Source organism: Symphodus melops (genome assembly GCF_947650265.1).
Source record: "Symphodus melops genome assembly, chromosome: 22".
Lineage (NCBI taxonomy): Eukaryota > Metazoa > Chordata > Actinopteri > Labriformes > Labridae > Symphodus > Symphodus melops.
Genome location: NC_136712.1, coordinates 13,175,514 through 13,315,441, shown reverse-complemented (window position 1 = coordinate 13,315,441; position 139,928 = coordinate 13,175,514).

Here is a 139,928-nt window from a genome sequence, read left to right as displayed (position 1 = left end):
AGACAGTCTGTAGAGACGGTAGAGGTGGCGTGCAGACAGTCTGTAGAGGTGGCGTGCAGACAGTCTGTCGAGACGGTAGAGGTTGCGTGCAGACAGTCTGTAGAGACGGTAGAGGTGGCGTGCAGACAGTCTGTTGAGACGGTAGAGGTGGCGTGCAGAAAGTCTGTAGAGACGGCATGCAGACAGTCTGTAGAGGTGGCGTGCAGACAGTCTGTAGAGACGGTAGAGGTGGCATGCAGACAGTCTGTAGAGACGGTAGAGGTTGCATGCAGACTGTCTATAGAGACGTAGAGGTGGCGTGCAGACAGTCTGTAGAGACGGTAGAGGTGGCGTGCAGAAAGTCTGTAGAGACGGCATGCAGACAGTCTGTAGAGGTGGCGTGAAGACAGTCTGTAGAGACGGTAGAGGTGGCGTGCAGACAGTCTGTAGAGACGGTAGTAGTTGCATGCAGACAGTCTGTAGAGACTTAAGAAGTGACGTGCAGACAGTCTGTAGAGACGGTGTGCAGACAGTCTGTAGAGACGTAGAGGTGGCGTGCAGACAGTCTGTAGAGGTGGCGTGTAGACAGTCTGGAGAGACGGTAGAGGTGTTATGCAGACAGTCTGTAGAGACGGTAGAGGTGTTATGCAGACAATCTGTAGAGACGGTAGAGGTCTTTGGGGTCAACCTGAGCGCGTGACAGGCAGAGGGTGACATCATCAGGACTCACCTGGTTCCTCCGTTGTTCTGTCCTTTAAGATGTACTCTGAAAGAAAAAAGAAAATATATAAAGTCAGAGAATGTGTGTGATGTTATTAGCATGACATATAGAGCAGATATGCTTCATGTTCAGACTATGAAAGGAACATTTTATCCAGTTATATTAAATCATCTGAAATCTGAATACAAAGATTACAATACAAAGGCGTGCAGACAGTCTGTAGAGGTGGCGTGCAGACAGTCTGTAGAGACGGTAGAGGTTGCGTGCAGACAGTCTGTAGAGACGGTACAGGTGGCGTGCAGACAATCTGTAGAGACGGTAGAGGTGGCGTGCAGAAAGTCTGTAGAGACGGCATGCAGACAGTCTGTAGAGGTGGCGTGCAGACAGTCTGTAGAGACGGTAGAGGTGGCGTGCAGACAGTCTGTAGAGACGTAGAGGTGGCGTGTAGACAGTCTGTAGAGACGGTAGAGGTGGCGTGCAGACAGTCTGTATAGACTGTAGAGGTCTGTGGGGTCAACCTGAGCGCGTGACAGGCAGAGGGTGACATCATCAGGACTCACCTGGTTCCTCCGTTTTTCTGTCCTTTAAGATGCACTCTGAAAGAAAAAAGAAAATATATAAAGTTAGAGAATGTGTGTGATGTTATTAGCATGACATATAGAGCAGATATGCTTCATGTTCAGACTATGAAAGGAACATGTTATGCAGTTATATTAAATCATCTAAAATCTGAATACAAAGATTACAATACAAAGGCATGCAGACAGTCTGTAGAGACGGTAGAGGTGGCGTGCAGACAGTCTGTAGAGACGGTAAAGATGGCTTTCAGACAGTCTATAGAGACGGTAGAGGTGGCGTGCAGACAGTCTTTAGAGGTGGCGTGTAGACAGTCTGTAGAGGTGGCATGCAGACAGTCTGTAGAGACGGTAGAGGTTGCGTGCAGACAGTCTGTAGAGACGGTAGAGGTGGCGTGCAGACAGTCTGTAGAGACGTAGAGGTGGTGTGCAGACAGTCTGTAGAGACAGTAGAGGTGGCATGCAGACAGTCTGTAGAGGTGGCGTGCAGACAGTCTGTAGAGACGGTAGAAGTGGCGTGCAGACATTCTGTAGAGGCGCAGAGGTGGCGTGCAGACAGTCTGTAGAGACGGTAGAGGTGGCGTGCAGACTGTCTGTAGAGGTGGCGTGCAGACAGTCTGTAGAGGCGGCGTGCAGACAGTCTCTAGAGACGGTAGAGGTGGCGTGCAGACAGTCTGTAGAGGTTGCGTGCAGACAGTCTGTAGAGACGGGAGAGGTGGCGTGCAGACAGTCTGTAGAGGTGGCGTGCAGACAGTCTGTAGAGACGGTAGAGGTTGCGTGCAGACAGTCTGTATAGACTGTAGAGGTCTGTGGGGTCAACCTGAGCGCGTGACAGGCAGAGGGTGACATCATCAGGACTCACCTGGTTCCTCCGTTGTTCTGTCCTTTAAGATGCACTCTGAAAGAAAAAAGAAAATATATAAAGTTAGAGAATGTGTGTGATGTTATAAGCATGACATATAGAGCAGATATGCTTCATGTTCAGACTATGAAAGGAACATGTTATGCAGTTATATTAAATCATCTAAAATCTGAATACAAAGATTACAATACAAAGGCGTGCAGACAGTCTGTAGAGACGGTAGAGGTGGCATGCAGACAGTTTGTAGAGACGTAGAGGTGGCGTACAGACAGTCTGTAGAGACGGTAGAGGTTGCGTGCAGAAAGTCTGTAGAGACGGTAGAGGTGGCGTGTAGACAGTCTGTAGAGACGTAGAGGTGGCGTGCAGACAGTCTGTAGAGACGGCGTGCAGACAGTCTGTAGAGACGGTAGAGGTTGCGTGCAGAAAGTCTGTAGAGACGGTAGAGGTGGCGTGCAGACAGTCTGTATAGACTGTAGAGGTCTGTGGGGTCAACCTGAGCGCGTGACAGGCAGAGGGTGACATCAACAGGACTCACCTGGTTCCTCCGTTGTTCTGTCCTTCAAGATGCACTCTGAAAGAAAAAAGAAAATATATAAAGTTAGAGAATGTGTGTGATGTTATTAGCATGACATATAGAGCAGATATGCTTCATGTTCAGACTATGAAAGGAACATTTTATCCAGTTATATTAAATCATCTGAAATCTGAATTCAAAGATTACAATACAAAGGCGTGCAGACAGTCTGTAGAGGTGGCGTGCAGACAGTCTGTAGACACGGTAGAGGTTGCGTACAGACAGTCTGTAGAGACGGTAGAGGTGGCGTGCAGACAGTCTGTAGAGACGGTAGAGGTGGCGTGCAGACAGTCTGTAGAGACAGCGTGCAGACAGTCTGTAGAGACGGCAGAGGTGGCGTGCAGACAGTCTGTAGAGACGGTAGAAGTGGCGTGCAGACAGTCTGTAGAGGTGCAGAGGTGGCGTGCAGACAGTCTGTAGAGACGGTAGAGGTGGCGTGCAGACTGTCTGTAGAGGTGGCGTGCAGACAGTCTTTAAAGGTGGCGTGCAGACAGTCTGTAGAGACGGTAGAGGCTGCGTGCAGACAGTCTGTAGAGATGGTAGAGGTGGCGTGCAGACAGTCTGTAGAGACGGTAGAGGTGGCGTGCAAAAAGTCTGTAGAGTCGGCGTGCAGACAGTCTGTAGAGACGGTAGAGGTTGCGTGCAGACAGTCTGTAGAGGTTGCGTGCAGACAGTCTGTAGAGACGGTAGAGGTGGCGTGCAGACAGTCTGTAGAGACGATAGAGGTGGCGTGCAGACAGTCTGTAGAGACGTAGAGGTGGCGTGTAGATAGTCTGTAGAGGTGGCGTGCAGACAGTCTGTGGAGACGGGAGAGGTGGCGTGCAGACAGTCTGTAGAGGTGGCGTGCAGAAAGTCTGTAGAGACGGCATGCAGACAGTCTGTGGAGACGTAGAGGTGGCGTGCAGACAGTTTGTAGAGACGTAGAGGTGGCGTACAGACAGTCTGTGGAAACGTAGAGGTGGCGTGCAGACAGTTTGTAGAGACGGTAGAGGTGGCGTGCAGACAGTCTGTAGAGACGGTAGAGGTGGCGTGCAGACAGTCTGTAGAGACGGCGTGCAGACAGTCTGTAGAGACGGTAGAGGTTGCGTGCAGAAAGTCTGTAGAGACGGTAGAGGTGGCGTGCAGATAGTCTGTATAGACTGTAGAGGTCTGTGGGGTCAACCTGAGCGCGTGACAGGCAGAGGGTCACATCATCAGGATTCACCTGGTTCCTCCGTTGTTCTGTCCTTTAAGATGTACTCTGAAAGAAAAAAGAAAATATATAAAGTCAGAGAATGTGTGTGATGTTATTAGCATGACATATAGAGCAGATATGCTTCATGTTCAGACTATGAAAGGAACATTTTATCCAGTTATATTAAATCATCTGAAATCTGAATACAAAGATTACAATACAAAGGCGTGCAGACAGTCTGTAGAGGTGGCGTGCAGACAGTCTGTAGAGACGGTAGAGGTTGCGTGCAGACAGTCTGTAGAGACGGTAGAGGTGGCGTGCAGACAATCTGTAGAGACGGCAGAGGTGGCGTGCAGAAAGTCTGTAGAGACGGCATGCAGACAGTCTGTAGAGGTGGCGTGAAGACAGTCTGTAGAGACGGTAGAGGTGGCGTGCAGACAGTCTGTAGAGACGGTAGTAGTTGCATGCAGACAGTCTGTAGAGACTTAAGAAGTGACGTGCAGACAGTCTGTAGAGACGGTGTGCAGACAGTCTGTAGAGACGTAGAGGTGGCGTACAGACAGTCTGTAGAGACGGTGTGCAGACAGTCTGTAGAGACGTAGAGGTGGCGTACAGACAGTCTGTAGAGACGGCGTACAGACAGTCTCTAGAGACGGTAGAGGTGGCGTGCAGACAGTCTGTAGAGGTTGCGTGCAGACAGTCTGTAGAGACGGTGTGCAGACAGTCTGTAGAGACGTAGAGGTGGCGTACAGACAGTCTGTAGAGACGGCGTGCAGACAGTCTCTAGAGACGGTAGAGGTGGCGTGCAGACAGTCTGTAGAGGTTGCGTGCAGACAGTCTGTAGAGACGGGAGAGGTGGCGTGCACACAGTCTGTAGAGGTGGCGTGCAGACAGTCTGTAGAGACGGTAGAGGTTGCGTGCAGACAGTCTGTAGAGACGGTAGAGATGGCGTGCAGACAGTCTGTAGAGACGTAGAGGTGGCGTGCAGACAGTCTGTAGAGACGTCGTGCAGACAGTCTGTAGAGACGGTAGAGGTGGCGTGCAGACAGTCTGTAGAGACGGCATGCAGAAAGTCTGTAGAGACGGCATGCAGACAGTCTGTAGAGACGTAGAGGTGGCGTACAGACAGTCTGTAGAGACGGTAGAGGTGGCGTGCAGACAGTCTCTAGAGACGTCGAGGTGGTGTGTAGACACTCTGTAGAGACGGTAGAGGTGGCGTGCAGACAGTCTGTAGAGACGGCGTGCAGACAGTCTGTAGAGACGGTAGAGGTTGCGTGCAGAAAGTCTGTAGAGACGGTAGAGGTGGCGAGCAGACAGTCTGTATAGACTGTAGAGGTCTGTGGGGTCAACCTGAGCGCGTGACAGGCAGAGGGTGACATCAACAGGACTCACCTGGTTCCTCCGTTGTTCTGTCCTTCAAGATGCACTCTGAAAGAAAAAAGAAAATATATAAAGTTAGAGAATGTGTGTGATGTTATAAGCATGACATATAGAGCAGATATGCTTCATGTTCAGACTATGAAAGGAACATGTTATGCAGTTATATTAAATCATCTAAAATCTGAATACAAAGATTACAATACAAAGGCGTGCAGACAGTCTGTAGAGACGGTAGAGGTGGCGTGCAGACAGTCTGTAGAGACGGTAAAGATGGCTTTCAGACAGTCTATAGAGACGGTAGAGGTGGCGTGCAGACAGTCTTTAGAGGTGGCGTGTAGACAGTCTGTAGAGGTGGCATGCAGACAGTCTGTAGAGACGGTAGAGGTTGCGTGCAGACAGTCTGTAGAGACGGTAGAGGTGGCGTGCAGACAGTCTGTAGAGACGTGGAGGTGGTGTGCAGACAGTCTGTAGAGACAGTAGAGGTGGCATGCAGACAGTCTGTAGAGGTGGCGTGCAGACAGTCTGTAGAGACGGTAGAAGTGGCGTGCAGACATTCTGTAGAGGCGCAGAGGTGGCGTGCAGACAGTCTGTAGAGACGGTAGAGGTGGCGTGCAGACTGTCTGTAGAGGTGTTGTGCAGACAGTCTGTAGAGGCGGCGTGCAGACAGTCTCTAGAGACGGTAGAGGTGGCGTGCAGACAGTCTGTAGAGACGGGAGAGGTGGCGTGCAGAAAGTCTGTAGAGACGGCATGCAGACAGTCTGTAGAGGTGGCGTGCAGACAGTCTGTAGAGACGGTAGAGGTGGCATGCAGACAGTCTGTAGAGACGGTAGAGGTTGCATGCAGACTGTCTATAGAGACGTAGAGGTGGCGTGCAGACAGTCTGTAGAGACGGTAGAGGTGGCGTGCAGACTGTCTGTAGAGGTGGCGTGCAGACAGTCTGTAGAGGCGGCGTGCAGACAGTCTCTAGAGACGGTAGAGGTGGCGTGCAGACAGTCTGTAGAGGTTGCGTGCAGACAGTCTGTAGAGACGGGAGAGGTGGCGTGCAGACAGTCTGTAGAGGTGGCGTGCAGAAAGTCTGTAGAGACGGCATGCAGACAGTCTGTGGAGACGTAGAGGTGGCGTGCAGACAGTTTGTAGAGACGTAGAGGTGGCGTACAGACAGTCTGTGGAAACGTAGAGGTGGCGTGCAGACAGTTTGTAGAGACGGTAGAGGTGGCGTGCAGACAGTCTGTATAGACTGTAGAGGTCTGTGGGGTCAACCTGAGCGCGTGACAGGCAGAGGGTCACATCATCAGGATTCACCTGGTTCCTCCGTTGTTCTGTCCTTTAAGATGTACTCTGAAAGAAAAAAGAAAATATATAAAGTCAGAGAATGTGTGTGATGTTATTAGCATGACATATAGAGCAGATATGCTTCATGTTCAGACTATGAAAGGAACATTTTATCCAGTTATATTAAATCATCTGAAATCTGAATACAAAGATTACAATACAAAGGCGTGCAGACAGTCTGTAGAGGTGGCGTGCAGACAGTCTGTAGAGACGGTAGAGGTTGCGTGCAGACAGTCTGTAGAGACGGTAGAGGTGGCGTGCAGACAATCTGTAGAGACGGCAGAGGTGGCGTGCAGAAAGTCTGTAGAGACGGCATGCAGACAGTCTGTAGAGGTGGCGTGAAGACAGTCTCTAGAGACGGTAGAGGTGGCGTGCAGACAGTCTGTAGAGACGGTAGTAGTTGCATGCAGACAGTCTGTAGAGACTTAAGAGGTGACGTGCAGACAGTCTGTAGAGACGGTGTACAGACAGTCTGTAGAGACGTAGAGGTGGCGTACAGACAGTCTGTAGAGACGGTGTGCAGACAGTCTGTAGAGACGTAGAGGTGGCGTACAGACAGTCTGTAGAGACGGCGTACAGACAGTCTCTAGAGACGGTAGAGGTTGCGTGCAGACAGTCTGTAGAGACGGTAGAGGTGGCGTGCAGACAGTCTGTAGAGACGTAGAGGTGGCGTGCAGACAGTCTGTAGAGACGTCGTGCAGACAGTCTGTAGAGACGGTAGAGGTGGCGTGCAGACAGTCTGTAGAGACGTAGAGGTGGCGTGCAGACAGTCTGTAGAGACGTCGTGCAGACAGTCTGTAGAGACGGTAGAGGTGGCGTGCAGACAGTCTGTAGAGACGGCATGCAGAAAGTCTGTAGAGACGGCATGCAGACAGTCTGTAGAGACGTAGAGGTGGCGTACAGACAGTCTGTAGAGACGGTAGAGGTGGCGTGCAGACAGTCTCTAGAGACGTCGAGGTGGTGTGTAGACACTCTGTAGAGACGGTAGAGGTGGCGTGCAGACAGTCTGTAGAGACGGCGTGCAGACAGTCTGTAGAGACGGTAGAGGTTGCGTGCAGAAAGTCTGTAGAGACGGTAGAGGTGGCGTGCAGACAGTCTGTATAGACTGTAGAGGTCTGTGGGGTCAACCTGAGCGCGTGACAGGCAGAGGGTGACATCAACAGGACTCACCTGGTTCCTCCGTTGTTCTGTCCTTTAAGATGCACTCTAAAAGAAAATATATAAAGTTAGAGAATGTGTGTGATGTTATAAGCATGACATATAGAGCAGATATGCTTCATGTTCAGACTATGAAAGGAACATGTTATGCAGTTATATTAAATCATCTAAAATCTGAATACAAAGATTACAATACAAAGGCATGCAGACAGTCTGTAGAGACGGTAGAGGTGGCGTGCAGACAGTCTGTAGAGACGGTAAAGATGGCTTTCAGACAGTCTATAGAGACGGTAGAGGTGGCGTGCAGACAGTCTTTAGAGGTGGCGTGTAGACAGTCTGTAGAGGTGGCATGCAGACAGTCTGTAGAGACGGTAGAGGTTGCGTGCAGACAGTCTGTAGAGACGGTGGAGGTGGCGTGCAGACAGTCTGTAGAGACGTAGAGGTGGTGTGCAGACAGTCTGTAGAGACAGTAGAGGTGGCATGCAGACAGTCTGTAGAGGTGGCGTGCAGACAGTCTGTAGAGACGGTAGAAGTGGCGTGCAGACATTCTGTAGAGGCGCAGAGGTGGCGTGCAGACAGTCTGTAGAGACGGTAGAGGTGGCGTGCAGACTGTCTGTAGAGGTGGCGTGCAGACAGTCTGTAGAGGCGGCGTGCAGACAGTCTCTAGAGACGGTAGAGGTGGCGTGCAGACAGTCTGTAGAGGTTGCGTGCAGACAGTCTGTAGAGACGGGAGAGGTGGCGTGCAGACAGTCTGTAGAGGTGGCGTGCAGACAGTCTGTAGAGACGGTAGAGGTTGCGTACATACAGTCTGTAGAGACGTAGAGGTGGCGTGCAGACAGTCTGTAGAGACGTCGTGCAGATAGTCTGTAGAGACGGTAGAGGTGGCGTGCAGACAGTCTGTAGAGACGTAGAGGTGGCGTGCAGACAGTCTGTAGAGACGTCGTGCAGACAGTCTGTAGAGACGGTAGAGGTGGCGTGCAGACAGTCTGTAGAGACGGCGTGCAGAAAGTCTGTAGAGACGGCATGCAGACAGTCTGTGGAGACGTAAAGGTGGCGTGCAGACAGTTTGTAGAGACGGTAGAGGTGGCGTGCAGACAGTCTGTAGAGACGGTAGAGGTGGCGTGCAGACAGTCTGTAGAGACGGTAGAGGTGGCGTGCAGACAGTCTGTAGAGACGTAGAGGTGGCGTGTAGACAGTCTGTAGAGACGGTAGAGGTGGCGTGCAGACAGTCTGTAGAGACGGCGTGCAAACAGTCTGTAGAGACGGTAGAGGTTGCGTGCCGAAAGTCTGTAGAGACGGTAGAGGTGGCGTGCAGACAGTCTGTAGAGACGGCGTGCAGACAGTCTGTAGAGACGGTAGAGGTTGCGTGCATAAAGTCTGTAGAGACGGTAGAGGTGGCGTGCAGACAGTCTGTAGAGACGGTAGAGGCTGCGTGCAGACAGTCTGTAGAGATGGTAGAGGTGGCGTGCAGACAGTCTGTAGAGACGGTAGAGGTGGCGTACAGACAGTCTGTAGAGACGGTAGAGGTGGCGTGCAGACAGTCTGTAGAGACGTAGATGTGGCGTGCAGACAGTCTGTAGAGACGGCGTGCAGACAGTCTGTAGAGACGGTAGAGGTTGCGTGCAGAAAGTCTGTAGAGACGGTAGAGGTGGCATGCAGAAAGTCTGTATAGACTGTAGAGGTCTGTGGGGTCAACCTGAGCGCGTGACAGGCAGAGGGTGACATCAACAGGACTCACCTGGTTCCTCCGTTGTTCTGTCCTTCAAGATGCACTCTGAAAGAAAAAAGAAAATATATAAAGTTAGAGAATGTGTGTGATGTTATTAGCATGACATATAGAGCAGATATGCTTCATGTTCAGACTATGAAAGGAACATTTTATCCAGTTATATTAAATCATCTGAAACCTGAATACAAAGATTGCAATACAAAGGCGTGCAGACAGTCTGTAGAGGTGGCGTGCAGACAGTCTGTAGAGACGGTAGAGGTTGCGTACAGACAGTCTGTAGAGACGGTAGAGGTTGCGTGCAGACAGTCTGTAGAGACGGTAGAGGTGGCGTGCAGACAGTCTGTAGGGACGGTAGAGGTGGCGTGCAGACAGTCTGTAGAGACGGCGTGCAGACAGTCTGTAGAGACGGTAGAGGTGGCGTGCAGACAGTCTGTAGAGACGGTAGAGGTGGCGTGCAGACTGTCTGTAGAGGTGGCGTGCAGACAGTCTTTAGAGGTGGCGTGCAGACAGTCTGTAGAGACGGTAGAGGCTGCGTGCAGACAGTCTGTAGAGATGGTAGAGGTGGCGTGCAGACAGTCTGTAGAGACGGTAGAGGTGGCGTGCAGACAGTCTGTAGAGACGGTAGAGGTGGCGTGCAGACAGTCTGTAGAGACATCGAGGTGGTGTGTAGACACTCTGTAGAGACGGTAGAGGTGGCGTGCAGACAGTCTGTAGAGACGGCGTGCAGACAGTCTGTAGAGGCGGCGTGCAGACAGTCTCTAGAGACGGTAGAGGTGGCGTGCAGACAGTCTGTAGAGGTTGCGTGCAGACAGTCTGTAGAGACGGGAGAGGTGGCGTGCAGACAGTCTGTAGAGGTGGCGTGCAGACAGTCTGTAGAGACGGTAGAGGTTGCGTACAGACAGTCTGTAGAGACGTAGAGGTGGCGTGCAGACAGTCTGTAGAGACGTAGAGGTGGCGTGCAGACAGTCTGTAGAGACGTCGTGCAGATAGTCTGTAGAGACGGTAGAGGTGGCGTGCAGACAGTCTGTAGAGACGTAGAGGTGGAGTGCAGACAGTCTGTAGAGACGTCGTGCAGACAGTCTGTAGAGACGGTAGAGGTGGCGTGCAGACAGTCTGTAGAGACGGCGTGCAGAAAGTCTGTAGAGACGGTAGAGGTGGCGTGCAGACAGTCTGTAGAGACGGCGTGCAGACAGTCTGTAGAGATGGTAGAGGTTGCGTGCAGAAAGTCTGTAGAGACGGTAGAGGTGGCGTGCAGACAGTCTGTATAGACTGTAGAGGTCTGTGGGGTCAACCTGAGCGCGTGACAGGCAGAGGGTGACATCAACAGGACTCACCTGGTTCCTCCGTTGTTCTGTCCTTCAAGATGCACTCTGAAAGAAAAAAGAAAATATATAAAGTTAGAGAATGTGTGTGATGTTATTAGCATGACATATAGAGCAGATATGCTTCATGTTCAGACTATGAAAGGAACATTTTATCCAGTTATATTAAATCATCTGAAATCTGAATACAAAGATTACAATACAAAGGCGTGCAGACAGTCTGTAGAGGTGGCGTGCAGACAGTCTGTAGAGACGGTAGAGGTTGCGTACAGACAGTCTGTAGAGACGGTAGAGGTTGCGTGCAGACAGTCTGTAGAGACGGTAGAGGTGGCGTGCAGACAGTCTGTAGAGACGGTAGAGGTGGCGTGCAGACAGTCTGTAGAGACGGCGTGCAGACAGTCTGTAGAGACGGTAGAGGTGGCGTGCAGACAGTCTGTAGAGACGGGAGAGGTGGCGTGCAGAAAGTCTGTAGAGACGGCATGCAGACAGTCTGTAGAGGTGGCGTGCAGACAGTCTGTAGAGACGGTAGAGGTGGCATGCAGACAGTCTGTAGAGACGGTAGAGGTTGCATGCAGACTGTCTATAGAGACGTAGAGGTGGCGTGCAGACAGTCTGTAGAGACGGTAGAGGTGGCGTGCAGACTGTCTGTAGAGGTGGCGTGCAGACAGTCTGTAGAGGCGGCGTGCAGACAGTCTCTAGAGACGGTAGAGGTGGCGTGCAGACAGTCTGTAGAGGTTGCGTGCAGACAGTCTGTAGAGACGGGAGAGGTGGCGTGCAGACAGTCTGTAGAGGTGGCGTGCAGAAAGTCTGTAGAGACGGCATGCAGACAGTCTGTGGAGACGTAGAGGTGGCGTGCAGACAGTTTGTAGAGACGTAGAGGTGGCGTACAGAAAGTCTGTGGAAACGTAGAGGTGGCGTGCAGACAGTTTGTAGAGACGGTAGAGGTGGCGTGCAGACAGTCTGTAGAGACGGTAGAGGTGGCGTGCAGACAGTCTGTAGAGACGGTAGAAGTGGCGTGCAGACAGTCTGTAGAGGTGCAGAGGTGGCGCGCAGACAGTCTGTAGAGACGGTAGAGGTGGCGTGCAGACTGTCTGTAGAGGTGGCGTGCAGACAGTCTTTAGAGGTGGCGTGCAGACAGTCTGTAGAGACGGTAGAGGCTGCGTGCAGACAGTCTGTAGAGATGGTAGAGGTGGCGTGCAGACAGTCTGTAGAGACGGTAGAGGTGGCGTGCAGACAGTCTGTAGAGACGGTAGAGGTGGCGTGCAGACAGTCTGTAGAGACGTAGAGGTGGCGTGCAGACAGTCTGTAGAGGTGCAGAGGTGGCGTGCAGACAGTCTGTAGAGACGGTAGAGGTGGCGTGCAGACTGTCTGTAGAGGTGGCGTGCAGACAGTCTTTAGAGGTGGCGTGCAGACAGTCTGTAGAGACGGTAGAGGCTGCGTGCAGACAGTCTGTAGAGATGGTAGAGGTGGCGTGCAGACAGTCTGTAGAGATGGTAGAGGTGGCGTGCAGACAGTCTGTAGAGACGGTAGAGGTGGCGTGCAGACAGTCTGTAGAGACGGTAGAGGTGGCGTGCAGACAGTCTGTAGAGACGTAGAGGTGGCGTGCAGACAGTCTGTATAGACTGTAGAGGTCTGTGGGGTCAACCTGAGCGCGTGACAGGCAGAGGGTCACATCATCAGGATTCACATGGTTCCTCCGTTGTTCTGTCCTTTAAGATGTACTCTGAAAGAAAAAAGAAAATATATAAAGTCAGAGAATGTGTGTGATGTTATTAGCATGACATATAGAGCAGATATGCTTCATGTTCAGACTATGAAAGGAACATTTTATCCAGTTATATTAAATAATCTGAAATCTGAATACAAAGATTACAATAGAAAGGCGTGCAGACAGTCTGTAGAGGTGGCGTGCAGACAGTCTGTAGAGACGGTAGAGGTTGCGTGCAGAAAGTCTGTAGAGACGGTAGAGGTGGCGTGCAGACAATCTGTAGAGACGGCAGAGGTGGCGTGCAGAAAGTCTGTAGAGACGGCATGCAGACAGTCTGTAGAGGTGGCGTGAAGACAGTCTGTAGAGACGGTAGAGGTGGCGTGCAGACAATCTGTAGAGACGGTAGAGGTGGCGTGCAGACAGTCTGTAGAGACGGCATGCAGAAAGTCTGTAGAGACGGCATGCAGACAGTCTGTAGAGACGTAGAGGTGGCGTACAGACAGTCTGTAGAGACGGTAGAGGTGGCGTGCAGACAGTCTCTAGAGACGTCGAGGTGGTGTGTAGACACTCTGTAGAGACGGTAGAGGTGGCGTGCAGACAGTCTGTAGAGACGGCGTGCAGACAGTCTGTAGAGACGGTAGAGGTTGCGTGCAGAAAGTCTGTAGAGACGGTAGAGGTGGCGAGCAGACAGTCTGTATAGACTGTAGAGGTCTGTGGGGTCAACCTGAGCGCGTGACAGGCAGAGGGTGACATCAACAGGACTCACCTGGTTCCTCCGTTGTTCTGTCCTTCAAGATGCACTCTGAAAGAAAAAAGAAAATATATAAAGTTAGAGAATGTGTGTGATGTTATAAGCATGACATATAGAGCAGATATGCTTCATGTTCAGACTATGAAAGGAACATGTTATGCAGTTATATTAAATCATCTAAAATCTGAATACAAAGATTACAATACAAAGGCGTGCAGACAGTCTGTAGAGACGGTAGAGGTGGCGTGCAGACAGTCTGTAGAGACGGTAAAGATGGCTTTCAGACAGTCTATAGAGACGGTAGAGGTGGCGTGCAGACAGTCTTTAGAGGTGGCGTGTAGACAGTCTGTAGAGGTGGCATGCAGACAGTCTGTAGAGACGGTAGAGGTTGCGTGCAGACAGTCTGTAGAGACGGTAGAGGTGGCGTGCAGACAGTCTGTAGAGACGTGGAGGTGGTGTGCAGACAGTCTGTAGAGACAGTAGAGGTGGCATGCAGACAGTCTGTAGAGGTGGCGTGCAGACAGTCTGTAGAGACGGTAGAAGTGGCGTGCAGACATTCTGTAGAGGCGCAGAGGTGGCGTGCAGACAGTCTGTAGAGACGGTAGAGGTGGCGTGCAGACTGTCTGTAGAGGTGTTGTGCAGACAGTCTGTAGAGGCGGCGTGCAGACAGTCTCTAGAGACGGTAGAGGTGGCGTGCAGACAGTCTGTAGAGACGGGAGAGGTGGCGTGCAGAAAGTCTGTAGAGACGGCATGCAGACAGTCTGTAGAGGTGGCGTGCAGACAGTCTGTAGAGACGGTAGAGGTGGCATGCAGACAGTCTGTAGAGACGGTAGAGGTTGCATGCAGACTGTCTATAGAGACGTAGAGGTGGCGTGCAGACAGTCTGTAGAGACGGTAGAGGTGGCGTGCAGACTGTCTGTAGAGGTGGCGTGCAGACAGTCTGTAGAGGCGGCGTGCAGACAGTCTCTAGAGACGGTAGAGGTGGCGTGCAGACAGTCTGTAGAGGTTGCGTGCAGACAGTCTGTAGAGACGGGAGAGGTGGCGTGCAGACAGTCTGTAGAGGTGGCGTGCAGAAAGTCTGTAGAGACGGCATGCAGACAGTCTGTGGAGACGTAGAGGTGGCGTGCAGACAGTTTGTAGAGACGTAGAGGTGGCGTACAGACAGTCTGTGGAAACGTAGAGGTGGCGTGCAGACAGTTTGTAGAGACGGTAGAGGTGGCGTGCAGACAGTCTGTATAGACTGTAGAGGTCTGTGGGGTCAACCTGAGCGCGTGACAGGCAGAGGGTCACATCATCAGGATTCACCTGGTTCCTCCGTTGTTCTGTCCTTTAAGATGTACTCTGAAAGAAAAAAGAAAATATATAAAGTCAGAGAATGTGTGTGATGTTATTAGCATGACATATAGAGCAGATATGCTTCATGTTCAGACTATGAAAGGAACATTTTATCCAGTTATATTAAATCATCTGAAATCTGAATACAAAGATTACAATACAAAGGCGTGCAGACAGTCTGTAGAGGTGGCGTGCAGACAGTCTGTAGAGACGGTAGAGGTTGCGTGCAGACAGTCTGTAGAGACGGTAGAGGTGGCGTGCAGACAATCTGTAGAGACGGCAGAGGTGGCGTGCAGAAAGTCTGTAGAGACGGCATGCAGACAGTCTGTAGAGGTGGCGTGAAGACAGTCTCTAGAGACGGTAGAGGTGGCGTGCAGACAGTCTGTAGAGACGGTAGTAGTTGCATGCAGACAGTCTGTAGAGACTTAAGAGGTGACGTGCAGACAGTCTGTAGAGACGGTGTACAGACAGTCTGTAGAGACGTAGAGGTGGCGTACAGACAGTCTGTAGAGACGGTGTGCAGACAGTCTGTAGAGACGTAGAGGTGGCGTACAGACAGTCTGTAGAGACGGCGTACAGACAGTCTCTAGAGACGGTAGAGGTTGCGTGCAGACAGTCTGTAGAGACGGTAGAGGTGGCGTGCAGACAGTCTGTAGAGACGTAGAGGTGGCGTGCAGACAGTCTGTAGAGACGTCGTGCAGACAGTCTGTAGAGACGGTAGAGGTGGCGTGCAGACAGTCTGTAGAGACGTAGAGGTGGCGTGCAGACAGTCTGTAGAGACGTCGTGCAGACAGTCTGTAGAGACGGTAGAGGTGGCGTGCAGACAGTCTGTAGAGACGGCATGCAGAAAGTCTGTAGAGACGGCATGCAGACAGTCTGTAGAGACGTAGAGGTGGCGTACAGACAGTCTGTAGAGACGGTAGAGGTGGCGTGCAGACAGTCTCTAGAGACGTCGAGGTGGTGTGTAGACACTCTGTAGAGACGGTAGAGGTGGCGTGCAGACAGTCTGTAGAGACGGCGTGCAGACAGTCTGTAGAGACGGTAGAGGTTGCGTGCAGAAAGTCTGTAGAGACGGTAGAGGTGGCGTGCAGACAGTCTGTATAGACTGTAGAGGTCTGTGGGGTCAACCTGAGCGCGTGACAGGCAGAGGGTGACATCAACAGGACTCACCTGGTTCCTCCGTTGTTCTGTCCTTTAAGATGCACTCTAAAAGAAAATATATAAAGTTAGAGAATGTGTGTGATGTTATAAGCATGACATATAGAGCAGATATGCTTCATGTTCAGACTATGAAAGGAACATGTTATGCAGTTATATTAAATCATCTAAAATCTGAATACAAAGATTACAATACAAAGGCATGCAGACAGTCTGTAGAGACGGTAGAGGTGGCGTGCAGACAGTCTGTAGAGACGGTAAAGATGGCTTTCAGACAGTCTATAGAGACGGTAGAGGTGGCGTGCAGACAGTCTTTAGAGGTGGCGTGTAGACAGTCTGTAGAGGTGGCATGCAGACAGTCTGTAGAGACGGTAGAGGTTGCGTGCAGACAGTCTGTAGAGACGGTGGAGGTGGCGTGCAGACAGTCTGTAGAGACGTAGAGGTGGTGTGCAGACAGTCTGTAGAGACAGTAGAGGTGGCATGCAGACAGTCTGTAGAGGTGGCGTGCAGACAGTCTGTAGAGACGGTAGAAGTGGCGTGCAGACATTCTGTAGAGGCGCAGAGGTGGCGTGCAGACAGTCTGTAGAGACGGTAGAGGTGGCGTGCAGACTGTCTGTAGAGGTGGCGTGCAGACAGTCTGTAGAGGCGGCGTGCAGACAGTCTCTAGAGACGGTAGAGGTGGCGTGCAGACAGTCTGTAGAGGTTGCGTGCAGACAGTCTGTAGAGACGGGAGAGGTGGCGTGCAGACAGTCTGTAGAGGTGGCGTGCAGACAGTCTGTAGAGACGGTAGAGGTTGCGTACATACAGTCTGTAGAGACGTAGAGGTGGCGTGCAGACAGTCTGTAGAGACGTCGTGCAGATAGTCTGTAGAGACGGTAGAGGTGGCGTGCAGACAGTCTGTAGAGACGTAGAGGTGGCGTGCAGACAGTCTGTAGAGACGTCGTGCAGACAGTCTGTAGAGACGGTAGAGGTGGCGTGCAGACAGTCTGTAGAGACGGCGTGCAGAAAGTCTGTAGAGACGGCATGCAGACAGTCTGTGGAGACGTAAAGGTGGCGTGCAGACAGTTTGTAGAGACGGTAGAGGTGGCGTGCAGACAGTCTGTAGAGACGGTAGAGGTGGCGTGCAGACAGTCTGTAGAGACGGTAGAGGTGGCGTGCAGACAGTCTGTAGAGACGTAGAGGTGGCGTGTAGACAGTCTGTAGAGACGGTAGAGGTGGCGTGCAGACAGTCTGTAGAGACGGCGTGCAAACAGTCTGTAGAGACGGTAGAGGTTGCGTGCCGAAAGTCTGTAGAGACGGTAGAGGTGGCGTGCAGACAGTCTGTAGAGACGGCGTGCAGACAGTCTGTAGAGACGGTAGAGGTTGCGTGCATAAAGTCTGTAGAGACGGTAGAGGTGGCGTGCAGACAGTCTGTAGAGACGGTAGAGGCTGCGTGCAGACAGTCTGTAGAGATGGTAGAGGTGGCGTGCAGACAGTCTGTAGAGACGGTAGAGGTGGCGTACAGACAGTCTGTAGAGACGGTAGAGGTGGCGTGCAGACAGTCTGTAGAGACGTAGATGTGGCGTGCAGACAGTCTGTAGAGACGGCGTGCAGACAGTCTGTAGAGACGGTAGAGGTTGCGTGCAGAAAGTCTGTAGAGACGGTAGAGGTGGCATGCAGAAAGTCTGTATAGACTGTAGAGGTCTGTGGGGTCAACCTGAGCGCGTGACAGGCAGAGGGTGACATCAACAGGACTCACCTGGTTCCTCCGTTGTTCTGTCCTTCAAGATGCACTCTGAAAGAAAAAAGAAAATATATAAAGTTAGAGAATGTGTGTGATGTTATTAGCATGACATATAGAGCAGATATGCTTCATGTTCAGACTATGAAAGGAACATTTTATCCAGTTATATTAAATCATCTGAAACCTGAATACAAAGATTGCAATACAAAGGCGTGCAGACAGTCTGTAGAGGTGGCGTGCAGACAGTCTGTAGAGACGGTAGAGGTTGCGTACAGACAGTCTGTAGAGACGGTAGAGGTTGCGTGCAGACAGTCTGTAGAGACGGTAGAGGTGGCGTGCAGACAGTCTGTAGGGACGGTAGAGGTGGCGTGCAGACAGTCTGTAGAGACGGCGTGCAGACAGTCTGTAGAGACGGTAGAGGTGGCGTGCAGACAGTCTGTAGAGACGGTAGAGGTGGCGTGCAGACTGTCTGTAGAGGTGGCGTGCAGACAGTCTTTAGAGGTGGCGTGCAGACAGTCTGTAGAGACGGTAGAGGCTGCGTGCAGACAGTCTGTAGAGATGGTAGAGGTGGCGTGCAGACAGTCTGTAGAGACGGTAGAGGTGGCGTGCAGACAGTCTGTAGAGACGGTAGAGGTGGCGTGCAGACAGTCTGTAGAGACATCGAGGTGGTGTGTAGACACTCTGTAGAGACGGTAGAGGTGGCGTGCAGACAGTCTGTAGAGACGGCGTGCAGACAGTCTGTAGAGGCGGCGTGCAGACAGTCTCTAGAGACGGTAGAGGTGGCGTGCAGACAGTCTGTAGAGGTTGCGTGCAGACAGTCTGTAGAGACGGGAGAGGTGGCGTGCAGACAGTCTGTAGAGGTGGCGTGCAGACAGTCTGTAGAGACGGTAGAGGTTGCGTACAGACAGTCTGTAGAGACGTAGAGGTGGCGTGCAGACAGTCTGTAGAGACGTAGAGGTGGCGTGCAGACAGTCTGTAGAGACGTCGTGCAGATAGTCTGTAGAGACGGTAGAGGTGGCGTGCAGACAGTCTGTAGAGACGTAGAGGTGGAGTGCAGACAGTCTGTAGAGACGTCGTGCAGACAGTCTGTAGAGACGGTAGAGGTGGCGTGCAGACAGTCTGTAGAGACGGCGTGCAGAAAGTCTGTAGAGACGGTAGAGGTGGCGTGCAGACAGTCTGTAGAGACGGCGTGCAGACAGTCTGTAGAGATGGTAGAGGTTGCGTGCAGAAAGTCTGTAGAGACGGTAGAGGTGGCGTGCAGACAGTCTGTATAGACTGTAGAGGTCTGTGGGGTCAACCTGAGCGCGTGACAGGCAGAGGGTGACATCAACAGGACTCACCTGGTTCCTCCGTTGTTCTGTCCTTCAAGATGCACTCTGAAAGAAAAAAGAAAATATATAAAGTTAGAGAATGTGTGTGATGTTATTAGCATGACATATAGAGCAGATATGCTTCATGTTCAGACTATGAAAGGAACATTTTATCCAGTTATATTAAATCATCTGAAATCTGAATACAAAGATTACAATACAAAGGCGTGCAGACAGTCTGTAGAGGTGGCGTGCAGACAGTCTGTAGAGACGGTAGAGGTTGCGTACAGACAGTCTGTAGAGACGGTAGAGGTTGCGTGCAGACAGTCTGTAGAGACGGTAGAGGTGGCGTGCAGACAGTCTGTAGAGACGGTAGAGGTGGCGTGCAGACAGTCTGTAGAGACGGCGTGCAGACAGTCTGTAGAGACGGTAGAGGTGGCGTGCAGACAGTCTGTAGAGACGGGAGAGGTGGCGTGCAGAAAGTCTGTAGAGACGGCATGCAGACAGTCTGTAGAGGTGGCGTGCAGACAGTCTGTAGAGACGGTAGAGGTGGCATGCAGACAGTCTGTAGAGACGGTAGAGGTTGCATGCAGACTGTCTATAGAGACGTAGAGGTGGCGTGCAGACAGTCTGTAGAGACGGTAGAGGTGGCGTGCAGACTGTCTGTAGAGGTGGCGTGCAGACAGTCTGTAGAGGCGGCGTGCAGACAGTCTCTAGAGACGGTAGAGGTGGCGTGCAGACAGTCTGTAGAGGTTGCGTGCAGACAGTCTGTAGAGACGGGAGAGGTGGCGTGCAGACAGTCTGTAGAGGTGGCGTGCAGAAAGTCTGTAGAGACGGCATGCAGACAGTCTGTGGAGACGTAGAGGTGGCGTGCAGACAGTTTGTAGAGACGTAGAGGTGGCGTACAGAAAGTCTGTGGAAACGTAGAGGTGGCGTGCAGACAGTTTGTAGAGACGGTAGAGGTGGCGTGCAGACAGTCTGTAGAGACGGTAGAGGTGGCGTGCAGACAGTCTGTAGAGACGGTAGAAGTGGCGTGCAGACAGTCTGTAGAGGTGCAGAGGTGGCGCGCAGACAGTCTGTAGAGACGGTAGAGGTGGCGTGCAGACTGTCTGTAGAGGTGGCGTGCAGACAGTCTTTAGAGGTGGCGTGCAGACAGTCTGTAGAGACGGTAGAGGCTGCGTGCAGACAGTCTGTAGAGATGGTAGAGGTGGCGTGCAGACAGTCTGTAGAGACGGTAGAGGTGGCGTGCAGACAGTCTGTAGAGACGGTAGAGGTGGCGTGCAGACAGTCTGTAGAGACGTAGAGGTGGCGTGCAGACAGTCTGTAGAGGTGCAGAGGTGGCGTGCAGACAGTCTGTAGAGACGGTAGAGGTGGCGTGCAGACTGTCTGTAGAGGTGGCGTGCAGACAGTCTTTAGAGGTGGCGTGCAGACAGTCTGTAGAGACGGTAGAGGCTGCGTGCAGACAGTCTGTAGAGATGGTAGAGGTGGCGTGCAGACAGTCTGTAGAGATGGTAGAGGTGGCGTGCAGACAGTCTGTAGAGACGGTAGAGGTGGCGTGCAGACAGTCTGTAGAGACGGTAGAGGTGGCGTGCAGACAGTCTGTAGAGACGTAGAGGTGGCGTGCAGACAGTCTGTATAGACTGTAGAGGTCTGTGGGGTCAACCTGAGCGCGTGACAGGCAGAGGGTCACATCATCAGGATTCACATGGTTCCTCCGTTGTTCTGTCCTTTAAGATGTACTCTGAAAGAAAAAAGAAAATATATAAAGTCAGAGAATGTGTGTGATGTTATTAGCATGACATATAGAGCAGATATGCTTCATGTTCAGACTATGAAAGGAACATTTTATCCAGTTATATTAAATAATCTGAAATCTGAATACAAAGATTACAATAGAAAGGCGTGCAGACAGTCTGTAGAGGTGGCGTGCAGACAGTCTGTAGAGACGGTAGAGGTTGCGTGCAGAAAGTCTGTAGAGACGGTAGAGGTGGCGTGCAGACAATCTGTAGAGACGGCAGAGGTGGCGTGCAGAAAGTCTGTAGAGACGGCATGCAGACAGTCTGTAGAGGTGGCGTGAAGACAGTCTGTAGAGACGGTAGAGGTGGCGTGCAGACAGTCTGTAGAGACGGTAGTAGTTGCATGCAGACAGTCTGTAGAGGTGGCGTGCAGACAGTCTGTAGAGACGGTAGAAGTGGCGTGCAGACATTCTGTAGAGGCGCAGAGGTGGCGTGCAGACAGTCTGTAGAGACGGTAGAGGTGGCGTGCAGACTGTCTGTAGAGGTGGCGTGCAGACAGTCTGTAGAGGCGGCGTGCAGACAGTCTCTAGAGACGGTAGAGGTGGCGTGCAGACAGTCTGTAGAGGTTGCGTGCAGACAGTCTGTAGAGACGGGAGAGGTGGCGTGCAGACAGTCTGTAGAGGTGGCGTGCAGACAGTCTGTAGAGACGGTAGAGGTTGCGTACATACAGTCTGTAGAGACGTAGAGGTGGCGTGCAGACAGTCTGTAGAGACGTCGTGCAGATAGTCTGTAGAGACGGTAGAGGTGGCGTGCAGACAGTCTGTAGAGACGTAGAGGTGGCGTGCAGACAGTCTGTAGAGACGTCGTGCAGACAGTCTGTAGAGACGGTAGAGGTGGCGTGCAGACAGTCTGTAGAGACGGCGTGCAGAAAGTCTGTAGAGACGGCATGCAGACAGTCTGTGGAGACGTAAAGGTGGCGTGCAGACAGTTTGTAGAGACGGTAGAGGTGGCGTGCAGACAGTCTGTAGAGACGGTAGAGGTGGCGTGCAGACAGTCTGTAGAGACGGTAGAGGTGGCGTGCAGACAGTCTGTAGAGACGTAGAGGTGGCGTGTAGACAGTCTGTAGAGACGGTAGAGGTGGCGTGCAGACAGTCTGTAGAGACGGCGTGCAAACAGTCTGTAGAGACGGTAGAGGTTGCGTGCCGAAAGTCTGTAGAGACGGTAGAGGTGGCGTGCAGACAGTCTGTAGAGACGGCGTGCAGACAGTCTGTAGAGACGGTAGAGGTTGCGTGCATAAAGTCTGTAGAGACGGTAGAGGTGGCGTGCAGACAGTCTGTAGAGACGGTAGAGGCTGCGTGCAGACAGTCTGTAGAGATGGTAGAGGTGGCGTGCAGACAGTCTGTAGAGACGGTAGAGGTGGCGTACAGACAGTCTGTAGAGACGGTAGAGGTGGCGTGCAGACAGTCTGTAGAGACGTAGAGGTGGCGTGCAGACAGTCTGTAGAGACGGCGTGCAGACAGTCTGTAGAGACGGTAGAGGTTGCGTGCAGAAAGTCTGTAGAGACGGTAGAGGTGGCATGCAGAAAGTCTGTATAGACTGTAGAGGTCTGTGGGGTCAACCTGAGCGCGTGACAGGCAGAGGGTGACATCAACAGGACTCACCTGGTTCCTCCGTTGTTCTGTCCTTCAAGATGCACTCTGAAAGAAAAAAGAAAATATATAAAGTTAGAGAATGTGTGTGATGTTATTAGCATGACATATAGAGCAGATATGCTTCATGTTCAGACTATGAAAGGAACATTTTATCCAGTTATATTAAATCATCTGAAACCTGAATACAAAGATTGCAATACAAAGGCGTGCAGACAGTCTGTAGAGGTGGCGTGCAGACAGTCTGTAGAGACGGTAGAGGTTGCGTACAGACAGTCTGTAGAGACGGTAGAGGTTGCGTGCAGACAGTCTGTAGAGACGGTAGAGGTGGCGTGCAGACAGTCTGTAGGGACGGTAGAGGTGGCGTGCAGACAGTCTGTAGAGACGGCGTGCAGACAGTCTGTAGAGACGGTAGAGGTGGCGTGCAGACAGTCTGTAGAGACGGTAGAGGTGGCGTGCAGACTGTCTGTAGAGGTGGCGTGCAGACAGTCTTTAGAGGTGGCGTGCAGACAGTCTGTAGAGACGGTAGAGGCTGCGTGCAGACAGTCTGTAGAGATGGTAGAGGTGGCGTGCAGACAGTCTGTAGAGACGGTAGAGGTGGCGTGCAGACAGTCTGTAGAGACGGTAGAGGTGGCGTGCAGACAGTCTGTAGAGACATCGAGGTGGTGTGTAGACACTCTGTAGAGACGGTAGAGGTGGCGTGCAGACAGTCTGTAGAGACGGCGTGCAGACAGTCTGTAGAGGCGGCGTGCAGACAGTCTCTAGAGACGGTAGAGGTGGCGTGCAGACAGTCTGTAGAGGTTGCGTGCAGACAGTCTGTAGAGACGGGAGAGGTGGCGTGCAGACAGTCTGTAGAGGTGGCGTGCAGACAGTCTGTAGAGACGGTAGAGGTTGCGTACAGACAGTCTGTAGAGACGTAGAGGTGGCGTGCAGACAGTCTGTAGAGACGTAGAGGTGGCGTGCAGACAGTCTGTAGAGACGTCGTGCAGATAGTCTGTAGAGACGGTAGAGGTGGCGTGCAGACAGTCTGTAGAGACGTAGAGGTGGAGTGCAGACAGTCTGTAGAGACGTCGTGCAGACAGTCTGTAGAGACGGTAGAGGTGGCGTGCAGACAGTCTGTAGAGACGGCGTGCAGAAAGTCTGTAGAGACGGTAGAGGTGGCGTGCAGACAGTCTGTAGAGACGGCGTGCAGACAGTCTGTAGAGATGGTAGAGGTTGCGTGCAGAAAGTCTGTAGAGACGGTAGAGGTGGCGTGCAGACAGTCTGTATAGACTGTAGAGGTCTGTGGGGTCAACCTGAGCGCGTGACAGGCAGAGGGTGACATCAACAGGACTCACCTGGTTCCTCCGTTGTTCTGTCCTTCAAGATGCACTCTGAAAGAAAAAAGAAAATATATAAAGTTAGAGAATGTGTGTGATGTTATTAGCATGACATATAGAGCAGATATGCTTCATGTTCAGACTATGAAAGGAACATTTTATCCAGTTATATTAAATCATCTGAAATCTGAATACAAAGATTACAATACAAAGGCGTGCAGACAGTCTGTAGAGGTGGCGTGCAGACAGTCTGTAGAGACGGTAGAGGTTGCGTACAGACAGTCTGTAGAGACGGTAGAGGTTGCGTGCAGACAGTCTGTAGAGACGGTAGAGGTGGCGTGCAGACAGTCTGTAGAGACGGTAGAGGTGGCGTGCAGACAGTCTGTAGAGACGGCGTGCAGACAGTCTGTAGAGACGGTAGAGGTGGCGTGCAGACAGTCTGTAGAGACGGGAGAGGTGGCGTGCAGAAAGTCTGTAGAGACGGCATGCAGACAGTCTGTAGAGGTGGCGTGCAGACAGTCTGTAGAGACGGTAGAGGTGGCATGCAGACAGTCTGTAGAGACGGTAGAGGTTGCATGCAGACTGTCTATAGAGACGTAGAGGTGGCGTGCAGACAGTCTGTAGAGACGGTAGAGGTGGCGTGCAGACTGTCTGTAGAGGTGGCGTGCAGACAGTCTGTAGAGGCGGCGTGCAGACAGTCTCTAGAGACGGTAGAGGTGGCGTGCAGACAGTCTGTAGAGGTTGCGTGCAGACAGTCTGTAGAGACGGGAGAGGTGGCGTGCAGACAGTCTGTAGAGGTGGCGTGCAGAAAGTCTGTAGAGACGGCATGCAGACAGTCTGTGGAGACGTAGAGGTGGCGTGCAGACAGTTTGTAGAGACGTAGAGGTGGCGTACAGAAAGTCTGTGGAAACGTAGAGGTGGCGTGCAGACAGTTTGTAGAGACGGTAGAGGTGGCGTGCAGACAGTCTGTAGAGACGGTAGAGGTGGCGTGCAGACAGTCTGTAGAGACGGTAGAAGTGGCGTGCAGACAGTCTGTAGAGGTGCAGAGGTGGCGCGCAGACAGTCTGTAGAGACGGTAGAGGTGGCGTGCAGACTGTCTGTAGAGGTGGCGTGCAGACAGTCTTTAGAGGTGGCGTGCAGACAGTCTGTAGAGACGGTAGAGGCTGCGTGCAGACAGTCTGTAGAGATGGTAGAGGTGGCGTGCAGACAGTCTGTAGAGACGGTAGAGGTGGCGTGCAGACAGTCTGTAGAGACGGTAGAGGTGGCGTGCAGACAGTCTGTAGAGACGTAGAGGTGGCGTGCAGACAGTCTGTAGAGGTGCAGAGGTGGCGTGCAGACAGTCTGTAGAGACGGTAGAGGTGGCGTGCAGACTGTCTGTAGAGGTGGCGTGCAGACAGTCTTTAGAGGTGGCGTGCAGACAGTCTGTAGAGACGGTAGAGGCTGCGTGCAGACAGTCTGTAGAGATGGTAGAGGTGGCGTGCAGACAGTCTGTAGAGATGGTAGAGGTGGCGTGCAGACAGTCTGTAGAGACGGTAGAGGTGGCGTGCAGACAGTCTGTAGAGACGGTAGAGGTGGCGTGCAGACAGTCTGTAGAGACGTAGAGGTGGCGTGCAGACAGTCTGTATAGACTGTAGAGGTCTGTGGGGTCAACCTGAGCGCGTGACAGGCAGAGGGTCACATCATCAGGATTCACATGGTTCCTCCGTTGTTCTGTCCTTTAAGATGTACTCTGAAAGAAAAAAGAAAATATATAAAGTCAGAGAATGTGTGTGATGTTATTAGCATGACATATAGAGCAGATATGCTTCATGTTCAGACTATGAAAGGAACATTTTATCCAGTTATATTAAATAATCTGAAATCTGAATACAAAGATTACAATAGAAAGGCGTGCAGACAGTCTGTAGAGGTGGCGTGCAGACAGTCTGTAGAGACGGTAGAGGTTGCGTGCAGAAAGTCTGTAGAGACGGTAGAGGTGGCGTGCAGACAATCTGTAGAGACGGCAGAGGTGGCGTGCAGAAAGTCTGTAGAGACGGCATGCAGACAGTCTGTAGAGGTGGCGTGAAGACAGTCTGTAGAGACGGTAGAGGTGGCGTGCAGACAGTCTGTAGAGACGGTAGTAGTTGCATGCAGACAGTCTGTAGAGACTTAAGAAGTGACGTGCAGACAGTCTGTAGAGATGGTAGAGGTGGCGTGCAGACAGTCTGTAGAGACGGTAGAGGTGGCGTGCAGACAGTCTGTAGAGACGGTAGAGGTGGCGTGCAGACAGTCTGTAGAGACGTCGAGGTGGTGTGTAGACACTCTGTAGAGACGGTAGAGGTGGCGTGCAGACAGTCTGTAGAGACGGCGTGCAGACAGTCTGTAGAGACGGTAGAGGTTGTGTGCAGAAAGTCTGTAGAGACGGTAGAGGTGGCGTGCAGACAGTCTGTATAGACTGTAGAGGTCTGTGGGGTCAACCTGAGCGCGTGACAGGCAGAGGGTGACATCATCAGGACTCACCTGGTTCCTCCGTTGTTCTGTCCTTTAAGATGCACTCTGAAAGAAAAAAGAAAATATATAAAGTTAGAGAATGTGTGTGATGTTATAAGCATGACATATAGAGCAGATATGCTTCATGTTCAGACTATGAAAGGAACATGTTATGCAGTTATATTAAATCATCTAAAATCTGAATACAAAGATTACAATACAAAGGCGTGCAGACAGTCTGTAGAGATGGTAGAGGTGGCGTGCAGACAGTCTGTAGAGACGGTAAAGATGGCTTTCAGACAGTCTATAGAGACGGTAGAGGTGGCGTGCAGACAGTCTTTAGAGGTGGCGTGTAGACAGTCTGTAGAGGTGGCATGCAGACAGTCTGTAGAGACGGTAGAGGTTGCTTGCAGACAGTCTGTAGAGACGGTAGAGGTGGCGTGCAGACAGTCTGTAGAGACGTAGAGGTGGTGTGCAGACAGTCTGTAGAGACAGTAGAGGTGGCGTGCAGACATTCTGTAGAGGCGCAGAGGTGGCGTGCAGACAGTCTGTAGAGACGGTAGAGGTGGCGTGCAGACTGTCTGTAGAGGTGGCGTGCAGACAGTCTGTAGAGGCGGCGTACAGACAGTCTCTAGAGACGGTAGAGGTGGCGTGCAGACATTCTGTAGAGGTTGCGTGTAGAGACGGGAGAGGTGGCGTGCAGACAGTCTGTAGAGGTGGCGTGCAGACAGTCTGTAGAGACGGTAGAGTTTGCGTACAGACAGTCTGTAGAGACGTAGAGGTGGCGTGCAGACAGTCTGTAGGGACGGTAGAGGTGGCGTGCAGACAGTCTGTAGAGACGGCGTGCAGACAGTCTGTAGAGACGGTAGAGGTGGCGTGCAGACAGTCTGTAGAGACGGTAGAAGTGGCGTGCAGACAGTCTGTAGAGGTGCAGAGGTGGCGTGCAGACAGTCTGTAGAGACGGTAGAGGTGGCGTGCAGACTGTCTGTAGAGGTGGCGTGCAGACAGTCTTTAGAGGTGGCGTGCAGACAGTCTGTAGAGACGGTAGAGGCTGCGTGCAGACAGTCTGTAGAGACGGTAGAGGTGGCGTGCAGACAGTCTGTAGAGACGGTAGAGGTGGCGTGCAGACAGTCTGTAGAGACATCGAGGTGGTGTGTAGACACTCTGTAGAGACGGTAGAGGTGGCGTGCAGACAGTCTGTAGAGACGGCGTGCAGACAGTCTGTAGAGGCGGCGTGCAGACAGTCTCTAGAGACGGTAGAGGTGGCGTGCAGACAGTCTGTAGAGGTTGCGTGCAGACAGTCTGTAGAGACGGGAGAGGTGGCGTGCAGACAGTCTGTAGAGGTGGCGTGCAGACAGTCTGTAGAGACGGTAGAGGTTGCGTACAGACAGTCTGTAGAGGTTGCGTGCAGACAGTCTGTAGAGACGGGAGAGGTGGCGTGCAGACAGTCTGTAGAGGTGGCGTGCAGAAAGTCTGTAGAGACGGCATGCAGACAGTCTGTGGAGACGTAGAGGTGGCGTGCAGACAGTTTGTAGAGACGTAGAGGTGGCGTACAGAAAGTCTGTGGAAACGTAGAGGTGGCGTGCAGACAGTTTGTAGAGACGGTAGAGGTGGCGTGCAGACAGTCTGTAGAGACGGTAGAGGTGGCGTGCAGACAGTCTGTAGAGACGGTAGAAGTGGCGTGCAGACAGTCTGTAGAGGTGCAGAGGTGGCGCGCAGACAGTCTGTAGAGACGGTAGAGGTGGCGTGCAGACTGTCTGTAGAGGTGGCGTGCAGACAGTCTTTAGAGGTGGCGTGCAGACAGTCTGTAGAGACGGTAGAGGCTGCGTGCAGACAGTCTGTAGAGATGGTAGAGGTGGCGTGCAGACAGTCTGTAGAGACGGTAGAGGTGGCGTGCAGACAGTCTGTAGAGACGGTAGAGGTGGCGTGCAGACAGTCTGTAGAGACGTAGAGGTGGCGTGCAGACAGTCTGTAGAGGTGCAGAGGTGGCGTGCAGACAGTCTGTAGAGACGGTAGAGGTGGCGTGCAGACTGTCTGTAGAGGTGGCGTGCAGACAGTCTTTAGAGGTGGCGTGCAGACAGTCTGTAGAGACGGTAGAGGCTGCGTGCAGACAGTCTGTAGAGATGGTAGAGGTGGCGTGCAGACAGTCTGTAGAGATGGTAGAGGTGGCGTGCAGACAGTCTGTAGAGACGGTAGAGGTGGCGTGCAGACAGTCTGTAGAGACGGTAGAGGTGGCGTGCAGACAGTCTGTAGAGACGTAGAGGTGGCGTGCAGACAGTCTGTATAGACTGTAGAGGTCTGTGGGGTCAACCTGAGCGCGTGACAGGCAGAGGGTCACATCATCAGGATTCACATGGTTCCTCCGTTGTTCTGTCCTTTAAGATGTACTCTGAAAGAAAAAAGAAAATATATAAAGTCAGAGAATGTGTGTGATGTTATTAGCATGACATATAGAGCAGATATGCTTCATGTTCAGACTATGAAAGGAACATTTTATCCAGTTATATTAAATAATCTGAAATCTGAATACAAAGATTACAATAGAAAGGCGTGCAGACAGTCTGTAGAGGTGGCGTGCAGACAGTCTGTAGAGACGGTAGAGGTTGCGTGCAGAAAGTCTGTAGAGACGGTAGAGGTGGCGTGCAGACAATCTGTAGAGACGGCAGAGGTGGCGTGCAGAAAGTCTGTAGAGACGGCATGCAGACAGTCTGTAGAGGTGGCGTGAAGACAGTCTGTAGAGACGGTAGAGGTGGCGTGCAGACAGTCTGTAGAGACGGTAGTAGTTGCATGCAGACAGTCTGTAGAGACTTAAGAAGTGACGTGCAGACAGTCTGTAGAGATGGTAGAGGTGGCGTGCAGACAGTCTGTAGAGACGGTAGAGGTGGCGTGCAGACAGTCTGTAGAGACGGTAGAGGTGGCGTGCAGACAGTCTGTAGAGACGTCGAGGTGGTGTGTAGACACTCTGTAGAGACGGTAGAGGTGGCGTGCAGACAGTCTGTAGAGACGGCGTGCAGACAGTCTGTAGAGACGGTAGAGGTTGTGTGCAGAAAGTCTGTAGAGACGGTAGAGGTGGCGTGCAGACAGTCTGTATAGACTGTAGAGGTCTGTGGGGTCAACCTGAGCGCGTGACAGGCAGAGGGTGACATCATCAGGACTCACCTGGTTCCTCCGTTGTTCTGTCCTTTAAGATGCACTCTGAAAGAAAAAAGAAAATATATAAAGTTAGAGAATGTGTGTGATGTTATAAGCATGACATATAGAGCAGATATGCTTCATGTTCAGACTATGAAAGGAACATGTTATGCAGTTATATTAAATCATCTAAAATCTGAATACAAAGATTACAATACAAAGGCGTGCAGACAGTCTGTAGAGATGGTAGAGGTGGCGTGCAGACAGTCTGTAGAGACGGTAAAGATGGCTTTCAGACAGTCTATAGAGACGGTAGAGGTGGCGTGCAGACAGTCTTTAGAGGTGGCGTGTAGACAGTCTGTAGAGGTGGCATGCAGACAGTCTGTAGAGACGGTAGAGGTTGCTTGCAGACAGTCTGTAGAGACGGTAGAGGTGGCGTGCAGACAGTCTGTAGAGACGTAGAGGTGGTGTGCAGACAGTCTGTAGAGACAGTAGAGGTGGCGTGCAGACATTCTGTAGAGGCGCAGAGGTGGCGTGCAGACAGTCTGTAGAGACGGTAGAGGTGGCGTGCAGACTGTCTGTAGAGGTGGCGTGCAGACAGTCTGTAGAGGCGGCGTACAGACAGTCTCTAGAGACGGTAGAGGTGGCGTGCAGACATTCTGTAGAGGTTGCGTGTAGAGACGGGAGAGGTGGCGTGCAGACAGTCTGTAGAGGTGGCGTGCAGACAGTCTGTAGAGACGGTAGAGTTTGCGTACAGACAGTCTGTAGAGACGTAGAGGTGGCGTGCAGACAGTCTGTAGGGACGGTAGAGGTGGCGTGCAGACAGTCTGTAGAGACGGCGTGCAGACAGTCTGTAGAGACGGTAGAGGTGGCGTGCAGACAGTCTGTAGAGACGGTAGAAGTGGCGTGCAGACAGTCTGTAGAGGTGCAGAGGTGGCGTGCAGACAGTCTGTAGAGACGGTAGAGGTGGCGTGCAGACTGTCTGTAGAGGTGGCGTGCAGACAGTCTTTAGAGACATCGAGGTGGTGTGTAGACACTCTGTAGAGACGGTAGAGGTGGCGTGCAGACAGTCTGTAGAGACGGCGTGCAGACAGTCTGTAGAGGCGGCGTGCAGACAGTCTCTAGAGACGGTAGAGGTGGCGTGCAGACAGTCTGTAGAGGTTGCGTGCAGACAGTCTGTAGAGACGGGAGAGGTGGCGTGCAGACAGTCTGTAGAGGTGGCGTGCAGACAGTCTGTAGAGACGGTAGAGGTTGCGTACAGACAGTCTGTAGAGACGTAGAGGTGGCGTGCAGACAGTCTGTAGAGACGTAGAGGTGGCGTGCAGACAGTCTGTAGAGACGTCGTGCAGATAGTCTGTAGAGACGGTAGAGGTGGCGTGCAGACAGTCTGTAGAGACGTAGAGGTGGAGTGCAGACAGTCTGTAGAGACGTCGTGCAGACAGTCTGTAGAGACGGTAGAGGTGGCGTGCAGACAGTCTGTAGAGACGGCGTGCAGAAAGTCTGTAGAGACGGTAGAGGTGGCGTGCAGACAGTCTGTAGAGACGGCGTGCAGACAGTCTGTAGAGATGGTAGAGGTTGCGTGCAGAAAGTCTGTAGAGACGGTAGAGGTGGCGTGCAGACAGTCTGTATAGACTGTAGAGGTCTGTGGGGTCAACCTGAGCGCGTGACAGGCAGAGGGTGACATCAACAGGACTCACCTGGTTCCTCCGTTGTTCTGTCCTTCAAGATGCACTCTGAAAGAAAAAAGAAAATATATAAAGTTAGAGAATGTGTGTGATGTTATTAGCATGACATATAGAGCAGATATGCTTCATGTTCAGACTATGAAAGGAACATTTTATCCAGTTATATTAAATCATCTGAAATCTGAATACAAAGATTACAATACAAAGGCGTGCAGACAGTCTGTAGAGGTGGCGTGCAGACAGTCTGTAGAGACGGTAGAGGTTGCGTACAGACAGTCTGTAGAGACGGTAGAGGTTGCGTGCAGACAGTCTGTAGAGACGGTAGAGGTGGCGTGCAGACAGTCTGTAGAGACGGTAGAGGTGGCGTGCAGACAGTCTGTAGAGACGGCGTGCAGACAGTCTGTAGAGACGGTAGAGGTGGCGTGCAGACAGTCTGTAGAGACGGGAGAGGTGGCGTGCAGAAAGTCTGTAGAGACGGCATGCAGACAGTCTGTAGAGGTGGCGTGCAGACAGTCTGTAGAGACGGTAGAGGTGGCATGCAGACAGTCTGTAGAGACGGTAGAGGTTGCATGCAGACTGTCTATAGAGACGTAGAGGTGGCGTGCAGACAGTCTGTAGAGACGGTAGAGGTGGCGTGCAGACTGTCTGTAGAGGTGGCGTGCAGACAGTCTGTAGAGGCGGCGTGCAGACAGTCTCTAGAGACGGTAGAGGTGGCGTGCAGACAGTCTGTAGAGGTTGCGTGCAGACAGTCTGTAGAGACGGGAGAGGTGGCGTGCAGACAGTCTGTAGAGGTGGCGTGCAGAAAGTCTGTAGAGACGGCATGCAGACAGTCTGTGGAGACGTAGAGGTGGCGTGCAGACAGTTTGTAGAGACGTAGAGGTGGCGTACAGAAAGTCTGTGGAAACGTAGAGGTGGCGTGCAGACAGTTTGTAGAGACGGTAGAGGTGGCGTGCAGACAGTCTGTAGAGACGGTAGAGGTGGCGTGCAGACAGTCTGTAGAGACGGTAGAAGTGGCGTGCAGACAGTCTGTAGAGGTGCAGAGGTGGCGCGCAGACAGTCTGTAGAGACGGTAGAGGTGGCGTGCAGACTGTCTGTAGAGGTGGCGTGCAGACAGTCTTTAGAGGTGGCGTGCAGACAGTCTGTAGAGACGGTAGAGGCTGCGTGCAGACAGTCTGTAGAGATGGTAGAGGTGGCGTGCAGACAGTCTGTAGAGACGGTAGAGGTGGCGTGCAGACAGTCTGTAGAGACGGTAGAGGTGGCGTGCAGACAGTCTGTAGAGACGTAGAGGTGGCGTGCAGACAGTCTGTAGAGGTGCAGAGGTGGCGTGCAGACAGTCTGTAGAGACGGTAGAGGTGGCGTGCAGACTGTCTGTAGAGGTGGCGTGCAGACAGTCTTTAGAGGTGGCGTGCAGACAGTCTGTAGAGACGGTAGAGGCTGCGTGCAGACAGTCTGTAGAGATGGTAGAGGTGGCGTGCAGACAGTCTGTAGAGATGGTAGAGGTGGCGTGCAGACAGTCTGTAGAGACGGTAGAGGTGGCGTGCAGACAGTCTGTAGAGACGGTAGAGGTGGCGTGCAGACAGTCTGTAGAGACGTAGAGGTGGCGTGCAGACAGTCTGTATAGACTGTAGAGGTCTGTGGGGTCAACCTGAGCGCGTGACAGGCAGAGGGTCACATCATCAGGATTCACATGGTTCCTCCGTTGTTCTGTCCTTTAAGATGTACTCTGAAAGAAAAAAGAAAATATATAAAGTCAGAGAATGTGTGTGATGTTATTAGCATGACATATAGAGCAGATATGCTTCATGTTCAGACTATGAAAGGAACATTTTATCCAGTTATATTAAATAATCTGAAATCTGAATACAAAGATTACAATAGAAAGGCGTGCAGACAGTCTGTAGAGGTGGCGTGCAGACAGTCTGTAGAGACGGTAGAGGTTGCGTGCAGAAAGTCTGTAGAGACGGTAGAGGTGGCGTGCAGACAATCTGTAGAGACGGCAGAGGTGGCGTGCAGAAAGTCTGTAGAGACGGCATGCAGACAGTCTGTAGAGGTGGCGTGAAGACAGTCTGTAGAGACGGTAGAGGTGGCGTGCAGACAGTCTGTAGAGACGGTAGTAGTTGCATGCAGACAGTCTGTAGAGACTTAAGAAGTGACGTGCAGACAGTCTGTAGAGATGGTAGAGGTGGCGTGCAGACAGTCTGTAGAGACGGTAGAGGTGGCGTGCAGACAGTCTGTAGAGACGGTAGAGGTGGCGTGCAGACAGTCTGTAGAGACGTCGAGGTGGTGTGTAGACACTCTGTAGAGACGGTAGAGGTGGCGTGCAGACAGTCTGTAGAGACGGCGTGCAGACAGTCTGTAGAGACGGTAGAGGTTGTGTGCAGAAAGTCTGTAGAGACGGTAGAGGTGGCGTGCAGACAGTCTGTATAGACTGTAGAGGTCTGTGGGGTCAACCTGAGCGCGTGACAGGCAGAGGGTGACATCATCAGGACTCACCTGGTTCCTCCGTTGTTCTGTCCTTTAAGATGCACTCTGAAAGAAAAAAGAAAATATATAAAGTTAGAGAATGTGTGTGATGTTATAAGCATGACATATAGAGCAGATATGCTTCATGTTCAGACTATGAAAGGAACATGTTATGCAGTTATATTAAATCATCTAAAATCTGAATACAAAGATTACAATACAAAGGCGTGCAGACAGTCTGTAGAGATGGTAGAGGTGGCGTGCAGACAGTCTGTAGAGACGGTAAAGATGGCTTTCAGACAGTCTATAGAGACGGTAGAGGTGGCGTGCAGACAGTCTTTAGAGGTGGCGTGTAGACAGTCTGTAGAGGTGGCATGCAGACAGTCTGTAGAGACGGTAGAGGTTGCTTGCAGACAGTCTGTAGAGACGGTAGAGGTGGCGTGCAGACAGTCTGTAGAGACGTAGAGGTGGTGTGCAGACAGTCTGTAGAGACAGTAGAGGTGGCGTGCAGACATTCTGTAGAGGCGCAGAGGTGGCGTGCAGACAGTCTGTAGAGACGGTAGAGGTGGCGTGCAGACTGTCTGTAGAGGTGGCGTGCAGACAGTCTGTAGAGGCGGCGTACAGACAGTCTCTAGAGACGGTAGAGGTGGCGTGCAGACATTCTGTAGAGGTTGCGTGTAGAGACGGGAGAGGTGGCGTGCAGACAGTCTGTAGAGGTGGCGTGCAGACAGTCTGTAGAGACGGTAGAGTTTGCGTACAGACAGTCTGTAGAGACGTAGAGGTGGCGTGCAGACAGTCTGTAGAGACGTAGAGGTGGCGTGCAGACAGTCTGTAGAGACGTCGTGCAGATAGTCTGTAGAGACGGTAGAGGTGGCGTGCAGACAGTCTGTAGAGACGTAGAGGTGGCGTGCAGACAGTCTGTAGAGACGTCGTGCAGACAGTCTGTAGAGACGGTAGAGGTGGCGTGCAGACAGTCTGTAGAGACGGCGTGCAGAAAGTCTGTAGAGACGGCATGCAGACAGTCTGTGGAGACGTAAAGGTGGCGTGCAGACAGTTTGTAGAGACGGTAGAGGTGGCGTGCAGACAGTCTGTAGAGACGGTAGAGGTGGCGTGCAGACAGTCTGTAGAGACGGTAGAGGTGGCGTGCAGACAGTCTGTAGAGACGTAGAGGTGGCGTGTAGACAGTCTGTAGAGACGGTAGAGGTGGCGTGCAGACAGTCTGTAGAGACGGCGTGCAAACAGTCTGTAGAGACGGTAGAGGTTGCGTGCAGAAAGTCTGTAGAGACGGTAGAGGTGGCGTGCAGACAGTCTGTAGAGACGTAGAGATGGCGTGCAGACAGTCTGTAGAGACGGCGTGCAGACAGACTGTAGAGACGGTAGAGGTTGCGTGCAGAAAGTCTGTAGAGACGGTAGAGGTGGCGTGCAGACAGTCTGTATAGACTGTAGAGGTCTGTGGGGTCAACCTGAGCGCGTGACAGGCAGAGGGTGACATCAACAGGACTCACCTGGTTCCTCCGTTGTTCTGTCCTTCAAGATGCACTCTGAAAGAAAAAAGAAAATATATAAAGTTAGAGAATGTGTGTGATGTTATTAGCATGACATATAGAGCAGATATGCTTCATGTTCAGACTATGAAAGGAACATTTTATCCAGTTATATTAAATCATCTGAAATCTGAATACAAAGATTACAATACAAAGGCGTGCAGACAGTCTGTAGAGGTGGCGTGCAGACAGTCTGTAGAGACGGTAGAGGTTGCGTACAGACAGTCTGTAGAGACGGTAGAGGTTGCGTGCAGACAGTCTGTAGAGACGGTAGAGGTGGCGTGCAGACAGTCTGTAGAGACGGCGTGCAGACAGTCTGTAGAGACGGTAGAGGTGGCGTGCAGACAGTCTGTAGAGACGGTAGAGGTGGCGTGCAGACAGTCTGTAGAGACGTCGTGCAGACAGTCTGTAGAGACGGTAGAGGTGGCATGCAGACAGTCTGTAGAGACGGCATGCAGAAAGTCTGTAGAGACGGCATGCAGACAGTCTGTAGAGACGTAGAGGTGGCGTACAGACAGTCTGTGGAGACGTAGAGGTGGCGTGCAGACAGTCTGTAGAGACGGTAGAGGTTGCGTGCAGAAAGTCTGTAGAGACGGTAGAGGTGGCGTGCAGACAGTCTGTATAGACTGTAGAGGTCTGTGGGGTCAAACTGAGCGCGTGACAGGCAGAGGGTGACATCATCAGGACTCACCTGGTTCCTCCGTTGTTCTGTCCTTTAAGATGCACTCTGAAAGAAAAAAGAAAATATATAAAGTTAGAGAATGTGTGTGATGTTATTAGCATGACATATAGAGCAGATATGCTTCATGTTCAGACTATGAAAGGAACATTTTATCCAGTTATATTAAATCATCTGAAATCTGAATACAAAGATTACAATACAAAGGCGTGCACACAGTCTGTAGAGGTGGCGTGCAGACAGTCTGTAGAGACGGTAGAGGTTGCGTACAGACAGTCTGTAGAGACGGTAGAGGTTGCGTGCAGACAGTCTGTAGAGACGGTAGAGGTGGCGTGCAGACAGTCTGTAGAGACGGTAGAGGTGGCGTGCAGACAGTCTGTAGAGACGGCGTGCAGACAGTCTGTAGAGACGGTAGAGGTGGCGTGCAGACAGTCTGTAGAGACGGTAGAGGTGGCGTGCAGACAGTCTGTAGAGACGTCGTGCAGACAGTCTGTAGAGACGGTAGAGGTGGCATGCAGACAGTTTGTAGAGACGGCATGCAGAAAGTCTGTAGAGACGGCATGCAGACAGTCTGTAGAGACGTAGAGGTGGCGTACAGACAGTCTGTGGAGACGTAGAGGTGGCGTGCAGACAGTCTGTAGAGACGGTAGAGGTTGCGTGCAGAAAGTCTGTAGAGACGGTAGAGGTGGCGTGCAGACAGTCTGTATAGACTGTAGAGGTCTGTGGGGTCAAACTGAGCGCGTGACAGGCAGAGGGTGACATCATCAGGACTCACCTGGTTCCTCCGTTGTTCTGTCCTTTAAGATGCACTCTGAAAGAAAAAAGAAAATATATAAAGTTAGAGAATGTGTGTGATGTTATAAGCATGACATATAGAGCAGATATGCTTCATGTTCAGACTATGAAAGGAACATGTTATGCAGTTATATTAAATCATCTAAAATCTGAATACAAAGATTACAATACAAAGGCGTGCAGACAGTCTGTAGAGACGGTAGAGGTGGCGTGCAGACAGTCTGTAGAGGTGGCGTGTAGACAGTCTGTAGAGGTGGCATGCAGACAGTCTGTAGAGACGGTAGAGGTGGCGTGCAGACAGTCTGTAGAGGTGGCGTGCAGACAGTCTGTAGAGACGGTAGAGGTTGCGTGCAGACAGTCTGTAGAGACGGTAGAGGTGGCGTGCAGACAGTCTGTAGAGACGTAGAGGTGGTGTGCAGACAGTCTGTAGAGACAGTAGAGGTGGCATGCAGACAGTCTGTAGAGACAGTAGAGGTGGCATGCAGACAGTCTGTAGAGGTGGCGTGCAGACAGTCTGTAGAGGTGGCGTGCAGACAGTCTGTAGAGACGGTAGAGGTTGCGTGCAGACAGTCTGTAGAGACGGTAGAGGTGGCGTGCAGACAGTCTGTAGAGACGTAGAGGTGGCGTGCAGACAGTCTGTAGAGACGTCGTGCAGATAGTCTGTAGAGACGGTAGAGGTGGCGTGCAGACAGTCTGTAGAGACGTAGAGGTGGCGTGCAGACAGTCTGTAGAGACGTCGTGCAGACAGTCTGTAGAGACGGTAGAGGTGGCGTGCAGACAGTCTGTAGAGACGGCGTGCAGAAAGTCTGTAGAGACGGCATGCAGACAGTCTGTGGAGACGTAAAGGTGGCGTGCAGACAGTCTGTAGAGACGGTAGAGGTGGCGTGCAGACAGTCTGTAGAGACGGTAGAGGTGGCGTGCAGACAGTCTGTAGAGACGTAGAGGTGGCGTGTAGACAGTCTGTAGAGACGGTAGAGGTGGCGTGCAGACAGTCTGTAGAGACGGCGTGCAAACAGTCTGTAGAGACGGTAGAGGTTGCGTGCAGAAAGTCTGTAGAGACGGTAGAGGTGGCGTGCAGACAGTCTGTAGAGACGTAGAGGTGGCGTGCAGACAGTCTGTAGAGACGTCGTGCAGACAGTCTGTAGAGACGGTAGAGGTGGCATGCAGACAGTCTGTAGAGGTGGCGTGCAGACAGTCTGTAGAGGTGGCGTGCAGACAGTCTGTAGAGACGGTAGAGGTTGCGTGCAGACAGTCTGTAGAGACGGTAGAGGTGGCGTGCAGACAGTCTGTAGAGACGTAGAGGTGGCGTGCAGACAGTCTGTAGAGACGTCGTGCAGATAGTCTGTAGAGACGGTAGAGGTGGCGTGCAGACAGTCTGTAGAGACGTAGAGGTGGCGTGCAGACAGTCTGTAGAGACGTCGTGCAGACAGTCTGTAGAGACGGTAGAGGTGGCGTGCAGACAGTCTGTAGAGACGGCGTGCAGAAAGTCTGTAGAGACGGCATGCAGACAGTCTGTGGAGACGTAAAGGTGGCGTGCAGACAGTCTGTAGAGACGGTAGAGGTGGCGTGCAGACAGTCTGTAGAGACGGTAGAGGTGGCGTGCAGACAGTCTGTAGAGACGTAGAGGTGGCGTGTAGACAGTCTGTAGAGACGGTAGAGGTGGCGTGCAGACAGTCTGTAGAGACGGCGTGCAAACAGTCTGTAGAGACGGTAGAGGTTGCGTGCAGAAAGTCTGTAGAGACGGTAGAGGTGGCGTGCAGACAGTCTGTAGAGACGTAGAGGTGGCGTGCAGACAGTCTGTAGAGACGTCGTGCAGACAGTCTGTAGAGACGGTAGAGGTGGCATGCAGACAGTCTGTAGAGACGGCATGCAGAAAGTCTGTAGAGACGGCATGCAGACAGTCTGTAGAGACGTAGAGGTGGCGTACAGACAGTCTGTATAGACTGTAGAGGTCTGTGGGGTCAAACTGAGCGCGTGACAGGCAGAGGGTGACATCATCAAGACTCACCTGGTTCCTCCGTTGTTCTGTCCTTTAAGATGCACTCTGAAAGAAAAAAGAAAATATATAAAGTTAGAGAATGTGTGTGATGTTATAAGCATGACATATAGAGCAGATATGCTTCATGTTCAGACTATGAAAGGAACATGTTATGCAGTTATATTAAATCATCTAAAATCTGAATACAAAGATTACAATACAAAGGCGTGCAGACAGTCTGTAGAGACGGTAGAGGTGGCGTGCAGACAGTCTGTAGAGACGGTAAAGATGGCTTTCAGACAGTCTATAGAGACGGTAGAGGTGGCGTGCAGACAGTCTTTAGAGGTGGCGTGTAGACAGTCTGTAGAGGTGGCATGCAGACAGTCTGTAGAGACGGTAGAGGTGGAGTGCAGACAGTCTGTAGAGGTGGCGTGCAGACAGTCTGTAGAGACGGTAGAGGTGGCGTGCAGACAGTCTGTAGAGACGTAGAGGTGGTGTGCAGACAGTCTGTAGAGACAGTAGAGGTGGCATGCAGACAGTCTGTAGAGGTGGCGTGCAGACAGTCTGTAGAGGTGGCGTGCAGACAGTCTGTAGAGACGGTAGAGGTTGCGTGCAGACAGTCTGTAGAGGTGGCGTGCAGACAGTCTGTAGAGACGGTAGAGGTTGCGTGCAGACAGTCTGTAGAGACGGTGGAGGTGGCGTGCAGACAGTCTGTAGAGACGTAGAGGTGGCGTGCAGACAGTCTGTAGAGACGTCGTGCAGATAGTCTGTAGAGACGGTAGAGGTGGCGTGCAGACAGTCTGTAGAGACGTAGAGGTGGCGTGCAGACAGTCTGTAGAGACGTCGTGCAGACAGTCTGTAGAGACGGTAGAGGTGGCGTGCAGACAGTCTGTAGAGACGGCGTGCAGAAAGTCTGTAGAGACGGCATGCAGACAGTCTGTGGAGACGTAAAGGTGGCGTGCAGACAGTTTGTAGAGACGGTAGAGGTGGCGTGCAGACAGTCTGTAGAGACGGTAGAGGTGGCGTGCAGACAGTCTGTAGAGACGTAGAGGTGGCGTGTAGACAGTCTGTAGAGACGGTAGAGGTGGCGTGCAGACAGTCTGTAGAGACGGCGTGCAAACAGTCTGTAGAGACGGTAGAGGTTGCGTGCAGAAAGTCTGTAGAGACGGTAGAGGTGGCGTGCAGACAGTCTGTAGAGACGTAGAGGTGGCGTGCAGACAGTCTGTAGAGACGGCGTGCAGACAGTCTGTAGAGACGGTAGAGGTTGCGTGCAGAAAGTCTGTAGAGACGGTAGAGGTGGCGTGCAGACAGTCTGTATAGACTGTAGAGGTCTGTGGGGTCAACCTGAGCGCGTGACAGGCAGAGGGTGACATCAACAGGACTCACCTGGTTCCTCCGTTGTTCTGTCCTTCAAGATGCACTCTGAAAGAAAAAAGAAAATATATAAAGTTAGAGAATGTGTGTGATGTTATTAGCATGACATATAGAGCAGATATGCTTCATGTTCAGACTATGAAAGGAACATTTTATCCAGTTATATTAAATCATCTGAAATCTGAATACAAAGATTACAATACAAAAGCGTGCAGACAGTCTGTAGAGGTGGCGTGCAGACAGTCTGTAGAGACGGTAGAGGTTGCGTACAGACAGTCTGTAGAGACGGTAGAGGTTGCGTGCAGACAGTCTGTAGAGACGGTAGAGGTGGCGTGCAGACAGTCTGTAGAGACGGTAGAGGTGGCGTGCAGACAGTCTGTAGAGACGGTAGAGGTGGCGTGCAGACAGCCTGTAGAGACGGTAGAGGTGGCGTGCAGACAGTCTGTAGAGACGTCGTGCAGACAGTCTGTAGAGACGGTAGAGGTGGCGTGCAGACAGTCTGTAGAGACGGCATGCAGAAAGTCTGTAGAGACGGCATGCAGACAGTCTGTAGAGACGTAGAGGTGGCGTACAGACAGTCTGTGGAGACGTAGAGGTGGCGTGCAGACAGTCTGTAGAGACGGTAGAGGTTGCGTGCAGAAAGTCTGTAGAGACGGTAGAGGTGGCGTGCAGACAGTCTGTATAGACTGTAGAGGTCTGTGGGGTCAACCTGAGCGCGTGACAGGCAGAGGGTGACATCAACAGGACTCACCTGGTTCCTCCGTTGTTCTGTCCTTCAAGATGCACTCTGAAAGAAAAAAGAAAATATATAAAGTTAGAGAATGTGTGTGATGTTATTAGCATGACATATAGAGCAGATATGCTTCATGTTCAGACTATGAAAGGAACATTTTATCCAGTTATATTAAATCATCTGAAATCTGAATACAAAGATTACAATACAAAAGCGTGCAGACAGTCTGTAGAGGTGGCGTGCAGACAGTCTGTAGAGACGGTAGAGGTTGCGTACAGACAGTCTGTAGAGACGGTAGAGGTTGCGTGCAGACAGTCTGTAGAGACGGTAGAGGTGGCGTGCAGACAGTCTGTAGAGACGGTAGAGGTGGCGTGCAGACAGTCTGTAGAGACGGTAGAGGTGGCGTGCAGACAGTCTGTAGAGACGGTAGAGGTGGCGTGCAGACAGTCTGTAGAGACGTCGTGCAGACAGTCTGTAGAGACGGTAGAGGTGGCGTGCAGACAGTCTGTAGAGACGGCATGCAGAAAGTCTGTAGAGACGGCATGCAGACAGTCTGTAGAGACGTAGAGGTGGCGTACAGACAGTCTGTGGAGACGTAGAGGTGGCGTGCAGACAGTCTGTAGAGACGGTAGAGGTTGCGTGCAGAAAGTCTGTAGAGACGGTAGAGGTGGCGTGCAGACAGTCTGTATAGACTGTAGAGGTCTGTGGGGTCAACCTGAGCGCGTGACAGGCAGAGGGTGACATCAACAGGACTCACCTGGTTCCTCCGTTGTTCTGTCCTTCAAGATGCACTCTGAAAGAAAAAAGAAAATATATAAAGTTAGAGAATGTGTGTGATGTTATTAGCATGACATATAGAGCAGATATGCTTCATGTTCAGACTATGAAAGGAACATTTTATCCAGTTATATTAAATCATCTGAAATCTGAATACAAAGATTACAATACAAAGGCGTGCAGACAGTCTGTAGAGGTGGCGTGCAGACAGTCTGTAGAGGTGGCGTGCAGACAGTCTGTAGAGACGGTAGAGGCTGCGTGCAGACAGTCTGTAGAGATGGTAGAGGTGGCGTGCAGACAGTCTGTAGAGACGGTAGAGGTGGCGTGCAGACAGTCTGTAGAGACGGTAGAGGTGGCGTGCAGACAGTCTGTAGAGACGTAGAGGTGGCGTGCAGACAGTCTGTAGAGGTGCAGAGGTGGCGTGCAGACAGTCTGTAGAGACGGTAGAGGTGGCGTGCAGACTGTCTGTAGAGGTGGCGTGCAGACAGTCTTTAGAGGTGGCGTGCAGACAGTCTGTAGAGACGGTAGAGGCTGCGTGCAGACAGTCTGTAGAGATGGTAGAGGTGGCGTGCAGACAGTCTGTAGAGATGGTAGAGGTGGCGTGCAGACAGTCTGTAGAGACGGTAGAGGTGGCGTGCAGACAGTCTGTAGAGACGGTAGAGGTGGCGTGCAGACAGTCTGTAGAGACGTAGAGGTGGCGTGCAGACAGTCTGTATAGACTGTAGAGGTCTGTGGGGTCAACCTGAGCGCGTGACAGGCAGAGGGTCACATCATCAGGATTCACATGGTTCCTCCGTTGTTCTGTCCTTTAAGATGTACTCTGAAAGAAAAAAGAAAATATATAAAGTCAGAGAATGTGTGTGATGTTATTAGCATGACATATAGAGCAGATATGCTTCATGTTCAGACTATGAAAGGAACATTTTATCCAGTTATATTAAATAATCTGAAATCTGAATACAAAGATTACAATAGAAAGGCGTGCAGACAGTCTGTAGAGGTGGCGTGCAGACAGTCTGTAGAGACGGTAGAGGTTGCGTGCAGAAAGTCTGTAGAGACGGTAGAGGTGGCGTGCAGACAATCTGTAGAGACGGCAGAGGTGGCGTGCAGAAAGTCTGTAGAGACGGCATGCAGACAGTCTGTAGAGGTGGCGTGAAGACAGTCTGTAGAGACGGTAGAGGTGGCGTGCAGACAGTCTGTAGAGACGGTAGTAGTTGCATGCAGACAGTCTGTAGAGACTTAAGAAGTGACGTGCAGACAGTCTGTAGAGATGGTAGAGGTGGCGTGCAGACAGTCTGTAGAGACGGTAGAGGTGGCGTGCAGACAGTCTGTAGAGACGGTAGAGGTGGCGTGCAGACAGTCTGTAGAGACGTCGAGGTGGTGTGTAGACACTCTGTAGAGACGGTAGAGGTGGCGTGCAGACAGTCTGTAGAGACGGCGTGCAGACAGTCTGTAGAGACGGTAGAGGTTGTGTGCAGAAAGTCTGTAGAGACGGTAGAGGTGGCGTGCAGACAGTCTGTATAGACTGTAGAGGTCTGTGGGGTCAACCTGAGCGCGTGACAGGCAGAGGGTGACATCATCAGGACTCACCTGGTTCCTCCGTTGTTCTGTCCTTTAAGATGCACTCTGAAAGAAAAAAGAAAATATATAAAGTTAGAGAATGTGTGTGATGTTATAAGCATGACATATAGAGCAGATATGCTTCATGTTCAGACTATGAAAGGAACATGTTATGCAGTTATATTAAATCATCTAAAATCTGAATACAAAGATTACAATACAAAGGCGTGCAGACAGTCTGTAGAGATGGTAGAGGTGGCGTGCAGACAGTCTGTAGAGACGGTAAAGATGGCTTTCAGACAGTCTATAGAGACGGTAGAGGTGGCGTGCAGACAGTCTTTAGAGGTGGCGTGTAGACAGTCTGTAGAGGTGGCATGCAGACAGTCTGTAGAGACGGTAGAGGTTGCTTGCAGACAGTCTGTAGAGACGGTAGAGGTGGCGTGCAGACAGTCTGTAGAGACGTAGAGGTGGTGTGCAGACAGTCTGTAGAGACAGTAGAGGTGGCGTGCAGACATTCTGTAGAGGCGCAGAGGTGGCGTGCAGACAGTCTGTAGAGACGGTAGAGGTGGCGTGCAGACTGTCTGTAGAGGTGGCGTGCAGACAGTCTGTAGAGGCGGCGTACAGACAGTCTCTAGAGACGGTAGAGGTGGCGTGCAGACATTCTGTAGAGGTTGCGTGTAGAGACGGGAGAGGTGGCGTGCAGACAGTCTGTAGAGGTGGCGTGCAGACAGTCTGTAGAGACGGTAGAGTTTGCGTACAGACAGTCTGTAGAGACGTAGAGGTGGCGTGCAGACAGTCTGTAGAGACGTAGAGGTGGCGTGCAGACAGTCTGTAGAGACGTCGTGCAGATAGTCTGTAGAGACGGTAGAGGTGGCGTGCAGACAGTCTGTAGAGACGTAGAGGTGGCGTGCAGACAGTCTGTAGAGACGTCGTGCAGACAGTCTGTAGAGACGGTAGAGGTGGCGTGCAGACAGTCTGTAGAGACGGCGTGCAGAAAGTCTGTAGAGACGGCATGCAGACAGTCTGTGGAGACGTAAAGGTGGCGTGCAGACAGTTTGTAGAGACGGTAGAGGTGGCGTGCAGACAGTCTGTAGAGACGGTAGAGGTGGCGTGCAGACAGTCTGTAGAGACGGTAGAGGTGGCGTGCAGACAGTCTGTAGAGACGTAGAGGTGGCGTGTAGACAGTCTGTAGAGACGGTAGAGGTGGCGTGCAGACAGTCTGTAGAGACGGCGTGCAAACAGTCTGTAGAGACGGTAGAGGTTGCGTGCAGAAAGTCTGTAGAGACGGTAGAGGTGGCGTGCAGACAGTCTGTAGAGACGTAGAGATGGCGTGCAGACAGTCTGTAGAGACGGCGTGCAGACAGACTGTAGAGACGGTAGAGGTTGCGTGCAGAAAGTCTGTAGAGACGGTAGAGGTGGCGTGCAGACAGTCTGTATAGACTGTAGAGGTCTGTGGGGTCAACCTGAGCGCGTGACAGGCAGAGGGTGACATCAACAGGACTCACCTGGTTCCTCCGTTGTTCTGTCCTTCAAGATGCACTCTGAAAGAAAAAAGAAAATATATAAAGTTAGAGAATGTGTGTGATGTTATTAGCATGACATATAGAGCAGATATGCTTCATGTTCAGACTATGAAAGGAACATTTTATCCAGTTATATTAAATCATCTGAAATCTGAATACAAAGATTACAATACAAAGGCGTGCAGACAGTCTGTAGAGGTGGCGTGCAGACAGTCTGTAGAGACGGTAGAGGTTGCGTACAGACAGTCTGTAGAGACGGTAGAGGTTGCGTGCAGACAGTCTGTAGAGACGGTAGAGGTGGCGTGCAGACAGTCTGTAGAGACGGTAGAGGTGGCGTGCAGACAGTCTGTAGAGACGGCGTGCAGACAGTCTGTAGAGACGGTAGAGGTGGCGTGCAGACAGTCTGTAGAGACGGTAGAGGTGGCGTGCAGACAGTCTGTAGAGACGTCGTGCAGACAGTCTGTAGAGACGGTAGAGGTGGCATGCAGACAGTCTGTAGAGACAGCATGCAGAAAGTCTGTAGAGACGGCATGCAGACAGTCTGTAGAGACGTAGAGGTGGCGTACAGACAGTCTGTGGAGACATAGAGGTGGCGTGCAGACAGTCTGTAGAGACGGTAGAGGTTGCGTGCAGAAAGTCTGTAGAGACGGTAGAGGTGGCGTGCAGACAGTCTGTATAGACTGTAGAGGTCTGTGGGGTCAAACTGAGCGCGTGACAGGCAGAGGGTGACATCATCAGGACTCACCTGGTTCCTCCGTTGTTCTGTCCTTTAAGATGCACTCTGAACGAAAAAAGAAAATATATAAAGTTAGAGAATGTGTGTGATGTTATTAGCATGACATATAGAGCAGATATGCTTCATGTTCAGACTATGAAAGGAACATTTTATCCAGTTATATTAAATCATCTGAAATCTGAATACAAAGATTACAATACAAAGGCGTGCACACAGTCTGTAGAGGTGGCGTGCAGACAGTCTGTAGAGACGGTAGAGGTTGCGTACAGACAGTCTGTAGAGACGGTAGAGGTTGCGTGCAGACAGTCTGTAGAGACGGTAGAGGTGGCGTGCAGACAGTCTGTAGAGACGGTAGAGGTGGCGTGCAGACAGTCTGTAGAGACGGCGTGCAGACAGTCTGTAGAGACGGTAGAGGTGGCGTGCAGACAGTCTGTAGAGACGGTAGAGGTGGCGTGCAGACAGTCTGTAGAGACGTCGTGCAGACAGTCTGTAGAGACGGTAGAGGTGGCATGCAGACAGTTTGTAGAGACGGCATGCAGAAAGTCTGTAGAGACGGCATGCAGACAGTCTGTAGAGACGTAGAGGTGGCGTACAGACAGTCTGTGGAGACGTAGAGGTGGCGTGCAGACAGTCTGTAGAGACGGTAGAGGTTGCGTGCAGAAAGTCTGTAGAGACGGTAGAGGTGGCGTGCAGACAGTCTGTATAGACTGTAGAGGTCTGTGGGGTCAAACTGAGCGCGTGACAGGCAGAGGGTGACATCATCAGGACTCACCTGGTTCCTCCGTTGTTCTGTCCTTTAAGATGCACTCTGAAAGAAAAAAGAAAATATATAAAGTTAGAGAATGTGTGTGATGTTATAAGCATGACATATAGAGCAGATATGCTTCATGTTCAGACTATGAAAGGAACATGTTATGCAGTTATATTAAATCATCTAAAATCTGAATACAAAGATTACAATACAAAGGCGTGCAGACAGTCTGTAGAGACGGTAGAGGTGGCGTGCAGACAGTCTGTAGAGGTGGCGTGTAGACAGTCTGTAGAGGTGGCATGCAGACAGTCTGTAGAGACGGTAGAGGTGGCGTGCAGACAGTCTGTAGAGGTGGCGTGCAGACAGTCTGTAGAGACGGTAGAGGTTGCGTGCAGACAGTCTGTAGAGACGGTAGAGGTGGCGTGCAGACAGTCTGTAGAGACGTAGAGGTGGTGTGCAGACAGTCTGTAGAGACAGTAGAGGTGGCATGCAGACAGTCTGTAGAGACAGTAGAGGTGGCATGCAGACAGTCTGTAGAGGTGGCGTGCAGACAGTCTGTAGAGGTGGCGTGCAGACAGTCTGTAGAGACGGTAGAGGTTGCGTGCAGACAGTCTGTAGAGACGGTAGAGGTGGCGTGCAGACAGTCTGTAGAGACGTAGAGGTGGCGTGCAGACAGTCTGTAGAGACGTCGTGCAGATAGTCTGTAGAGACGGTAGAGGTGGCGTGCAGACAGTCTGTAGAGACGTAGAGGTGGCGTGCAGACAGTCTGTAGAGACGTCGTGCAGACAGTCTGTAGAGACGGTAGAGGTGGCGTGCAGACAGTCTGTAGAGACGGCGTGCAGAAAGTCTGTAGAGACGGCATGCAGACAGTCTGTGGAGACGTAAAGGTGGCGTGCAGACAGTCTGTAGAGACGGTAGAGGTGGCGTGCAGACAGTCTGTAGAGACGGTAGAGGTGGCGTGCAGACAGTCTGTAGAGACGTAGAGGTGGCGTGTAGACAGTCTGTAGAGACGGTAGAGGTGGCGTGCAGACAGTCTGTAGAGACGGCGTGCAAACAGTCTGTAGAGACGGTAGAGGTTGCGTGCAGAAAGTCTGTAGAGACGGTAGAGGTGGCGTGCAGACAGTCTGTAGAGACGTAGAGGTGGCGTGCAGACAGTCTGTAGAGACGTCGTGCAGACAGTCTGTAGAGACGGTAGAGGTGGCATGCAGACAGTCTGTAGAGGTGGCGTGCAGACAGTCTGTAGAGGTGGCGTGCAGACAGTCTGTAGAGACGGTAGAGGTTGCGTGCAGACAGTCTGTAGAGACGGTAGAGGTGGCGTGCAGACAGTCTGTAGAGACGTAGAGGTGGCGTGCAGACAGTCTGTAGAGACGTCGTGCAGATAGTCTGTAGAGACGGTAGAGGTGGCGTGCAGACAGTCTGTAGAGACGTAGAGGTGGCGTGCAGACAGTCTGTAGAGACGTCGTGCAGACAGTCTGTAGAGACGGTAGAGGTGGCGTGCAGACAGTCTGTAGAGACGGCGTGCAGAAAGTCTGTAGAGACGGCATGCAGACAGTCTGTGGAGACGTAAAGGTGGCGTGCAGACAGTCTGTAGAGACGGTAGAGGTGGCGTGCAGACAGTCTGTAGAGACGGTAGAGGTGGCGTGCAGACAGTCTGTAGAGACGTAGAGGTGGCGTGTAGACAGTCTGTAGAGACGGTAGAGGTGGCGTGCAGACAGTCTGTAGAGACGGCGTGCAAACAGTCTGTAGAGACGGTAGAGGTTGCGTGCAGAAAGTCTGTAGAGACGGTAGAGGTGGCGTGCAGACAGTCTGTAGAGACGTCGTGCAGATAGTCTGTAGAGACGGTAGAGGTGGCGTGCAGACAGTCTGTAGAGACGTAGAGGTGGCGTGCAGACAGTCTGTAGAGACGTCGTGCAGACAGTCTGTAGAGACGGTAGAGGTGGCGTGCAGACAGTCTGTAGAGACGGCGTGCAGAAAGTCTGTAGAGACGGCATGCAGACAGTCTGTGGAGACGTAAAGGTGGCGTGCAGACAGTTTGTAGAGACGGTAGAGGTGGCGTGCAGACAGTCTGTAGAGACGGTAGAGGTGGCGTGCAGACAGTCTGTAGAGACGTAGAGGTGGCGTGTAGACAGTCTGTAGAGACGGTAGAGGTGGCGTGCAGACAGTCTGTAGAGACGGCGTGCAAACAGTCTGTAGAGACGGTAGAGGTTGCGTGCAGAAAGTCTGTAGAGACGGTAGAGGTGGCGTGCAGACAGTCTGTAGAGACGTAGAGGTGGCGTGCAGACAGTCTGTAGAGACGGCGTGCAGACAGTCTGTAGAGACGGTAGAGGTTGCGTGCAGAAAGTCTGTAGAGACGGTAGAGGTGGCGTGCAGACAGTCTGTATAGACTGTAGAGGTCTGTGGGGTCAACCTGAGCGCGTGACAGGCAGAGGGTGACATCAACAGGACTCACCTGGTTCCTCCGTTGTTCTGTCCTTCAAGATGCACTCTGAAAGAAAAAAGAAAATATATAAAGTTAGAGAATGTGTGTGATGTTATTAGCATGACATATAGAGCAGATATGCTTCATGTTCAGACTATGAAAGGAACATTTTATCCAGTTATATTAAATCATCTGAAATCTGAATACAAAGATTACAATACAAAAGCGTGCAGACAGTCTGTAGAGGTGGCGTGCAGACAGTCTGTAGAGACGGTAGAGGTTGCGTACAGACAGTCTGTAGAGACGGTAGAGGTTGCGTGCAGACAGTCTGTAGAGACGGTAGAGGTGGCGTGCAGACAGTCTGTAGAGACGGTAGAGGTGGCGTGCAGACAGTCTGTAGAGACGGTAGAGGTGGCGTGCAGACAGCCTGTAGAGACGGTAGAGGTGGCGTGCAGACAGTCTGTAGAGACGTCGTGCAGACAGTCTGTAGAGACGGTAGAGGTGGCGTGCAGACAGTCTGTAGAGACGGCATGCAGAAAGTCTGTAGAGACGGCATGCAGACAGTCTGTAGAGACGTAGAGGTGGCGTACAGACAGTCTGTGGAGACGTAGAGGTGGCGTGCAGACAGTCTGTAGAGACGGTAGAGGTTGCGTGCAGAAAGTCTGTAGAGACGGTAGAGGTGGCGTGCAGACAGTCTGTATAGACTGTAGAGGTCTGTGGGGTCAACCTGAGCGCGTGACAGGCAGAGGGTGACATCAACAGGACTCACCTGGTTCCTCCGTTGTTCTGTCCTTCAAGATGCACTCTGAAAGAAAAAAGAAAATATATAAAGTTAGAGAATGTGTGTGATGTTATTAGCATGACATATAGAGCAGATATGCTTCATGTTCAGACTATGAAAGGAACATTTTATCCAGTTATATTAAATCATCTGAAATCTGAATACAAAGATTACAATACAAAAGCGTGCAGACAGTCTGTAGAGGTGGCGTGCAGACAGTCTGTAGAGACGGTAGAGGTTGCGTACAGACAGTCTGTAGAGACGGTAGAGGTTGCGTGCAGACAGTCTGTAGAGACGGTAGAGGTGGCGTGCAGACAGTCTGTAGAGACGGTAGAGGTGGCGTGCAGACAGTCTGTAGAGACGGTAGAGGTGGCGTGCAGACAGTCTGTAGAGACGGTAGAGGTGGCGTGCAGACAGTCTGTAGAGACGTCGTGCAGACAGTCTGTAGAGACGGTAGAGGTGGCGTGCAGACAGTCTGTAGAGACGGCATGCAGAAAGTCTGTAGAGACGGCATGCAGACAGTCTGTAGAGACGTAGAGGTGGCGTACAGACAGTCTGTGGAGACGTAGAGGTGGCGTGCAGACAGTCTGTAGAGACGGTAGAGGTTGCGTGCAGAAAGTCTGTAGAGACGGTAGAGGTGGCGTGCAGACAGTCTGTATAGACTGTAGAGGTCTGTGGGGTCAACCTGAGCGCGTGACAGGCAGAGGGTGACATCAACAGGACTCACCTGGTTCCTCCGTTGTTCTGTCCTTCAAGATGCACTCTGAAAGAAAAAAGAAAATATATAAAGTTAGAGAATGTGTGTGATGTTATTAGCATGACATATAGAGCAGATATGCTTCATGTTCAGACTATGAAAGGAACATTTTATCCAGTTATATTAAATCATCTGAAATCTGAATACAAAGATTACAATACAAAGGCGTGCAGACAGTCTGTAGAGGTGGCGTGCAGACAGTCTGTAGAGACGGTAGAGGTTGCGTACAGACAGTCTGTAGAGACGGTAGAGGTTGCGTGCAGACAGTCTGTAGAGACGGTAGAGGTGGCGTGCAGACAGTCTGTAGAGACGGTAGAGGTGGCGTGCAGACAGTCTGTAGAGACGGCGTGCAGACAGTCTGTAGAGACGGTAGAGGTGGCGTGCAGACAGTCTGTAGAGACGGTAGAGGTGGCGTGCAGACAGTCTGTAGAGACGTCGTGCAGACAGTCTGTAGAGACGGTAGAGGTGGCGTGCAGACAGTCTGTAGAGACGGCATGCAGGAAGTCTGTACAGACGGCATGCAGACAGTCTGTAGAGACGTAGAGGTGGCGTACAGACAGTCTGTGGAGACGTAGAGGTGGCGTGCAGACAGTCTGTAGAGACGGTAGAGGTTGCGTGCAGAAAGTCTGTAGAGACGGTAGAGGTGGCGTGCAGACAGTCTGTATAGACTGTAGAGGTCTGTGGGGTCAACCTGAGCGCGTGACAGGCAGAGGGTGACATCAACAGGACTCACCTGGTTCCTCCGTTGTTCTGTCCTTCAAGATGCACTCTGAAAGAAAAAAGAAAATATATAAAGTTAGAGAATGTGTGTGATGTTATTAGCATGACATATAGAGCAGATATGCTTCATGTTCAGACTATGAAAGGAACATTTTATCCAGTTATATTAAATCATCTGAAATCTGAATACAAAGATTACAATACAAAGGCGTGCAGACAGTCTGTAGAGGTGGCGTGCAGACAGTCTGTAGAGACGGTAGAGGTTGCGTACAGACAGTCTGTAGAGACGGTAGAGGTTGCGTGCAGACAGTCTGTAGAGACGGTAGAGGTGGCGTGCAGACAGTCTGTAGAGACGGTAGAGGTGGCGTGCAGACAGTCTGTAGAGCCGGCGTGCAGACAGTCTGTAGAGACGGTAGAGGTGGCGTGCAGACAGTCTGTAGAGACGGTAGAGGTGGCGTGCAGACAGTCTGTAGAGACGTCGTGAAGACAGTCTGTAGAGACGGTAGAGGTGGCGTGCAGACAGTCTGTAGAGACGGCATGCAGAAAGTCTGTAGAGATGGCATGCAGACAGTATGTAGAGACGGTAGAGGTTGCGTGCAGACAGTCTGTAGAGACGGTAGAGGTGGCGTGCAGACAGTCTGTAGAGACGGTAGAGGTGGCGTGCAGACAGTCTGTAGAGACGGTAGAGGTGGCGTGCAGACAGTCTGTAGAGACGGTAGAGGTGGCGTGCAGACAGTCTGTAGAGACGTCGTGCAGACAGTCTGTAGAGACGGTAGAGGTGGCGTGCAGACAGTCTGTAGAGACGGCATGCAGAAAGTCTGTAGAGACGGCATGCAGACAGTCTGTAGAGACGTAGAGGTGGCGTACAGACAGTCTGTGGAGACGTAGAGGTGGCGTGCAGACAGTCTGTAGAGACGGTAGAGGTTGCGTGCAGAAAGTCTGTAGAGACGGTAGAGGTGGCGTGCAGACAGTCTGTATAGACTGTAGAGGTCTGTGGGGTCAACCTGAGCGCGTGACAGGCAGAGGGTGACATCAACAGGACTCACCTGGTTCCTCCGTTGTTCTGTCCTTCAAGATGCACTCTGAAAGAAAAAAGAAAATATATAAAGTTAGAGAATGTGTGTGATGTTATTAGCATGACATATAGAGCAGATATGCTTCATGTTCAGACTATGAAAGGAACATTTTATCCAGTTATATTAAATCATCTGAAATCTGAATACAAAGATTACAATACAAAAGCGTGCAGACAGTCTGTAGAGGTGGCGTGCAGACAGTCTGTAGAGACGGTAGAGGTTGCGTACAGACAGTCTGTAGAGACGGTAGAGGTTGCGTGCAGACAGTCTGTAGAGACGGTAGAGGTGGCGTGCAGACAGTCTGTAGAGACGGTAGAGGTGGCGTGCAGACAGTCTGTAGAGACGGTAGAGGTGGCGTGCAGACAGCCTGTAGAGACGGTAGAGGTGGCGTGCAGACAGTCTGTAGAGACGTCGTGCAGACAGTCTGTAGAGACGGTAGAGGTGGCGTGCAGACAGTCTGTAGAGACGGCATGCAGAAAGTCTGTAGAGACGGCATGCAGACAGTCTGTAGAGACGTAGAGGTGGCGTACAGACAGTCTGTGGAGACGTAGAGGTGGCGTGCAGACAGTCTGTAGAGACGGTAGAGGTTGCGTGCAGAAAGTCTGTAGAGACGGTAGAGGTGGCGTGCAGACAGTCTGTATAGACTGTAGAGGTCTGTGGGGTCAACCTGAGCGCGTGACAGGCAGAGGGTGACATCAACAGGACTCACCTGGTTCCTCCGTTGTTCTGTCCTTCAAGATGCACTCTGAAAGAAAAAAGAAAATATATAAAGTTAGAGAATGTGTGTGATGTTATTAGCATGACATATAGAGCAGATATGCTTCATGTTCAGACTATGAAAGGAACATTTTATCCAGTTATATTAAATCATCTGAAATCTGAATACAAAGATTACAATACAAAGGCGTGCAGACAGTCTGTAGAGGTGGCGTGCAGACAGTCTGTAGAGACGGTAGAGGTTGCGTACAGACAGTCTGTAGAGACGGTAGAGGTTGCGTGCAGACAGTCTGTAGAGACGGTAGAGGTGGCGTGCAGACAGTCTGTAGAGACGGTAGAGGTGGCGTGCAGACAGTCTGTAGAGACGGCGTGCAGACAGTCTGTAGAGACGGTAGAGGTGGCGTGCAGACAGTCTGTAGAGACGGTAGAGGTGGCGTGCAGACAGTCTGTAGAGACGTCGTGCAGACAGTCTGTAGAGACGGTAGAGGTGGCGTGCAGACAGTCTGTAGAGACGGCATGCAGGAAGTCTGTACAGACGGCATGCAGACAGTCTGTAGAGACGGTAGAGGTGGCGTGCAGACAGTCTGTATAGACTGTAGAGGTCTGTGGGGTCAAACTGAGCGCGTGACAGGCAGAGGGTGACATCATCAGGACTCACCTGGTTCCTCCGTTGTTCTGTCCTTTAAGATGCACTCTGAAAGAAAAAAGAAAATATATAAAGTTAGAGAATGTGTGTGATGTTATAAGCATGACATATAGAGCAGATATGCTTCATGTTCAGACTATGAAAGGAACATGTTATGCAGTTATATTAAATCATCTAAAATCTGAATACAAAGATTACAATACAAAGGCGTGCAGACAGTCTGTAGAGACGGTAGAGGTGGCGTGCAGACAGTCTGTAGAGACGGTAAAGATGGCTTTCAGACAGTCTATAGAGACGGTAGAGGTGGCGTGCAGACAGTCTTTAGAGGTGGCGTGTAGACAGTCTGTAGAGGTGGCATGCAGACAGTCTGTAGAGACGGTAGAGGTGGCGTGCAGACAGTCTGTAGAGGTGGCGTGCAGACAGTCTGTAGAGACGGTAGAGGTTGCGTGCAGACAGTCTGTAGAGACGGTAGAGGTGGCGTGCAGACAGTCTGTAGAGACGTAGAGGTGGTGTGCAGACAGTCTGTAGAGACAGTAGAGGTGGCATGCAGACAGTCTGTAGAGGTGGCGTGCAGACAGTCTGTAGAGGTGGCGTGCAGACAGTCTGTAGAGACGGTAGAGGTTGCGTGCAGACAGTCTGTAGAGACGGTAGAGGTGGCGTGCAGACAGTCTGTAGAGACGTAGAGGTGGCGTGCAGACAGTCTGTAGAGACGTCGTGCAGATAGTCTGTAGAGACGGTAGAGGTGGCGTGCAGACAGTCTGTAGAGACGTAGAGGTGGCGTGCAGACAGTCTGTAGAGACGTCGTGCAGACAGTCTGTAGAGACGGTAGAGGTGGCGTGCAGACAGTCTGTAGAGACGGCGTGCAGAAAGTCTGTAGAGACGGCATGCAGACAGTCTGTGGAGACGTAAAGGTGGCGTGCAGACAGTTTGTAGAGACGGTAGAGGTGGCGTGCAGACAGTCTGTAGAGACGGTAGAGGTGGCGTGCAGACAGTCTGTAGAGACGTAGAGGTGGCGTGTAGACAGTCTGTAGAGACGGTAGAGGTGGCGTGCAGACAGTCTGTAGAGACGGCGTGCAAACAGTCTGTAGAGACGGTAGAGGTTGCGTGCAGAAAGTCTGTAGAGACGGTAGAGGTGGCGTGCAGACAGTCTGTAGAGACGTAGAGGTGGCGTGCAGACAGTCTGTAGAGACGGCGTGCAGACAGTCTGTAGAGACGGTAGAGGTTGCGTGCAGAAAGTCTGTAGAGACGGTAGAGGTGGCGTGCAGACAGTCTGTATAGACTGTAGAGGTCTGTGGGGTCAACCTGAGCGCGTGACAGGCAGAGGGTGACATCAACAGGACTCACCTGGTTCCTCCGTTGTTCTGTCCTTCAAGATGCACTCTGAAAGAAAAAAGAAAATATATAAAGTTAGAGAATGTGTGTGATGTTATTAGCATGACATATAGAGCAGATATGCTTCATGTTCAGACTATGAAAGGAACATTTTATCCAGTTATATTAAATCATCTGAAATCTGAATACAAAGATTACAATACAAAAGCGTGCAGACAGTCTGTAGAGGTGGCGTGCAGACAGTCTGTAGAGACGGTAGAGGTTGCGTACAGACAGTCTGTAGAGACGGTAGAGGTTGCGTGCAGACAGTCTGTAGAGACGGTAGAGGTGGCGTGCAGACAGTCTGTAGAGACGGTAGAGGTGGCGTGCAGACAGTCTGTAGAGACGGTAGAGGTGGCGTGCAGACAGTCTGTAGAGACGGTAGAGGTGGCGTGCAGACAGTCTGTAGAGACGTCGTGCAGACAGTCTGTAGAGACGGTAGAGGTGGCGTGCAGACAGTCTGTAGAGACGGCATGCAGAAAGTCTGTAGAGACGGCATGCAGACAGTCTGTAGAGACGTAGAGGTGGCGTACAGACAGTCTGTGGAGACGTAGAGGTGGCGTGCAGACAGTCTGTAGAGACGGTAGAGGTTGCGTGCAGAAAGTCTGTAGAGACGGTAGAGGTGGCGTGCAGACAGTCTGTATAGACTGTAGAGGTCTGTGGGGTCAACCTGAGCGCGTGACAGGCAGAGGGTGACATCAACAGGACTCACCTGGTTCCTCCGTTGTTCTGTCCTTCAAGATGCACTCTGAAAGAAAAAAGAAAATATATAAAGTTAGAGAATGTGTGTGATGTTATTAGCATGACATATAGAGCAGATATGCTTCATGTTCAGACTATGAAAGGAACATTTTATCCAGTTATATTAAATCATCTGAAATCTGAATACAAAGATTACAATACAAAGGCGTGCAGACAGTCTGTAGAGGTGGCGTGCAGACAGTCTGTAGAGACGGTAGAGGTTGCGTACAGACAGTCTGTAGAGACGGTAGAGGTTGCGTGCAGACAGTCTGTAGAGACGGTAGAGGTGGCGTGCAGACAGTCTGTAGAGACGGTAGAGGTGGCGTGCAGACAGTCTGTAGAGACGGCGTGCAGACAGTCTGTAGAGACGGTAGAGGTGGCGTGCAGACAGTCTGTAGAGACGGTAGAGGTGGCGTGCAGACAGTCTGTAGAGACGTCGTGCAGACAGTCTGTAGAGACGGTAGAGGTGGCGTGCAGACAGTCTGTAGAGACGGCATGCAGGAAGTCTGTACAGACGGCATGCAGACAGTCTGTAGAGACGTAGAGGTGGCGTACAGACAGTCTGTGGAGACGTAGAGGTGGCGTGCAGACAGTCTGTAGAGACGGTAGAGGTTGCGTGCAGAAAGTCTGTAGAGACGGTAGAGGTGGCGTGCAGACAGTCTGTATAGACTGTAGAGGTCTGTGGGGTCAACCTGAGCGCGTGACAGGCAGAGGGTGACATCAACAGGACTCACCTGGTTCCTCCGTTGTTCTGTCCTTCAAGATGCACTCTGAAAGAAAAAAGAAAATATATAAAGTTAGAGAATGTGTGTGATGTTATTAGCATGACATATAGAGCAGATATGCTTCATGTTCAGACTATGAAAGGAACATTTTATCCAGTTATATTAAATCATCTGAAATCTGAATACAAAGATTACAATACAAAGGCGTGCAGACAGTCTGTAGAGGTGGCGTGCAGACAGTCTGTAGAGACGGTAGAGGTGGCGTGCAGACAGTCTGTAGAGACGGCGTGCAGACAGTCTGTAGAGACGGTAGAGGTGGCGTGCAGACAGTCTGTAGAGACGGTAGAAGTGGCGTGCAGACAGTCTGTAGAGGTGCAGAGGTGGCGTGCAGACAGTCTGTAGAGACGGTAGAGGTGGCGTGCAGACTGTCTGTAGAGGTGGCGTGCAGACAGTCTTTAGAGGTGGCGTGCAGACAGTCTGTAGAGACGGTAGAGGCTGCGTGCAGACAGTCTGTAGAGATGGTAGAGGTGGCGTGCAGACAGTCTGTAGAGACGGTAGAGGTGGCGTGCAGACAGTCTGTAGAGACGGCGTGCAGACAGTCTGTAGAGACGGTAGAGGTTGCGTGCAGACAGTCTGTAGAGACGGCAGAAGTGGCGTGCAGACAGTCTGTAGAGGTGCAGAGGTGGCGTGCAGACAGTCTGTAGAGACGGTAGAGGTGGCGTGTAGACTGTCTGTAGAGGTGGCGTGCAGACAGTCTTTAGAGTTGGCGTGCAGACAGTCTGTAGAGACGGTAGAGGCTGCGTGCAGACAGTCTGTAGAGATGGTAGAGGTGGCGTGCAGACAGTCTGTAGAGACGGTAGAGGTGGCGTGCAGACAGTCTGTAGAGACGGCGTGCAGACAGTCTGTAGAGACGGGAGAGGTGGCGTGCAGACAGTCTGTAGAGGTGGCGTGCAGAAAGTCTGTAGAGACGGCATGCAGACAGTCTGTGGAGACGTAAAGGTGGCGTGCAGACAGTCTGTAGAGACGGTAGAGGTGGCGTGCAGACAGTCTGTAGAGACGGTAGAGGTGGCGTGCAGACAGTCTGTAGAGACGTAGAGGTGGCGTGTAGACAGTCTGTAGAGACGGTAGAGGTGGCTTGCAGACAGTCTGTAGAGACGGCGTGCAAACAGTCTGTAGAGACGGTAGAGGTTGCGTACAGACAGTCTGTAGAGACGGCGTGCAGACAGTCTCTAGAGACGGTAGAGGTGGCGTGCAGACAGTCTGTAGAGGTTGCATGCAGACAGTCTGTAGAGACGGGAGAGGTGGCGTGCAGACAGTCTGTAGAGGTGGCGTGCAAACAGTCTGTAGAGACGGTAGAGGTTGCGTGCAGACAGTCTGTAGAGACGGTAGAGGTGGCGTGCAGACAGTCTGTAGAGACGGCGTGCAGAAAGTCTGTAGAGACGGCATGCAGACAGTCTGTGGAGACGTAAAGGTGGCGTGCAGACAGTTTGTAGAGACGGTAGAGGTGGCGTGCAGACAGTCTGTAGAGACGGTAGAGGTGGCGTGCAGACAGTCTGTAGAGACGGTAGAGGTGGCGTGCAGACAGTCTGTAGAGACGCAGAGGTGGCGTGTAGACAGTCTGTAGAGATGGTAGAGGTGGCGTGCAGACAGTCTGTAGAGATGGCGTGCAAACAGTCTGTAGAGACGGTAGAGGTTGCGTACAGACAGTCTGTAGAGACGGCGTGCAGACAGTCTCTAGAGACGGTAGAGGTGGCGTGCAGACAGTCTGTAGAGGTTGCATGCAGACAGTCTGTAGAGACGGGAGAGGTGGCGTGCAGACAGTCTGTAGAGGTGGCGTGCAGACAGTCTGTAGAGACGGTAGAAGTTGCGTGCAGACAGTCTGTAGAGACGGTAGAGGTTGCGTGCAGACAGTCTGCAGAGACGGTAGAGGTGGCGTGCAGACAGTCTGTAGAGACGTAGAGGTGGCGTGCAGACAGTCTGTAGAGACGGTAGAGGTGGCGTGCAGACAGTCTGTAGAGGTTGTGTGCAGAGAGTCTGTAGAGACGGCATGCAGACAGTCTGTGGAGACGTAGAGGTGGCGTGCAGACAGTTTGTAGAGACGTAGAGGTGGCGTACAGACAGTCTGTGGAGACGTAGAGGTGGCGTGCAGTCAGTTTGTAGAGACGGTAGAGGTGGTGTGCAGACAGTCTGTAGAGACGGTAGAGGTGGCGTGCAGACAGTCTGTAGAGACGGCGTGCAGACAGTCTGTAGAGACGGTAGAGGTTGCGTGCAGAAAGTCTGTAGAGACGGTAGAGGTGGCGTGCAGACAGTCTGTATAGACTGTAGAGGTCTGTGGGGTCAACCTGAGCGCGTGACAGGCAGAGGGTGACATCAACAGGACTCACCTGGTTCCTCCGTTGTTCTGTCCTTCAAGATGCACTCTGAAAGAAAAAAGAAAATATATAAAGTTAGAGAATGTGTGTGATGTTATTAGCATGACATATAGAGCAGATATGCTTCATGTTCAGACTATGAAAGGAACATTTTATCCAGTTATATTAAATCATCTGAAATCTGAATACAAAGATTACAATACAAAGGCGTGCAGACAGTCCGTAGAGGTGGCGTGCAGACAGTCTGTAGAGACGGTAGAGGTGGCGTGCAGACAGTCTGTAGAGACGGCGTGCAGACAGTCTGTAGAGACGGTAGAGGTGGCGTGCAGACTGTCTGTAGAGGTGGCGTGCAGACAGTCTTTAGAGGTGGCGTGCAGACAGTCTGTAGAGACGGTAGAGGCTGCGTGCAGACAGTCTGTAGAGATGGTAGAGGTGGCGTGCAGACAGTCTGCAGAGACGGTAGAGGTGGCGTGCAGACAGTCTGTAGAGACGGCGTGCAGACAGTCTGTAGAGACGGTAGAGGTTGCGTGCAGACAGTCTGTAGAGGTTGCGTGCAGACAGTCTGTAGAGACGGTAGAGGTGGCGTGCAGACAGTCTGTAGAGACGGTAGAGGTGGCGTGCAGACAGTCTGTAGAGACGTAGAGGTGGCGTGCAGACAGTCTGTAGAGGTGGCGTGCAGACAGTCTGTAGAGACGGTAGAGGTGGCGTGCAGACAGTCTGTAGAGGTGGCGTGCAGACAGTCTGTCGAGACGGTAGAGGTTGCGTGCAGACAGTCTGTAGAGACGGGAGAGGTGGCGTGCAGACAGTCTGTAGAGACGGTAGAGGTGGCGTGCAGACAGTCTGTAGAGACGGCGTGCAGACAGTCTGTAGAGACGGTAGAGGTTGCGTGCAGACAGTCTGTAGAGGTTGCGTGCAGACAGTCTGTAGAGACGGTAGAGGTGGCGTGCAGACAGTCTGTAGAGACGGTAGAGGTGGCGTGCAGACAGTCTGTAGAGACATAGAGGTGGCGTGCAGACAGTCTGTAGAGGTGGCGTGCAGACAGTCTGTAGAGACGGTAGAGGTCGCGTGCAGACAGTCTGTAGAGACGGTAGAGGTGGCGTGCAGACAGTCTGTAGAGACGTAGAGGTGGCGTGCAGACAGTCTGTAGAGGTGGCGTGCAGACAGTCTGTAGAGACGGTAGAGGTGGCGTGCAGACAGTCTGTAGAGGTGGCGTGCAGACAATCTGTCGAGACGGTAGAGGTTGCGTGCAGACAGTCTGTAGAGGTTGCATGCAGACAGTCTGTAGAGACGGGAGAGGTGGCGTGCAGACAGTCTGTAGAGGTTGCGTGCAGACAGTCTGTAGAGACGGTAGAGGTTGCGTGCAGACAGTCTGCAGAGACGGTAGAGGTGGCGTGCAGACAGTCTGTAGAGACGTAGAGGTGGCGTGCAGACAGTCTGTAGAGACGTCGTGCAGACAGTCTGTAGAGACGGTAGAGGTGGCGTGCAGACAGTCTGTAGAGACGTAGAGGTGGCGTGCAGACAGTCTGTAGAGACGGTAGAGGTGGCATGCAGACAGTCTGTAGAGACGGTAGAGGTTGCATGCAGACTGTCTATAGAGACGTAGAGGTGGCGTGCAGACAGTCTGTAGAGACGGTAGAGGTGGCGTGCAGACTGTCTGTAGAGGTGGCGTGCAGACAGTCTGTAGAGGCGGCGTGCAGACAGTCTGTAGAGACGGTAGAGGTGGCGTGCAGACAGTCTGTAGAGACGGTAGAGGTGGCGTGCAGACAGTCTGTAGAGACGTAGAGGTGGCGTGCAGACAGTCTGTAGAGGTGGCGTGCAGACAGTCTGTAGAGACGGTAGAGGTGGCGTGCAGACTGTCTGTAGAGGTGGCGTGCAGACAGTCTGTAGAGGCGGCGTGCAGACAGTCTGTAGAGGCGGCGTGCAGACAGTCTGTAGAGACGGTAGAGGTGGCGTGCAGACAGTCTGTAGAGACGGTAGAGGTGGCGTGCAGACAGTCTGTAGAGACGTAGAGGTGGCGTGCAGACAGTCTGTAGAGGTGGCGTGCAGACAGTCTGTAGAGACGGTAGAGGTGGCGTGCAGACAGTCTGTAGAGGTGGCGTGCAGACAGTCTGTCGAGACGGTAGAGGTTGCGTGCAGACAGTCTGTAGAGGTTGCATGCAGACAGTCTGTAGAGACGGGAGAGGTGGCGTGCAGACAGTCTGTAGAGACGGTAGAGGTGGCGTGCAGACAGTCTGTAGAGACGGCGTGCAGACAGTCTGTAGAGACGGTAGAGGTTGCGTGCAGACAGTCTGTAGAGGTTGCGTGCAGACAGTCTGTAGAGACGGTAGAGGTGGCGTGCAGACAGTCTGTAGAGACGGTAGAGGTGGCGTGCAGACAGTCTGTAGAGACATAGAGGTGGCGTGCAGACAGTCTGTAGAGGTGGCGTGCAGACAGTCTGTAGAGACGGTAGAGGTGGCGTGCAGACAGTCTGTAGAGACGGTAGAGGTGGCGTGCAGACAGTCTGTAGAGACGTAGAGGTGGCGTGCAGACAGTCTGTAGAGGTGGCGTGCAGACAGTCTGTAGAGACGGTAGAGGTGGCGTGCAGACAGTCTGTAGAGGTGGCGTGCAGACAGTCTGTCGAGACGGTAGAGGTTGCGTGCAGACAGTCTGTAGAGGTTGCATGCAGACAGTCTGTAGAGACGGGAGAGGTGGCGTGCAGACAGTCTGTAGAGACGGTAGAGGTTGCGTGCAGACAGTCTGCAGAGACGGTAGAGGTGGCGTGCAGACAGTCTGTAGAGACGTAGAGGTGGCGTGCAGACAGTCTGTAGAGACGTCGTGCAGACAGTCTGTAGAGACGGTAGAGGTGGCGTGCAGACAGTCTGTAGAGACGTAGAGGTGGCGTGCAGACAGTCTGTAGAGACGTCGTGCAGACAGTCTGTAGAGACGGTAGAGGTGGCGTGCAGACAGTCTGTAGAGACGGTAGAGGTGGCGTGCAGACAGTCTGTAGAGACGTAGAGGTGGCGTGCAGACAGTCTGTAGAGGTGGCGTGCAGACAGTCTGTAGAGACGGTAGAGGTGGCAAGCAGACAGTCTGTAGAGACGGTAGAGGTTGCATGCAGACTGTCTATAGAGACGTAGAGGTGGCGTGCAGACAGTCTGTAGAGACGGTAGAGGTGGCGTGCAGACTGTCTGTAGAGGTGGCGTGCAGACAGTCTGTAGAGGCGGCGTGCAGACAGTCTGTAGAGACGGTAGAGGTGGCGTGCAGACAGTCTGTAGAGACGGTAGAGGTGGCGTGCAGACAGTCTGTAGAGACGTAGAGGTGGCGTGCAGACAGTCTGTAGAGGTGGCGTGCAGACAGTCTGTAGAGACGGTAGAGGTGGCGTGCAGACAGTCTGTAGAGACGGTAGAGGTGGCGTGCAGACAGTCTGTAGAGACGTAGAGGTGGCGTGCAGACAGTCTGTAGAGGTGGCGTGCAGACAGTCTGTAGAGACGGTAGAGGTGGCGTGCAGACAGTCTGTAGAGGTGGCGTGCAGACAGTCTGTCGAGACGGTAGAGGTTGCGTGCAGACAGTCTGTAGAGGTTGCATGCAGACAGTCTGTAGAGACGGGAGAGGTGGCGTGCAGACAGTCTGTAGAGGTTGCGTGCAGACAGTCTGTAGAGACGGTAGAGGTTGCGTGCAGACAGTCTGCAGAGACGGTAGAGGTGGCGTGCAGACAGTCTGTAGAGACGTAGAGGTGGCGTGCAGACAGTCTGTAGAGACGTCGTGCAGACAGTCTGTAGAGACGGTAGAGGTGGCGTGCAGACAGTCTGTAGAGACGTAGAGGTGGCGTGCAGACAGTCTGTAGAGACGTCGTGCAGACAGTCTGTAGAGACGGTAGAGGTGGCGTGCAGACAGTCTGTAGAGACGGTAGAGGTGGCGTGCAGACAGTCTGTAGAGACGTAGAGGTGGCGTGCAGACAGTCTGTAGAGGTGGCGTGCAGACAGTCTGTAGAGACGGTAGAGGTGGCATGCAGACAGTCTGTAGAGACGGTAGAGGTTGCATGCAGACTGTCTATAGAGACGTAGAGGTGGCGTGCAGACAGTCTGTAGAGACGGTAGAGGTGGCGTGCAGACTGTCTGTAGAGGTGGCGTGCAGACAGTCTGTAGAGGCTGCGTGCAGACAGTCTGTAGAGGCGGCGTGCAGACAGTCTGTAGAGACGGTAGAGGTGGCGTGCAGACAGTCTGTAGAGACGGTAGAGGTTGCGTGCAGACAGTCTGAAGAGGTTGCGTGCAGACAGTCTGTAGAGACGGTAGAGGTGGCGTGCAGACAGTCTGTAGAGACGGTAGAGGTGGCGTGCAGACAGTCTGTAGAGACGTAGAGGTGGCGTGCAGACAGTCTGTAGAGACGGTAGAGGTGGCGTGCAGACAGTCTGTAGAGGTGGCGTGCAGACAGTCTGTAGAGACGGTAGAGGTGGCGTGCAGACAGTCTGTTGAGACGGTAGAGGCGGCGTGCAGACAGTCTGTAGAGGCGGCGTGCAGACAGTCTCTAGAGACGGTAGAGGTGGCGTGCAGACAGTCTGTAGAGGTTGTGTGCAGAGAGTCTGTAGAGACGGCATGCAGACAGTCTGTGGAGACGTAGAGGTGGCGTGCAGACAGTTTGTAGAGACGTAGAGGTGGCGTACAGACAGTCTGTGGAGACGTAGAGGTGGCATGCAGACAGTCTGTAGAGACGGTAGAGGTGGCGTGCAGACAGTCTGTAGAGACGGCGTGCAGACAGTCTGTAGAGACGGTAGAGGTTGCGTGCAGAAAGTCTGTAGAGACGGTAGAGGTGGCGTGCAGACAGTCTGTATAGACTGTAGAAGTCTGTGGGGTCAACCTGAGCGCGTGACAGGCAGAGGGTGACATCAACAGGACTCACCTGGTTCCTCCGTTGTTCTGTCCTTCAAGATGCACTCTGAAAGAAAAAAGAAAATATATAAAGTTAGAGAATGTGTGTGATGTTATTAGCATGACATATAGAGCAGATATGCTTCATGTTCAGACTATGAAAGGAACATTTTATCCAGTTATATTAAATCATCTGAAATCTGAATACAAAGATTACAATACAAAGGCGTGCAGACAGTCCGTAGAGGTGGCGTGCAGACAGTCTGTAGAGACGGGAGAGGTGGCGTGCAGACAGTCTGTAGAGGTTGCGTGCAGACAGTCTGTAGAGACGGTAGAGGTTGCGTGCAGACAGTCTGCAGAGACGGTAGAGGTGGCGTGCAGACAGTCTGTAGAGACGTAGAGGTGGCGTGCAGACAGTCTGTAGAGACGTCGTGCAGACAGTCTGTAGAGACGGTAGAGGTGGCGTGCAGACAGTCTGTAGAGACGTAGAGGTGGCGTGCAGACAGTCTGTAGAGACGTCGTGCAGACAGTCTGTAGATACGGTAGAGGTGGCGTGCAGACAGTCTGTAGAGACGGTAGAGGTGGCGTGCAGACAGTCTGTAGAGACGTAGAGGTGGCGTGCAGACAGTCTGTAGAGGTGGCGTGCAGACAGTCTGTAGAGACGGTAGAGGTGGCATGCAGACAGTCTGTAGAGACGGTAGAGGTTGCATGCAGACTGTCTATAGAGACGTAGAGGTGGCGTGCAGACAGTCTGTAGAGACGGTAGAGGTGGCGTGCAGACTGTCTGTAGAGGTGGCGTGCAGACAGTCTGTAGAGGCGGCGTCCAGTTAGTCTGTAGAGGCGGCGTGCAGACAGTCTGTAGAGACGGTAGAGGTGGCGTGCAGACAGTCTGTAGAGACGGTAGAGGTTGCGTGCAGACAGTCTGAAGAGGTTGCGTGCAGACAGTCTGTAGAGACGGTAGAGGTGGCGTGCAGACAGTCTGTAGAGACGGTAGAGGTGGCGTGCAGACAGTCTGTAGAGACGTAGAGGTGGCGTGCAGACAGTCTGTAGAGACGGTAGAGGTGGCGTGCAGACAGTCTGTAGAGGTGGCGTGCAGACAGTCTGTAGAGACGGTAGAGGTGGCGTGCAGACAGTCTGTTGAGACGGTAGAGGCGGCGTGCAGACAGTCTGTAGAGGCGGCGTGCAGACAGTCTCTAGAGACGGTAGAGGTGGCGTGCAGACAGTCTGTAGAGGTTGTGTGCAGAGAGTCTGTAGAGACGGCATGCAGACAGTCTGTGGAGACGTAGAGGTGGCGTGCAGACAGTTTGTAGAGACGTAGAGGTGGCGTACAGACAGTCTGTGGAGACGTAGAGGTGGCATGCAGACAGTCTGTAGAGACGGTAGAGGTGGCGTGCAGACAGTCTGTAGAGACGGCGTGCAGACAGTCTGTAGAGACGGTAGAGGTTGCGTGCAGAAAGTCTGTAGAGACGGTAGAGGTGGCGTGCAGACAGTCTGTATAGACTGTAGAAGTCTGTGGGGTCAACCTGAGCGCGTGACAGGAAGAGGGTGACATCAACAGGACTCACCTGGTTCCTCCGTTGTTCTGTCCTTCAAGATGCACTCTGAAAGAAAAAAGAAAATATATAAAGTTAGAGAATGTGTGTGATGTTATTAGCATGACATATAGAGCAGATATGCTTCATGTTCAGACTATGAAAGGAACATTTTATCCAGTTATATTAAATCATCTGAAATCTGAATACAAAGATTACAATACAAAGGCGTGCAGACAGTCTGTAGAGACGGTAGAGGTTGCGTGCAGACAGTTTGTAGAGACGGCGTGCAGACAGTTTGTAGAGACGGCGTGCAGACAGTCTGTAGAGACGGTAGAGGTGGCGTGCAGACAGTCTGTAGAGACGGTAGAGGTGGCGTGCAGACAGTCTGTAGAGACGGCGTGCAGACAGTCTGTAGAGACGGTAGAGGTGGCGTGCAGACAGTCTGTAGAGACGGTAGAGGTGGCGTGCAGACAGTCTGTAGAGACGTCGTGCAGACAGTCTGTAGAGACGGTAGAGGTTGCGTGCAGACAGTCTGTAGAGACGGTAGAGGTGGCGTGCAGACAGTCTGTAGAGACGGTAGAGGTGGCGTGCAGACAGTCTGTAGAGACGGCGTGCAGACAGTCTGTAGAGACGGTAGAGGTGGCGTGCAGACAGTCTGTAGAGACGGTAGAAGTGGCGTGCAGACAGTCTGTAGAGGTGCAGAGGTGGCGTGCAGACAGTCTGTAGAGACGGTAGAGGTGGCGTGCAGACTGCCTGTAGAGGTGGCGTGCAGACAGTCTTTAGAGGTGGCGTGCAGACAGTCTGTAGAGACGGTAGAGGCTGCGTGCAGACAGTCTGTAGAGATGGTAGAGGTGGCGTGCAGACAGTCTGTAGAGACGGTAGAGGTGGCGTGCAGACAGTCTGTAGAGACGGCATGCAGACAGTCTGTAGAGACGGTAGAGGTTGCGTGCAGACAGTCTGTAGAGGTTGCGTGCAGACAGTCTGTAGAGACGGTAGAGGTGGCGTGCAGACAGTCTGTAGAGACGGTAGAGGTGGCGTGCAGACAGTCTGTAGAGACGTAGAGGTGGCGTGCAGACAGTCTGTAGAGGTGGCGTGCAGACAGTCTGTAGAGACGGTAGAGGTGGCGTGCAGACAGTCTGTAGAGGTGGAGTGCAGACAGTCTGTCGAGACGGTAGAGGTTGCGTGCAGACAGTCTGTAGAGACGGTAGAGGTGGCGTGCAGACAGTCTGTTGAGACGGTAGAGGTGGCGTGCAGAAAGTCTGTAGAGACGGCATGCAGACAGTCTGTAGAGGTGGCATGCAGACAGTCTGTAGAGACGGTAGAGGTGGCATGCAGACAGTCTGTAGAGACGGTAGAGGTTGCATGCAGACTGTCTATAGAGACGTAGAGGTGGCGTGCAGACAGTCTGTAGAGACGGTAGAGGTGGCGTGCAGACTGTCTGTAGAGGTGGCGTGCAGACAGTCTCTAGAGACGGTAGAGGTGGCGTGCAGACAGTCTGTAGATGTTGTGTGCAGAGAGTCTGTAGAGACGGCATGCAGACAGTCTGTGGAGACGTAGAGGTGGCGTGCAGACAGTTTGTAGAGACGTAGAGGTGGCGTACAGACAGTCTGTGGAGACGTAGAGGTGGCGTGCAGACAGTCTGTAGAGACGGTAGAGGTGGCGTGCAGACAGTCTGTAGAGACGGCGTGCAGACAGTCTGTAGAGACGGTAGAGGTTGCGTGCAGAAAGTCTGTAGAGACGGTAGAGGTGGCGTGCAGACAGTCTGTATAGACTGTAGAGGTCTGTGGGGTCAACCTGAGCGCGTGACAGGCAGAGGGTGACATCAACAGGACTCACCTGGTTCCTCCGTTGTTCTGTCCTTCAAGATGCACTCTGAAAGAAAAAAGAAAATATATAAAGTTAGAGAATGTGTGTGATGTTATTAGCATGACATATAGAGCAGATATGCTTCATGTTCAGACTATGAAAGGAACATTTTATCCAGTTATATTAAATCATCTGAAATCTGAATACAAAGATTACAATACAAAGGCGTGCAGACAGTCCGTAGAGGTGGCGTGCAGACGGTCTGTAGAGACGGTAGAGGTTGCGTGCAGACAGTCTGTAGAGACGGTAGAGGTGGCGTGCAGACAGTCTGTAGAGACGGCGTGCAGACAGTCTGTAGAGACGGTAGAGGTGGCGTGCAGACAGTCTGTAGAGACGGTAAAAGTGGCGTGCAGACAGTCTGTAGAGGTGCAGAGGTGGCGTGCAGACAGTCTGTAGAGACGGTAGAGGTGGCGTGCAGACTGTCTGTAGAGGTGGCGTGCAGACAGTCTTTAGAGGTGGCGTGCAGACAGTCTGTAGAGACGGTAGAGGCTGCGTGCAGACAGTCTGTAGAGATGGTAGAGGTGGCGTGCAGACAGTCTGTAGAGACGGTAGAGGTTGCGTGCAGACAGTCTGTAGAGGTTGCGTGCAGACAGTCTGTAGAGACGGTAGAGGTGGCGTGCAGACAGTCTGTAGAGACGGTAGAGGTGGCGTGCAGACAGTCTGTAGAGACGTAGAGGTGGCGTGCAGACAGTCTGTAGAGGTGGCGTGCAGACAGTCTGTAGAGACGGTAGAGGTGGCGTGCAGACAGTCTGTAGAGGTGGCGTGCAGACAGTCTGTCGAGACGGTAGAGGTTGCGTGCAGACAGTCTGTAGAGACGGTAGAGGTGGCGTGCAGACAGTCTGTTGAGACGGTAGAGGTGGCGTGCAGAAAGTCTGTAGAGACGGCATGCAGACAGTCTGTAGAGACGGTAGAGGTGGCGTGCAGACAGTCTGTAGAGACGGTAGAAGTGGCGTGCAGACAGTCTGTAGAGGTGCAGAGGTGGCGTGCAGACAGTCTGTAGAGACGGTAGAGGTGGCGTGCAGACTGCCTGTAGAGGTGGCGTGCAGACAGTCTTTAGAGGTGGCGTGCAGACAGTCTGTAGAGACGTAGAGGTGGCGTGCAGACAGTCTGTAGAGGTGGCGTGCAGACAGTCTGTAGAGACGGTAGAGGTGGCGTGCAGACAGTCTGTAGAGGTGGAGTGCAGACAGTCTGTCGAGACGGTAGAGGTTGCGTGCAGACAGTCTGTAGAGACGGTAGAGGTGGCGTGCAGACAGTCTGTTGAGACGGTAGAGGTGGCGTGCAGAAAGTCTGTAGAGACGGCATGCAGACAGTCTGTAGAGGTGGCATGCAGACAGTCTGTAGAGACGGTAGAGGTGGCATGCAGACAGTCTGTAGAGACGGTAGAGGTTGCATGCAGACTGTCTATAGAGACGTAGAGGTGGCGTGCAGACAGTCTGTAGAGACGGTAGAGGTGGCGTGCAGACTGTCTGTAGAGGTGGCGTGCAGACAGTCTCTAGAGACGGTAGAGGTGGCGTGCAGACAGTCTGTAGATGTTGTGTGCAGAGAGTCTGTAGAGACGGCATGCAGACAGTCTGTGGAGACGTAGAGGTGGCGTGCAGACAGTTTGTAGAGACGTAGAGGTGGCGTACAGACAGTCTGTGGAGACGTAGAGGTGGCGTGCAGACAGTCTGTAGAGACGGTAGAGGTGGCGTGCAGACAGTCTGTAGAGACGGCGTGCAGACAGTCTGTAGAGACGGTAGAGGTTGCGTGCAGAAAGTCTGTAGAGACGGTAGAGGTGGCGTGCAGACAGTCTGTATAGACTGTAGAGGTCTGTGGGGTCAACCTGAGCGCGTGACAGGCAGAGGGTGACATCAACAGGACTCACCTGGTTCCTCCGTTGTTCTGTCCTTCAAGATGCACTCTGAAAGAAAAAAGAAAATATATAAAGTTAGAGAATGTGTGTGATGTTATTAGCATGACATATAGAGCAGATATGCTTCATGTTCAGACTATGAAAGGAACATTTTATCCAGTTATATTAAATCATCTGAAATCTGAATACAAAGATTACAATACAAAGGCGTGCAGACAGTCCGTAGAGGTGGCGTGCAGACAGTCTGTAGAGACGGTAGAGGTTGCGTGCAGACAGTCTGTAGAGACGGTAGAGGTGGCGTGCAGACAGTCTGTAGAGACGGTAGAAGTGGCGTGCAGACAGTCTGTAGAGGTGCAGAGGTGGCGTGCAGACAGTCTGTAGAGACGGTAGAGGTGGCGTGCAGACTGTCTGTAGAGGTGGCGTGCAGACAGTCTTTAGAGGTGGCGTGCAGACAGTCTGTAGAGACGGTAGAGGCTGCGTGCAGACAGTCTGTAGAGATGGTAGAGGTGGCGTGCAGACAGTCTGTAGAGACGGTAGAGGTTGCGTGCAGACAGTCTGTAGAGGTTGCGTGCAGACAGTCTGTAGAGACGGTAGAGGTGGCGTGCAGACAGTCTGTAGAGACGGTAGAGGTGGCGTGCAGACAGTCTGTAGAGACGTAGAGGTGGCGTGCAGACAGTCTGTAGAGGTGGCGTGCAGACAGTCTGTAGAGACGGTAGAGGTGGCGTGCAGACAGTCTGTAGAGGTGGCGTGCAGACAGTCTGTCGAGACGGTAGAGGTTGCGTGCAGACAGTCTGTAGAGACGGTAGAGGTGGCGTGCAGACAGTCTGTTGAGACGGTAGAGGTGGCGTGCAGAAAGTCTGTAGAGACGGCATGCAGACAGTCTGTAGAGGTGGCGTGCAGACAGTCTGTAGAGACGGTAGAGGTTGCATGCAGACTGTCTGTAGAGGTGCAGAGGTGGCGTGCAGACAGTCTGTAGAGACGGTAGAGGTGGCGTGCAGACTGTCTGTAGAGGTGGCGTGCAGACAGTCTTTAGAGGTGGCGTGCAGACAGTCTGTAGAGACGGTAGAGGCTGCGTGCAGACAGTCTGTAGAGATGGTAGAGGTGGCGTGCAGACAGTCTGTAGAGACGGTAGAGGTTGCGTGCAGACAGTCTGTAGAGGTTGCGTGCAGACAGTCTGTAGAGACGGTAGAGGTGGCGTGCAGACAGTCTGTAGAGACGGTAGAGGTGGCGTGCAGACAGTCTGTAGAGACGTAGAGGTGGCGTGCAGACAGTCTGTAGAGGTGGCGTGCAGACAGTCTGTAGAGACGGTAGAGGTGGCGTGCAGACAGTCTGTAGAGGTGGCGTGCAGACAGTCTGTCGAGACGGTAGAGGTTGCGTGCAGACAGTCTGTAGAGACGGTAGAGGTGGCGTGCAGACAGTCTGTTGAGACGGTAGAGGTGGCGTGCAGAAAGTCTGTAGAGACGGTAGAGGTGGCGTGCAGACAGTCTGTAGAGACGGTAGAGGTTGCATGCAGACTGTCTATAGAGACGTAGAGGTGGCGTGCAGATAGTCTGTAGAGACGGTAGAGGTGGCGTGCAGACTGTCTGTAGAGGTGGCGTGCAGACAGTCTGTAGAGGCGGCGTGCAGACAGTCTCTAGAGACGGTAGAGGTGGCGTGCAGACAGTCTGTAGAGGTTGCGTGCAGACAGTCTGTAGAGACGGGAGAGGTGGCGTGCAGACAGTCTGTAGAGGTGGCGTGCAGAAAGTCTGTAGAGACGGCATGCAGACAGTCTGTGGAGACGTAGAGGTGGCGTGCAGACAGTTTGTAGAGACGTAGAGGTGGCGTACAGACAGTCTGTGGAGACGTAGAGGTGGCGTGCAGACAGTCTGTAGAGACGGTAGAGGTGGCGTGCAGACAGTCTGTAGAGACGGCGTGCAGACAGTCTGTAGAGACGGTAGAGGTTGCGTGCAGAAAGTCTGTAGAGACGGTAGAGGTGGCGTGCAGACAGTCTGTATAGACTGTAGAGGTCTGTGGGGTCAACCTGAGCGCGTGACAGGCAGAGGGTGACATCATCAGGACTCACCTGGTTCCTCCGTTGTTCTGTCCTTTAATATGTACTCTGAAAGAAAAAAGAAAATATATAAAGTCAGAGAATGTGTGTGATGTTATTAGCTTGACATATAGAGCAGATATGCTTCATGTTCAGACTATGAAAGGAACATTTTATCCAGTTATATTAAATCATCTGAAATCTGAATACAAAGATTACAATACAAAGGCGTGCAGACAGTCTGTAGAGGTGGCGTGCAGACAGTCTGTAGAGACGGTAGAGGTTGCGTGCAGACAGTCTGTAGAGACGGTAGAGGTGGCGTGCAGACAATCTGTAGAGACGGTAGAGGTGGCGTGCAGAAAGTCTGTAGAGACGGCATGCAGACAGTCTGTAGAGGTGGCGTGAAGACAGTCTGTAGAGACGGTAGAGGTGGCGTGCAGACAGTCTGTAGAGACGGTAGTAGTTGCATGCAGACAGTCTGTAGAGACTTAAGAAGTGACGTGCAGACAGTCTGTAGAGACGGTGTGCAGACAGTCTGTAGAGACGTAGAGGTGGCATACAGACAGTCTGTAGAGACGGCGTACAGACAGTCTCTAGAGACGGTAGAGGTGGCGTGCAGACAGTCTGTAGAGACGTAGAGGTGGCGTGCAGACAGTCTGTAGAGGTGGCGTGCAGACAGTCTGTAGAGACGGTAGAGGTGGCGTGCAGACAGTCTGTAGAGGTGGCGTGCAGACAGTCTGTAGAGACGGTAGAGGTGGCATGCAGACAGTCTGTAGAGACGGTAGAGGTTGCGCGCAGACAGTCTGTAGAGACATAGAGGTGGCGTGCAGACAGTCTGTAGAGACGTAGAGGTGGCGTGCAGACAGTCTGTAGAGACGTCGTGCAGATAGTCTGTAGAGACGGTAGAGGTTGCGTGCAGAAAGTCTGTAGAGACGTAGAGGTGGCGTGCAGACAGTCTGTAGAGACGTCGTGCAGATAGTCTGTAGAGACGGTAGAGGTGGCGTGTAGACAGTCTGTAGAGACGTAGAGGTGGCGTGCAGACAGTCTGTAGAGACGTCGTGCAGACAGTCTGTAGAGACGGTAGAGGTGGCGTGCAGACAGTCTGTAGAGACGGTAGAGGTGGCGTGCAGACAGTCTGTAGAGACGGTAGAGGTGGCGTGCAGACAGTCTGTAGAGACGTAGAGGTGGCGTGTAGACAGTCTGTAGAGACGGTAGAGGTGGCGTGCAGACAGTCTGTAGAGACGGCTTGCAGACAGTCTGTAGAGACGGTAGAGGTTGCGTGCAGAAAGTCTGTAGAGACGGTAGAGGTGGCGTGTAGACAGTCTGTAGAGACGTAGAGGTGGCGTGCAGACAGTCTGTAGAGACGGCGTGCAGACAGTCTGTAGAGACGGTAGAGGTGGCGTGCAGAAAGTCTGTAGAGACGGTAGAGGTGGCGTGCAGACAGTCTGTATAGACTGTAGAGGTCTGTGGGGTAAACCTGAGCGCGTGACAGGCAGAGGGTGACATCAACAGGACTCACCTGGTTCCTCCGTTGTTCTGTCCTTCAAGATGCACTCTGAAAGAAAAAAGAAAATATATAAAGTTAGAGAATGTGTGTGATGTTATTAGCATGACATATAGAGCAGATATGCTTCATGTTCAGACTATGAAAGGAACATTTTATCCAGTTATATTAAATCACCTGAAATCTGAATACAAAGATTACAATACAAAGGCGTGCAGACAGTCTGTAGAGGTGGCGTGCAGACAGTCTGTAGAGACGGTAGAGGTTGCGTACAGACAGTCTGTAGAGATGGTAGAGGTTGCGTGCAGACAGTCTGTCGAGACGGTAGAGGTTGCGTGCAGACAGTCTGTTGAGACGGTAGAGGTGGCGTGCAGAAAGTCTGTAGAGACGGCATGCAGACAGTCTGTAGAGGTGGCGTGCAGACAGTCTGTAGAGACGGTAGAGGTGGCATGCAGACAGTCTGTAGAGACGGTAGAGGTTGCATGCAGACTGTCTATAGAGACGTAGAGGTGGCGTGCAGACAGTCTGTAGAGACGGTAGAGGTGGCGTGCAGACTGTCTGTAGAGGTGGCGTGCAGACAGTCTCTAGAGACGGTAGAGGTGGCGTGCAGACAGTCTGTAGAGGTTGTGTGCAGAGAGTCTGTAGAGACGGCATGCAGACAGTCTGTGGAGACGTAGAGGTGGCGTGCAGACAGTTTGTAGAGACGTAGAGGTGGCGTACAGACAGTCTGTGGAGACGTAGAGGTGGCGTGCAGACAGTCTGTAGAGACGGTAGAGGTGGCGTGCAGACAGTCTGTAGAGACGGCGTGCAGACAGTCTTTAGAGACGGTAGAGGTTGCGTGCAGAAAGTCTGTAGAGACGGTAGAGGTGGCGTGCAGACAGTCTGTATAGACTGTAGAGGTCTGTGGGGTCAACCTGAGCGCGTGACAGGCAGAGGGTGACATCAACAGGACTCACCTGGTTCCTCCGTTGTTCTGTCCTTCAAGATGCACTCTGAAAGAAAAAAGAAAATATATAAAGTTAGAGAATGTGTGTGATGTTATTAGCATGACATATATAGAGCAGATATGCTTCATGTTCAGACTATGAAAGGAACATTTTATCCAGTTATATTAAATCATCTGAAATCTGAATACAAAGATTACAATACAAAGGCGTGCAGACAGTCCGTAGAGGTGGCGTGCAGACAGTCTGTAGAGACGGTAGAGGTTGCGTGCAGACAGTCTGTAGAGACGGTAGAGGTGGCGTGCAGACAGTCTGTAGAGACAGCGTGCAGACAGTCTGTAGAGACGGTAGAGGTGGCGTGCAGACAGTCTGTAGAGACGGTAGAAGTGGCGTGCAGACAGTCTGTAGAGGTGCAGAGGTGGCGTGCAGACAGTCTGTAGAGACGGTAGAGGTGGCGTGCAGACTGTCTGTAGAGGTGGCGTGCAGACAGTCTTTAGAGGTGGCGTGCAGACAGTCTGTAGAGACGGTAGAGGCTGCGTGCAGACAGTCTGTAGAGATGGTAGAGGTGGCGTGCAGACAGTCTGTAGAGACGGTAGAGGTGGCGTGCAGACAGTCTGTAGAGACGGCGTGCAGACAGTCTGTAGAGACGGTAGAGGTTGCGTGCAGATAGTCTGTAGAGACGGTAGAAGTGGCGTGCAGACAGTCTGTAGAGGTGCAGAGGTGGCGTGCAGACAGTCTGTAGAGACGGTAGAGGCTGCGTGCAGACAGTCTGTAGAGATGGTAGAGGTGGCGTGCAGACAGTCTGTAGAGACGGTAGAGGTGGCGTGCAGACAGTCTGTAGAGACGGCGTGCAGACAGTCTGTAGAGACGGGAGAGGTGGCGTGCAGACAGTCTGTAGAGGTGGCGTGCAGAAAGTCTGTAGAGACGGCATGCAGACAGTCTGTGGAGACGTAGAGGTGGCGTGCAGACAGTCTGTAGAGACGGTAGAGGTGGCGTGCAGACAGTCTGTAGAGACGGCGTGCAGACAGTCTGTAGAGACGGTAGAGGTGGCGTGCAGACAGTCTGTAGAGACGGCGTGCAGAAAGTCTGTAGAGACGGCATGCAGACAGTCTGTGGAGACGTAAAGGTGGCGTGCAGACAGTTTGTAGAGACGGTAGAGGTGGCGTGCAGACAGTCTGTAGAGACGGTAGAGGTGGCGTGCAGACAGTCTGTAGAGACGGTAGAGGTGGCGTGCAGACAGTCTGTAGAGACGTAGAGGTGGCGTGTAGACAGTCTGTAGAGACGGTAGAGGTGGCGTGCAGACAGTCTGTAGAGACGGCGTGCAAACAGTCTGTAGAGACGGTAGAGGTTGCGTACAGACAGTCTGTAGAGACGGCGTGCAGACAGTCTCTAGAGACGGTAGAGGTGGCGTGCAGACAGTCTGTAGAGGTTGCATGCAGACAGTCTGTAGAGACGGGAGAGGTGGCGTGCAGACAGTATGTAGAGGTGGCGTGCAGACAGTCTGTAGAGACGGTAGAGGTTGCGTGCAGACAGTCTGTAGAGACGGTAGAGGTGGCGTGCAGACAGTCTGTAGAGACGGCGTGCAGAAAGTCTGTAGAGACGGCATGCAGACAGTCTGTGGAGACGTAAAGGTGGCGTGCAGACAGTTTGTAGAGACGGTAGAGGTGGCGTACAGACAGTCTGTAGAGACGGTAGAGGTGGCGTGCAGACAGTCTGTAGAGACGGTAGAGGTGGCGTGCAGACAGTCTGTAGAGACGTAGAGGTGGCGTGTAGACAGTCTGTAGAGACGGTAGAGGTGGCGTGCAGACAGTCTGTAGAGACGGCGTGCAAACAGTCTGTAGAGACGGTAGAGGTTGCGTACAGACAGTCTGTAGAGACGGCGTGCAGACAGTCTCTAGAGACGGTAGAGGTGGCGTGCAGACAGTCTGTAGAGGTTGCATGCAGACAGTCTGTAGAGACGGGAGAGGTGGCGTGCAGACAGTCTGTAGAGGTGGCGTGCAGACAGTCTGTAGAGACGGTAGAAGTTGCGTGCAGACAGTCTGTAGAGACGGTAGAGGTTGCGTGCAGACAGTCTGCAGAGACGGTAGAGGTGGCGTGCAGACAGTCTGTAGAGACGTAGAGGTGGCGTGCAGACAGTCTGTAGAGACGTCGTGCAGACAGTCTGTAGAGACGGTAGAGGTGGCGTGCAGACAGTCTGTAGAGGTTGTGTGCAGAGAGTCTGTAGAGACGGCATGCAGACAGTCTGTGGAGACGTAGAGGTGGCGTGCAGACAGTTTGTAGAGACGTAGAGGTGGCGTACAGACAGTCTGTGGAGACGTAGAGGTGGCGTGCAGTCAGTTTGTAGAGACGGTAGAGGTGGTGTGCAGACAGTCTGTAGAGACGGTAGAGGTGGCGTGCAGACAGTCTGTAGAGACGGCGTGCAGACAGTCTTTAGAGGTGGCGTGCAGACAGTCTGTAGAGACGGTAGAGGCTGCGTGCAGACAGTCTGTAGAGATGGTAGAGGTGGCGTGCAGACAGTCTGTAGAGACGGTAGAGGTGGCGTGCAGACAGTCTGTAGAGACGGCGTGCAGACAGTCTGTAGAGACGGTAGAGGTGGCGTGCAGACAGTCTGTAGAGACGGCGTGCAGACAGTCTGTAGAGACGGTAGAGGTTGCGTGCAGAAAGTCTGTAGAGACGGTAGAGGTGGCGTGCAGACAGTCTGTATAGACTGTAGAGGTCTGTGGGGTCAACCTGAGCGCGTGACAGGCAGAGGGTGACATCATCAGGACTCACCTGGTTCCTCCGTTGTTCTGTCCTTTAAGATGTACTCTGAAAGAAAAAAGAAAATATATGAAGTCAGAGAATGTGTGTGATGTTATTAGCATGACATATAGAGCAGATATGCTTCATGTTCAGACTATGAAAGGAACATTTTATCCAGTTATATTAAATCATCTGAAATCTGAATACAAAGATTACAATACAAAGGTGTGCAGACAGTCTGTAGAGGTGGCGTGCAGACAGTCTGTAGAGACGGTAGAGGTTGCGTGCAGACAGTCTGTAGAGACGGTACAGGTGGCGTGCAGACAATCTGTAGAGACGGTAGAGGTGGCGTGCAGAAAGTCTGTAGAGACGGCATGCAGACAGTCTGTAGAGGTGGCGTGAAGACAGTCTGTAGAGACGGTAGAGGTGGCGTGCAGACAGTCTGTAGAGACGGCGTGCAGACAGTCTGTAGAGACGGTAGAGGTGGCGTGCAGACAGTCTGTAGAGACGGTAGAAGTGGCGTGCAGACAGTCTGTAGAGGTGCAGAGGTGGCGTGCAGACAGTCTGTAGAGACGGTAGAGGTGGCGTGCAGACTGTCTGTAGAGGTGGCGTGCAGACAGTCTTTAGAGGTGGTGTGCAGACAGTCTGTAGAGACGGTAGAGGCTGCGTGCAGACAGTCTGTAGAGACGGTAGAGGTGGCGTGCAGACAGTCTGTAGAGACGTAGAGGTGGCGTGCAGACAGTCTGTAGAGGTGGCGTGCAGACAGTCTGTAGAGACGGTAGAGGTGGCGTGCAGACAGTCTGTAGAGGTGGCGTGCAGACAGTCTGTCGAGACGGTAGAGGTTGCGTGCAGACAGTCTGTAGAGACGGTAGAGGTGGCGTGCAGACAGTCTGTTGAGACGGTAGAGGTGGCGTGCAGAAAGTCTGTAGAGACGGCATGCAGACAGTCTGTAGAGGTGGCGTGCAGACAGTCTGTAGAGACGGTAGAGGTGGCATGCAGACAGTCTGTAGAGACGGTAGAGGTTGCATGCAGACTGTCTGTAGAGGTGCAGAGGTGGCGTGCAGACAGTCTGTAGAGACGGTAGAGGTGGCGTGCAGACTGTCTGTAGAGGTGGCGTGCAGACAGTCTTTAGAGGTGGCGTGCAGACAGTCTGTAGAGACGGTAGAGGCTGCGTGCAGACAGTCTGTAGAGATGGTAGAGGTGGCGTGCAGACAGTCTGTAGAGACGGTAGAGGTTGCGTGCAGACAGTCTGTAGAGACGGTAGAGGTGGCGTGCAGACAGTCTGTAGAGACGTAGAGGTGGCGTACAGACAGTCTGTAGAGGTGGCGTGCAGACAGTCTGTAGAGACGGTAGAGGTGGCGTGCAGACAGTCTGTGGAGGTGGCGTGCAGACAGTCTGTCGAGACGGTAGAGGTTGCGTGCAGACAGTCTGTAGAGACGGTAGAGGTGGCGTGCAGACAGTCTGTTGAGACGGTAGAGGTGGCGTGCAGAAAGTCTGTAGAGACGGCATGCAGACAGTCTGTAGAGGTGGCGTGCAGACAGTCTGTAGAGACGGTAGAGGTGGCATGCAGACAGTCTGTAGAGACGGTAGAGGTTGCATGCAGACTGTCTATAGAGACGTAGAGGTGGCGTGCAGACAGTCTGTAGAGACGGTAGAGGTGGCGTGCAGAAAGTCTGTAGAGACGGCATGCAGACAGTCTGTAGAGGTGGCGTGAAGACAGTCTGTAGAGACGGTAGAGGTGGCGTGCAGACAGTCTGTAGAGACGGTAGTAGTTGCATGCAGACAGTCTGTAGAGACTTAAGAAGTGACGTGCAGACAGTCTGTAGAGACGGTGTGCAGACAGTCTGTAGAGACGTAGAGGTGGCGTGCAGACAGTCTGTAGAGGTGGCGTGTAGACAGTCTGGAGAGACGGTAGAGGTGTTATGCAGACAGTCTGTAGAGACGGTAGAGGTGTTATGCAGACAATCTGTAGAGACGGTAGAGGTCTTTGGGGTCAACCTGAGCGCGTGACAGGCAGAGGGTGACATCATCAGGACTCACCTGGTTCCTCCGTTGTTCTGTCCTTTAAGATGTACTCTGAAAGAAAAAAGAAAATATATAAAGTCAGAGAATGTGTGTGATGTTATTAGCATGACATATAGAGCAGATATGCTTCATGTTCAGACTATGAAAGGAACATTTTATCCAGTTATATTAAATCATCTGAAATCTGAATACAAAGATTACAATACAAAGGCGTGCAGACAGTCTGTAGAGGTGGCGTGCAGACAGTCTGTAGAGACGGTAGAGGTTGCGTGCAGACAGTCTGTAGAGACGGTACAGGTGGCGTGCAGACAATCTGTAGAGACGGTAGAGGTGGCGTGCAGAAAGTCTGTAGAGACGGCATGCAGACAGTCTGTAGAGGTGGCGTGCAGACAGTCTGTAGAGACGGTAGAGGTGGCGTGCAGACAGTCTGTAGAGACGTAGAGGTGGCGTGTAGACAGTCTGTAGAGACGGTAGAGGTGGCGTGCAGACAGTCTGTATAGACTGTAGAGGTCTGTGGGGTCAACCTGAGCGCGTGACAGGCAGAGGGTGACATCATCAGGACTCACCTGGTTCCTCCGTTTTTCTGTCCTTTAAGATGCACTCTGAAAGAAAAAAGAAAATATATAAAGTTAGAGAATGTGTGTGATGTTATTAGCATGACATATAGAGCAGATATGCTTCATGTTCAGACTATGAAAGGAACATGTTATGCAGTTATATTAAATCATCTAAAATCTGAATACAAAGATTACAATACAAAGGCGTGCAGACAGTCTGTAGAGACGGTAGAGGTGGCGTGCAGACAGTCTGTAGAGGTGGCGTGCAGACAGTCTGTAGAGGCGGCGTGCAGACAGTCTCTAGAGACGGTAGAGGTGGCGTGCAGACAGTCTGTAGAGGTTGCGTGCAGACAGTCTGTAGAGACGGGAGAGGTGGCGTGCAGACAGTCTGTAGAGGTGGCGTGCAGACAGTCTGTAGAGACGGTAGAGGTTGCGTGCAGACAGTCTGTAGAGACGTAGAGGTGGCGTGCAGACAGTCTGTAGAGACGTAGAGGTGGCGTGCAGACAGTCTGTAGAGACGTCGTGCAGATAGTCTGTAGAGACGGTAGAGGTGGCGTGCAGACAGTCTGTAGAGACGTAGAGGTGGCGTGCAGACAGTCTGTAGAGACGTCGTGCAGACAGTCTGTAGAGACGGTAGAGGTGGCGTGCAGACAGTCTGTAGAGACGGTAGAGGTGGCGTGCAGACAGTCTGTAGAGACGGTAGAGGTGGCGTGCAGACAGTCTGTAGAGACGTAGAGGTGGCGTGTAGACAGTCTGTAGAGACGGTAGAGGTGGCGTGCAGACAGTCTGTAGAGACGGTGTGCAGACAGTCTGTAGAGACGGTAGAGGTTGCGTGCAGAAAGTCTGTAGAGACGGTAGAGGTGGCGTGTAGACAATCTGTAGAGACGTAGAGGTGGCGTGCAGACAGTCTGTAGAGACGGCGTGCAGACAGTCTGTAGAGACGGTAGAGGTTGCGTGCAGAAAGTCTGTAGAGACGTAGAGGTGGCGTGCAGACAGTCTGTAGAGACGTCGTGCAGATAGTCTGTAGAGACGGTAGAGGTGGCGTGTAGACAGTCTATAGAGACGTAGAGGTGGCGTGCAGACAGTCTGTAGAGACGTCGTGCAGACAGTCTGTAGAGACGGTAGAGGTGGCGTGCAGACAGTCTGTAGAGACGGTAGAGGTGGCGTGCAGACAGTCTGTAGAGACGTAGAGGTGGCGTGTAGACAGTCTGTAGAGACGGTAGAGGTGGCGTGCAGACAGTCTGTAGAGACGGCGTGCAGACAGTCTGTAGAGGTGGCGTGAAGACAGTCTGTAGAGACGGTAGAGGTGGCGTGCAGACAGTCTGTAGAGACGGTAGTAGTTGCATGCAGACAGTCTGTAGAGACTTAAGAAGTGAAGTGCAGACAGTCTGTAGAGACGGTGTGCAGACAGTCTGTAGAGACGAAGAGGTGGCATACAGACAGTCTGTAGAGACGGCGTACAGACAGTCTCTAGAGACGGTAGAGGTGGCGTGCAGACAGTCTGTAGAGACGTAGAGGTGGCGTGCAGACAGTCTGTAGAGGTGGCGTGCAGACAGTCTGTAGAGACGGTAGAGGTGGCGTGCAGACAGTCTGTAGAGACGTAGAGGTGGCGTGTAGACAGTCTGTAGAGACGGTAGAGGTGGCGTGCAGACAGTCTGTAGAGACGGCGTGCAGACAGTCTGTAGAGACGGTAGAGGTTGCGTGCAGACAGTCTGTAGAGACGGTAGTAGTTGCATGCAGACAGTCTGTAGAGACTTAAGAAGTGACGTGCAGACAGTCTGTAGAGACGGTGTGCAGACAGTCTGTAGAGACGTAGAGGTGGCGTGCAGACAGTCTGTAGAGGTGGCGTGTAGACAGTCTGGAGAGACGGTAGAGGTGTTATGCAGACAGTCTGTAGAGACGGTAGAGGTGTTATGCAGACAATCTGTAGAGACGGTAGAGGTCTTTGGGGTCAACCTGAGCGCGTGACAGGCAGAGGGTGACATCATCAGGACTCACCTGGTTCCTCCGTTGTTCTGTCCTTTAAGATGTACTTTGAAAGAAAAAAGAAAATATATAAAGTCAGAGAATGTGTGTGATGTTATTAGCATGACATATAGAGCAGATATGCTTCATGTTCAGACTATGAAAGGAACATTTTATCCAGTTATATTAAATCATCTGAAATCTGAATACAAAGATTACAATACAAAGGCGTGCAGACAGTCTGTAGAGGTGGCGTGCAGACAGTCTGTAGAGACGGTAGAGGTTGCGTGCAGACAGTCTGTAGAGACGGTACAGGTGGCGTGCAGACAATCTGTAGAGACGGTAGAGGTGGCGTGCAGAAAGTCTGTAGAGACGGCATGCAGACAGTCTGTAGAGGTGGCGTGCAGACAGTCTGTAGAGACAGTAGAGGTGGCGTGCAGACAGTCTGTAGAGACGTAGAGGTGGCGTGTAGACAGTCTGTAGAGACGGTAGAGGTGGCGTGCAGACAGTCTGTATAGACTGTAGAGGTCTGTGGGGTCAACCTGAGCGCGTGACAGGCAGAGGGTGACATCATCAGGACTCACCTGGTTCCTCCGTTTTTCTGTCCTTTAAGATGCACTCTGAAAGAAAAAAGAAAATATATAAAGTTAGAGAATGTGTGTGATGTTATTAGCATGACATATAGAGCAGATATGCTTCATGTTCAGACTATGAAAGGAACATGTTATGCAGTTATATTAAATCATCTAAAATCTGAATACAAAGATTACAATACAAAGGCGTGCAGACAGTCTGTAGAGACGGTAGAGGTGGCGTGCAGACAGTCTGTAGAGGTGGCGTGCAGACAGTCTGTAGAGGCGGCGTGCAGACAGTCTCTAGAGACGGTAGAGGTGGCGTGCAGACAGTCTGTAGAGGTTGCGTGCAGACAGTCTGTAGAGACGGGAGAGGTGGCGTGCAGACAGTCTGTAGAGGTGGCGTGCAGACAGTCTGTAGAGACGGTAGAGGTTGCGTGCAGACAGTCTGTAGAGACGTAGAGGTGGCGTGCAGACAGTCTGTAGAGACGTAGAGGTGGCGTGCAGACAGTCTGTAGAGACGTCGTGCAGATAGTCTGTAGAGACGGTAGAGGTGGCGTGCAGACAGTCTGTAGAGACGTAGAGGTGGCGTGCAGACAGTCTGTAGAGACGTCGTGCAGACAGTCTGTAGAGACGGTAGAGGTGGCGTGCAGACAGTCTGTAGAGACGGTAGAGGTGGCGTGCAGACAGTCTGTAGAGACGGTAGAGGTGGCGTGCAGACAGTCTGTAGAGACGTAGAGGTGGCGTGTAGACAGTCTGTAGAGACGGTAGAGGTGGCGTGCAGACAGTCTGTAGAGACGGTGTGCAGACAGTCTGTAGAGACGGTAGAGGTTGCGTGCAGAAAGTCTGTAGAGACGGTAGAGGTGGCGTGTAGACAGTCTGTAGAGACGTAGAGGTGGCGTGCAGACAGTCTGTAGAGACGGCGTGCAGACAGTCTGTAGAGACGGAAGAGGTTGCGTGCAGAAAGTCTGTAGAGACGTAGAGGTGGCGTGCAGACAGTCTGTAGAGACGTCGTGCAGATAGTCTGTAGAGACGGTAGAGGTGGCGTGTAGACAGTCTGTAGAGACGTAGAGGTGGCGTGCAGACAGTCTGTAGAGACGTCGTGCAGACAGTCTGTAGAGACGGTAGAGGTGGCGTGCAGACAGTCTGTAGAGACGGTAGAGGTGGCGTGCAGACAGTCTGTAGAGACGTAGAGGTGGCGTGTAGACAGTCTGTAGAGACGGTAGAGGTGGCGTGCAGACAGTCTGTAGAGACGGCGTGCAGACAGTCTGTAGAGGTGGCGTGAAGACAGTCTGTAGAGACGGTAGAGGTGGCGTGCAGACAGTCTGTAGAGACGTAGAGGTGGCGTGTAGACAGTCTGTAGAGACGGTAGTAGTTGCATGCAGACAGTCTGTAGAGACTTAAGAAGTGAAGTGCAGACAGTCTGTAGAGACGGTGTGCAGACAGTCTGTAGAGACGAAGAGGTGGCATACAGACAGTCTGTAGAGACGGCGTACAGACAGTCTCTAGAGACGGTAGAGGTGGCGTGCAGACAGTCTGTAGAGACGTAGAGGTGGCGTGCAGACAGTCTGTAGAGGTGGCGTGCAGACAGTCTGTAGAGACGGTAGAGGTGGCGTGCAGACAGTCTGTAGAGACGTAGAGGTGGCGTGTAGACAGTCTGTAGAGACGGTAGAGGTGGCGTGCAGACAGTCTGTAGAGACGGCGTGCAGACAGTCTGTAGAGACGGTAGAGGTTGCGTGCAGAAAGTCTGTAGAGACGGTAGAGGTGGCGTGCAGACAGTCTGTATAGACTGTAGAGGTCTGTGGGGTCAACCTGAGCGCGTGACAGGCAGAGGGTGACATCAACAGGACTCACCTGGTTCCTCCGTTGTTCTGTCCTTCAAGATGCACTCTGAAAGAAAAAAGAAAATATATAAAGTTAGAGAATGTGTGTGATGTTATTAGCATGACATATAGAGCAGATATGCTTCATGTTCAGACTATGAAAGGAACATTTTATCCAGTTATATTAAATCACCTGAAATCTGAATACAAAGATTACAATACAAAGGCGTGCAGACAGTCTGTAGAGGTGGCGTGCAGACAGTCTGTAGAGACGGTAGAGGTTGCGTACAGACAGTCTGTAGAGATGGTAGAGGTTGCGTGCAGACAGTCTGTCGAGACGGTAGAGGTTGCGTGCAGACAGTCTGTAGAGACGGTAGAGGTGGCGTGCAGACAGTCTTTTGAGACGGTAGAGGTGGCGTGCAGAAAGTCTGTAGAGACGGCATGCAGACAGTCTGTAGAGGTGGCGTGCAGACAGTCTGTAGAGACGGTAGAGGTGGCATGCAGACAGTCTGTAGAGACGGTAGAGGTTGCATGCAGACTGTCTATAGAGACGTAGAGGTGGCGTGCAGACTGTCTGTAGAGGTGGCGTGCAGACAGTGTGTAGAGGCGGCGTGCAGACAGTCTCTAGAGACGGTAGAGGTGGCGTGCAGACAGTCTGTAGAGGTTGTGTGCAGACAGTCTGTAGAGACGGGACAGGTGGCGTGCAGACAGTCTGTAGAGGTGGCGTGCAGAAAGTCTGTAGAGACGGCATGCAGACAGTCTGTGGAGACGTAGAGGTGGCGTGCAGACAGTTTGTAGAGACGTAGAGGTGGCGTGCAGACAGTTTTTAGAGACGGTAGAGGTGGCATGCAGACAGTCTGTAGAGACGGTAGAGGTGGCGTGCAGACAGTCTGTAGAGGTGGCGTGAAGACAGTCTGTAGAGACGGTAGAGGTGGCGTGCAGACAGTCTGTAGAGACGGCGTGCAGACAGTCTGTAGAGACGGTAGAGGTGGCGTGCAGACAGTCTGTAGAGACGGTAGAAGTGGCGTGCAGACAGTCTGTAGAGGTGCAGAGGTGGCGTGCAGACAGTCTGTAGAGACGGTAGAGGTGGCGTGCAGACTGTCTGTAGAGGTGGCGTGCAGACAGTCTTTAGAGGTGGTGTGCAGACAGTCTGTAGAGACGGTAGAGGCTGCGTGCAGACAGTCTGTAGAGACGGTAGAGGTGGCGTGCAGACAGTCTGTAGAGACGTAGAGGTGGCGTGCAGACAGTCTGTAGAGGTGGCGTGCAGACAGTCTGTAGAGACGGTAGAGGTGGCGTGCAGACAGTCTGTAGAGGTGGCGTGCAGACAGTCTGTCGAGACGGTAGAGGTTGCGTGCAGACAGTCTGTAGAGACGGTAGAGGTGGCGTGCAGACAGTCTGTTGAGACGGTAGAGGTGGCGTGCAGAAAGTCTGTAGAGACGGCATGCAGACAGTCTGTAGAGGTGGCGTGCAGACAGTCTGTAGAGACGGTAGAGGTGGCATGCAGACAGTCTGTAGAGACGGTAGAGGTTGCATGCAGACTGTCTGTAGAGGTGCAGAGGTGGCGTGCAGACAGTCTGTAGAGACGGTAGAGGTGGCGTGCAGACTGTCTGTAGAGGTGGCGTGCAGACAGTCTTTAGAGGTGGCGTGCAGACAGTCTGTAGAGACGGTAGAGGCTGCGTGCAGACAGTCTGTAGAGATGGTAGAGGTGGCGTGCAGACAGTCTGTAGAGACGGTAGAGGTTGCGTGCAGACAGTCTGTAGAGACGGTAGAGGTGGCGTGCAGACAGTCTGTAGAGACGTAGAGGTGGCGTACAGACAGTCTGTAGAGGTGGCGTGCAGACAGTCTGTAGAGACGGTAGAGGTGGCGTGCAGACAGTCTGTAGAGGTGGCGTGCAGACAGTCTGTCGAGACGGTAGAGGTTGCGTGCAGACAGTCTGTAGAGACGGTAGAGGTGGCGTGCAGACAGTCTGTTGAGACGGTAGAGGTGGCGTGCAGAAAGTCTGTAGAGACGGCATGCAGACAGTCTGTAGAGGTGGCGTGCAGACAGTCTGTAGAGACGGTAGAGGTGGCATGCAGACAGTCTGTAGAGACGGTAGAGGTTGCATGCAGACTGTCTATAGAGACGTAGAGGTGGCGTGCAGACAGTCTGTAGAGACGGTAGAGGTGGCGTGCAGAAAGTCTGTGGAGACGGCATGCAGACAGTCTGTAGAGGTGGCGTGAAGACAGTCTGTAGAGACGGTAGAGGTGGCGTGCAGACAGTCTGTAGAGACGGTAGTAGTTGCATGCAGACAGTCTGTAGAGACTTAAGAAGTGACGTGCAGACAGTCTGTAGAGACGGTGTGCAGACAGTCTGTAGAGACGTAGAGGTGGCGTGCAGACAGTCTGTAGAGGTGGCGTGTAGACAGTCTGGAGAGACGGTAGAGGTGTTATGCAGACAGTCTGTAGAGACGGTAGAGGTGTTATGCAGACAATCTGTAGAGACGGTAGAGGTCTTTGGGGTCAACCTGAGCGCGTGACAGGCAGAGGGTGACATCATCAGGACTCACCTGGTTCCTCCGTTGTTCTGTCCTTTAAGATGTACTCTGAAAGAAAAAAGAAAATATATAAAGTCAGAGAATGTGTGTGATGTTATTAGCATGACATATAGAGCAGATATGCTTCATGTTCAGACTATGAAAGGAACATTTTATCCAGTTATATTAAATCATCTGAAATCTGAATACAAAGATTACAATACAAAGGCGTGCAGACAGTCTGTAGAGGTGGCGTGCAGACAGTCTGTAGAGACGGTAGAGGTTGCGTGCAGACAGTCTGTAGAGACGGTACAGGTGGCGTGCAGACAATCTGTAGAGACGGTAGAGGTGGCGTGCAGAAAGTCTGTAGAGACGGCATGCAGACAGTCTGTAGAGGTGGCGTGCAGACAGTCTGTAGAGACGGTAGAGGTGGCGTGCAGACAGTCTGTAGAGACGTAGAGGTGGCGTGTAGACAGTCTGTAGAGACGGTAGAGGTGGCGTGCAGACAGTCTGTATAGACTGTAGAGGTCTGTGGGGTCAACCTGAGCGCGTGACAGGCAGAGGGTGACATCATCAGGACTCACCTGGTTCCTCCGTTTTTCTGTCCTTTAAGATGCACTCTGAAAGAAAAAAGAAAATATATAAAGTTAGAGAATGTGTGTGATGTTATTAGCATGACATATAGAGCAGATATGCTTCATGTTCAGACTATGAAAGGAACATGTTATGCAGTTATATTAAATCATCTAAAATCTGAATACAAAGATTACAATACAAAGGCGTGCAGACAGTCTGTAGAGACGGTAGAGGTGGCGTGCAGACAGTCTGTAGAGGTGGCGTGCAGACAGTCTGTAGAGGCGGCGTGCAGACAGTCTCTAGAGACGGTAGAGGTGGCGTGCAGACAGTCTGTAGAGGTTGCGTGCAGACAGTCTGTAGAGACGGGAGAGGTGGCGTGCAGACAGTCTGTAGAGGTGGCGTGCAGACAGTCTGTAGAGACGGTAGAGGTTGCGTGCAGACAGTCTGTAGAGACGTAGAGGTGGCGTGCAGACAGTCTGTAGAGACGTAGAGGTGGCGTGCAGACAGTCTGTAGAGACGTCGTGCAGATAGTCTGTAGAGACGGTAGAGGTGGCGTGCAGACAGTCTGTAGAGACGTAGAGGTGGCGTGCAGACAGTCTGTAGAGACGTCGTGCAGACAGTCTGTAGAGACGGTAGAGGTGGCGTGCAGACAGTCTGTAGAGACGGTAGAGGTGGCGTGCAGACAGTCTGTAGAGACGGTAGAGGTGGCGTGCAGACAGTCTGTAGAGACGTAGAGGTGGCGTGTAGACAGTCTGTAGAGACGGTAGAGGTGGCGTGCAGACAGTCTGTAGAGACGGTGTGCAGACAGTCTGTAGAGACGGTAGAGGTTGCGTGCAGAAAGTCTGTAGAGACGGTAGAGGTGGCGTGTAGACAATCTGTAGAGACGTAGAGGTGGCGTGCAGACAGTCTGTAGAGACGGCGTGCAGACAGTCTGTAGAGACGGTAGAGGTTGCGTGCAGAAAGTCTGTAGAGACGTAGAGGTGGCGTGCAGACAGTCTGTAGAGACGTCGTGCAGATAGTCTGTAGAGACGGTAGAGGTGGCGTGTAGACAGTCTATAGAGACGTAGAGGTGGCGTGCAGACAGTCTGTAGAGACGTCGTGCAGACAGTCTGTAGAGACGGTAGAGGTGGCGTGCAGACAGTCTGTAGAGACGGTAGAGGTGGCGTGCAGACAGTCTGTAGAGACGTAGAGGTGGCGTGTAGACAGTCTGTAGAGACGGTAGAGGTGGCGTGCAGACAGTCTGTAGAGACGGCGTGCAGACAGTCTGTAGAGGTGGCGTGAAGACAGTCTGTAGAGACGGTAGAGGTGGCGTGCAGACAGTCTGTAGAGACGGTAGTAGTTGCATGCAGACAGTCTGTAGAGACTTAAGAAGTGAAGTGCAGACAGTCTGTAGAGACGGTGTGCAGACAGTCTGTAGAGACGAAGAGGTGGCATACAGACAGTCTGTAGAGACGGCGTACAGACAGTCTCTAGAGACGGTAGAGGTGGCGTGCAGACAGTCTGTAGAGACGTAGAGGTGGCGTGCAGACAGTCTGTAGAGGTGGCGTGCAGACAGTCTGTAGAGACGGTAGAGGTGGCGTGCAGACAGTCTGTAGAGACGTAGAGGTGGCGTGTAGACAGTCTGTAGAGACGGTAGAGGTGGCGTGCAGACAGTCTGTAGAGACGGCGTGCAGACAGTCTGTAGAGACGGTAGAGGTTGCGTGCAGACAGTCTGTAGAGACGGTAGTAGTTGCATGCAGACAGTCTGTAGAGACTTAAGAAGTGACGTGCAGACAGTCTGTAGAGACGGTGTGCAGACAGTCTGTAGAGACGTAGAGGTGGCGTGCAGACAGTCTGTAGAGGTGGCGTGTAGACAGTCTGGAGAGACGGTAGAGGTGTTATGCAGACAGTCTGTAGAGACGGTAGAGGTGTTATGCAGACAATCTGTAGAGACGGTAGAGGTCTTTGGGGTCAACCTGAGCGCGTGACAGGCAGAGGGTGACATCATCAGGACTCACCTGGTTCCTCCGTTGTTCTGTCCTTTAAGATGTACTTTGAAAGAAAAAAGAAAATATATAAAGTCAGAGAATGTGTGTGATGTTATTAGCATGACATATAGAGCAGATATGCTTCATGTTCAGACTATGAAAGGAACATTTTATCCAGTTATATTAAATCATCTGAAATCTGAATACAAAGATTACAATACAAAGGCGTGCAGACAGTCTGTAGAGGTGGCGTGCAGACAGTCTGTAGAGACGGTAGAGGTTGCGTGCAGACAGTCTGTAGAGACGGTACAGGTGGCGTGCAGACAATCTGTAGAGACGGTAGAGGTGGCGTGCAGAAAGTCTGTAGAGACGGCATGCAGACAGTCTGTAGAGGTGGCGTGCAGACAGTCTGTAGAGACAGTAGAGGTGGCGTGCAGACAGTCTGTAGAGACGTAGAGGTGGCGTGTAGACAGTCTGTAGAGACGGTAGAGGTGGCGTGCAGACAGTCTGTATAGACTGTAGAGGTCTGTGGGGTCAACCTGAGCGCGTGACAGGCAGAGGGTGACATCATCAGGACTCACCTGGTTCCTCCGTTTTTCTGTCCTTTAAGATGCACTCTGAAAGAAAAAAGAAAATATATAAAGTTAGAGAATGTGTGTGATGTTATTAGCATGACATATAGAGCAGATATGCTTCATGTTCAGACTATGAAAGGAACATGTTATGCAGTTATATTAAATCATCTAAAATCTGAATACAAAGATTACAATACAAAGGCGTGCAGACAGTCTGTAGAGACGGTAGAGGTGGCGTGCAGACAGTCTGTAGAGGTGGCGTGCAGACAGTCTGTAGAGGCGGCGTGCAGACAGTCTCTAGAGACGGTAGAGGTGGCGTGCAGACAGTCTGTAGAGGTTGCGTGCAGACAGTCTGTAGAGACGGGAGAGGTGGCGTGCAGACAGTCTGTAGAGGTGGCGTGCAGACAGTCTGTAGAGACGGTAGAGGTTGCGTGCAGACAGTCTGTAGAGACGTAGAGGTGGCGTGCAGACAGTCTGTAGAGACGTAGAGGTGGCGTGCAGACAGTCTGTAGAGACGTCGTGCAGATAGTCTGTAGAGACGGTAGAGGTGGCGTGCAGACAGTCTGTAGAGACGTAGAGGTGGCGTGCAGACAGTCTGTAGAGACGTCGTGCAGACAGTCTGTAGAGACGGTAGAGGTGGCGTGCAGACAGTCTGTAGAGACGGTAGAGGTGGCGTGCAGACAGTCTGTAGAGACGGTAGAGGTGGCGTGCAGACAGTCTGTAGAGACGTAGAGGTGGCGTGTAGACAGTCTGTAGAGACGGTAGAGGTGGCGTGCAGACAGTCTGTAGAGACGGTGTGCAGACAGTCTGTAGAGACGGTAGAGGTTGCGTGCAGAAAGTCTGTAGAGACGGTAGAGGTGGCGTGTAGACAGTCTGTAGAGACGTAGAGGTGGCGTGCAGACAGTCTGTAGAGACGGCGTGCAGACAGTCTGTAGAGACGGAAGAGGTTGCGTGCAGAAAGTCTGTAGAGACGTAGAGGTGGCGTGCAGACAGTCTGTAGAGACGTCGTGCAGATAGTCTGTAGAGACGGTAGAGGTGGCGTGTAGACAGTCTGTAGAGACGTAGAGGTGGCGTGCAGACAGTCTGTAGAGACGTCGTGCAGACAGTCTGTAGAGACGGTAGAGGTGGCGTGCAGACAGTCTGTAGAGACGGTAGAGGTGGCGTGCAGACAGTCTGTAGAGACGTAGAGGTGGCGTGTAGACAGTCTGTAGAGACGGTAGAGGTGGCGTGCAGACAGTCTGTAGAGACGGCGTGCAGACAGTCTGTAGAGGTGGCGTGAAGACAGTCTGTAGAGACGGTAGAGGTGGCGTGCAGACAGTCTGTAGAGACGTAGAGGTGGCGTGTAGACAGTCTGTAGAGACGGTAGTAGTTGCATGCAGACAGTCTGTAGAGACTTAAGAAGTGAAGTGCAGACAGTCTGTAGAGACGGTGTGCAGACAGTCTGTAGAGACGAAGAGGTGGCATACAGACAGTCTGTAGAGACGGCGTACAGACAGTCTCTAGAGACGGTAGAGGTGGCGTGCAGACAGTCTGTAGAGACGTAGAGGTGGCGTGCAGACAGTCTGTAGAGGTGGCGTGCAGACAGTCTGTAGAGACGGTAGAGGTGGCGTGCAGACAGTCTGTAGAGACGTAGAGGTGGCGTGTAGACAGTCTGTAGAGACGGTAGAGGTGGCGTGCAGACAGTCTGTAGAGACGGCGTGCAGACAGTCTGTAGAGACGGTAGAGGTTGCGTGCAGAAAGTCTGTAGAGACGGTAGAGGTGGCGTGCAGACAGTCTGTATAGACTGTAGAGGTCTGTGGGGTCAACCTGAGCGCGTGACAGGCAGAGGGTGACATCAACAGGACTCACCTGGTTCCTCCGTTGTTCTGTCCTTCAAGATGCACTCTGAAAGAAAAAAGAAAATATATAAAGTTAGAGAATGTGTGTGATGTTATTAGCATGACATATAGAGCAGATATGCTTCATGTTCAGACTATGAAAGGAACATTTTATCCAGTTATATTAAATCACCTGAAATCTGAATACAAAGATTACAATACAAAGGCGTGCAGACAGTCTGTAGAGGTGGCGTGCAGACAGTCTGTAGAGACGGTAGAGGTTGCGTACAGACAGTCTGTAGAGATGGTAGAGGTTGCGTGCAGACAGTCTGTCGAGACGGTAGAGGTTGCGTGCAGACAGTCTGTAGAGACGGTAGAGGTGGCGTGCAGACAGTCTTTTGAGACGGTAGAGGTGGCGTGCAGAAAGTCTGTAGAGACGGCATGCAGACAGTCTGTAGAGGTGGCGTGCAGACAGTCTGTAGAGACGGTAGAGGTGGCATGCAGACAGTCTGTAGAGACGGTAGAGGTTGCATGCAGACTGTCTATAGAGACGTAGAGGTGGCGTGCAGACTGTCTGTAGAGGTGGCGTGCAGACAGTGTGTAGAGGCGGCGTGCAGACAGTCTCTAGAGACGGTAGAGGTGGCGTGCAGACAGTCTGTAGAGGTTGTGTGCAGACAGTCTGTAGAGACGGGACAGGTGGCGTGCAGACAGTCTGTAGAGGTGGCGTGCAGAAAGTCTGTAGAGACGGCATGCAGACAGTCTGTGGAGACGTAGAGGTGGCGTGCAGACAGTTTGTAGAGACGTAGAGGTGGCGTGCAGACAGTTTTTAGAGACGGTAGAGGTGGCATGCAGACAGTCTGTAGAGACGGTAGAGGTGGCGTGCAGACAGTCTGTAGAGACGGCGTGCAGACAGTCTGTAGAGACGGTAGAGGTTGCGTGCAGAAAGTCTGTAGAGACGGTAGAGGTGGCGTGCAGACAGTCTGTATAGACTGTAGAGGTCTGTGGGGTCAACCTGATCGTGTGACAGGCAGAGGGTGACATCATCAGGACTCACCTGGTTCCTCCGTTGTTCTGTCCTTTAAGATGTACTCTGAAAGAAAAAAGAAAATATAGAAAGTCAGAGAATGTGTGTGATGTTATTAGCATGACATATAGAGCAGATATGCTTCATGTTCAGACTATGAAAGGAACATTTTATCCAGTTATATTAAATCATCTGAAATCTGAATACAAAGATTACAATACAAAGGCGTGCAGACAGTCTGTAGAGGTGGCGTACAGACAGTCTGTAGAGACGGTAGAGGTTGCGTGCAGACAGTCTGTAGAGACGGTACAGGTGGCGTGCAGACAATCTGTAGAGACGGTAGAGGTGGCGTGCAGAAAGTCTGTAGAGACGGCATGCAGACAGTCTGTAGAGGTGGCGTGAAGACAGTCTGTAGAGACGGTAGAGGTGGCGTGCAGACAGTCTGTAGAGACGGTAGAGGTGGCGTGCAGACAGTCTGTAGAGACGTAGAGGTGGCGTGTAGACAGTCTGTAGAGACGGTAGAGGTGGCGTGCAGACAGTCTGTATAGACTGTAGAGGTCTGTGGGGTCAACCTGAGCGCGTGACAGGCAGAGGGTGACATCATCAGGACTCACCTGGTTCCTCCGTTTTTCTGTCCTTTAAGATGCACTCTGAAAGAAAAAAGAAAATATATAAAGTTAGAGAATGTGTGTGATGTTATTAGCATGACATATAGAGCAGATATGCTTCATGTTCAGACTATGAAAGGAACATGTTATGCAGTTATATTAAATCATCTAAAATCTGAATACAAAGATTACAATACAAAGGCGTGCAGACAGTCTGTAGAGACGGTAGAGGTGGCGTGCAGACAGTCTGTAGAGGTGGCGTGCAGACAGTCTGTAGAGGCGGCGTGCAGACAGTCTCTAGAGACGGTAGAGGTGGCGTGCAGACAGTCTGTAGAGGTTGCGTGCAGACAGTCTGTAGAGACGGGAGAGGTGGCGTGCAGACAGTCTGTAGAGGTGGCGTGCAGACAGTCTGTAGAGACGGTAGAGGTTGCGTGCAGACAGTCTGTAGAGACGTAGAGGTGGCGTGCAGACAGTCTGTAGAGACGTAGAGGTGGCGTGCAGACAGTCTGTAGAGACGTCGTGCAGACAGTCTGTAGAGACGGTAGAGGTGGCGTGCAGACAGTCTGTAGAGACGGTAGAGGTGGCGTGCAGACAGTCTGTAGAGACGGTAGAGGTGGCGTGCAGACAGTCTGTAGAGACGTAGAGGTGGCGTGTAGACAGTCTGTAGAGACGGTAGAGGTGGCGTGCAGACAGTCTGTAGAGACGGCGTGCAGACAGTCTGTAGAGACGGTAGAGGTTGCGTGCAGAAAGTCTGTAGAGACGGTAGAGGTGGCGTGTAGACAGTCTGTAGAGACGTAGAGGTGGCGTGCAGACAGTCTGTAGAGACGGCGTGCAGACAGTCTGTAGAGACGGTAGAGGTGGCGTGCAGACAGTCTGTAGAGACGGTAGAGGTGGCGTGCAGACAGTCTGTAGAGACGGTAGAGGTGGCGTGCAGACAGTCTGTAGAGACGGTAGAGGTGGCGTGCAGACAGTCTGTAGAGGCGGCGTGCAGACAGTCTCTAGAGACGGTAGAGGTGGCGTGCAGACAGTCTGTAGAGGTTGTGTGCAGAGAGTCTGTAGAGACGGCATGCAGACAGTCTGTGGAGACGTAGAGGTGGCGTGCAGACAGTTTGTAGAGACGTAGAGGTGGCGTACAGACAGTCTGTGGAGACGTAGAGGTGGCGTGCAGTCAGTTTGTAGAGACGGTAGAGGTGGTGTGCAGACAGTCTGTAGAGACGGTAGAGGTGGCGTGCAGACAGTCTGTAGAGACGGCGTGCAGACAGTCTGTAGAGACGGTAGAGGTTGCGTGCAGAAAGTCTGTAGAGACGGTAGAGGTGGTGTGCAGACAGTCTGTATAGACTGTAGAGGTCTGTGGGGTCAACCTGAGCGCGTGACAGGCAGAGGGTGACATCAACAGGACTCACCTGGTTCCTCCGTTGTTCTGTCCTTCAAGATGCACTCTGAAAGAAAAAAGAAAATATATAAAGTTAGAGAATGTGTGTGATGTTATTAGCATGACATATAGAGCAGATATGCTTCATGTTCAGACTATGAAAGGAACATTTTATCCAGTTATATTAAATCACCTGAAATCTGAATACAAAGATTACAATACAAAGGCGTGCAGACAGTCTGTAGAGGTGGCGTGCAGACAGTCTGTAGAGACGGTAGAGGTTGCGTACCGACAGTCTGTAGAGATGGTAGAGGTTGCGTGCAGACAGTCTGTCGAGACGGTAGAGGTTGCGTGCAGACAGTCTTTTGAGACGGTAGAGGTGGCGTGCAGAAAGTCTGTAGAGACGGCATGCAGACAGTCTGTAGAGGTGGCGTGCAGACAGTCTGTAGAGACGGTAGAGGTGGCATGCAGACAGTCTGTAGAGACGGTAGAGGTTGCATGCAGACTGTCTATAGAGACGTAGAGGTGGCGTGCAGACTGTCTGTAGAGGTGGCGTGCAGACAGTCTGCAGAGGCGGCGTGCAGACAGTCTCTAGAGATGGTAGAGGTGGCGTGCAGACAGTCTGTAGAGGTTGTGTGCAGACAGTCTGTAGAGACGGGACAGGTGGCGTGCAGACAGTCTGTAGAGGTGGCGTGCAGAAAGTCTGTAGAGACGGCATGCAGACAGTCTGTGGAGACGTAGAGGTGGCGTGCAGACAGTTTGTAGAGACGTAGAGGTGGCGTACAGACAGTCTGTGGAGACGTAGAGGTGGCGTGCAGACAGTTTGTAGAGACGGTAGAGGTGGCGTGCAGAAAGTCTGTAGAGACGGCATGCAGACAGTCTGTAGAGGTGGCGTGAAGACAGTCTGTAGAGACGGTAGAGGTGGCGTGCAGACAGTCTGTAGAGACGGTAGTAGTTGCATGCAGACAGTCTGTAGAGACTTAAGAAGTGACGTGCAGACAGTCTGTAGAGACGGTGTGCAGACAGTCTGTAGAGACGTAGAGGTGGCGTGCAGACAGTCTGTAGAGGTGGCGTGTAGACAGTCTGGAGAGACTGTAGAGGTGTTATGCAGACAGTCTGTAGAGACGGTAGAGGTGTTATGCAGACAATCTGTAGAGACGGTAGAGGTCTTTGGGGTCAACCTGAGCGCGTGACAGGCAGAGGGTGACATCATCAGGACTCACCTGGTTCCTCCGTTGTTCTGTCCTTTAAGATGTACTCTGAAAGAAAAAAGAAAATATATAAAGTCAGAGAATGTGTGTGATGTTATTAGCATGACATATAGAGCAGATATGCTTCATGTTCAGACTATGAAAGGAACATTTTATCCAGTTATATTAAATCATCTGAAATCTGAATACAAAGATTACAATACAAAGGCGTGCAGACAGTCTGTAGAGGTGGCGTGCAGACAGTCTGTAGAGACGGTAGAGGTTGCGTGCAGACAGTCTGTAGAGACGGTACAGGTGGCGTGCAGACAATCTGTAGAGACGGTAGAGGTGGCGTGCAGAAAGTCTGTAGAGACGGCATGCAGACAGTCTGTAGAGGTGGCGTGCAGACAGTCTGTAGAGACGGTAGAGGTGGCGTGCAGACAGTCTGTAGAGACGTAGAGGTGGCGTGTAGACAGTCTGTATAGACTGTAGAGGTCTGTGGGGTCAACCTGAGCGCGTGACAGGCAGAGGGTGACATCATCAGGACTCACCTGGTTCCTCCGTTTTTCTCTCCTTTAAGATGCACTCTGAAAGAAAAAAGAAAATATATAAAGTTAGAGAATGTGTGTGATGTTATTAGCATGACATATAGAGCAGATATGCTTCATGTTCAGACTATGAAAGGAACATGTTATGCAGTTATATTAAATCATCTAAAATCTGAATACAAAGATTACAATACAAAGGCGTGCAGACAGTCTGTAGAGACGGTAGAGGTGGCGTGCAGACAGTCTGTAGAGGTTGCGTGCAGACAGTCTGTAGAGACGGGAGAGGTGGCGTGCAGACAGTCTGTAGAGGTGGCGTGCAGACAGTCTGTAGAGACGGTAGAGGTTGCGTGCAGACAGTCTGTAGAGACGTAGAGGTGGCGTGCAGACAGTCTGTAGAGACGTAGAGGTGGCGTGCAGACAGTCTGTAGAGACGTCGTGCAGATAGTCTGTAGAGACGGTAGAGGTGGCGTGCAGACAGTCTGTAGAGACGTAGAGGTGGCGTGCAGACAGTCTGTAGAGACGTCGTGCAGACAGTCTGTAGAGACGGTAGAGGTGGCGTGCAGACAGTCTGTAGAGACGGTAGAGGTGGCGTGCAGACAGTCTGTAGAGACGGTAGAGGTGGCGTGCAGACAGTCTGTAGAGACGTAGAGGTGGCGTGTAGACAGTCTGTAGAGACGGTAGAGGTGGCGTGCAGACAGTCTGTAGAGACGGCGTGCAGACAGTCTGTAGAGACGGTAGAGGTTGCGTGCAGAAAGTCTGTAGAGACGGTAGAGGTGGTGTGCAGACAGTCTGTATAGACTGTAGAGGTCTGTGGGGTCAACCTGAGCGCGTGACAGGCAGAGGGTGACATCAACAGGACTCACCTGGTTCCTCCGTTGTTCTGTCCTTCAAGATGCACTCTGAAAGAAAAAAGAAAATATATAAAGTTAGAGAATGTGTGTGATGTTATTAGCATGACATATAGAGCAGATATGCTTCATGTTCAGACTATGAAAGGAACATTTTATCCAGTTATATTAAATCACCTGAAATCTGAATACAAAGATTACAATACAAAGGCGTGCAGACAGTCTGTAGAGGTGGCGTGCAGACAGTCTGTAGAGACGGTAGAGGTTGCGTACAGACAGTCTGTAGAGATGGTAGAGGTTGCGTGCAGACAGTCTGTCGAGACGGTAGAGGTTGCGTGCAGACAGTCTTTTGAGACGGTAGAGGTGGCGTGCAGACAGTCTTTTGAGACGGTAGAGGTGGCGTGCAGAAAGTCTGTAGAGACGGCATGCAGACAGTCTGTAGAGGTGGCGTGCAGACAGTCTGTAGAGACGGTAGAGGTGGCATGCAGACAGTCTGTAGAGACGGTAGAGGTTGCATGCAGACTGTCTATAGAGACGTAGAGGTGGCGTGCAGACTGTCTGTAGAGGTGGCGTGCAGACAGTCTGTAGAGGCGGCGTGCAGACAGTCTCTAGAGATGGTAGAGGTGGCGTGCAGACAGTCTGTAGAGGTTGTGTGCAGACAGTCTGTAGAGACGGGACAGGTGGCGTGCAGACAGTCTGTAGAGGTGGCGTGCAGAAAGTCTGTAGAGACGGCATGCAGACAGTCTGTGGAGACGTAGAGGTGGCGTGCAGACAGTTTGTAGAGACGTAGAGGTGGCGTACAGACAGTCTGTGGAGACGTAGAGGTGGCGTACAGACAGTCTGTGGAGACGTAGAGGTGGCGTGCAGACAGTTTGTAGAGACGGTAGAGGTGGCGTGCAGACAGTCTGTAGAGACGGTAGAGGTGGCGTGCAGACAGTCTGTAGAGACGGTAGAGGTGGCGTGCAGACAGTCTGTAGAGACGTAGAGGTGGCGTGTAGACAGTCTGTAGAGACGGTAGAGGTGGCGTGCAGACAGTCTGTAGAGACGGCGTGCAGACAGTCTGTAGAGACGGTAGAGGTTGCGTGCAGAAAGTCTGTAGAGACGGTAGAGGTGGTGTGCAGACAGTCTGTATAGACTGTAGAGGTCTGTGGGGTCAACCTGAGCGCGTGACAGGCAGAGGGTGACATCAACAGGACTCACCTGGTTCCTCCGTTGTTCTGTCCTTCAAGATGCACTCTGAAAGAAAAAAGAAAATATATAAAGTTAGAGAATGTGTGTGATGTTATTAGCATGACATATAGAGCAGATATGCTTCATGTTCAGACTATGAAAGGAACATTTTATCCAGTTATATTAAATCACCTGAAATCTGAATACAAAGATTACAATACAAAGGCGTGCTGACAGTCTGTAGAGGTGGCGTGCAGACAGTCTGTAGAGACGGTAGAGGTTGCGTACAGACAGTCTGTAGAGATGGTAGAGGTTGCGTGCAGACAGTCTGTCGAGACGGTAGAGGTTGCGTGCAGACAGTCTTTTGAGACGGTAGAGGTGGCGTGCAGACAGTCTTTTGAGACGGTAGAGGTGGCGTGCAGAAAGTCTGTAGAGACGGCATGCAGACAGTCTGTAGAGGTGGCGTGCAGACAGTCTGTAGAGACGGTAGAGGTGGCATGCAGACAGTCTGTAGAGACGGTAGAGGTTGCATGCAGACTGTCTATAGAGACGTAGAGGTGGCGTGCAGACTGTCTGTAGAGGTGGCGTGCAGACAGTCTGTAGAGGCGGCGTGCAGACAGTCTCTAGAGATGGTAGAGGTGGCGTGCAGACAGTCTGTAGAGGTTGTGTGCAGACAGTCTGTAGAGACGGGACAGGTGGCGTGCAGACAGTCTGTAGAGGTGGCGTGCAGAAAGTCTGTAGAGACGGCATGCAGACAGTCTGTGGAGACGTAGAGGTGGCGTGCAGACAGTTTGTAGAGACGTAGAGGTGGCGTACAGACAGTCTGTGGAGACGTAGAGGTGGCGTACAGACAGTCTGTGGAGACGTAGAGGTGGCGTGCAGACAGTTTGTAGAGACGGTAGAGGTGGCGTGCAGACAGTCTGTAGAGACGGTAGAGGTGGCGTGCAGACAGTCTGTAGAGACGGCGTGCAGACAGTCTGTAGAGACGGTAGAGGTTGCGTGCAGAAAGTCTGTAGAGACGGTAGAGGTGCCGTGCAGACAGTCTGTATAGACTGTAGAGGTCTGTGGGGTCAACCTGAGCGCGTGACAGGCAGAGGGTGACATCATCAGGACTCACCTGGTTCCTCCGTTGTTCTGTCCTTTAAGATGTACTCTGAAAGAAAAAAGAAAATATATAAAGTCAGAGAATGTGTGTGATGTTATTAGCATGACATATAGAGCAGATATGCTTCATGTTCAGACTATGAAAGGAACATTTTATCCAGTTATATTAAATCATCTGAAATCTGAATACAAAGATTACAATACAAAGGCGTGCAGACAGTCTGTAGAGGTGGCGTACAGACAGTCTGTAGAGACGGTAGAGGTTGCGTGCAGACAGTCTGTAGAGACGGTACAGGTGGCGTGCAGACAATCTGTAGAGACGGTAGAGGTGGCGTGCAGAAAGTCTGTAGAGACGGCATGCAGACAGTCTGTAGAGGTGGCGTGAAGACAGTCTGTAGAGACGGTAGAGGTGGCGTACAGACAGTCTGTAGAGACGGTAGTAGTTGCATGGAGACAGTCTGTAGAGACTTAAGAAGTGACGTGCAGACAGTCTGTAGAGACGGTGTGCAGACAGTCTGTAGAGACGTAGAGGTGACGTGCAGACAGTCTGTAGAGACGGTGTGCAGACAGTCTGTAGAGACGGTAGAGGTGGCGTGCAGACAGTCTGTAGAGACGGTAGAGGTGGCGTGCAGACAGTCTGTAGAGACGTAGAGGTGGCGTGTAGACAGTCTGTAGAGACGGTAGAGGTGGCGTGCAGACAGTCTGTATAGACTGTAGAGGTCTGTGGGGTCAACCTGAGCGCGTGACAGGCAGAGGGTGACATCATCAGGACTCACCTGGTTCCTCCGTTTTTCTGTCCTTTAAGATGCACTCTGAAAGAAAAAAGAAAATATATAAAGTTAGAGAATGTGTGTGATGTTATTAGCATGACATATAGAGCAGATATGCTTCATGTTCAGACTATGAAAGGAACATGTTATGCAGTTATATTAAATCATCTAAAATCTGAATACAAAGATTACAATACAAAGGCGTGCAGACAGTCTGTAGAGACGGTAGAGGTGGCGTGCAGACAGTCTGTAGAGGTGGCGTGCAGACAGTCTGTAGAGGCGGCGTGCAGACAGTCTCTAGAGACGGTAGAGGTGGCGTGCAGACAGTCTGTAGAGGTTGCGTGCAGACAGTCTGTAGAGACGGGAGAGGTGGCGTGCAGACAGTCTGTAGAGGTGGCGTGCAGACAGTCTGTAGAGACGGTAGAGGTTGCGTGCAGACAGTCTGTAGAGACGTAGAGGTGGCGTGCAGACAGTCTGTAGAGACGTAGAGGTGGCGTGCAGACAGTCTGTAGAGACGTCGTGCAGATAGTCTGTAGAGACGGTAGAGGTGGCGTGCAGACAGTCTGTAGAGACGTAGAGGTGGCGTGCAGACAGTCTGTAGAGACGTCGTGCAGACAGTCTGTAGAGACGGTAGAGGTGGCGTGCAGACAGTCTGTAGAGACGGTAGAGGTGGCGTGCAGACAGTCTGTAGAGACGGTAGAGGTGGCGTGCAGACAGTCTGTAGAGACGTAGAGGTGGCGTGTAGACAGTCTGTAGAGACGGTAGAGGTGGCGTGCAGACAGTCTGTAGAGACGTCGTGCAGATAGTCTGTAGAGACGGTAGAGGTGGCGTGTAGACAGTCTGTAGAGACGTAGAGGTGGCGTGCAGACAGTCTGTAGAGACGTCGTGTAGACAGTCTGTAGAGACGGTAGAGGTGGCGTGCAGACAGTCTGTAGAGACGGTAGAGGTGGCGTGCAGACAGTCTGTAGAGACGGTAGAGGTGGCGTGCAGACAGTCTGTAGAGACGTAGAGGTGGCGTGTAGACAGTCTGTAGAGACGGTAGAGATGGCGTGCAGACAGTCTGTAGAGACGGCGTGCAGACAGTCTGTAGAGACGGTAGAGGTTGCGTGCAGAAAGTCTGTAGAGACGGTAGAGGTGGCGTGTAGACAGTCTGTAGAGACGTAGAGGTGGCGTGCAGACAGTCTGTAGAGACGGCGTGCAGACAGTCTGTAGAGACGGTAGAGGTGGCGTGCAGAAAGTCTGTAGAGACGGTAGAGGTGGCGTGCAGAAAGTCTGTAGAGACGGTAGAGGTGGCGTGCAGACAGTCTGTAGAGACGGTAGAGGTGGCGTGCAGACAGTCTGTAGAGACGGTAGAGGTGGCGTGCAGACAGTCTGTAGAGACGTAGAGGTGGCGTGTAGACAGTCTGTAGAGACGGTAGAGGTGGCGTGCAGACAGTCTGTATAGACTGTAGAGGTCTGTGGGGTCAACCTGAGCGCGTGACAGGCAGAGGGTGACATCATCAGGACTCACCTGGTTCCTCCGTTTTTCTGTCCTTTAAGATGCACTCTGAAAGAAAAAAGAAAATATATAAAGTTAGAGAATGTGTGTGATGTTATTAGCATGACATATAGAGCAGATATGCTTCATGTTCAGACTATGAAAGGAACATGTTATGCAGTTATATTAAATCATCTAAAATCTGAATACAAAGATTACAATACAAAGGCGTGCAGACAGTCTGTAGAGACGGTAGAGGTGGCGTGCAGACAGTCTGTAGAGGTGGCGTGCAGACAGTCTGTAGAGGCGGCGTGCAAACAGTCTCTAGAGACGGTAGAGGTGGCGTGCAGACAGTCTGTAGAGGTTGCGTGCAGACAGTCTGTAGAGACGGGAGAGGTGGCGTGCAGACAGTCTGTAGAGGTGGCGTGCAGACAGTCTGTAGAGACGGTAGAGGTTGCGTGCAGACAGTCTGTAGAGACGTAGAGGTGGCGTGCAGACAGTCTGTAGAGACGTAGAGGTGGCGTGCAGACAGTCTGTAGAGACGTCGTGCAGATAGTCTGTAGAGACGGTAGAGGTGGCGTGCAGACAGTCTGTAGAGACGTAGAGGTGGCGTGCAGACAGTCTGTAGAGACGTCGTGCAGACAGTCTGTAGAGACGGTAGAGGTGGCGTGCAGACAGTCTGTAGAGACGGTAGAGGTGGCGTGCAGACAGTCTGTAGAGACGGTAGAGGTGGCGTGCAGACAGTCTGTAGAGACGTAGAGGTGGCGTGTAGACAGTCTGTAGAGACGGTAGAGGTGGCGTGCAGACAGTCTGTAGAGACGTCGTGCAGATAGTCTGTAGAGACGGTAGAGGTGGCGTGTAGACAGTCTGTAGAGACGTAGAGGTGGCGTGCAGACAGTCTGTAGAGACGTCGTGTAGACAGTCTGTAGAGACGGTAGAGGTGGCGTGCAGACAGTCTGTAGAGACGTCGTGTAGACAGTCTGTAGAGACGGTAGAGGTGGCGTGCAGACAGTCTGTAGAGACGGTAGAGGTGGCGTGCAGACAGTCTGTAGAGACGTAGAGGTGGCGTGTAGACAGTCTGTAGAGACGGTAGAGATGGCGTGCAGACAGTCTGTAGAGACGGCGTGCAGACAGTCTGTAGAGACGGTAGAGGTTGCGTGCAGAAAGTCTGTAGAGACGGTAGAGGTGGCGTGTAGACAGTCTGTAGAGACGTAGAGGTGGCGTGCAGACAGTCTGTAGAGACGGCGTGCAGACAGTCTGTAGAGACGGTAGAGGTGGCGTGCAGAAAGTCTGTAGAGACGGTAGAGGTGGCGTGCAGAAAGTCTGTAGAGACGGTAGAGGTGGCGTGCAGACAGTCTGTAGAGACGGTAGAGGTGGCGTGCAGACAGTCTGTAGAGACGGTAGAGGTGGCGTGCAGACAGTCTGTAGAGACGTAGAGGTGGCGTGTAGACAGTCTGTAGAGACGGTAGAGGTGGCGTGCAGACAGTCTGTATAGACTGTAGAGGTCTGTGGGGTCAACCTGAGCGCGTGACAGGCAGAGGGTGACATCATCAGGACTCACCTGGTTCCTCCGTTTTTCTGTCCTTTAAGATGCACTCTGAAAGAAAAAAGAAAATATATAAAGTTAGAGAATGTGTGTGATGTTATTAGCATGACATATAGAGCAGATATGCTTCATGTTCAGACTATGAAAGGAACATGTTATGCAGTTATATTAAATCATCTAAAATCTGAATACAAAGATTACAATACAAAGGCGTGCAGACAGTCTGTAGAGACGGTAGAGGTGGCGTGCAGACAGTCTGTAGAGGTGGCGTGCAGACAGTCTGTAGAGGCGGCGTGCAAACAGTCTCTAGAGACGGTAGAGGTGGCGTGCAGACAGTCTGTAGAGGTTGCGTGCAGACAGTCTGTAGAGACGGGAGAGGTGGCGTGCAGACAGTCTGTAGAGGTGGCGTGCAGACAGTCTGTAGAGACGGTAGAGGTTGCGTGCAGACAGTCTGTAGAGACGTAGAGGTGGCGTGCAGACAGTCTGTAGAGACGTAGAGGTGGCGTGCAGACAGTCTGTAGAGACGTCGTGCAGATAGTCTGTAGAGACGGTAGAGGTGGCGTGCAGACAGTCTGTAGAGACGTAGAGGTGGCGTGCAGACAGTCTGTAGAGACGTCGTGCAGACAGTCTGTAGAGACGGTAGAGGTGGCGTGCAGACAGTCTGTAGAGACGGTAGAGGTGGCGTGCAGACAGTCTGTAGAGACGGTAGAGGTGGCGTGCAGACAGTCTGTAGAGACGTAGAGGTGGCGTGTAGACAGTCTGTAGAGACGGTAGAGGTGGCGTGCAGACAGTCTGTAGAGACGTCGTGCAGATAGTCTGTAGAGACGGTAGAGGTGGCGTGTAGACAGTCTGTAGAGACGTAGAGGTGGCGTGCAGACAGTCTGTAGAGACGTCGTGTAGACAGTCTGTAGAGACGGTAGAGGTGGCGTGCAGACAGTCTGTAGAGACGTCGTGTAGACAGTCTGTAGAGACGGTAGAGGTGGCGTGCAGACAGTCTGTAGAGACGGTAGAGGTGGCGTGCAGACAGTCTGTAGAGACGTAGAGGTGGCGTGTAGACAGTCTGTAGAGACGGTAGAGATGGCGTGCAGACAGTCTGTAGAGACGGCGTGCAGACAGTCTGTAGAGACGGTAGAGGTTGCGTGCAGAAAGTCTGTAGAGACGGTAGAGGTGGCGTGTAGACAGTCTGTAGAGACGTAGAGGTGGCGTGCAGACAGTCTGTAGAGACGGCGTGCAGACAGTCTGTAGAGACGGTAGAGGTGGCGTGCAGAAAGTCTGTAGAGACGGTAGAGGTGGCGTGCAGAAAGTCTGTAGAGACGGTAGAGGTGGCGTGCAGACAGTCTGTAGAGACGGTAGAGGTGGCGTGCAGACAGTCTGTAGAGACGGTAGAGGTGGCGTGCAGACAGTCTGTAGAGGCGGCGTGCAGACAGTCTCTAGAGACGGTAGAGGTGGCGTGCAGACAGTCTGTAGAGGTTGTGTGCAGAGAGTCTGTAGAGACGGCATGCAGACAGTCTGTGGAGACGTAGAGGTGGCGTGCAGACAGTTTGTAGAGACGTAGAGGTGGCGTACAGACAGTCTGTGGAGACGTAGAGGTGGCGTGCAGTCAGTTTGTAGAGACGGTAGAGGTGGTGTGCAGACAGTCTGTAGAGACGGTAGAGGTGGCGTGCAGACAGTCTGTAGAGACGGCGTGCAGACAGTCTGTAGAGACGGTAGAGGTTGCGTGCAGAAAGTCTGTAGAGACGGTAGAGGTGGCGTGCAGACAGTCTGTATAGACTGTAGAGGTCTGTGGGGTCAACCTGAGCGCGTGACAGGCAGAGGGTGACATCAATAGGACTCACCTGGTTCCTCCGTTGTTCTGTCCTTCAAGATGCACTCTGAAAGAAAAAAGAAAATATATAAAGTTAGAGAATGTGTGTGATGTTATTAGCATGACATATAGAGCAGATATGCTTCATGTTCAGACTATGAAAGGAACATTTTATCCAGTTATATTAAATCACCTGAAATCTGAATACAAAGATTACAATACAAAGGCGTGCAGACAGTCTGTAGAGGTGGCGTGCAGACAGTCGGTAGAGACGGTAGAGGTTGCGTACAGACAGTCTGTAGAGATGGTAGAGGTTGCGTGCAGACAGTCTGTCGAGACGGTAGAGGTTGCGTGCAGACAGTCTGTAGAGACGGTAGAGGTGGCGTGCAGACAGTCTTTTGAGACGGTAGAGGTGGCGTGCAGAAAGTCTGTAGAGACGGCATGCAGACAGTCTGTAGAGGTGGCGTGCAGACAGTCTGTAGAGACGGTAGAGGTGGCATGCAGACAGTCTGTAGAGACGGTAGAGGTTGCATGCAGACTGTCTATAGAGACGTAGAGGTGGCGTGCAGACTGTCTGTAGAGGTGGCGTGCAGACAGTCTGTAGAGGCGGCGTGCAGACAGTCTCTAGAGACGGTAGAGGTGGCGTGCAGACAGTCTGTAGAGGTTGTGTGCAGACAGTCTGTAGAGACGGGACAGGTGGCGTGCAGACAGTCTGTAGAGGTGGCGTGCAGAAAGTCTGTAGAGACGGCATGCAGACAGTCTGTGGAGACGTAGAGGTGGCGTGCAGACAGTTTGTAGAGACGTAGAGGTGGCGTACAGACAGTCTGTGGAGACGTAGAAGTGTCGTGCAGACAGTTTGTAGAGACGGTAGAGGTGGCGTGCAGACAGTCTGTAGAGACGGTAGAGGTGGCGTGCAGACAGTCTGTAGAGACGGCGTGCAGACAGTCTGTAGAGACGGTAGAGGTTGCGTGCAGAAAGTCTGTAGAGACGGTAGAGGTGGCGTGCAGACAGTCTGTATAGACTGTAGAGGTCTGTGGGGTCAACCTGAGCGCGTGACAGGCAGAGGGTGACATCATCAGGACTCACCTGGTTCCTCCGTTGTTCTGTCCTTTAAGATGTACTCTGAAAGAAAAAAGAAAATATATAAAGTCAGAGAATGTGTGTGATGTTATTAGCATGACATATAGAGCAGATATGCTTCATGTTCAGACTATGAAAGGAACATTTTATCCAGTTATATTAAATCATCTGAAATCTGAATACAAAGATTACAATACAAAGGCGTGCAGACAGTCTGTAGAGGTGGCGTACAGACAGTCTGTAGAGACGGTAGAGGTTGCGTGCAGACAGTCTGTAGAGACGGTACAGGTGGCGTGCAGACAATCTGTAGAGACGGTAGAGGTGGCGTGCAGAAAGTCTGTAGAGACGGCATGCAGACAGTCTGTAGAGGTGGCGTGAAGACAGTCTGTAGAGACGGTAGAGGTGGCGTGCAGACAGTCTGTAGAGACGGTAGTAGTTGCATGCAGACAGTCTGTAGAGACTTAAGAAGTGACGTGCAGACAGTCTGTAGAGACGGTGTGCAGACAGTCTGTAGAGACGTAGAGGTGGCGTGCAGACAGTCTGTAGAGGTGGCGTGTAGACAGTCTGGAGAGACTGTAGAGGTGTTATGCAGACAGTCTGTAGAGACGGTAGAGGTGTTATGCAGACAATCTGTAGAGACGGTAGAGGTCTTTGGGGTCAACCTGAGCGCGTGACAGGCAGAGGGTGACATCATCAGGACTCACCTGGTTCCTCCGTTGTTCTGTCCTTTAAGATGTACTCTGAAAGAAAAAAGAAAATATATAAAGTCAGAGAATGTGTGTGATGTTATTAGCATGACATATAGAGCAGATATGCTTCATGTTCAGACTATGAAAGGAACATTTTATCCAGTTATATTAAATCATCTGAAATCTGAATACAAAGATTACAATACAAAGGCGTGCAGACAGTCTGTAGAGGTGGCGTGCAGACAGTCTGTAGAGACGGTAGAGGTTGCGTGCAGACAGTCTGTAGAGACGGTACAGGTGGCGTGCAGACAATCTGTAGAGACGGTAGAGGTGGCGTGCAGAAAGTCTGTAGAGACGGCATGCAGACAGTCTGTAGAGGTGGCGTGCAGACAGTCTGTAGAGACGTAGAGGTGGCGTGCAGACAGTCTGTAGAGACGTAGAGGTGGCGTGTAGACAGTCTGTAGAGACGGTAGAGGTGGCGTGCAGACAGTCTGTATAGACTGTAGAGGTCTGTGGGGTCAACCTGAGCGCGTGACAGGCAGAGGGTGACATCATCAGGACTCACCTGGTTCCTCCGTTCTTCTGTCCTTTAAGATGCACTCTGAAAGAAAAAAGAAAATATATAAAGTTAGAGAATGTGTGTGATGTTATTAGCATGACATATAGAGCAGATATGCTTCATGTTCAGACTATGAAAGGAACATGTTATGCAGTTATATTAAATCATCTAAAATCTGAATACAAAGATTACAATACAAAGGCGTGCAGACAGTCTGTAGAGACGGTAGAGGTGGCGTGCAGACAGTCTGTAGAGGTTGCGTGCAGACAGTCTGTAGAGACGGGAGAGGTGGCGTGCAGACAGTCTGTAGAGGTGGCGTGCAGACAGTCTGTAGAGACGGTAGAGGTTGCGTGCAGACAGTCTGTAGAGACGTAGAGGTGGCGTGCAGACAGTCTGTAGAGACGTAGAGGTGGCGTGCAGACAGTCTGTAGAGACGTCGTGCAGATAGTCTGTAGAGACGGTAGAGGTGGCGTGCAGACAGTCTGTAGAGACGTAGAGGTGGCGTGCAGACAGTCTGTAGAGACGTCGTGCAGACAGTCTGTAGAGACGGTAGAGGTGGCGTGCAGACAGTCTGTAGAGACGGTAGAGGTGGCGTGCAGACAGTCTGTAGAGACGGTAGAGGTGGCGTGCAGACAGTCTGTAGAGACGTAGAGGTGGCGTGTAGACAGTCTGTAGAGACGGTAGAGGTGGCGTGCAGACAGTCTGTAGAGACGGCGTGCAGACAGTCTGTAGAGACGGTAGAGGTTGCGTGCAGAAAGTCTGTAGAGACGGTAGAGGTGGCGTGTAGACAGTCTGTAGAGACGTAGAGGTGGCGTGCAGACAGTCTGTAGAGACGGCGTGCAGACAGTCTGTAGAGACGGTAGAGGTTGCGTGCAGAAAGTCTGTAGAGACGTAGAGGTGGCGTGCAGACAGTCTGTAGAGATGTCGTGCAGATAGTCTGTAGAGACGGTAGAGGTGGCGTGTAGACAGTCTGTAGAGACGTAGAGGTGGCGTGCAGACAGTCTGTAGAGACGTCGTGCAGACAGTCTGTAGAGACGGTAGAGGTGGCGTGCAGACAGTCTGTAGAGACGGTAGAGGTGGCGTGCAGACAGTCTGTAGAGACGTAGAGGTGGCGTGTAGACAGTCTGTAGAGACGGTAGAGGTGGCGTGCAGACAGTCTGTAGAGACGGCGTGCAGACAGTCTGTAGAGACGGTAGAGGTTGCGTGCAGAAAGTCTGTAGAGACGGTAGAGGTGGCGTGTAGACAGTCTGTAGAGACGTAGAGGTGGCGTGCAGACAGTCTGTAGAGACGGCGTGCAGACAGTCTGTAGAGACGGTAGAGGTGGCGTGCAGAAAGTCTGTAGAGACGGTAGAGGTGGCGTGCAGACAGTCTGTAGAGACGGTAGAGGTGGCGTGCAGACAGTCTGTAGAGACGGTAGAGGTGGCGTGCAGACAGTCTGTAGAGACGGTAGAGGTGGCGTGCAGACAGTCTGTAGAGGTGCAGAGGTGACGCGCAGAGAGTCTGTAGAGACGGTAGAGGTGGCGTGCAGACTGTCTGTAGAGGTGGCGTGCAGACAGTCTTTAGAGGTGGCGTGCAGACAGTCTGTAGAGACGGTAGAGGCTGCGTGCAGACAGTCTGTAGAGATGGTAGAGGTGGCGTGCAGACAGTCTGTAGAGACGGTAGAGGTGGCGTGCAGACAGTCTGTAGAGACGTAGAGGTGGCGTGCAGACAGTCTGTAGAGGTGGCGTGCAGACAGTCTGTAGAGAAAGTAGAGGTGGCGTGCAGACAGTCTGTAGAGGTGGCGTGCAGACAGTCTGTCGAGACGGTAGAGGTTGCGTGCAGACAGTCTGTAGAGACGGTAGAGGTGGCGTGCAGACAGTCTGTTGAGACGGTAGAGGTGGCGTGCAGACAGTCTGTAGAGACGTAGAGGTGGCGTGCAGACAGTCTGTAGAGACGGTAGAGGTGGCGTGCAGACAGTCTGTAGAGACGGTAGAGGTGGCGTGCAGACAGTCTGTAGAGACGGTAGTAGTTGCATGCAGACAGTCTGTAGAGGTGGCGTGCAGACAGTCTGTAGAGGCGGCGTGCAGACAGTCTGTAGAGGTGCAGAGGTGACGCGCAGAGAGTCTGTAGAGACGGTAGAGGTGGCGTGCAGACTGTCTGTAGAGGTGGCGTGCAGACAGTCTTTAGAGGTGGCGTGCAGACAGTCTGTAGAGACGGTAGAGGCTGCGTGCAGACAGTCTGTAGAGATGGTAGAGGTGGCGTGCAGACAGTCTGTAGAGACGGTAGAGGTGGCGTGCAGACAGTCTGTAGAGACGTAGAGGTGGCGTGCAGACAGTCTGTAGAGGTGGCGTGCAGACAGTCTGTAGAGAAAGTAGAGGTGGCGTGCAGACAGTCTGTAGAGGTGGCGTGCAGACAGTCTGTCGAGACGGTAGAGGTTGCGTGCAGACAGTCTGTAGAGACGGTAGAGGTGGCGTGCAGACAGTCTGTTGAGACGGTAGAGGTGGCGTGCAGACAGTCTGTAGAGACGTAGAGGTGGCGTGCAGACAGTCTGTAGAGACGGTAGAGGTGGCGTGCAGACAGTCTGTAGAGACGGTAGAGGTGGCGTGCAGACAGTCTGTAGAGACGGTAGTAGTTGCATGCAGACAGTCTGTAGAGGTGGCGTGCAGACAGTCTGTAGAGGCGGCGTGCAGACAGTCTCTAGAGACGGTAGAGGTGGCGTGCAGACAGTCTGTAGAGGTTGCGTGCAGACAGTCTGTAGAGACGGGAGAGGTGGCGTGCAGACAGTCTGTAGAGGTGGCGTGCAGACAGTTTGTAGAGACAGTAGAGGTTGCGTGCAGACAGTCTGTAGAGACGTAGAGGTGGCGTGCAGACAGTCTGTAGAGACGTAGAGGTGGCGTGCAGACAGTCTGTAGAGACGTCGTGCAGATAGTCTGTAGAGACGGTAGAGGTGGCGTGCAGACAGTCTGTAGAGACGTAGAGGTGGCGTGCAGACAGTCTGTAGAGACGTCGTGCAGACAGTCTGTAGAGACGGTAGAGGTGGCGTGCAGACAGTCTGTAGAGACGGTAGAGGTGGCGTGCAGACAGTCTGTAGAGACGGTAGAGGTGGCGTGCAGACAGTCTGTAGAGACGGCGTGTAGACAGTCTGTAGAGTTGGTAGAGGTTGCTTGCAGAAAGTCTGTAGAGACGGTAGAGGTGGCGTGTAGACAGTCTGTAGAGACGTAGAGGTGGCGTGTAGACAGTCTGTAGAGACGGTAGAGGTGGCGTGCAGACAGTCTGTAGAGACGGCGTGTAGACAGTCTGTAGAGTTGGTAGAGGTTGCTTGCAGAAAGTCTGTAGAGACGGTAGAGGTGGCGTGTAGACAGTCTGTAGAGACGTAGAGGTGGCGTGCAGACAGTCTGTAGAGACGGCGTGCAGACAGTCTGTAGAGACGGTAGAGGTTGCGTGCAGAAAGTCTGTAGAGACGTAGAGGTGGCGTGCAGACAGTCTGTAGAGACGTCGTGCAGATAGTCTGTAGAGACGGTAGAGGTGGCGTGTAGACAGTCTGTAGAGACGTAGAGGTGGCGTGCAGACAGTCTGTAGAGACGTCGTGCAGACAGTCTGTAGAGACGGTAGAGGTGGCGTGCAGACAGTCTGTAGAGACGGTAGAGGTGGCGTGCAGACAGTCTGTAGAGACGGTAGAGGTGGCGTGCAGACAGTCTGTAGAGACGTAGAGGTGGCGTGTAGACAGTCTGTAGAGACGGTAGAGGTGGCGTGCAGACAGTCTGTAGAGACGGCGTGCAGACAGTCTGTAGAGACGGTAGAGGTTGCGTGCAGAAAGTCTGTAGAGACGGTAGAGGTGGCGTGTAGACAGTCTGTAGAGACGTAGAGGTGGCGTGCAGACAGTCTGTAGAGACGGCGTGCAGAGAGTCTGTAGAGACGGTAGAGGTGGCGTGCAGAAAGTCTGTAGAGACGGTAGAGGTGGCGTGCAGACAGTCTGTAGAGACGGTAGAGGTGGCGTGCAGACAGTCTGTAGAGACGGTAGAGGTGGCGTGCAGACAGTCTGTAGAGACGGTAGAGGTGGCGTGCAGACAGTCTGTAGAGGTGGCGTGCAGACAGTCTTTAGAGGTGGCGTGCAGACAGTCTGTAGAGACGGTAGAGGCTGCGTGCAGACAGTCTGTAGAGATGGTAGAGGTGGCGTGCAGACAGTCTGTAGAGACGGTAGAGGTGGCGTGCAGACAGTCTGTAGAGACGTAGAGGTGGCGTGCAGACAGTCTGTAGAGGTGGCGTGCAGACAGTCTGTAGAGAAAGTAGAGGTGGCGTGCAGACAGTCTGTAGAGGTGGCGTGCAGACAGTCTGTCGAGACGGTAGAGGTTGCGTGCAGACAGTCTGTAGAGACGGTAGAGGTGGCGTGCAGACAGTCTGTTGAGACGGTAGAGGTGGCGTGCAGACAGTCTGTAGAGACGTAGAGGTGGCGTGCAGACAGTCTGTAGAGACGGTAGAGGTGGCGTGCAGACAGTCTGTAGAGACGGTAGAGGTGGCGTGCAGACAGTCTGTAGAGACGGTAGTAGTTGCATGCAGACAGTCTGTAGAGGTGGCGTGCAGACAGTCTGTAGAGGCGGCGTGCAGACAGTCTGTAGAGGTGCAGAGGTGACGCGCAGAGAGTCTGTAGAGACGGTAGAGGTGGCGTGCAGACTGTCTGTAGAGGTGGCGTGCAGACAGTCTTTAGAGGTGGCGTGCAGACAGTCTGTAGAGACGGTAGAGGCTGCGTGCAGACAGTCTGTAGAGATGGTAGAGGTGGCGTGCAGACAGTCTGTAGAGACGGTAGAGGTGGCGTGCAGACAGTCTGTAGAGACGTAGAGGTGGCGTGCAGACAGTCTGTAGAGGTGGCGTGCAGACAGTCTGTAGAGAAAGTAGAGGTGGCGTGCAGACAGTCTGTAGAGGTGGCGTGCAGACAGTCTGTCGAGACGGTAGAGGTTGCGTGCAGACAGTCTGTAGAGACGGTAGAGGTGGCGTGCAGACAGTCTGTTGAGACGGTAGAGGTGGCGTGCAGACAGTCTGTAGAGACGTAGAGGTGGCGTGCAGACAGTCTGTAGAGACGGTAGAGGTGGCGTGCAGACAGTCTGTAGAGACGGTAGAGGTGGCGTGCAGACAGTCTGTAGAGACGGTAGTAGTTGCATGCAGACAGTCTGTAGAGGTGGCGTGCAGACAGTCTGTAGAGGCGGCGTGCAGACAGTCTCTAGAGACGGTAGAGGTGGCGTGCAGACAGTCTGTAGAGGTTGCGTGCAGACAGTCTGTAGAGACGGGAGAGGTGGCGTGCAGACAGTCTGTAGAGGTGGCGTGCAGACAGTTTGTAGAGACAGTAGAGGTTGCGTGCAGACAGTCTGTAGAGACGTAGAGGTGGCGTGCAGACAGTCTGTAGAGACGTAGAGGTGGCGTGCAGACAGTCTGTAGAGACGTCGTGCAGATAGTCTGTAGAGACGGTAGAGGTGGCGTGCAGACAGTCTGTAGAGACGTAGAGGTGGCGTGCAGACAGTCTGTAGAGACGTCGTGCAGACAGTCTGTAGAGACGGTAGAGGTGGCGTGCAGACAGTCTGTAGAGACGGTAGAGGTGGCGTGCAGACAGTCTGTAGAGACGGTAGAGGTGGCGTGCAGACAGTCTGTAGAGACGGCGTGTAGACAGTCTGTAGAGTTGGTAGAGGTTGCTTGCAGAAAGTCTGTAGAGACGGTAGAGGTGGCGTGTAGACAGTCTGTAGAGACGTAGAGGTGGCGTGTAGACAGTCTGTAGAGACGGTAGAGGTGGCGTGCAGACAGTCTGTAGAGACGGCGTGTAGACAGTCTGTAGAGTTGGTAGAGGTTGCTTGCAGAAAGTCTGTAGAGACGGTAGAGGTGGCGTGTAGACAGTCTGTAGAGACGTAGAGGTGGCGTGCAGACAGTCTGTAGAGACGGCGTGCAGACAGTCTGTAGAGACGGTAGAGGTTGCGTGCAGAAAGTCTGTAGAGACGTAGAGGTGGCGTGCAGACAGTCTGTAGAGACGTCGTGCAGATAGTCTGTAGAGACGGTAGAGGTGGCGTGTAGACAGTCTGTAGAGACGTAGAGGTGGCGTGCAGACAGTCTGTAGAGACGTCGTGCAGACAGTCTGTAGAGACGGTAGAGGTGGCGTGCAGACAGTCTGTAGAGACGGTAGAGGTGGCGTGCAGACAGTCTGTAGAGACGGTAGAGGTGGCGTGCAGACAGTCTGTAGAGACGTAGAGGTGGCGTGTAGACAGTCTGTAGAGACGGTAGAGGTGGCGTGCAGACAGTCTGTAGAGACGGCGTGCAGACAGTCTGTAGAGACGGTAGAGGTTGCGTGCAGAAAGTCTGTAGAGACGGTAGAGGTGGCGTGTAGACAGTCTGTAGAGACGTAGAGGTGGCGTGCAGACAGTCTGTAGAGACGGCGTGCAGAGAGTCTGTAGAGACGGTAGAGGTGGCGTGCAGAAAGTCTGTAGAGACGGTAGAGGTGGCGTGCAGACAGTCTGTAGAGACGGTAGAGGTGGCGTGCAGACAGTCTGTAGAGACGGTAGAGGTGGCGTGCAGACAGTCTGTAGAGACGGTAGAGGTGGCGTGCAGACAGTCTGTAGAGGTGCAGAGGTGGCATGCAGACAGTCTGTAGAGACGGTAGAGGTGGCGTGCAGACAATCTGTAGAGACGGCAGAGGTGGCGTGCAGAAAGTCTGTAGAGGTGGCGTGCAGACAGTCTTTAGAGGTGGCGTGCAGACAGTCTGTAGAGACGGTAGAGGCTGCGTGCAGACAGTCTGTAGAGATGGTAGAGGTGGCGTGCAGACAGTCTGTAGAGACGGTAGAGGTGGCGTGCAGACAGTCTGTAGAGACGTAGAGGTGGCGTGCAGACAGTCTGTAGAGGTGGCGTGCAGACAGTCTGTAGAGAAAGTAGAGGTGGCGTGCAGACAGTCTGTAGAGGTGGCGTGCAGACAGTCTGACGGGACGGTAGAGGTTGCGTGCAGACAGTCTGTCAAGACGGTAGAGGTTGCGTGCAGACAGTCTGTAGAGAAAGTAGAGGTGGCGTGCAGACAGTCTGTAGAGGTGGCGTGCAGACAGTCTGTCGAGACGGTAGAGGTGGCGTGCAGACAGTCTGTCGAGACGGTAGAGGTTGCGTGCAGACAGTCTGTAGAGACGGTAGAGGTGGCGTGCAGACAGTCTGTTGAGACGGTAGAGGTGGCGTGCAGACAGTCTGTAGAGACGTAGAGGTGGCGTGCAGACAGTCTGTAGAGGTGGCGTGCAGACAGTCTGTAGAGAAAGTAGAGGTGGCGTGCAGACAGTCTGTAGAGACGGCGTGCAGACAGTCTGTAGAGACGGTAGAGGTTGCGTGCAGACAGTCTGTAGAGGTTGCGTGCAGACAGTCTGTAGAGACGGTAGAGGTTGCGTGCAGAAAGTCTGTAGAGACGTAGAGGTGGCGTGCAGACAGTCTGTAGAGACGTCGTGCAGATAGTCTGTAGAGACGGTAGAGGTGGCGTGTAGACAGTCTGTAGAGACGTAGAGGTGGCGTGCAGACAGTCTGTAGAGACGTAGAGGTGGCGTGCAGACAGTCTGTAGAGACGTCGTGCAGATAGTCTGTAGAGACGGTAGAGGTGGCGTGCAGACAGTCTGTAGAGACGTAGAGGTGGCGTGCAGACAGTCTGTAGAGACGTCGTGCAGACAGTCTGTAGAGACGGTAGAGGTGGCGTGCAGACAGTCTGTAGAGACGGTAGAGGTGGCGTGCAGACAGTCTGTAGAGACGGTAGAGGTGGCGTGCAGACAGTCTGTAGAGACGTAGAGGTGGCGTGTAGACAGTCTGTAGAGACGGTAGAGGTGGCGTGCAGACAGTCTGTAGAGACGGCGTGTAGACAGTCTGTAGAGTTGGTAGAGGTTGCTTGCAGAAAGTCTGTTGAGACGGTAGAGGTGGCGTGTAGACAGTCTGTAGAGACGTAGAGGTGGCGTGCAGACAGTCTGTAGAGACGGCGTGCAGACAGTCTGTAGAGACGGTAGAGGTTGCGTGCAGAAAGTCTGTAGAGACGGTAGAGGTGGCGTGTAGACAGTCTGTAGAGACGTAGAGGTGGCGTGCAGACAGTCTGTAGAGACGTCGTGCAGACAGTCTGTAGAGACGGTAGAGGTGGCGTGCAGACAGTCTGTAGAGACGGTAGAGGTGGCGTGCAGACAGTCTGTAGAGACGGTAGAGGTGGCGTGCAGACAGTCTGTAGAGACGTAGAGGTGGCGTGTAGACAGTCTGTAGAGACGGTAGAGGTGGCGTGCAGACAGTCTGTAGAGACGGCGTGCAGACAGTCTGTAGAGACGGTAGAGGTTGCGTGCAGAAAGTCTGTAGAGACGGTAGAGGTGGCGTGTAGACAGTCTGTAGAGACGTAGAGGTGGCGTGCAGACAGTCTGTAGAGACGGCGTGCAGAGAGTCTGTAGAGACGGTAGAGGTGGCGTGCAGAAAGTCTGTAGAGACGGTAGAGGTGGCGTGCAGACAGTCTGTAGAGACGGTAGAGGTGGCGTGCAGACAGTCTGTAGAGACGGTAGAGGTGGCGTGCAGACAGTCTGTAGAGGTGCAGAGGTGGCATGCAGACAGTCTGTAGAGACGGTAGAGGTGGCGTGCAGACTGTCTGTAGAGGTGGCGTGCAGACAGTCTTTAGAGGTGGCGTGCAGACAGTCTGTAGAGACGGTAGAGGCTGCGTGCAGACAGTCTGTAGAGATGGTAGAGGTGGCGTGCAGACAGTCTGTAGAGACGGTAGAGGTGGCGTGCAGACAGTCTGTAGAGACGTAGAGGTGGCGTGCAGACAGTCTGTAGAGGTGGCGTGCAGACAGTCTGACGGGACGGTAGAGGTTGCGTGCAGACAGTCTGTCAAGACGGTAGAGGTTGCGTGCAGACAGTCTGTAGAGAAAGTAGAGGTGGCGTGCAGACAGTCTGTAGAGGTGGCGTGCAGACAGTCTGTCGAGACGGTAGAGGTGGCGTGCAGACAGTCTGTCGAGACGGTAGAGGTTGCGTGCAGACAGTCCGTAGAGACGGTAGAGGTGGCGTGCAGACAGTCTGTTGAGACGGTAGAGGTGGCGTGCAGACAGTCTGTAGAGACGTAGAGGTGGCGTGCAGACAGTCTGTAGAGGTGGCGTGCAGACAGTCTGTAGAGAAAGTAGAGGTGGCGTGCAGACAGTCTGTAGAGACGGCGTGCAGACAGTCTGTAGAGACGGTAGAGGTTGCGTGCAGACAGTCTGTAGAGGTTGCGTGCAGACAGTCTGTAGAGACGGTAGAGGTGGCGTGCAGACAGTCTGTAGAGACGGTAGAGGTGGCGTGCAGACAGTCTGTAGAGACGTAGAGGTGGCGTGCAGACAGTCTGTAGAGAAAGTAGAGGTGGCGTGCAGACAGTCTGTAGAGGTGGCGTGCAGACAGTCTGTCGAGACGGTAGAGGTTGCGTGCAGACAGTCTGTAGAGACGGTAGAGGTGGCGTGCAGAAAGTCTGTAGAGACGGCATGCAGACAGTCTGTAGAGGTGGCGTGCAGACAGTCTGTAGAGACGGTAGAGGTGGCATGCAGACAGTCTGTAGAGACGGTAGAGGTTGCATGCAGACTGTCTATAGAGACGTAGAGGTGGCGTGCAGACAGTCTGTAGAGACGGTAGAGGTGGCGTGCAGACTGTCTGTAGAGGTGGCGTGCAGACAGTCTGTAGAGGCGGCGTGCAGACAGTCTCTAGAGACGGTAGAGGTGGCGTGCAGACAGTCTGTAGAGGTTGCGTGCAGACAGTCTGTAGAGACGGGAGAGGTGGCGTGCAGACAGTCTGTAGAGGTGGCGTGCAGACAGTCTGTAGAGACGGTAGAGGTTGCGTGCAGACAGTCTGTAGAGACGTAGAGGTGGCGTGCAGACAGTCTGTAGAGACGTAGAGGTGGCGTGCAGACAGTCTGTAGAGACGTCGTGCAGATAGTCTGTAGAGACGGTAGAGGTGGCGTGCAGACAGTCTGTAGAGACGGTAGTAGTTGCATGCAGACAGTCTGTAGAGGTGGCGTGCAGACAGTCTGTAGAGGCGGCGTGCAGACAGTCTCTAGAGACGGTAGAGGTGGCGTGCAGACAGTCTGTAGAGGTTGCGTGCAGACAGTCTGTAGAGACGGGAGAGGTGGCGTGCAGACAGTCTGTAGAGGTGGCGTGCAGACAGTCTGTAGAGACGGTAGAGGTTGCGTGCAGACAGTCTGTAGAGACGGTAGAGGTGGCGTGCAGAAAGTCTGTAGAGACGGCATGCAGACAGTCTGTAGAGGTGGCGTGCAGACAGTCTGTAGAGACGGTAGAGGTGGCATGCAGACAGTCTGTAGAGACGGTAGAGGTTGCATGCAGACTGTCTATAGAGACGTAGAGGTGGCGTGCAGACAGTCTGTAGAGACGGTAGAGGTGGCGTGCAGACTGTCTGTAGAGGTGGCGTGCAGACAGTCTGTAGAGGCGGCGTGCAGACAGTCTCTAGAGACGGTAGAGGTGGCGTGCAGACAGTCTGTAGAGGTTGCGTGCAGACAGTCTGTAGAGACGGGAGAGGTGGCGTGCAGACAGTCTGTAGAGGTGGCGTGCAGACAGTCTGTAGAGACGTAGAGGTGGCGTGCAGACAGTCTGTAGAGACGTCGTGCAGATAGTCTGTAGAGACGGTAGAGGTGGCGTGCAGACAGTCTGTAGAGACGGTAGTAGTTGCATGCAGACAGTCTGTAGAGGTGGCGTGCAGACAGTCTGTAGAGGCGTCGTGCAGACAGTCTCTAGAGACGGTAGAGGTGGCGTGCAGACAGTCTGTAGAGGTTGCGTGCAGACAGTCTGTAGAGACGGGAGAGGTGGCGTGCAGACAGTCTGTAGAGGTGGCGTGCAGACAGTCTGTAGAGACGGTAGAGGTTGCGTGCAGACAGTCTGTAGAGACGTAGAGGTGGCGTGCAGACAGTCTGTAGAGACGTAGAGGTGGCGTGCAGACAGTCTGTAGAGACGTCGTGCAGATAGTCTGTAGAGACGGTAGAGGTGGCGTGCAGACAGTCTGTAGAGACGTAGAGGTGGCGTGCAGACAGTCTGTAGAGACGTCGTGCAGACAGTCTGTAGAGACGGTAGAGGTGGCGTGCAGACAGTCTGTAGAGACGTCGTGCAGACAGTCTGTAGAGACGGTAGAGGTGGCGTGCAGACAGTCTGTAGAGACGGTAGAGGTGGCGTGCAGACAGTCTGTAGAGACGTAGAGGTGGCGTGTAGACAGTCTGTAGAGACGGTAGAGGTGGCGTGCAGACAGTCTGTAGAGTCGGCGTGCAGACAGTCTGTAGAGACGGTAGAGGTTGCTTGCAGAAAGTCTGTAGAGACGTAGAGGTGGCGTGCAGACAGTCTGTAGAGACGTCGTGCAGATAGTCTGTAGAGACGGTAGAGGTGGCGTGTAGACAGTCTGTAGAGACGTAGAGGTGGCGTGCAGACAGTCTGTAGAGACGTAGAGGTGGCGTGCAGACAGTCTGTAGAGACGTCGTGCAGATAGTCTGTAGAGACGGTAGAGGTGGCGTGCAGACAGTCTGTAGAGACGTAGAGGTGGCGTGCAGACAGTCTGTAGAGACGTCGTGCAGACAGTCTGTAGAGACGGTAGAGGTGGCGTGCAGACAGTCTGTAGAGACGGTAGAGGTGGCGTGCAGACAGTCTGTAGAGACGGTAGAGGTGGCGTGCAGACAGTCTGTAGAGACGTAGAGGTGGCGTGTAGACAGTCTGTAGAGATGGTAGAGGTGGCGTGCAGACAGTCTGTAGAGACGGCGTGTAGACAGTCTGTAGAGTTGGTAGAGGTTGCTTGCAGAAAGTCTGTAGAGACGGTAGAGGTGGCGTGTAGACAGTCTGTAGAGACGTAGAGGTGGCGTGCAGACAGTCTGTAGAGACGGCGTGCAGACAGTCTGTAGAGACGGTAGAGGTTGCGTGCAGAAAGTCTGTAGAGACGTAGAGATGGCGTGCAGACAGTCTGTAGAGACGTCGTGCAGATAGTCTGTAGAGACGGTAGAGGTGGCGTGTAGACAGTCTGTAGAGACGTAGAGGTGGCGTGCAGACAGTCTGTAGAGACGTCGTGCAGACAGTCTGTAGAGGCGGTAGAGGTGGCGTGCAGACAGTCTGTAGAGACGGTAGAGGTGGCGTGCAGACAGTCTGTAGAGACGGTAGAGGTGGCGTGCAGACAGTCTGTAGAGACGTAGAGGTGGCGTGTAGACAGTCTGTAGAGACGGTAGAGGTGGCGTGCAGACAGTCTGTAGAGACGGCGTGCAGACAGTCTGTAGAGACGGTAGAGGTTGCGTGCAGAAAGTCTGTAGAGACGGTAGAGGTGGCGTGTAGACAGTCTGTAGAGACGTAGAGGTGGCGTGCAGACAGTCTGTAGAGACGGCGTGCAGAGAGTCTGTAGAGACGGTAGAGGTGGCGTGCAGAAAGTCTGTAGAGACGGTAGAGGTGGCGTGCAGACAGTCTGTAGAGACGGTAGAGGTGGCGTGCAGACAGTCTGTAGAGACGGTAGAGGTGGCGTGCAGACAGTCTGTAGAGGTGCAGAGGTGGCATGCAGACAGTCTGTAGAGACGGTAGAGGTGGCGTGCAGACTGTCTGTAGAGGTGGCGTGCAGACAGTCTTTAGAGGTGGCGTGCAGACAGTCTGTAGAGACGGTAGAGGCTGCGTGCAGACAGTCTGTAGAGATGGTAGAGGTGGCGTGCAGACAGTCTGTAGAGACGGTAGAGGTGGCGTGCAGACAGTCTGTAGAGACGTAGAGGTGGCGTGCAGACAGTCTGTAGAGGTGGCGTGCAGACAGTCTGTAGAGAAAGTAGAGCTGGCGTGCAGACAGTCTGTAGAGGTGGCGTGCAGACAGTCTGACGGGACGGTAGAGGTTGCGTGCAGACAGTCTGTCAAGACGGTAGAGGTTGCGTGCAGACAGTCTGTAGAGAAAGTAGAGGTGGCGTGCAGACAGTCTGTAGAGGTGGCGTGCAGACAGTCTGTCGAGACGGTAGAGGTGGCGTGCAGACAGTCTGTCGAGACGGTAGAGGTTGCGTGCAGACAGTCCGTAGAGACGGTAGAGGTGGCGTGCAGACAGTCTGTTGAGACGGTAGAGGTGGCGTGCAGACAGTCTGTAGAGACGTAGAGGTGGCGTGCAGACAGTCTGTAGAGGTGGCGTGCAGACAGTCTGTAGAGAAAGTAGAGGTGGCGTGCAGACAGTCTGTAGAGACGACGTGCAGACAGTCTGTAGAGACGGTAGAGGTTGCGTGCAGACAGTCTGTAGAGGTTGCGTGCAGACAGTCTGTAGAGACGGTAGAGGTGGCGTGCAGACAGTCTGTAGAGACGGTAGAGGTGGCGTGCAGACAGTCTGTAGAGACGTAGAGGTGGCGTGCAGACAGTCTGTAGAGGTGGCGTGCAGACAGTCTGTAGAGGTGGCGTGCAGACAGTCTGTCGAGACGGTAGAGGTTGCGTGCAGACAGTCTGTAGAGACGGTAGAGGTGGCGTGCAGAAAGTCTGTAGAGACGGCATGCAGACAGTCTGTAGAGGTGGCGTGCAGACAGTCTGTAGAGACGGTAGAGGTGGCATGCAGACAGTCTGTAGAGACGGTAGAGGTTGCATGCAGACTGTCTATAGAGACGTAGAGGTGGCGTGCAGACAGTCTGTAGAGACGGTAGAGGTGGCGTGCAGACTGTCTGTAGAGGTGGCGTGCAGACAGTCTGTAGAGGCGGCGTGCAGACAGTCTCTAGAGACGGTAGAGGTGGCGTGCAGACAGTCTGTAGAGGTTGCGTGCAGACAGTCTGTAGAGACGGGAGAGGTGGCGTGCAGACAGTCTGTAGAGGTGGCGTGCAGACAGTCTGTAGAGACGGTAGAGGTTGCGTGCAGACAGTCTGTAGAGACGTAGAGGTGGCGTGCAGACAGTCTGTAGAGACGTAGAGGTGGCGTGCAGACAGTCTGTAGAGACGTCGTGCAGATAGTCTGTAGAGACGGTAGAGGTGGCGTGCAGACAGTCTGTAGAGACGGTAGTAGTTGCATGCAGACAGTCTGTAGAGGTGGCGTGCAGACAGTCTGTAGAGGCGGCGTGCAGACAGTCTCTAGAGACGGTAGAGGTGGCGTGCAGACAGTCTGTAGAGGTTGCGTGCAGACAGTCTGTAGAGACGGGAGAGGTGGCGTGCAGACAGTCTGTAGAGGTGGCGTGCAGACAGTCTGTAGAGACGGTAGAGGTTGCGTGCAGACAGTCTGTAGAGACGTAGAGGTGGCGTGCAGACAGTCTGTAGAGACGTAGAGGTGGCGTGCAGACAGTCTGTAGAGACGTCGTGCAGATAGTCTGTAGAGACGGTAGAGGTGGCGTGCAGACAGTCTGTAGAGACGTAGAGGTGGCGTGCAGACAGTCTGTAGAGACGTCGTGCAGACAGTCTGTAGAGACGGTAGAGGTGGCGTGCAGACAGTCTGTAGAGACGGTAGAGGTGGCGTGCAGACAGTCTGTAGAGACGTAGAGGTGGCGTGTAGACAGTCTGTAGAGACGGTAGAGGTGGCGTGCAGACAGTCTGTAGAGACGGTAGAGGTTGCTTGCAGAAAGTCTGTAGAGACGTAGAGGTGGCGTGCAGACAGTCTGTAGAGACGTCGTGCAGATAGTCTGTAGAGACGGTAGAGGTGGCGTGTAGACAGTCTGTAGAGACGTAGAGGTGGCGTGCAGACAGTCTGTAGAGACGTCGTGCAGACAGTCTGTAGAGACGGTAGAGGTGGCGTGCAGACAGTCTGTAGAGACGGTAGAGGTGGCGTGCAGACAATCTGTAGAGACGGTAGAGGTGGCGTGCAGACAGTCTGTAGAGACGTAGAGGTGGCGTGTAGACAGTCTGTAGAGACGGTAGAGGTGGCGTGCAGACAGTCTGTAGAGACGGCGTGCAGACAGTCTGTAGAGACGGTAGAGGTTGCGTGCAGAAAGTCTGTAGAGACGGTAGAGGTGGCGTATAGACAGTCTGTAGAGACGTAGAGGTGGCGTGCAGACAGTCTGTAGAGACGGCGTGCAGAGAGTCTGTAGAGACGGTAGAGGTGGCGTGCAGAAAGTCTGTAGAGACGGTAGAGGTGGCGTGCAGACAGTCTGTAGAGACGGTAGAGGTGGCGTGCAGACAGTCTGTAGAGACGGTAGAGGTGGCGTGCAGACAGTCTGTAGAGGTGCAGAGGTGGCGTGCAGACAGTCTGTAGAGACGGTAGAGGTGGCGTGCAGACAGTCTGACGGGACGGTAGAGGTTGCGTGCAGACAGTCTGTAGAGACGGTAGAGGTGGCGTGCAGACAGTCTGTTGAGACGGTAGAGGTGGCGTGCAGACAGTCTGTAGAGACGTAGAGGTGGCGTGCAGACAGTCTGTAGAGAAAGTAGAGGTGGCGTGCAGACAGTCTGTAGAGGTGGCGTGCAGACAGTCTGTCAAGACGGTAGAGGTTGCGTGCAGACAGTCTGTAGAGAAAGTAGAGGTGGCGTGCAGACAGTCTGTAGAGGTGGCGTGCAGACAGTCTGTCGAGACGGTAGAGGTTGCGTGCAGACAGTCTGTAGAGACGGTAGAGGTGGCGTGCAGACAGTCTGTTGAGACGGTAGAGGTGGCGTGCAGACAGTCTGTAGAGGTGGCGTGCAGACAGTCTGTCAAGACGGTAGAGGTTGCGTGCAGACAGTCTGTAGAGAAAGTAGAGGTGGCGTGCAGACAGTCTGTAGAGACGGTAGAGGTTGCGTGCAGACAGTCTGTAGAGGTTGCGTGCAGAAAGTCTGTAGAGACGGTAGAGGTGGCGTGCAGACAGTCTGTAGAGACGGTAGAGGTGGCGTGCAGACAGTCTGTAGAGACGTAGAGGTGGCGTGCAGACAGTCTGTAGAGGTGGCGTGCAGACAGTCTGTTGAGACGGTAGAGGTGGCGTGCAGAAAGTCTGTAGAGACGGCATGCAGACAGTCTGTAGAGGTGGCGTGCAGACAGTCTGTAGAGACGGTAGAGGTGGCATGCAGACAGTCTGTAGAGACGGTAGAGGTTGCATGCAGACTGTCTATAGAGACGTAGAGGTGGCGTGCAGACAGTCTGTAGAGACGGTAGAGGTGGCGTGCAGACTGTCTGTAGAGGTGGCGTGCAGACAGTCTGTAGAGGCGGCGTGCAGACAGTCTCTAGAGACGGTAGAGGTGGCGTGCAGACAGTCTGTAGAGGTTGCGTGCAGACAGTCTGTAGAGACGGGAGAGGTGGCGTGCAGACAGTCTGTAGAGGTTGCGTGCAGACAGTCTGTAGAGACGGGAGAGGTGGCGTGCAGACAGTCTGTAGAGGTGGCGTGCAGACAGTCTGTAGAGACGGTAGAGGTTGCGTGCAGACAGTCTGTAGAGACGTAGAGGTGGCGTGCAGACAGTCTGTAGAGACGTAGAGGTGGCGTGCAGACAGTCTGTAGAGACGTCGTGCAGATAGTCTGTAGAGACGGTAGAGGTGGCGTGCAGACAGTCTGTAGAGACGTAGAGGTGGCGTGCAGACAGTCTGTAGAGACGGTAGAGGTGGCGTGCAGACAGTCTGTAGAGACGGCGTGCAGACAGTCTGTAGAGACGGTAGAGGTTGCGTGCAGACAGTCTGTAGAGGTGCAGAGGTGGCGTGCAGACAGTCTGTAGAGACGGTAGAGGTGGCGTGCAGACTGTCTGTAGAGGTGGCGTGCAGACAGTCTTTAGAGGTGGCGTGCAGACAGTCTGTAGAGACGGTAGAGGTGGCGTGCAGACAGTCTGTAGAGACGTAGAGGTGGCGTGCAGACAGTCTGTAGAGGTGGCGTGCAGACAGTCTGTAGAGACGTAGAGGTGGCGTGCAGACAGTCTGTAGAGGTGGCGTGCAGACAGTCTGTAGAGGTGGCGTGCAGACAGTCTGTCGAGACGGTAGAGGTTGCGTGCAGACAGTCTCTAGAGACGGTAGAGGTGGCGTGCAGACAGTCTGTAGAGGTTGCATGCAGACAGTCTGTAGAGACGGGAGAGGTGGCGTGCAGACAGTCTGTAGAGGTGGCGTGCAGACAGTCTGTAGAGACGGTAGAGGTGGCGTGCAGACAGTCTGTAGAGACGTAGAGGTGGCGTGCAGACAGTCTGTAGAGGTGGCGTGCAGACAGTCTGTAGAGAAAGTTGAGGTGGCGTGCAGACAGTCTGTAGAGGTGGCGTGCAGACAGTCTGTCGAGACGGTAGAGGTTGCGTGCAGACAGTCTGTAGAGACGGTAGAGGTGGCGTGCAGACAGTCTGTTGAGACGGTAGAGGTGGCGTGCAGAAAGTCTGTAGAGACGGCATGCAGACAGTCTGTAGAGGTGGCGTGCAGACAGTCTGTAGAGACGGTAGAGGTGGCATGCAGACAGTCTGTAGAGACGGAAGAGGTTGCATGCAGACTGTCTATAGAGACGTAGAGGTGGCGTGCAGACAGTCTGTAGAGACGGTAGAGGTGGCGTGCAGACTGTCTGTAGAGGTGGCGTGCAGACAGTCTGTAGAGGCGGCGTGCAGACAGTCTCTAGAGACGGTAGAGGTGGCGTGCAGACAGTCTGTAGAGGTTGCGTGCAGACAGTCTGTAGAGACGGGAGAGGTGGCGTGCAGACAGTCTGTAGAGGTGGCGTGCAGACAGTCTGTAGAGACGGTAGAGGTTGCGTGCAGACAGTCTGTAGAGACGGTAGAGGTGGCGTGCAGACAGTCTGTAGAGACGGTAGAGGTGGCGTGCAGACAGTCTGTAGAGACGGTAGAGGTGGCGTGCAGACAGTCTGTAGAGGTGCAGAGGTGGCGTGCAGACAGTCTGTAGAGACGGTAGAGGTGGCGTGCAGACTGTCTGTAGAGGTGGCGTGCAGACAGTCTTTAGAGGTGGCGTGCAGACAGTCTGTAGAGACGGTAGAGGCTGCGTGCAGACAGTCTGTAGAGATGGTAGAGGTGGCGTGCAGACAGTCTGTAGAGACGGTAGAGGTGGCGTGCAGACAGTCTGTAGAGACGGCGTGCAGACAGTCTGTCGAGACGGTAGAGGTTGCGTGCAGACAGTCTGTTGAGACGGTAGAGGTGGCGTGCAGAAAGTCTGTAGAGACGGCATGCAGACAGTCTGTAGAGGTGGCGTGCAGACAGTCTGTAGAGACGGTAGAGGTGGCATGCAGACAGTCTGTAGAGACGGTAGAGGTTGCATGCAGACTGTCTATAGAGACGTAGAGGTGGCGTGCAGACAGTCTGTAGAGACGGTAGAGGTGGCGTGCAGACTGTCTGTAGAGGTGGCGTGCAGACAGTCTGTAGAGGCGGCGTGCAGACAGTCTCTAGAGACGGTAGAGGTGGCGTGCAGACAGTCTGTAGAGGTTGCGTGCAGACAGTCTGTAGAGACGGGAGAGGTGGCGTGCAGACAGTCTGTAGAGGTGGCGTGCAGACAGTCTGTAGAGACGGTAGAGGTTGCGTGCAGACAGTCTGTAGAGACGGTAGAGGTGGCGTGCAGACAGTCTGTAGAGACGGTAGAGGTGGCGTGCAGACAGTCTGTAGAGACGTAGAGGTGGCGTGTAGACAGTCTGTAGAGACGGTAGAGGTGGCGTGCAGACAGTCTGTAGAGACGGCGTGCAGACAGTCTGTAGAGACGGTAGAGGTTGCGTGCAGACAGTCTGTAGAGGTGCAGAGGTGGCGTGCAGACAGTCTGTAGAGACGGTAGAGGTGGCGTGCAGACTGTCTGTAGAGGTGGCGTGCAGACAGTCTTTAGAGGTGGCGTGCAGACAGTCTGTAGAGACGGTAGAGGCTGCGTGCAGACAGTCTGTAGAGGTGGCGTGCAGACAGTCTGTAGAGACGGTAGAGGCTGCGTGCAGACAGTCTGTAGAGATGGTAGAGGTGGCGTGCAGACAGTCTGTAGAGACGGTAGAGGTGGCGTGCAGACAGTCTGTAGAGACGTAGAGGTGGCGTGCAGACAGTCTGTAGAGGTGGCGTGCAGACAGTCTGTAGAGACGTAGAGGTGGCGTGCAGACAGTCTGTAGAGGTGGCGTGCAGACAGTCTGTAGAGGTGGCGTGCAGACAGTCTGTCGAGACGGTAGAGGTTGCGTGCAGACAGTCTCTAGAGACGGTAGAGGTGGCGTGCAGACAGTCTGTAGAGGTTGCATGCAGACAGTCTGTAGAGACGGGAGAGGTGGCGTGCAGACAGTCTGTAGAGGTGGCGTGCAGACAGTCTGTAGAGACGGTAGAGGTGGCGTGCAGACAGTCTGTAGAGACGTAGAGGTGGCGTGCAGACAGTCTGTAGAGGTGGCGTGCAGACAGTCTGTAGAGAAAGTTGAGGTGGCGTGCAGACAGTCTGTAGAGGTGGCGTGCAGACAGTCTGTCGAGACGGTAGAGGTTGCGTGCAGACAGTCTGTAGAGACGGTAGAGGTGGCGTGCAGACAGTCTGTTGAGACGGTAGAGGTGGCGTGCAGAAAGTCTGTAGAGACGGCATGCAGACAGTCTGTAGAGGTGGCGTGCAGACAGTCTGTAGAGACGGTAGAGGTGGCATGCAGACAGTCTGTAGAGACGGAAGAGGTTGCATGCAGACTGTCTATAGAGACGTAGAGGTGGCGTGCAGACAGTCTGTAGAGACGGTAGAGGTGGCGTGCAGACTGTCTGTAGAGGTGGCGTGCAGACAGTCTGTAGAGGCGGCGTGCAGACAGTCTCTAGAGACGGTAGAGGTGGCGTGCAGACAGTCTGTAGAGGTTGCGTGCAGACAGTCTGTAGAGACGGGAGAGGTGGCGTGCAGACAGTCTGTAGAGGTGGCGTGCAGACAGTCTGTAGAGACGGTAGAGGTTGCGTGCAGACAGTCTGTAGAGACGTAGAGGTGGCGTGCAGACAGTCTGTAGAGACGTAGAGGTGGCGTGCAGACAGTCTGTAGAGACGTCGTGCAGATAGTCTGTAGAGACGGTAGAGGTGGCGTGCAGACAGTCTGTAGAGACGTAGAGGTGGCGTGCAGACAGTCTGTAGAGACGTCGTGCAGACAGTCTGTAGAGACGGTAGAGGTGGCGTGCAGACAGTCTGTAGAGACGGTAGAGGTGGCGTGCAGACAGTCTGTAGAGACGGTAGAGGTGGCGTGCAGACAGTCTGTAGAGACGTAGAGGTGGCGTGTAGACAGTCTGTAGAGACGGTAGAGGTGGCGTGCAGACAGTCTGTAGAGACGGCGTGCAGACAGTCTGTAGAGACGGTAGAGGTTGCGTGCAGAAAGTCTGTAGAGACGGTAGAGGTGGCGTGTAGACAGTCTGTAGAGACGTAGAGGTGGCGTGCAGACAGTCTGTAGAGACGGCGTGCAGACAGTCTGTAGAGACGGTAGAGGTTGCGTGCAGAAAGTCTGTAGAGACGTAGAGGTGGCGTGCAGACAGTCTGTAGAGACGTCGTGCAGATAGTCTGTAGAGACGGTAGAGGTGGCGTGTAGACAGTCTGTAGAGACGTAGAGGTGGCGTGCAGACAGTCTGTAGAGACGTCGTGCAGACAGTCTGTAGAGACGGTAGAGGTGGCGTGCAGACAGTCTGTAGAGACGGTAGAGGTGGCGTGCAGACAGTCTGTAGAGACGGTAGAGGTGGCGTGCAGACAGTCTGTAGAGACGTAGAGGTGGCGTGTAGACAGTCTGTAGAGACGGTAGAGGTGGCGTGCAGACAGTCTGTAGAGACGGCGTGCAGACAGTCTGTAGAGACGGTAGAGGTTGCGTGCAGAAAGTCTGTAGAGACGGTAGAGGTGGCGTGTAGACAGTCTGTAGAGACGTAGAGGTGGCGTGCAGACAGTCTGTAGAGACGGCGTGCAGACAGTCTGTAGAGACGGTAGAGGTGGCGTGCAGAAAGTCTGTAGAGACGGTAGAGGTGGCGTGCAGACAGTCTGTAGAGACGGTAGAGGTGGCGTGCAGACAGTCTGTAGAGACGGTAGAGGTGGCGTGCAGACAGTCTGTAGAGACGGTAGAGGTGGCGTGCAGACAGTCTGTAGAGGTGCAGAGGTGGCGTGCAGACAGTCTGTAGAGACGGTAGAGGTGGCGTGCAGACTGTCTGTAGAGGTGGCGTGCAGACAGTCTTTAGAGGTGGCGTGCAGACAGTCTGTAGAGACGGTAGAGGCTGCGTGCAGACAGTCTGTAGAGATGGTAGAGGTGGCGTGCAGACAGTCTGTAGAGACGGTAGAGGTGGCGTGCAGACAGTCTGTAGAGACGGCGTGCAGACAGTCTGTAGAGACGGTAGAGGTGGCGTGCAAACAGTCTGTAGAGACGGTAGAGGTGGCGTGCAGACAGTCTGTAGAGACGTAGAGGTGGCGTGCAGACAGTCTGTAGAGGTGGCGTGCAGACAGTCTGTAGAGAAAGTAGAGGTGGCGTGCAGACAGTCTGTAGAGGTGGCGTGCAGACAGTCTGTCGAGACGGTAGAGGTTGCGTGCAGACAGTCTGTTGAGACGGTAGAGGTGGCGTGCAGAAAGTCTGTAGAGACGGCATGCAGACAGTCTGTAGAGGTGGCGTGCAGACAGTCTGTAGAGACGGTAGAGGTGGCATGCAGACAGTCTGTAGAGACGGTAGAGGTTGCATGCAGACTGTCTATAGAGACGTAGAGGTGGCGTGCAGACAGTCTGTAGAGACGGTAGAGGTGGCGTGCAGACTGTCTGTAGAGGTGGCGTGCAGACAGTCTGTAGAGGCGGCGTGCAGACAGTCTCTAGAGACGGTAGAGGTGGCGTGCAGACAGTCTGTAGAGGTTGCGTGCAGACAGTCTGTAGAGACGGGAGAGGTGGCGTGCAGACAGTCTGTAGAGGTGGCGTGCAGACAGTCTGTAGAGACGTAGAGGTGGCGTGCAGACAGTCTGTAGAGACGTAGAGGTGGCGTGCAGACAGTCTGTAGAGACGTCGTGCAGATAGTCTGTAGAGACGGTAGAGGTGGCGTGCAGACAGTCTGTAGAGACGTAGAGGTGGCGTGCAGACAGTCTGTAGAGACGTCGTGCAGACAGTCTGTAGAGACGGTAGAGGTGGCGTGCAGACAGTCTGTAGAGACGGTAGAGGTGGCGTGCAGACAGTCTGTAGAGACGGTAGAGGTGGCGTGCAGACAGTCTGTAGAGACGTAGAGGTGGCGTGTAGACAGTCTGTAGAGACGGTAGAGGTGGCGTGCAGACAGTCTGTAGAGACGGCGTGCAGACAGTCTGTAGAGACGGTAGAGGTTGCGTGCAGAAAGTCTGTAGAGACGGTAGAGGTGGCGTGTAGACAGTCTGTAGAGACGTAGAGGTGGCGTGCAGACAGTCTGTAGAGACGGCGTGCAGACAGTCTGTAGAGACGGTAGAGGTTGCGTGCAGAAAGTCTGTAGAGACGTAGAGGTGGCGTGCAGACAGTCTGTAGAGACGTCGTGCAGATAGTCTGTAGAGACGGTAGAGGTGGCGTGTAGACAGTCTGTAGAGACGTAGAGGTGGCGTGCAGACAGTCTGTAGAGACGTCGTGCAGACAGTCTGTAGAGACGGTAGAGGTGGCGTGCAGACAGTCTGTAGAGACGGTAGAGGTGGCGTGCAGACAGTCTGTAGAGACGGTAGAGGTGGCGTGCAGACAGTCTGTAGAGACGTAGAGGTGGCGTGTAGACAGTCTGTAGAGACGGTAGAGGTGGCGTGCAGACAGTCTGTAGAGAAAGTAGAGGTGGCGTGCAGACAGTCTGTAGAGGTGGCGTGCAGACAGTCTGTCGAGACGGTAGAGGTTGCGTGCAGACAGTCTGTTGAGACGGTAGAGGTGGCGTGCAGAAAGTCTGTAGAGACGGCATGCAGACAGTCTGTAGAGGTGGCGTGCAGACAGTCTGTAGAGACGGTAGAGGTGGCATGCAGACAGTCTGTAGAGACGGTAGAGGTTGCATGCAGACTGTCTATAGAGACGTAGAGGTGGCGTGCAGACAGTCTGTAGAGACGGTAGAGGTGGCGTGCAGACTGTCTGTAGAGGTGGCGTGCAGACAGTCTGTAGAGGCGGCGTGCAGACAGTCTCTACAGACGGTAGAGGTGGCGTGCAGACAGTCTGTAGAGGTTGCGTGCAGACAGTCTGTAGAGACGGGAGAGGTGGCGTGCAGACAGTCTGTAGAGGTGGCGTGCAGACAGTCTGTAGAGACGGTAGAGGTTGCGTGCAGACAGTCTGTAGAGACGGTAGAGGTGGCGTGCAGACAGTCTGTAGAGACGGTAGAGGTGGCGTGCAGACAGTCTGTAGAGACGTAGAGGTGGCGTGTAGACAGTCTGTAGAGACGGTAGAGGTGGCGTGCAGACAGTCTGTAGAGACGGCGTGCAGACAGTCTGTAGAGACGGTAGAGGTTGCGTGCAGACAGTCTGTAGAGGTGCAGAGGTGGCGTGCAGACAGTCTGTAGAGACGGTAGAGGTGGCGTGCAGACTGTCTGTAGAGGTGGCGTGCAGACAGTCTTTAGAGGTGGCGTGCAGACAGTCTGTAGAGACGGTAGAGGCTGCGTGCAGACAGTCTGTAGAGGTGGCGTGCAGACAGTCTGTAGAGACGGTAGAGGCTGCGTGCAGACAGTCTGTAGAGATGGTAGAGGTGGCGTGCAGACAGTCTGTAGAGACGGCAGAGGTGGCGTGCAGACAGTCTGTAGAGACGTAGAGGTGGCGTGCAGACAGTCTGTAGAGGTGGCGTGCAGACAGTCTGTAGAGACATAGAGGTGGCGTGCAGACAGTCTGTAGAGGTGGCGTGCAGACAGTCTGTAGAGGTGGCGTGCAGACAGTCTGTCGAGACGGTAGAGGTTGCGTGCAGACAGTCTCTAGAGACGGTAGAGGTGGCGTGCAGACAGTCTGTAGAGGTTGCATGCAGACAGTCTGTAGAGACGGGAGAGGTGGTGTGCAGACAGTCTGTAGAGGTGGCGTGCAGACAGTCTGTAGAGACGGTAGAGGTGGCGTGCAGACAGTCTGTAGAGACGTAGAGGTGGCGTGCAGACAGTCTGTAGAGGTGGCGTGCAGACAGTCTGTAGAGAAAGTTGAGGTGGCGTGCAGACAGTCTGTAGAGGTGGCGTGCAGACAGTCTGTCGAGACGGTAGAGGTTGCGTGCAGACAGTCTGTAGAGACGGTAGAGGTGGCGTGCAGACAGTCTGTTGAGACGGTAGAGGTGGCGTGCAGAAAGTCTGTAGAGACGGCATGCAGACAGTCTGTAGAGGTGGCGTGCAGACAGTCTGTAGAGACGGTAGAGGTGGCGTGTAGACAGTCTGTAGAGACGGTAGAGGTGGCGTGCAGACAGTCTGTAGAGACGGCGTGCAGACAGTCTGTAGAGACGGTAGAGGTTGCGTGCAGAAAGTCTGTAGAGACGGCAGAGGTGGCGTGTAGACAGTCTGTAGAGACGTAGAGGTGGCGTGCAGACAGTCTGTAGAGACGGCGTGCAGACAGTCTGTAGAGACGGTAGAGGTGGCGTGCAGAAAGTCTGTAGAGACGGTAGAGGTGGCGTGCAGACAGTCTGTAGAGACGGTAGAGGTGGCGTGCAGACAGTCTGTAGAGACGGTAGAGGTGGCGTGCAGACAGTCTGTAGAGACGGTAGAGGTGGCGTGCAGACAGTCTGTAGAGGTGCAGAGGTGGCGTGCAGACAGTCTGTAGAGACGGTAGAGGTGGCGTGCAGACTGTCTGTAGAGGTGGCGTGCAGACAGTCTTTAGAGGTGGCGTGCAGACAGTCTGTAGAGACGGTAGAGGCTGCGTGCAGACAGTCTGTAGAGATGGTAGAGGTGGCGTGCAGACAGTCTGTAGAGACGGTAGAGGTGGCGTGCAGACAGTCTGTAGAGACGGCGTGCAGACAGTCTGTAGAGACGGTAGAGGTGGCGTGCAAACAGTCTGTAGAGACGGTAGAGGTGGCGTGCAGACAGTCTGTAGAGACGGTAGAGGTGGCGTGCAAACAGTCTGTAGAGACGGTAGAGGTGGCGTGCAGACAGTCTGTAGAGACGTAGAGGTGGCGTGCAGACAGTCTGTAGAGGTGGCGTGCAGACAGTCTGTAGAGAAAGTAGAGGTGGCGTGCAGACAGTCTGTAGAGGTGGCGTGCAGACAGTCTGTCGAGACGGTAGAGGTTGCGTGCAGACAGTCTGTTGAGACGGTAGAGGTGGCGTGCAGAAAGTCTGTAGAGACGGCATGCAGACAGTCTGTAGAGGTGGCGTGCAGACAGTCTGTAGAGACGGTAGAGGTGGCATGCAGACAGTCTGTAGAGACGGTAGAGGTTGCATGCAGACTGTCTATAGAGACGTAGAGGTGGCGTGCAGACAGTCTGTAGAGACGGTAGAGGTGGCGTGCAGACTGTCTGTAGAGGTGGCGTGCAGACAGTCTGTAGAGGCGGCGTGCAGACAGTCTCTAGAGACGGTAGAGGTGGCGTGCAGACAGTCTGTAGAGGTTGCGTGCAGACAGTCTGTAGAGACGGGAGAGGTGGCGTGCAGACAGTCTGTAGAGGTGGCGTGCAGACAGTCTGTAGAGACGTAGAGGTGGCGTGCAGACAGTCTGTAGAGACGTAGAGGTGGCGTGCAGACAGTCTGTAGAGACGTCGTGCAGATAGTCTGTAGAGACGGTAGAGGTGGCGTGCAGACAGTCTGTAGAGACGTAGAGGTGGCGTGCAGACAGTCTGTAGAGACGTCGTGCAGACAGTCTGTAGAGACGGTAGAGGTGGCGTGCAGACAGTCTGTAGAGACGGTAGAGGTGGCGTGCAGACAGTCTGTAGAGACGGTAGAGGTGGCGTGCAGACAGTCTGTAGAGACGTAGAGGTGGCGTGTAGACAGTCTGTAGAGACGGTAGAGGTGGCGTGCAGACAGTCTGTAGAGACGGCGTGCAGACAGTCTGTAGAGACGGTAGAGGTTGCGTGCAGAAAGTCTGTAGAGACGGTAGAGGTGGCGTGTAGACAGTCTGTAGAGACGTAGAGGTGGCGTGCAGACAGTCTGTAGAGACGGCGTGCAGACAGTCTGTAGAGACGGTAGAGGTTGCGTGTAGACAGTCTGTAGAGACGTAGAGGTGGCGTGCAGACAGTCTGTAGAGACGTCGTGCAGACAGTCTGTAGAGACGGTAGAGGTGGCGTGCAGACAGTCTGTAGAGACGGTAGAGGTGGCGTGCAGACAGTCTGTAGAGACGGTAGAGGTGGCGTGCAGACAGTCTGTAGAGACGTAGAGGTGGCGTGTAGACAGTCTGTAGAGACGGTAGAGGTGGCGTGCAGACAGTCTGTAGAGAAAGTAGAGGTGGCGTGCAGACAGTCTGTAGAGGTGGCGTGCAGACAGTCTGTCGAGACGGTAGAGGTTGCGTGCAGACAGTCTGTTGAGACGGTAGAGGTGGCGTGCAGAAAGTCTGTAGAGACGGCATGCAGACAGTCTGTAGAGGTGGCGTGCAGACAGTCTGTAGAGACGGTAGAGGTGGCATGCAGACAGTCTGTAGAGACGGTAGAGGTTGCATGCAGACTGTCTATAGAGACGTAGAGGTGGCGTGCAGACAGTCTGTAGAGACGGTAGAGGTGGCGTGCAGACTGTCTGTAGAGGTTGCGTGCAGACAGTCTGTAGAGACGGGAGAGGTGGCGTGCAGACAGTCTGTAGAGGTGGCGTGCAGACAGTCTGTAGAGACGGTAGAGGTTTCGTGCAGACAGTCTGTAGAGACGGTAGAGGTGGCGTGCAGACAGTCTGTAGAGACGGTAGAGGTGGCGTGCAGACAGTCTGTAGAGACGTAGAGGTGGCGTGTAGACAGTCTGTAGAGACGGTAGAGGTGGCGTGCAGACAGTCTGTAGAGACGGCGTGCAGACAGTCTGTAGAGACGGTAGAGGTTGCGTGCAGACAGTCTGTAGAGGTGCAGAGGTGGCGTGCAGACAGTCTGTAGAGACGGTAGAGGTGGCGTGCAGACTGTCTGTAGAGGTGGCGTGCAGACAGTCTTTAGAGGTGGCGTGCAGACAGTCTGTAGAGACGGTAGAGGCTGCGTGCAGACAGTCTGTAGAGGTGGCGTGCAGACAGTCTGTAGAGACGGTAGAGGCTGCGTGCAGACAGTCTGTAGAGATGGTAGAGGTGGCGTGCAGACAGTCTGTAGAGACGGCAGAGGTGGCGTGCAGACAGTCTGTAGAGACGTAGAGGTGGCGTGCAGACAGTCTGTAGAGGTGGCGTGCAGACAGTCTGTAGAGACATAGAGGTGGCGTGCAGACAGTCTGTAGAGGTGGCGTGCAGACAGTCTGTAGAGGTGGCGTGCAGACAGTCTGTCGAGACGGTAGAGGTTGCGTGCAGACAGTCTCTAGAGACGGTAGAGGTGGCGTGCAGACAGTCTGTAGAGGTTGCATGCAGACAGTCTGTAGAGACGGGAGAGGTGGCGTGCAGACAGTCTGTAGAGGTGGCGTGCAGACAGTCTGTAGAGACGGTAGAGGTGGCGTGCAGACAGTCTGTAGAGACGTAGAGGTGGCGTGCAGACAGTCTGTAGAGGTGGCGTGCAGACAGTCTGTAGAGAAAGTTGAGGTGGCGTGCAGACAGTCTGTAGAGGTGGCGTGCAGACAGTCTGTCGAGACGGTAGAGGTTGCGTGCAGACAGTCTGTAGAGACGGTAGAGGTGGCGTGCAGACAGTCTGTTGAGACGGTAGAGGTGGCGTGCAGAAAGTCTGTAGAGACGGCATGCAGACAGTCTGTAGAGGTGGCGTGCAGACAGTCTGTAGAGACGGTAGAGGTGGCATGCAGACATTCTGTAGAGACGGAAGAGGTTGCATGCAGACTGTCTATAGAGACGTAGAGGTGGCGTGCAGACAGTCTGTAGAGACGGTAGAGGTGGCGTGCAGACTGTCTGTAGAGGTGGCGTGCAGACAGTCTGTAGAGGCGGCGTGCAGACAGTCTCTAGAGACGGTAGAGGTGGCGTGCAGACAGTCTGTAGAGGTTGCGTGCAGACAGTCTGTAGAGACGGGAGAGGTGGCGTGCAGACAGTCTGTAGAGGTGGCGTGCAGACAGTCTGTAGAGACGGTAGAGGTTGCGTGCAGACAGTCTGTAGAGACGTAGAGGTGGCGTGCAGACAGTCTGTAGAGACGTAGAGGTGGCGTGCAGACAGTCTGTAGAGACGTCGTGCAGATAGTCTGTAGAGACGGTAGAGGTAACGTGCAGAAAGTCTGTAGAGACGTAGAGGTGGCGTGCAGACAGTCTGTAGAGACGTCGTGCAGATAGTCTGTAGAGACGGTAGAGGTGGCGTGTAGACAGTCTGTAGAGACGTAGAGGTGGCGTGCAGACAGTCTGTAGAGACGTCGTGCAGACAGTCTGTAGAGACGGTAGAGGTGGCGTGCAGACAGTCTGTAGAGACGGTAGAGGTGGCGTGCAGACAGTCTGTAGAGACGGTAGAGGTGGCGTGCAGACAGTCTGTAGAGACGGCGTGCAGACAGTCTGTAGAGACGGTAGAGGTTGCGTGCAGAAAGTCTGTAGAGACGGTAGAGGTGGCGTGTAGACAGTCTGTAGAGACGTAGAGGTGGCGTGCAGACAGTCTGTAGAGACGGCGTGCAGACAGTCTGTAGAGACGGTAGAGGTTGCGTGCAGAAAGTCTGTAGAGACGTAGAGGTGGCGTGCAGACAGTCTGTAGAGACGTCGTGCAGATAGTCTGTAGAGACGGTAGAGGTGGCGTGTAGACAGTCTGTAGAGACGTAGAGGTGGCGTGCAGACAGTCTGTAGAGACGTCGTGCAGACAGTCTGTAGAGACGGTAGAGGTGGCGTGCAGACAGTCTGTAGAGACGGTAGAGGTGGCGTGCAGACAGTCTGTAGAGACGGTAGAGGTGGCGTGCAGACAGTCTGTAGAGACGTAGAGGTGGCGTGTAGACAGTCTGTAGAGACGGTAGAGGTGGCGTGCAGACAGTCTGTAGAGACGGCGTGCAGACAGTCTGTAGAGACGGTAGAGGTTGCGTGCAGAAAGTCTGTAGAGACGGTAGAGGTGGCGTGTAGACAGTCTGTAGAGACGTAGAGGTGGCGTGCAGACAGTCTGTAGAGACGGCGTGCAGATAGTCTGTAGAGACGGTAGAGGTGGCGTGCAGACTGTCTATAGAGACGTAGAGGTGGCGTGCAGACAGTCTGTAGAGACGGTAGAGGTGGCGTGCAGACTGTCTGTAGAGGTGGCGTGCAGACAGTCTGTAGAGGCGGCGTGCAGACAGTCTCTAGAGACGGTAGAGGTGGCGTGCAGACAGTCTGTAGAGACGGCATGCAGACAGTCTGTAGAGGTGGCGTGCAGACAGTCTGTAGAGACGGTAGAGGTGGCATGCAGACAGTCTGTAGAGACGGTAGAGGTTGCATGCAGACTGTCTATAGAGACGTAGAGGTGGCGTGCAGACAGTCTGTAGAGACGGTAGAGGTGGCGTGCAGACTGTCTGTAGAGGTGGCGTGCAGACAGTCTGTAGAGGCGGCGTGCAGACAGTCTCTAGAGACGGTAGAGGTGGCGTGCAGACAGTCTGTAGAGGTTGCGTGCAGACAGTCTGTAGAGACGGGAGAGGTGGCGTGCAGACAGTCTGTAGAGGTGGCGTGCAGACAGTCTGTAGAGACGTAGAGGTGGCGTGCAGACAGTCTGTAGAGACGTAGAGGTGGCGTGCAGACAGTCTGTAGAGACGTCGTGCAGATAGTCTGTAGAGACGGTAGAGGTGGCGTGCAGACAGTCTGTAGAGACGTAGAGGTGGCGTGCAGACAGTCTGTAGAGACGTCGTGCAGACAGTCTGTAGAGACGGTAGAGGTGGCGTGCAGACAGTCTGTAGAGACGGTAGAGGTGGCGTGCAGACAGTCTGTAGAGACGGTAGAGGTGGCGTGCAGACAGTCTGTAGAGACGTAGAGGTGGCGTGTAGACAGTCTGTAGAGACGGTAGAGGTGGCGTGCAGACAGTCTGTAGAGACGGCGTGCAGACAGTCTGTAGAGACGGTAGAGGTTGCGTGCAGAAAGTCTGTAGAGACGGTAGAGGTGGCGTGTAGACAGTCTGTAGAGACGTAGAGGTGGCGTGCAGACAGTCTGTAGAGACGGCGTGCAGACAGTCTGTAGAGACGGTAGAGGTTGCGTGCAGAAAGTCTGTAGAGACGTAGAGGTGGCGTGCAGACAGTCTGTAGAGACGTCGTGCAGATAGTCTGTAGAGACGGTAGAGGTGGCGTGTAGACAGTCTGTAGAGACGTAGAGGTGGCGTGCAGACAGTCTGTAGAGACGTCGTGCAGACAGTCTGTAGAGACGGTAGAGGTGGCGTGCAGACAGTCTGTAGAGACGTAGAGGTGGCGTGTAGACAGTCTGTAGAGACGGTAGAGGTGGCGTGCAGACAGTCTGTAGAGAAAGTAGAGGTGGCGTGCAGACAGTCTGTAGAGGTGGCGTGCAGACAGTCTGTAGAGACGGCATGCAGACAGTCTGTAGAGGTGGCGTGCAGACAGTCTGTAGAGACGGTAGAGGTGGCATGCAGACAGTCTGTAGAGACGGTAGAGGTTGCATGCAGACTGTCTATAGAGACGTAGAGGTGGCGTGCAGACAGTCTGTAGAGACGGTAGAGGTGGCGTGCAGACTGTCTGTAGAGGTGGCGTGCAGACAGTCTGTAGAGGCGGCGTGCAGACAGTCTCTAGAGACGGTAGAGGTGGCGTGCAGACAGTCTGTAGAGGTTGCGTGCAGACAGTCTGTAGAGACGGGAGAGGTGGCGTGCAGACAGTCTGTAGAGGTGGCGTGCAGACAGTCTGTAGAGACGGTAGAGGTTGCGTGCAGACAGTCTGTAGAGACGGTAGAGGTGGCGTGCAGACAGTCTGTAGAGACGGTAGAGGTGGCGTGCAGACAGTCTGTAGAGACGTAGAGGTGGCGTGTAGACAGTCTGTAGAGACGGTAGAGGTGGCGTGCAGACAGTCTGTAGAGACGGCGTGCAGACAGTCTGTAGAGACGGTAGAGGTTGCGTGCAGACAGTCTGTAGAGGTGCAGAGGTGGCGTGCAGACAGTCTGTAGAGACGGTAGAGGTGGCGTGCAGACTGTCTGTAGAGGTGGCGTGCAGACAGTCTTTAGAGGTGGCGTGCAGACAGTCTGTAGAGACGGTAGAGGCTGCGTGCAGACAGTCTGTAGAGGTGGCGTGCAGACAGTCTGTAGAGACGGTAGAGGCTGCGTGCAGACAGTCTGTAGAGATGGTAGAGGTGGCGTGCAGACAGTCTGTAGAGACGGCAGAGGTGGCGTGCAGACAGTCTGTAGAGACGTAGAGGTGGCGTGCAGACAGTCTGTAGAGGTGGCGTGCAGACAGTCTGTAGAGACATAGAGGTGGCGTGCAGACAGTCTGTAGAGGTGGCGTGCAGACAGTCTGTAGAGGTGGCGTGCAGACAGTCTGTCGAGACGGTAGAGGTTGCGTGCAGACAGTCTCTAGAGACGGTAGAGGTGGCGTGCAGACAGTCTGTAGAGGTTGCATGCAGACAGTCTGTAGAGACGGGAGAGGTGGCGTGCAGACAGTCTGTAGAGGTGGCGTGCAGACAGTCTGTAGAGACGGTAGAGGTGGCGTGCAGACAGTCTGTAGAGACGTAGAGGTGGCGTGCAGACAGTCTGTAGAGGTGGCGTGCAGACAGTCTGTAGAGAAAGTTGAGGTGGCGTGCAGACAGTCTGTAGAGGTGGCGTGCAGACAGTCTGTCGAGACGGTAGAGGTTGCGTGCAGACAGTCTGTAGAGACGGTAGAGGTGGCGTGCAGACAGTCTGTTGAGACGGTAGAGGTGGCGTGCAGAAAGTCTGTAGAGACGGCATGCAGACAGTCTGTAGAGGTGGCGTGCAGACAGTCTGTAGAGACGGTAGAGGTGGCATGCAGACATTCTGTAGAGACGGAAGAGGTTGCATGCAGACTGTCTATAGAGACGTAGAGGTGGCGTGCAGACAGTCTGTAGAGACGGTAGAGGTGGCGTGCAGACTGTCTGTAGAGGTGGCGTGCAGACAGTCTGTAGAGGCGGCGTGCAGACAGTCTCTAGAGACGGTAGAGGTGGCGTGCAGACAGTCTGTAGAGGTTGCGTGCAGACAGTCTGTAGAGACGGGAGAGGTGGCGTGCAGACAGTCTGTAGAGGTGGCGTGCAGACAGTCTGTAGAGACGGTAGAGGTTGCGTGCAGACAGTCTGTAGAGACGTAGAGGTGGCGTGCAGACAGTCTGTAGAGACGTAGAGGTGGCGTGCAGACAGTCTGTAGAGACGTCGTGCAGATAGTCTGTAGAGACGGTAGAGGTAACGTGCAGACAGTCTGTAGAGACGTAGAGGTGGCGTGCAGACAGTCTGTAGAGACGTCGTGCAGACAGTCTGTAGAGACGGTAGAGGTGGCGTGCAGACAGTCTGTAGAGACGGTAGAGGTGGCGTGCAGACAGTCTGTAGAGACGGTAGAGGTGGCGTGCAGACAGTCTGTAGAGACGTAGAGGTGGCGTGTAGACAGTCTGTAGAGACGGTAGAGGTGGCGTGCAGACAGTCTGTAGAGACGGCGTGCAGACAGTCTGTAGAGACGGTAGAGGTTGCGTGCAGAAAGTCTGTAGAGACGGTAGAGGTGGCGTGTAGACAGTCTGTAGAGACGTAGAGGTGGCGTGCAGACAGTCTGTAGAGACGGCGTGCAGACAGTCTGTAGAGACGGTAGAGGTTGCGTGCAGAAAGTCTGTAGAGACGTAGAGGTGGCGTGCAGACAGTCTGTAGAGACGTCGTGCAGATAGTCTGTAGAGACGGTAGAGGTGGCGTGTAGACAGTCTGTAGAGACGTAGAGGTGGCGTGCAGACAGTCTGTAGAGACGTCGTGCAGACAGTCTGTAGAGACGGTAGAGGTGGCGTGCAGACAGTCTGTAGAGACGGTAGAGGTGGCGTGCAGACAGTCTGTAGAGACGGTAGAGGTGGCGTGCAGACAGTCTGTAGAGACGTAGAGGTGGCGTGTAGACAGTCTGTAGAGACGGTAGAGGTGGCGTGCAGACAGTCTGTAGAGACGGCGTGCAGACAGTCTGTAGAGACGGTAGAGGTTGCGTGCAGAAAGTCTGTAGAGACGGTAGAGGTGGCGTGTAGACAGTCTGTAGAGACGTAGAGGTGGCGTGCAGACAGTCTGTAGAGACGGCGTGCAGACAGTCTGTAGAGACGGTAGAGGTGGCGTGCAGAAAGTCTGTAGAGACGGTAGAGGTGGCGTGCAGACAGTCTGTAGAGACGGTAGAGGTGGCGTGCAGACAGTCTGTAGAGATGGTAGAGGTGGCGTGCAGACAGTCTGTAGAGACGGTAGAGGTGGCGTGCAGACAGTCTGTAGAGGTGCAGAGGTGGCGTGCAGACAGTCTGTAGAGACGGTAGAGGTGGCGTGCAGACTGTCTGTAGAGGTGGCGTGCAGACAGTCTTTAGAGGTGGCGTGCAGACAGTCTGTAGAGACGGTAGAGGCTGCGTGCAGACAGTCTGTAGAGATGGTAGAGGTGGCGTGCAGACAGTCTGTAGAGACGGTAGAGGTGGCGTGCAGACAGTCTGTAGAGACGGCGTGCAGACAGTCTGTAGAGACGGTAGAGGTGGCGTGCAAACAGTCTGTAGAGACGGTAGAGGTGGCGTGCAGACAGTCTGTAGAGACGTAGAGGTGGCGTGCAGACAGTCTGTAGAGGTGGCGTGCAGACAGTCTGTAGAGAAAGTAGAGGTGGCGTGCAGACAGTCTGTAGAGGTGGCGTGCAGACAGTCTGTCGAGACGGTAGAGGTTGCGTGCAGACAGTCTGTTGAGACGGTAGAGGTGGCGTGCAGAAAGTCTGTAGAGACGGCATGCAGACAGTCTGTAGAGGTGGCGTGCAGACAGTCTGTAGAGACGGTAGAGGTGGCATGCAGACAGTCTGTAGAGACGGTAGAGGTTGCATGCAGACTGTCTATAGAGACGTAGAGGTGGCGTGCAGACAGTCTGTAGAGACGGTAGAGGTGGCGTGCAGACTGTCTGTAGAGGTGGCGTGCAGACAGTCTGTAGAGGCGGCGTGAAGACAGTCTCTAGAGACGGTAGAGGTGGCGTGCAGACAGTCTGTAGAGGTTGCGTGCAGACAGTCTGTAGAGACGGGAGAGGTGGCGTGCAGACAGTCTGTAGAGGTGGCGTGCAGACAGTCTGTAGAGACGGTAGAGGTTGCGTGCAGACAGTCTGTAGAGACGTAGAGGTGGCGTGCAGACAGTCTGTAGAGACGTAGAGGTGGCGTGCAGACAGTCTGTAGAGACGTCGTGCAGATAGTCTGTAGAGACGGTAGAGGTGGCGTGCAGACAGTCTGTAGAGACGTAGAGGTGGCGTGCAGACAGTCTGTAGAGACGTCGTGCAGACAGTCTGTAGAGACGGTAGAGGTGGCGTGCAGACAGTCTGTAGAGACGGTAGAGGTGGCGTGCAGACAGTCTGTAGAGACGGTAGAGGTGGCGTGCAGACAGTCTGTAGAGACGTAGAGGTGGCGTGTAGACAGTCTGTAGAGACGGTAGAGGTGGCGTGCAGACAGTCTGTAGAGACGGCGTGCAGACAGTCTGTAGAGACGGTAGAGGTTGCGTGCAGAAAGTCTGTAGAGACGGTAGAGGTGGCGTGTAGACAGTCTGTAGAGACGTAGAGGTGGCGTGCAGACAGTCTGTAGAGACGGTAGAGGTTGCGTGCAGACAGTCTGTAGAGACGTAGAGGTGGCGTGCAGACAGTCTGTAGAGACGTAGAGGTGGCGTGCAGACAGTCTG